Genomic DNA, 144,179 nt, shown 5'->3' on the forward strand with positions numbered 1-144,179 from the left:
TGTGCGTACACCCGCCGCTTACTTCAAGCGAGGCGCGTCGCGTCGCGTAGCGCGCCTTCGGCAGCTACGAGGAAACGGGCTGAGACGACGACGACGACACGTGTCACGTTGCCGTCGCGCGGCCCCGACTTTTCGAACCGCGATCAACCGTAACGCGTGCACGTCGCGCATCGATCGGGGGCTAATTAATTTTATCACTCGTTCGTCGCGAACGTCATTGTGACAGAAGACAGCTGATCGCCACCATGTTGAATCGCGGTGCGCGTCGCGGATTTAAAAATCCGTTTGCACTTTACCGGAAGCGGTCGCGCGCGCGATCTGTTACGTGCGCGATGCAACGTAATAACGAGCGTGAAGAGAATGGACTAGAACGAAAACTATGTCCTCTTTTTTCCCTCCCCCCTCTCTCTCTCTCTCTCATTTTCTCTGTGTATCATTTAAAATATTTTTTTTTTCACATCTTTTAACGTTTTGATGAGTGTTCGCGGAAAAAGCTAAATCAGTCTTGCTTTCAGGAGAGTGTCGAACGCTTATACAAAAAAATATATATGTCTCTATGTCCAAAATCAAGACATAAAACGTCTTAAATAAGACATTATTTAAGACGTGTCTGACATTATTTAAGACGTCTTAAATAATGTCTTATTTAAGACGTGTTAATGAAAAATGTCTTATATTCCAATTTTAAACATTGCGTACTGTCTGAGTGTGGACTATTAAATTCGGTCCCCGTAAAATGTTATTCGCCCGTCAAGAAACTTTCGACGTTAATATAAAAAAATTTTATCAAATAAAAATATTTTGTTTTTATTTAATTTTTAAAAATAAAAATCGGCTTTTTCTCTGTCATTATAAAAATTTTAATATGGCCCTTTTGACAAAAAATAGATTGCACACACAAGAGACCCTTAATCTATAATATATAATTTGCTTTAGATATATCTAAATTCAAAAACGAGTTTGGAAGACGATCGAGCACGTTTCCTTTAGCTTGTTAAAGTTTATTTACACAATTGATAGAACTTTGGTAACAAAGTACACTATACAAATAGAATTTTTATGCATTTTTTTACGAGATAAGTTTTTATTTTGAAGAAAAGATATATTAACTTAATTGAAGGATATACAATAGGCACTTTTAAAGCAATCAAAACTTAAAATGATTGAGATAAAATAAGGTATGTATGTATGTAAAAGGTATGTTCTTCGTTAACCTGGCAATTCCCCTCAATATATATAATGTACGTATTTATATATGATTAATTATTTATTTATTTAATAGGGGAAACCGGGGCGCAAACTCGACACCGGGGCAAACTTGACACTAGGTTTTTTTGCTAATTTAAATCTCGTAGAAACTTGCCTTTTATACTGTAAATGCGTCTTTATGTGCCAATATTATCAACGAAATTTGGTGACATTCTGAGTTATGGTGTAATTTTTAGCGCGACATAAACATTTTTGATAGTAAAAAGTAATTTTTCTGATCTCTTGAAAATTTCTACTCTTTCATTGAGCTTTACACTTGCAAATCTACCGGTAAGTGATTTTGATGTGGGAAATTCGATGCTCTATACGAATCCGATAATAGTTTTTGCATATTTTCAAAATTTTTATATTTTTGATAAGTGACAAAATAAGTGAAAAACGACATTTGGGGCAAAGTCGACACCACGCCGTTTTATCGGCTCCCAATAACAAACGATGCTTGTCATGCAGCTATACCTACATGGCCCATGACAAATGTGTGTCGTCTAATCGCGAATTTACTTGCATAAATTGTTTTTCAGACATTAGGAAAATAATTGAATTTAAACATTTTTGTTCTTATATTATTTCCAATAATTGTTTTACTTAATTCCAAATTTTTGTACTTTTTAAATACACGATAAACAATGTATGTTCAGTTTCAGACAATAAAAAATAAGTTCCAGATCAAATTGTGTCGATCAGGCAAAGTATCAAATTTGCCCCGGCATTTTTCAATTTGAAAATTTGTCTTTGCATCACGTACTTTTCCTTTCCTGGAGACAAAACTAAACAACGCAAGTGCTGGTCTACAACCTTGCTAGGATATTTAAGCTCTAAGCGTAAGAAATTGTCCAATCACAATCGAGTATTCTCCTGACATTCCATTGTGATTGAACATTGCTTATGCACATTTTTTATGTTTTTGTTTACAACAATAGATTCCCAATTTTTTTGTTACACCTTGTATAGTCAGTAAATAATTCTTATTAATTAAAGTAAAAAATGTAATCTAATAATTCTTATTCGAGTTGGTAATTATTTATGCAAGTCTCCAAATAACTTCAACAAAATTTTTAATGTAATCTAGCAATAATAATTAAATTAAGAATTTTTTCACTTTTGTTTATCTATCAACTGTAATTAAGCTTACAATGTACGAAAAAACTTATATTTCTGTGATTGTCTTTTTGTATTTTAGATATAAGGCGAATTGATGAAAATGTTTTTATAACAAATAACTAACATTTTTTTTGTTTATAAAAAATACTTGTTTTCTGCAAATTATATCTTTATCATAAATTATTTTTATATAATTATATCAAAGATATTTAATTAAATATCTTTAATTTGCTACGTATAATTTATATTTAAATATCACGTTAGACGAATATCTATCATCGAACATTTAATTTATTACAGTTAAACATGGCCATCGTCATACCTAAACAGTTTTCGATCAAACACAATTGTCAATTCGACTTATATCTGGACAGATATGGTCAGATGTAATGTATTAGTTTATTGGATCGCGCATTCGAGTATATATATAGTTATATCTAAACAGATACAGTAGTCAGATCTGGACTGTTTCGATGAAATTCAATCACAGATATACTTATGGGTCAATCTGAGCAGATATATGGTCCGATCTGATGAACCATCAAAGATCAGATTACACTCCATATATTGTTATATATAGTTATATATATGACTAGATCTGCGCAGACATGAGAATAAGTCATATCGAGCATATATCTGACCAGATAAAATTTGATCTGTTGAGATATATAATTTGATCTGGTCAAATCTATTTCCCGGGATATGCGGATATATCTAAAAATGTTTCATCGGAATTTTCCTATTAAAATAAGCCACGGAAAATAAGGTTCTATAAACTGCTTCATTTTCAAAATACAGGGTGTCAAAGTTGTGAAAAAAAAATGTGATCGAAAATCGACTGAAAAACGTTTAAAGATATTTTATTTAAATTTGGTATGCATACATGCATATGATATTAAAAGAACCATTTTCCAGTACCGATGAAACATTTTTAGATCATCTATTATATCCTCCTTCAATTTTTGATACTTATTGCTTAGGAAACACCCTGTATAGTTTTTTTAGTGTGTTTTATATTTTAAGTATATTATAAGTTTTTACAAATGTCAGGATAAGATCGAAAAAAATATTGGGAGCGTAAATAAAAAAAATTTAATAGTAATTATATGTGTAAGGAAAAACTTTCGTTCGACACTCCTCTTTAATTAGAGTTTAGCAAAAGAAATGCAAGAATACCATACGGCATAAAGACACAATATAATAATCTAACGATAGAGAATGGTGATAAGTTGATGAGAATGCAAGCCGCGGCAACTAGGGCCCTAGTGGACGGCGCGTACGACACTGAAGGAGGCATCGCTCGGAGCGCGCTGGCGTTCGGCGGAGTCTGTAATAAACAAACTCCAGGAGATCTCCAGGTAAAAAAGCGTATACGTCCGACACTATTTCTCTCGCTGTAACTTACGATAGCGAAGTCGCACTGGCAACAACAGTTGTGAGTCGAACGGTATCGAAGGCGAGTGAGGATTGTGCGTGCACTGTGAGAGCAACCATCGAGCAAAGCCGCTGAGATGGGCAGCACGGACAAGGCCGTGATCACGGGGTTCATATGCAGGCTCTGCAGTAAGATGAACCGCTTCGTGATCCATATATATGGGGAAGAGGGCGAGAGAATGAAACTCGCCGAGAAGATAAACACCTATTTGCCGATCACGGTAATACTACGTGCCCCTATGCGCGTTTTACCCGATTCTCCAAGACATCAGTTAGGCATTTTTCGTCCGATACGAAACTTGATTGATTTCCACTTCTCGCACTTTGCATAATCTTTATCTAGAGGCAATGCAATAAGTATCTACAAAAAAAAAGATTCCTTGTATTGTAATGGATGTAGGTAGCCTATGGTTTTTTAAAACTTACTTTATTTTATCTCCCCATGTACTTCATAAATCTAGGGCATCGACATTATTTTGTTATATTTTGTGGGAACATATACATTGACATTGTCCTTTTCATGTTTACAAATAATTTTTATGACAAACCACTTTGTCTACATATGTATAATTTGACATTTACGTTATCTTTATAATAAAACAATTTTGTATGTTTTTGCAGGTAAACATGAATGACCCGCTGCCAAAGACTGCATGTTTACATTGCATTGAACGATTAGAGGCGCATCACGAGTTAATGGAACAAATCATGTTCACCAGGCGGAGATTAAGCACCGACAATAAGACGACCGCAGTAGCATCTTCTTCCACGACAACCGTAGACACAGCTCCGACATCTAGCCCACCTCCTTGTTGACATGTGTAATGGAAAATTAATATATCCTTTCGCTCAATGCGCCATTCGCCAAGATTGGATAATTCCCATATAACTTTTCATTTCATTTGAACTAGTAGTAAGTGAGACGTGTAAAGAAAAGGAGGGTAAAGTAATATTTTATGTGACATTATTATGTGACATATTACATTTCCTACGTAACACGATACTTCTGCATTACATGTTTTACGTTACTCGTTTCAGACAAGTATTCTTTGATGGTATTAAAAAAGCTTAAAAATTGTTCAATGCCAATGTCCACTACTATCTTCCAAGGAAACAAATTGTCAAAGATATGGAGAAAGATTCAATAGGACAAGAGTATATTTCTTTATAAAATGTCATAGACAGCATTAATTGTCAATTTGTATAAGAAATTATATGAAGTCATGTTCAGTTTCTTCTTGCTGATCTATGACTAATATGAACTAAAACTAATTTGCAAGAAAGTAATACTTCAAATGTAAAATGTTCTGGGCAAGCGCAATAATGTTGAGATAATCGAAAAATGCACGCACGCACGCACGCACACACACACATACACACACACACACATACACACACACACGCGCGCGCGCGCGCGCGCGCAGCACATATATATGTCTGTATATACGCATGTATATGCATATATATTCATATTATAAGGATGTATAAGATATCTGGCAGTATCCGAAGTATATTTGTGTGATTTCAAAATTCGAGAACTTTGTACAATAGAAAGTATCTCTGCAAAGATCTACTCGACCTCTTATAAGCACGAAAAAAAAAATATATATATATATTAATAATTTGCTTTTATACTTTTTAGTTATTAAAGATATTTAACTTTTAAGATACAAGAATATAATACTTTGAATCTTCGCACATGATGATAACAAAATTATATGTGAAACCGGAAGTTACAAAGTAATAAGAAAATACAAATCATAAATTTTGATACATTAAATTTGATACATTAAAAGGGTATTATTTTAGATTTGCATTATATAAAAATGATGAATGTGCAATTTATGGTCAAATCAGCACGATCAAATCAGATTTTGATTATGTTAAAATAATATATAATGACAGATTGTAGTTATAAAATGGAGGAGTCCTTACTGAATTTATTTGCAAAATTTAAATTTTATATTTGTTATTTTCGAGATATGTATATGTTTGTTCCAGTTGGATAACATTATAATCTTACTCTGCTACTTTGGATACTCGATACCCCATACATCTCTTAGTCATATATACATATTATTTTACGAATCTTACAATATTTTTTCTTTAAAATTGTTTTATAAGATTCTTTAACTATCTTTAGTGAAATACTGTTGTATCTTCAATGTATCAATTCTACTGATGTACAAAGATATATATTATACTCCTGGAAAACAATCTTTATGCGATACTATGGAAGCTTTCCAGCAAGCGACACAGGTCGACACAAACATCGTTCTATCTTCCTTTTTTGGCAATGAGTAACAAAGACTTGTGCAGACTTGTGTCGCTTGCTGGAAAGCTCCCATATTGTATAATGTAGAAATTTGTTAGCCATAGAAAATTAGGGCATGTAAAATTAAGATATGGAAACTTGTATTGCATATAAAAGAAATAAGTCATATATATTTTAGTCATTGATTTTCACAATGAAATTTTCTGTTATTCGCTACGTTGATATACAGAACAAGTGATAAAAAAGATATTGTATATTATGTATTATGTCTGTCATTAATGGTGCATTAATTAATCGCGTTTAAAATTGAAAAAGTTGTCTTATTATTCTAATACAAATAAGTGCAAAGTACCATACATTTAAATATTTGTATAATTATATCATACGGTATTAACAAGTAGTTTTGAGTAAGTTTTACATCTTAATCTGTTCATCTTTGTTTGCTATATAATGTAATAAATAATATGTATAACAGATTTTAAATATAATTTGTGACATTATTTTTATTTTACCTTCCGATACATTTTGATATATCCCGGGACTTGTGTAAATAAAAATGCAGGAGTAATAACTAATATGATATGAGAGAGAACGTTGTTTTTTGTTAAGATAAGTTTATTTCTTATTTATTGACACAGTTAATGTTATGTGAAACAATATTATCTGCTTGGCGACGCAAATTTGCCTTATGCTTATCATTATGTACTATTTCACATGTAATGTCATATGATTTACAGAAAGAATAATTGTTTTTAAAAGACGAGGATACATTTATCACACCTTTGACGTTTATCATATTAAATATACAAGGTGTTACTTAAGTAAGTACACTTGAAGGTGATATTCCTTGGTGTATTTTAAGAGGAAAAAGTCCTATAAACATGTGTCCTAAACTGCTTCGTTTTCAAAATACAGGATGTCAAAGTTGTGAAAAAAAAAAAAATGAAAATTTCGAAAATCTGGGAAACGTTTAAAAAATATTTTATTCAAATTTGGTATGCGTGCATTTGGTATTAAGAACCATTTTCTAGTACCGATAAAACATTTTTAGATCCATCAGGAGCGTGCATCTTTGACACCCTGTATTTTGAACGAAGCAGTTTAGGACACAAAAGTTTATAGATCCTTTTCTTCTTAAAATAAACCAAGGAATATCCCCTTCAAGTTTGTGTACTTACTTAGGTAATACCTTGTATAGTAAAATATACTAAAAATTGAAAGTTGTGTAAAACATGTTCGAAATCACAGTCATATGCTGCGTTCATTGCTTTAAGTGATAATTTGAACTGTCAAAAACAAGACTGTTGATACTTGATATATTCTTATAAATTTAAATTATCGAACTAATAATGTAATAGGTTCTATTGATTATCATCTCATATTATAACAATTATATTTTCTCCTTATAATTTATAAGGATCGCCAATTTATAATTTTTTCGACATTGGTTACAAAAATTAATCTTTTTTCACAAATTAAACTAGAATTTCTTATAAAATAGATTATACGGTAAACAGTATCATAATTGTATCATATTGATTATAGTAAACAGTATCATAGTTGAATGGTTGCATTATACGCGTCTGAACAATAATATATTTAAATTAAAATATATTATATTTCTAAATAAAAATATATAAACTCTAAATAACTAATTATTTTTAAAATATTAGTAATGTTTCTAAAGCTCCAATTACACGTAATTATTATGTTGGTATTATTATGTTGATGTACTTTAAAAAAATATTACAATAAATATATATATATATATATATATATATATATATTTGGATTAATAATATTAAATGTATAAAATAGTGTATATATAACATTTAAGTGTGATTTATCATAATAAACATTGCACAATTTTGAATTACTTGATTTAACATATACATGTATTAATGTGCATTTACATTCCCATATACCTAATACAAATTATTGAAAATAAGATGTTTCTCTCAACGTCAAAATGCATCCTCTAGTCTTTTCAAGACAATCATATGTTATTCTGCGACGTTTCTGAAACCATTATACGTTAAAATGCGCGGTTACATCAGAGTGTGCAATCAACTATTAAAATTTGACTTATATATTCATACATACACACGCAATGTAATACACTATATACAAAAACAATGTCAAGAAAACTTAACGCCTTTTGTTTTCCTCAGGCTTAAATGTTTTCACGTTCCATAGAGCTCATATTGACCTTTTATAAAAAATATATATTTATATGTACCTAAGAATGAAATTTTAAACATACATATACGCGCACGCATGTAATATGCGCGCGTATGTCTTAAGAGAGAAAATGTATATATATATATATATATATATATATATATATATATATATATGTATATATGTGTATATATATATATATATATATATATATATATATATACACATTTTCTCTCTTAAGACATTTATATATATATATATATAAATCCTTATTCTCTTTTCAAACTAGATTTATATTTTTTACAGATTTATCTTCATCTAGTGACATTTGATTAACATTTTCGTGATGTGTTTCTTACTAAAGTCCCATCTTTTTTGCATTTGTCTATAATTTCTTCATACTTGAAGCATTCTTCATGTATGTTGAAATACAAATATAAATGCATCTCTGACTCCAATACGTGGCATACAGTAGTAATGAGTACAACTATTCAATGATGATGATAAAACACAACGGGAGCTAAATGTAATATGAATGAGTAACCTAATAGTATCGTTGAGCTGCGTTCACGATAAATTACTACATTGTAGATCATGAAAGAAAAAAAGGAAGAAGAAAATATGTCTTACATCCTTGTATCTTTTAACAGAGAAAAACGATATTATTTACATCATTATATCATTATAGATATAGATATATATATATATATATATATATATTTTACATATATAAATGAATATATATTAACATATATTCACTTACATATGTCGATGGCTTAGGGCTATGCATATTTCGAAGCGTAGTCCACCAAATAAACGGCAGCCGGCAGCCAATATCAAACACGCAATTCTATTCGTTTTTTTATAATATCGTTTTTACAATTAAGGTTATATACATAAATTAAAATAAAGACAAAATACTTTTCTTTTGTGTCTAATAATTAGCAATCGTTTTATTTTATACGCGTACTAATTACAAAATTTTGTCATACAAAGATACAAAGACACGTGTGTGTGTGTGTGTGTGTGTGTGTGTGTGTGTGTGTGTGTGTGTGTGTGTGTGTTCACATCCGCAATACAATGCTTTAATTTTGTAATTCTCTAATATTTACACCTTTTGCTATAATATAAAAGACGTAACGTTTGATGTAACTATATGATCACTGTATAATACTTCCTTTGCTTCTTATCTTTTCCTTAACATTTTGTGAAAACAGCACAACTACAACCGATACAATCATACTCAAAAAATGGAAGTGACAACCAGCTTAGATAATTGTTCCCTAAAATGTCTTTACAGTAACACATCGATAACGCGCAGCCTTTTTTTATTAAAAAAAAAAGAAATAATGAAGAGAAGTAAAATAAAGATCATCAGTTTTGATAATTTGTACTTTGCATCCGAACATGCAAAATGACAAAATAAAGCTAAAGATTTTTAACATTTAGCTTACGAGATTAATGAAATATATAATGTACAATAACACAACTATATTATATGTGAATAAACCTTATGACTATATCTACAGTTTATTTAAATAAAGAAAGATTGACGGTTAAATGTTACTTAAGTGATATTACATAGATAAAAATTGTCATGAGGTGGCTGGCGTGATTGCATGATGCCCGTGCCAATAATACCGTGCTTGTACAATAGTCCCATTTAGTACTCGAAAAAAGAATAACTATCATCCAGTGCTGTCTATCACGAACAAGCTTGCTGCATTTCTGCTTTAGCTGCTTTCATCGCTGTAACAGAAACGTTTTTACATTAGTTTCCATGTTAGCAAGATGAATATAAGTAAGACTAAAATTTTAGAAAAATTCTTACGTGAGATCCACGTTCGTTAGCAAATGATAATTTTTAGTAGGTACATGCATCACCTACTAATTGTTACTTTTAGACGTTTATCATACAAAGAGTAGCAAAAGTTAGTGCAATGGAAGTGATCAAATGTTTAACATGCAAATATAAAATTCTACTTTAAAATTGGTAAAAATATATTTGGTACGCAGCGCTGATTTTGACAAGTTTTCTGATGGCTTCCAAAGTTCAGGAATGGTTGTCAACACTTGAAGAATGGCAAACGATCCATTCTTAGTTTGCAAGAATAAATTCATTGAAAAAAGACAATTGCGTAGCATCTAGTAGCATCATTTGCGAACGGCGGCAAAAGACTTAAGTATCAATAAGGAAACAATTCACCAGTCAGTTCTGACTCAAAATTCCAACACGGGAGTTGTGCTGCAAAATCGACTAAAATTTCCATCGAATAAAGCACTGAAATGACGCGCCATCATCTCAACCACCTATATCGGCTCAGAACTCTTCAAATCAATTATTGTACCTAATAATACAACGTGATGCTTTCGATATGATCTAAAAATCAAGCGCCAAATTATAGAGTGGTAGTCTTATGGATTACAAAAAGCGAAGAAATTGCATTTCCAACGATCCTGAATCAAGACAACGCCGATTTGTTTTTACGGAGGATATTATCTACCGAAAATTTGTTTTACATTATCACACTATCAAGGGAGAAAGTTTCATCCGAAGGTCACGATGTATTTACGAAAGAGAATTTTGAGTATTGCTTTCGACTGCATATTCACCTTTGCATCCGCATGTCAATTCCACTACTTCTAAAAAAAAATAAATAAAAAAAAAGAAATTAACTGTCTTAAAAAAAAACGAGCAAAAAACAATGTTGATTGCATCCAAAAGATTGATACATGTCCTTGAGAAAACTGAAAGAAAATACCGAGAAATCTTCGTTAATAAGCCGCGCCGAACAGTTTTTTGCTCGTTTTTTTTTTGCTTTTCTTTTTCTTCCTTCATTGGATTTCCATTTCTAATAAAATGCGCTAACACATCATGTACCGAAACTAGGGATATTTTGGGCAAAGTAGGTTGATTACAATCAAATTTTGTAGCAGCTTCCTTACATTATTCTGTGTAAAGTATCAAGATAAAAAGTCATCGAAAAGAGAATATTTTACAAGATACTTCACATTGTATTAAAAATATCACATGACAAAATTAAAAATATCTCAGGAAATTCTTAACGAAAGAGAACTTTATTATAACGTTTTTAAAAACGTCTTGACAAGGGCTATAAGAATATGTAATAAAAAATAGAGGGTCCAATTTAAAAAAATTTAAGGTGACCCTGACTCGACTTCAACGACGCCACCTAAGATCAAACTAATAAGGCCAGTAAATAAATCTTTTTAAGCCCTACAACTTTTGTCTGAAACATTTCTTCTATTTTTTTAGATATTCTTTATTTTTTAGATATTTTTTTTAGGCATCTGAATTTAAATGCCTCACTCTGTATATATGTAATATATAGATGATTCAGAACCTCTCGTAGAATTCAGGTCTCGCAGAACGAATCATTTTTTTGTCAAGCAACCCATGTTCTCAGACGCGTTGTTTAGGAGCTGCGCGACCGCGCATATAAGTCTTAATTTGTAATATTTTTTACAATTATTAGATGCTTTATTTACTGTTTCAAGTACATTTGTAGACAGTTTACAGAAGGTTTTCAAAGTGTCCAACCCTGAACTTGATTGCATTCTGCCCTACAGTTAGGGTGCTTCCACTTAACGTTCGCAACGCTCGTAGAATAATTTCATCCTTGTTGTTTGTCAAATGTTAAACAAGGACAAAATGATGCTCGCGAGCGTTGTGAGCGTTAGGACCAAAGCACATATGACAGTCGTAGTCGTGGACGTAAGTAACGCACAAGCTTTGGCGTATCCTGATCTGTCAGGTCGAGGACTACGATTGTCGTATATCGCTACGTCATGTTATGTGCTTTGGCCCTTAAGTGGAACGCACCCTTAATCGCAACATGACCTCAAATGTTCGATAGAGTCCGACAATCAATGTTACGACGATGTCATGAATTCAATCGGGTTCAAGGTAGACACTTTGAACGCCTTCTGTAAACTATCTGCAAGTGTACTTGAAACAATAAATAAATAATTTAAATTATTTAAAAATGAGATGCTTATATATATAAGTACCAAAGATTATTAACGTCTTGACGATCAATCGGACCAAAACCAATGGTCGAATCGTCACGATGATTATTTGCCAATTGTAGTCGATGAAATAAACGTCTAATGTTTATTATATCGTTGGCAAATTACAAATGTACTTTTGAATAATTTATCTTATAATTGTAATAAATGTCACCTAAGACCCGTCTGCGCGGTCGCGTAGCTCCTAAATGATGCGTCAAAAAACATGGATTGCTTGACAAAAAATGATCCTTTCTGCGAGACCTATAGTTCTTCAGAGTATATATATATATATATATATATATATATATATATATATATACTCTATATATATATACTCTATATATATATATATATATATATATATATATATATATATATATATATTTGTTGAACAGTGTTAGAGATTTATTATTGGGTACCTTCTCGTTCTCGCCTTCTTAGTTTCTTTCGACGTCTTTCTATAGCAGCAAGCTCAACCTTTACAGCGTTATACGTCTTTCGTAATTCAGTTAATTTTTGCTGTAGTACAGCTATTCTTTGACTACCATCCAATTCAGGATCTGTGAAAACATAATATAGCACATAGATTATAGATTATAGATTAGTTTTAGAAAACATTCTTGTGCTCAGGATTAAAAACAATTAGACGAGCAAAGATTTTCATCATGTTTAACATGATAAAATCATATAAATGGGGAAGTATTATTATTTAACGTACCCAATTCAACGTAAAAATTGTACTTTGTTGGTCTCGGTGATCTTGACGAGTAGGTACTGAGATCGGGAACGTTGGTGATGGTGCTGGCTTGATTTGTCGGTGTGTTGTTGACTCCGCAGAGATTGGATCCCTCACTAGTGTCGTCGCTGTCGCTCCCAGCTCCGTATCTGCCATGTCTACCGTTCTGTCTGCCAGGTTTTTTCGGAACGGTGCCGCCGCCGCTACCATTACTGCCAGTGCTATTGCCAAAACCACTAACATTGCCACTGTTATTGGCACTACCACCGCCATCACCACTGTTGCCACCGCTGCCGTTACCGCCACTGCCACTGCTACCACCATTTCTGCCGCCACCACTACCGTTGTTGCTGCTATTACTGTTGCTGCTGTTGCTACCGCTGACACCGATACCGACACCGACGTCGACGCCAACACCAATGCCGACACCAATATCAACGCTAGCATCAACGCCAATGCCAATGCCAACCCCAATGCCAACGCCAACGCCAAGGCCAATGGCATCACCGACACCGGCGCCGACACCAACGCTGCCGCCACCGCCGCTACCGCATTCCGAATGTTTTCTGTTTCTTTTGCGTTTCTTAGGTGACTGCATATCCTCAACTGTACGTTTGGCAGGCGGCTTAAGAATCTTGTCCGCGGAGTTACTTTCAGAGTTAGGTAAGGTGTCGTCCTCACTGAAGCCTAGGCCCTTGCCCGCGCTGTCGTTATCCGCCTCGGAGCTGTCACGATTGAGCTTGACGTTATCCTCGGAAGTCGGCGACGAACCACCGGTTCTCTCGTCTCTAGGCGAGCCCGAAATGTTGGAAATGCTCGAATCGGGTGTCGTCGGCGGCGTATTGTCCATCACCGGTGCGGCTTCGTTGCTCTCTCGTCGTTGTGGTGGTATCAGAGCCAACGCGTGCTGTTGCTGTTGATGATGTTGCTGATGCTGCTGCTGTTGTTGCTGCTGCTGTTGTTGCTGCTGCTGTTGTTGTTGTGACTGCCGCATGTTTGAGGACGTGTTCTGTTGCATTGATAACGAAACCGGCATTGCCGTTTCTCTAGTCTTTGGTAATGCTATACTGAGGGTAGCGGTGCTACTGCTCGTTGTATTTTGACTCGAGGTCGGTGCACTCGCAAAAGGCATCTCCATCAGCACCATGTTATTTTCTAATACTTCATTTTTTGGTGAACTGCATGAAGGACCAACATTGACTTGTTCGACGTTCTCGGACAATGGGGCCGGCGAGCCAGGTATCTCTTCTTCGCATAGCAGCGAATTCATTGTTTCGCCCTCTTCATCTGTCTTCAGAATGGGTGTTGCATCAATTTTGAACTCCGTAGATTCCTGCTCTTGCTGTTGATGAATACTCTGTGAAGTTTTCAATACCTGCGACCTCGCGTGTCTCTCTTGCGTATTTTCTATACGATCCAATTCCGCTTGTAGCTTCACGTCAAAGATAGATGTCGATACTTTAACATCTTGCGGCTCCTCGTTGTCTATTACGAGCCTTTGTTCCGAATCACTGCTATCCGTGGAATCTATAACATCTTGGGTGATTTGTTTTTTACGATTTTCAATTTTGTCTTTCTCTTTCTGATCCATTGTTTTATATTCCTCTTCAGGCTTTTTATCAGACATCTCATATCCGGCGTTTCTCCAACTTTCGTCTTTTGTAGCTTCCTGAAATTTGATCTTGCGTTCAGCGACTATTTTCGTTTCTGAGAATTTCTTCGGGTTTGATAGATCTTCCACTTCTTTCTTCAGCTTCGATATTTCTTCTTCTTTTCGTTTAGTTATCGCGCGCATGATTTCTCTGCGTAGAGTCTCATCGTTCTTTTCGTGTTCGCGTTTTTTATCTACTTCGGCCGCAGGAATAATGCAATCCGCGTCTTTGCCTCTTTGCAGAAAATTAGGAGTGTCTAATTTCTTTTCCTTCAGTGTCTTGATTACGCGCACGACATAAGGTGTTTCCTCGTCCGAAATCTTCTTGATGTCTTTAGTTTTGCTTCGAAACGCCATTGCGGCCGATAACTTTTCTTCTATCGTGGATGTCGCTGGCAGTCGTGCGCTTATGGGAGCTGGCGGTGTCACAATCGGCGATGGAACTGGGATGATGTCAAGCAACTTCAAATCCAACATCTTCAATTCTGGCTGCGATTGTCCAGCAGCGACTTGACTTGACAAAGATTTGATTTGGTTCTGTTTCTGATCCGGAATGTTAGCAGGTGTATTATTACTGCTCGTATTGATTATCGGTGTTTCTTCTTTTGCTTCAACTTTAGCGTTTGCCTCGTTTTTGCTTGATTCTGCTGTATCCGACGATTTGCTACTTTGGAACTGAATGTCTTGTTGATACGTAAACATATTCTCTTGTTCCGTCTCCGATACCTCAGTCTCCGAAATTACCAGACGGTCCTCAGAGTCGTCGCGCGTGACTTCATCGTCTGCCGGTAAATCGTTAAACAAAAGATTTAAACCAGTCACCTTATTACTCGATTCTTCCGCGACAGTTGATTTCAATTGATTGAACGATGACGTAGACGACTCACTCAGCTTATTGAAAACGTCCTCGGACGATGCAATCTGTGGTTTGCTAGGAGCAGTCGTCACCATTTCATGAGCATCGTCAGACCTCTTGCTAAACAATTTCCTCGGTTTCTTCCGAGAATCGTTCTCTGGCGGTTCCGATTTCGTTTCCTTCACTACTGTCGCTGTAACCGGCGTTTTTTGTTTCTTCTTCGGACTTTTCGCCTCGTCTTCGAACATTCTCTTCTTCAATTTATCTTTATCGCAGTTGGTATCTCTCTTATTTCTTACCTCAAACTCGAACGGTTCCGGTTCTTTAAATTCATATATGTCTTCTGTGCTTTCCACTTTCGTTTCGACAACTTCCACCTTCGGAGAATCGATAGTTTTCTCCAACTTAGGCGACGCCGTGATCGCGGCCAAGTTTTCCTTCTCGTCCAACTTGACTTCGTCTTCAGGCTCCATCCTGACTATCTCTAACTTGACAGCTTTGTCGAAACCTTTCAATTCAGATCGTATTTGATTGAGATCGAAATCTCGGCCCTTCGGTTGTTCTTCTTGATCGCTATCAGGTTCAGATTTGATACCTTGAGATTTGCCAAGGGTTCTTCTTAAACGCCTACCTTTACGTGGTTCATCCAAGTTGTCTTTATCGTCATCACCATCACTTATCACATCGTCTGTTCTAATTCTCTCTTCTGCTCTACTTCGCGCTTCCTTCCGTTTTCTTTCTTCCATACCTCTCGATCTGGTTTTGGTTTGTTCAGGTTCGGTGGTATCAGACTCGTAACCCTCACTATCCTCGCTTTCTGATGCAACAGATATGTCCGTGTGTCCCGAGGTTCTTCTGGTGCGCCTACGATGCTCTATTCCGGATAACTCTGCATTTCTTGTTGTTCTGGTCAGCCTATTGGCGGGCGTAGCAGGACTCTTAGTTCTGGAACTAGAACTAGCGACAGATAGCGGTGTAGTGGATCTAGTTGGTTGTATTGTTTCCTTGTCTTTCTCCTTTTCTTCCTTTTTGGCTTCCTTTATAGATGTTGAAGCTGACTGAACGGTGCTGGAAGTAGGAGCGACGCTTTGCGCCCGGCGTCGGCTTTGCGATGCATTAGCGCTCGAATTACAAGTACCTTTCAACTTGACGTTGTTGGACGAATTCGTGCTGGGAGTTTGAGGCCTCGGAGTTGCTTTGACGCGCTTTACTCTACCTTGAGCTTGCGTGATGTTTTGTGCGATTCTAGACGCTTTAATCCACTCGTCGTATCTGGTGTTCCAACCTGTATAATGTACAAGGTACATTGGTTCTGGACCTTCCTTTTCTATCTCGATGACTTTTGCTTCGTAAGTAACTTTGGATTCGTGTGTTGGGCCATAATATACTTTCAATTTGTCACCACACTCGACGGGACCTTTATAGCTAGGGGCGGTCTCTGTAAGCTGTTCGTCCACGCGCGACTTTTCTGTTTCATATTCCTTGCGTTTCCTTCCTCGTTTCTTTAATTCTTCATCCGTTAAACGTCGTTGCTTAGACATCGTTTTCTTATCTGCCTCTCTAGATGGTGTTCGAGTTTCTCTCCCTTCGGAAGCACCTTTATTTCTCACAGTCTCATCTTTTGCCTTGGATCTTGTCTTAGTGGCTTCTTCTTCCTTGACCTTCTCATCCTTCTTTTCTTGCTTCTTGGTTTCTGTTTTCTTCTTTTCAATCACCTTCTTCTTGGTATCTTCTTTACTTTTTGATTTGGTCCGGCTGGATGATGCAGTTGTAGTACTGCACGAAGTAGGAGATAACGTAGAAATTTGTGTAGTCGGTTTTTGTGATTTTTCATTATTAGACGATTCGATATCTCCTTCCACATTTACATCACTCTCCTGGCCGCTACCGTTTCCCTCAGATTCTTCTTTCTTTTTTATCTTGACAACTTCTTCTTCTTTCATTTGTTCCTTCTTAATCTCCTTCTTCTCTTTCTTCTCATCCTCCACAACTTTCTTTTCATCTTCATCTTTGTCACTTTTCACTTGCGCTGGTGCTGGCGGTGGTATAGGAGTATTTCTGTCTTTGTCGCGGATCAGACTTCTTCCAGGGCGTTGTTTGCGCATGCTACCTCGCGGATGATTTACCATAGTACAGCCTAATTTTCTATAAAAATCTTCAAAAGAATGTAAGACCTTCTTATAAGCCTGCTTCACAAGATTGTATAATGACGCCGAATTTTGCATCGTAAAACCAAGTCGTCGTGTTACGGCTTTCCATTGATTCTGATTCGTAACACGATTGTAACCACCCAATTTGTAGACCGCTCGGAAAAGCCGGTACAAGTCTATATCCTCAGTTCCAATCATCGGGCAAACATTTATAGGTGTGCCGCGATCATCCATAAATTTATACAATTGAGCCACAAAATGATCTTTTTCTTCACGCGGTTCGTCGTCCGAACTCTAGAAAAACCATATTCCATTCCACGTTACGGTCCATAGCCATTGTAAAATGTAAAAGAAAAAGGAAAAAAGCGCAAATAGATTTTTAAAAAATCTTACATCTGAGTCGAGTTCTCCATCATAATCGCTATTCCCACTAGAAACAGAATGTCCAAAGAGGGAATCCCTGTCCCAATGGGGTGGCAATTCATTTTTCTCTAAAAATAAAAGCGCTTTCTCTACTGCGACCTTCAGAGTACTGTTTTCAATTTTATTTACTAATTCTTTCGTGAATTCTGTAGCTTCCTTCTTGGGTACTGTATAACTAGAACAAAAATATAAATATTTATACACAAATACAAGGCGCGCACAATGTATGTGGACATGATAATGTAATAGCAATCAATACTTTGTAATAAAGATCACTTACTATCTCGCATCTTTAAACGAGCGCACTAAATAATCATCTCTCACTCGTATTCTTACTGTATCTTGAGCAGTAGGTGCAACCACCAATCCTGGAAACCAATTGTCCTTCTTCTTTTTATCACCGAGTTCTACACAAACCACTCTACCAATTTCTGGTTCAGTTTCCATCCCTTCTTTCGCACCTCCGCTGGAAGCCGAGTCACGAGCGCCTCGTGGTGGACTGTCCTCATCTTCGCTGCTTTCATCCCTGTTGCATAAGAATTTTATAGCTAACATTGGACAATTATTCAAACTTTTAAAAACGGATTTCTCCACAGCACTTACTGTGCTTGCCTTGATCGTCTACCCCTTCTACCTCCAATTACAGGGTTCCCAAAATGCTCTGGATGAGTCAACGGAAGTTGATCCAAAGTTTCACTTTCTGCAAAGTGCCGTCCACTTTTCAGACAAAGCGCGGTTCTTCTCAACGTTGTAATATCTCCATCGTCGAAAACCACGGTGTATTGACTGCAGTCTTGGATTTTTGTAATCGTAGCTTCTACAAGTTCTTTCCGATCTACATGTTTAACTTCGACGGAGGCGCCTACTCTTAAAGTCCCTCTTATTTGATCATCGGCAACCGTAGCAGTTCCTAAACCTTGTGGTTTATAAGTTACACGACATTTCACTGATCGTACCACCTTACGGATTTTTGCTTCGCAGAAGGCACCCTTGTATTTAGCGCTAACTTCTGTACCCACCGATAGGGATGGTGGATCGTCTCCCTGCAACAACAATGATATTAACACAATGTACGTTACAATTAACATTCTATATCAATTAATTAACAATTCCACGTCAGAACTTATAACGTAAGTTTAATAAGTAACTTTAATAAATTAATTGGAAAGTAATCAAAGATCTATAGAAATACTTATTATTTTTATATATTGTATTGAATATAAATTAAACCTTTTTAATTTTAATCAATATATTAATTTGTATCATAAGTATATTTAATTTTAACCTGGAACACATGACCGCCATTATTAAAAAAAATCATTTCTTTCTTTTAAAGTAAAGTTCTATGCTCTTTAATGTTCTTTTTAATGTTATTAGCTTACAATTTATGTTTTTCCAACAAAACCACTGATTTTATCTGCAATATAATAATGGCAAAACAATACTGATGTGCAAATATAAGTTTTCTTCATATGCAATAATTACATAAATCATATAAGGTTCAAACAGAAGAAACAGAGTAATATAAGAGTAAATAGAAGTTGATATCTGATCTCTAAACATTGATTACTTTGTGGCAAAAAATATTTAAAATATCAACAAAATAGTTCCAGTCCAGTATTTATGTATCATAGCATATGTATACAGGGTGAGTCAGAAATAAAGGGAAATATTTTGGAAGACAATACTATAGGTCATTGTAAAAAAAAGGGTAATTATGCAGAGATACGGGCCTCCCTCCGATGACCTTGACCTTGACACATATTATCAAGATCATCCTTCTGAGTGACCTTCAGAAGGTTTTAGCCGTCGGTTATTGATTATTAAAAAGTTGTTAACAAAAAAATTGAATAAATAAAATGTAATTTTCTGACACCGTATCTAGACTATAGGGGAGACCGGGGCAAACTCGACACAATTTTTTCAAAGGCAATTTTCAACAATTAATAAAAATTTTCAAGCAAATTTAATGGTACACATTTAAAGAGTGTTCCTTCAGGTACAAAATTGCTTGAAAGCTTTGCTGTACGTCGCTTAGTTTTGCCTCCAGGAAAGGAAAAATGACGCAAAGACAAATTTTCAAATTGAAAAATGCCGGGGCAAACTCGACACTTCGAGCCTGATCGACACAATTTGATCTGGAACGACTGGAACTTATTTTTTACTGTCTGAAACTAAACATACAATGCTCATCGTGTATTTAGAAAGTACAAAAATTCAGAATTAAGTAAAACAATTATTGGAAATAATGAGAACAAAAATTGTTGAACATTCAATTAGATTGCGATTAGACGTGCGCACATACACGGAGAAAATTTTTTGTTATATTTTACCCTTAAATTCACTACAAACTTGGAACAACTTGGCAACCAAGAAATTTTTTAAATATACAAGTCATTTTACAAACAACGTGATAAAAATTACCAAACAGATTGGTAAATTTTGAAAAATTATTGAAATTTCCTATATATATTTTAATACAATTAATCAAACATATTTTATATTTTAATGTAATAGATATTAATATTTTTTATTATGGTGGATATTAATCAGAATAGCTCGCACATAAAATTCTTTGTGGAACATGTCCCACAACTACCATGATTTCAGGGTAAACTGCATCGTTTGTTATTGGGAGCCGATAAAACGGCGTGGTGTTGACTTTACCCCGAACGTCGTTTTTCACTTTTGTCACTCCAAAAATATAAAAATTTTGAAAGTATCCAAAAACTATTATCGGATTCGTATAGAGCATCGAATTTCCCATCAAAATCACTTATCGGTAGATTCGCAAGAGTAAAGCTTGATTAAAGGGTAGAAATTTTCGAGAGATCAGAAAAATTACTTTTTTACCATCAAAAACGCTCGCGCTAAAAATCACACCATAACTCAGAATGTCACCAAATTCCATTGATAATACTGGCACATAAAGACTCATTTGCAGTATAGGAAAGGCAAGTTTTTACGATAAATTTAAATTGGCAAAAAGCCTAGTGTCAAGTTTGCCCCGGTCTCCCCTATGCTTGCATATTACATTCTTCACTAAGCATAAATTGTCCTTGATTACCTTTCCTACTGTTGTTAATATTTCTTGCAAATTTAAAATTATACTCTTCAAAAATAAGCCAGTATAGGTTTTCGTACAGATAAGATACTGTTGAACTATCGGAAGATAAAATTCTATGAATGTCTCGCTTTAACGACAAGATTCTACGAGTTATTAGACTATTTGTGCACAAAAAAATGTGATTCGTAAAAAAATAATATGTCCGCATTGCAAAAACATTATAGAATTGAATGGTGGATCATTAGTTATTCATTGCACACAGCATTACTACAAACAATTGCAAAAATGTAAACGCAAAAAAATAATTTGTAATTTTAAAATAAGGGCTTTTTATTAGAAAACTGTTTTTGGAGAGATAAAAAAAAGATTTTAAAGCAGACAACAGTTTGTGTTTTTGGTCAAAGCAGAAAATACTCTGTATTTATGCTTTGTACTATTTTCTCCTTTAAAAAAGATTATAATTTTAAAATATATAATTGTATATAATATTTATATATATATATATATATATATAGTTATCATATATAATTAAAGTATATAATATAGTCGTAAATAAAATAATTCGCAATAAGAAGAGGCTGCTTTATGTACGAATTTGTGTTGTTAATAATTTTTTAACAAACAATGACCGATGGCTACCTTCTGGAGGTCACTTTGGGCTGCGTCCGAAAACTTTACTCGGGTCACGGGTGCACACCGCGTCGTTCTATCTTTGTTACTTACTAAAAATTGAACAAAGACAGAACGCGCGCGACGCCGGTGTGCACCCGAGTAAAGTTTTCGAACGCAGCCCAGAGTTAGGGCCAAAGTACATATGACAGTCGTGGACGCAAGTAACGCACAAGCTTTGGCGTATCCTGATTTGTCAGGTTGAGGACTACGACCGTCGTCGTATATCGCTACGCCATGTTATGTGCTTTGGCTCTTAATAGTAATTGAAAAAAACCTAAATTAAACTCCTGTATGTTTACATCATAGAGCGCGATAGAGAAAAGAACACAAGTATAACCAAGATGTAAAAGATATAAGGTGCATTCGTTTACGCAGGGCTGCGTGCAGAAACATCACCCGAGCGCTGAAAATCTATAGTGCACGCAGTGCACGTAACATATATGCTGTAGAATTTTTAGCACTTGGGTAATGTTTCTGCACGCAGCCCTGCGTAAACAAATGCACCCATATACATATAAAAAAAAAGAATAAAGCTAAGAATAACAAAATGGGCACAGAAATAAATCAGGGCACGTATTATGGAACTTTTTGAAATGGATTCCGATCAGAATTGTTCAATTATTTCTTAGATTTCTATTGTTTTTTCTAGGGAAAACGGAATAATTCCGATCAGAATCCATTCCGAAAAGTTCCATGATACGTGTGCCTAGATCTTCTCAAATAAATACAAATTATAACTAAACGTCAATATATACGTTTGTTTCTCCCAATCATATTTTAAGTCTGTTTATAGATTAACTGATTTTTATCTCATAAAAAATAAAATAATATACAACATACAATATACAACATATGTCCTAATAATAATTTTAAAAAACCCAATTAATCTATGCTTGCGTCACAGAGAGCAATGGAGTAAAGAATACATAAGCCGCTTGCACAATGCCAGGCAACATGCAATAGAAACAGGGAATAGAAATCGAAAATCATGTACAAATGCAGAATAAACAGTGACACAGGCAATAGACACAGAGTTTCCGTCACGTTGGAAATTCTGTGCCTATTGCCAGTTGCCAACCAATTATAGCATTCGAATTTTTTAGATTGTAATTAACGATTTTTTTGTTATTTCCTGTTCCTATTGCCTGTTGCCTGGCATTGTGCAAGGGGCTTAATAAAAAAGTGTAAGGTGGCGTTCGGGAAGACGCTATTAGTGCTATTTGTTTATTTTATCCTTGTTTTATACCTAACGAGCGATAAAGATAGAATGATGCAATAGCGCTAATAGCGCGCTTCCCGAACGCAGCCTAAAAGATATATAAAAAATATATATGAAAAAAAGTTAAGCTAACGAGATAACTAGATGTGTACGCTTTGGTAGCTGTTTCACGCAAGTGCTTTTCGCGTCTAAAAAGTACAAACTATCTACGTCAGATTTTCCTACAAAGATAAAAAGATAAAGAATTTTACTTTGTATACCCCAAGGGGCCTTAAAGGGCGTTTTGAAGGGACGTACCCAACCCTAACCTCCAATTCATCCACTACCTTACTGTTTCCTCTTTTGGACCAACGGTTTAACGTCTCTTCCGAAAGACGGAGCCCAGTTTTCTCCGCATCTTGCACGGAGGGGCGCGGTTTTTTCGGAAAAAAACTTTTCCATGTTACATGGCTCTAGTGGACTCGAACCTGGTTCCTCAGATTACGAGTCTGGCGCTCTACCACTAGACCACACCGCCGCCCTTAGATTTTCCTACAATTCCTACTCATTCTCGAGAGAAAACAAGTTTCCAGACTTTATGAAGCCCTTCATATTTCCTGTGAGTGACAGTATTGCGTCAGATAGGAGATTTGCATCGAGCTCATACTCAAACGACAAAAAGAAAAAGCGAGAGAGAGAGAGAGAGAGAGAGAGAGAGAGAGAGAGAGAGAGAGAGAGAGAGAGAGAGAGAGAGAGAGAAGAGGAGTAAAGGTGGACGGGTATAGATGCATGTCGTAGTTTTGCGCGCGCGCACACGCGCGCGAAGATAGGTACACAACTGGTACGAGGCAGAGAGACAGAGAGAGATGGAGTCAGGTAGAGAGAAATGTAATAGAAATGTAAGAAGTGCGAACGCGTTAACGCAGTATGTCATAACGGACTCTGCGTGAAAATGAGAGAACACAAGGACAAGCCATACATATACATGCACAAATACGGAACGAAGCGTGAGCTCCCGTGGCTATCGTTGATCGTTGTTGCTGCCGCCACTGCTATCACACTCTACGACCTCTACGTTGCGCTACGCTCTCCCGTCTGTTTACTCACCAGCATCTTTTAGAGCTCCACGGCGTTAATTCAATCGGATCAGATGCACTTGAAAGACATCAGAACAAACGCACGCAGATCCTTACATCGTCTGTTCCGGTAACGAGAGTCGCGTGCAGGCAAAGCAGCAGTATGGCACAGACTGACCCGCTTCGAGAAAACGGCACTCTCCGTAGCACTTCGCGACACGAATGCGTATGAGCCAGAGCTTCTGTTCCCAGCCCATTTCCACTTTAACGAGGCTATTTATCAGCCGACTACTCGGCCGCTCTCATTGGATCATGACGATCCATACGTCGTCGCGTACGTCAAAAAGACTGTCCGGAGTTCCGGAGTACGTTACAAACGTACAGCGCAATACAGACCCGTTCAGTGCCGTATGTACATACGTATGTAAGTATGTATAAACACCGTACGTGGATTATCGCCGAACGGTGAACTACACTCGGAAATAACGGGCGACTTCTTTCTCATTCGCACTCTACTACGCGAAACGCGAATGCATACCACTCGAAGAGATTCGATACTCGATACCGAAACGGCGCGTCGAATATGCGCCTTCACAGGGTGACAGACGAGACGATAGGGATCGGCAGAGACAGAGCGATGAACGACTGAACTGACTGAAGTTTTACCAGTTTACCACAGTCAGAGAGAAGGATGAGACGATGAGAGGCGCAATGACGGCGATTTTCTTGGGAGTTGGGACGCTTTTGCAGGCCGTACAGTAGCGCCACACATCCACTTTCAGAAATTGGAACTACGAGTCACATCCACTTTTCGATGCTGTCGATGAGAATTTGGTTCATGTCCGTGCTATGTATACATCCATTTTTCGATATTGTCGGTCTTTGGTGGTTTGTGTCGACACGATATTGTCGCCATTGTCAGTCTTTGGTGGTTTATGACAACACGAACCACCAAAGACCGACAATATCGAAAAGTGGATGTATACATAGCACGGACATGAACCAAATTCTCATCGACAGCATCGAAAAGTGGATGTGACTCGTAGTTCCAATTCCTGAAAGTGGATGTGTGGCGCTACTGTACGGCCTGCAAAAGCGTCCCAAGAAAATCGCCGTCATTGCGCCTCTCATCCTTCTCTCTGCCACAGTTATATACTGTGGTTTTACATTAAGGCTGAGTTTCCACTGAGCGCGTCACGCGTCGCGTCGTCACAAGTTAACCAATCAAAACATCCCATTTCATTACATTCTTGTGACGGGGTCGAAATGGGATGTTTTGATTGGTTCAACTCGGACGACGCGACGCGTGACGCGCTCAGTGGAAACTCAGCCTAAAGGTGCGAATTCATGGGACGCTCGTTTCAGCGTATCGCGAAATCACGTGATTTCGCGCTGACGCTAGCGTCAAGCAAAGAAAGCTGGATTTTCTCAGCTTTAGCGTCAAAGCCAAAGCAGCGCGAAGACGCCGAAATTTTGACGCTGTTTTCCTTTTCATGAATTTCAATTGACGCCGACGTCACGTGTGGTCATGCGACCTTCTTGCCGCTGAAAATGAGGGTGCCATTACATGGAGCGCGGAAACGCGGAAACGCGGAAGCGCGGAACAGAATAGTAACTAGATTCCGCGTTTCCGCGAATTGAGTCCCGCACGTTTGAACGGAAAAGCGGAATCCGCTATTATCGTGTATGTATGTATGGCTGCGTTTCGATATTCACTGCCAGTACTTAACGCAGCCTATGTATGTACCCTGGCTTGCATATAAGATATACTTCATAATAACCATCAACATGATGTTTGGATCTATAATATTATACTGCCACTTTTATTAAATAATAAAGTAATCGAAGAGTATGTGTAAAAGCTTTTTTTTTCAATGTGATTAAACAGCTCCGAAATTTGATGGAGTATACTGTATCCGCGTTGACAACGGATTTTGACGCGTTCGTTCCGCGAGTTTGTTTCTCCTTATATTACATGGAGCACAATTTGCGCGGAAAAGCGGAACAGTATAGTGACAAATAGACATTTGTATTCATTTCTTAAAATTGTGTTCACTTAATTCATTGCAATTTTTATTAATATGCTTATCTTTTCAGCTTATCTATTGAATACAAGCATTTTAATCAATAAATACCGTTAAAAATTAATATTTTATAATTCTCCGTTCCGCTTTTCCGCTCAAAATATGCTCCATGTAATATTAAGGCATTCAGAACAGACGGAACGGATCGACGGGAATCTAGTAAATTTTGTCTTCCGCGCTTCCGCGTTTCCGCGTTTCCGCGCTCCATGTAATGGCACCCTGAGCGTCGAGCGTCAGCATGAAAAGGCACCTTAACACCGGGCGCGTGCCGACAAAACGTTATCTAGATACCTATTCTTGAAATTGTTCGTTATTAAACGAATACGTTTATGAACGTAAAGGTGCTATTTATGCTAGGTCTACAATGCGAGTCGTAAAGTCGTGAGACGTAAGAATTGACCAATCACATTCGTATTTGAGGAGAATAATCAACGGTGATCAACGTGTTGCTTTTCCGTGAGAACCAAAAGTTTATTGGCTACCGCGTCGCTTCTTGTCGCGCGGCAAGCGTTTCCGCGTCCTGTGTGCAGAAGCCATTACAGTCGATTATTCTCCTCAAATTCGATTGTGATTGGCTAATTTTTATGACTCACGACTTTACGACTCGCCCATTGTAGACCTAGCATAAAGGTGAAATTTCATGGGCAGTGAAAAGCAGCATCAGATCGTACCGATCGGCTACAAAATAGAGAAGTTCTCGAGTTTCTAGAACTACTCTATTTTATAGCCAATTAGTACGATCTGCTGCTGCTTTTCACTGCCCATGAAATTTCACCTTAAGGAATAAGATAAAAGAATAAAGGCCATTGCACGTAACAAAGTTTTAGGCTGATGGCAGAGAACGAGACGTAAGTATCGTAGTCGTGGACGTAGGGTGACGTAGGGTAAGGCAGAGAAAAACGTAGTCGTAAGGCTATTGTAGGCAATAGGCCTTACGACTACGTTTTTCTCTGCCTTACCCTACGTCACCCTACGTCCACGACTACGATACTTAGTAGTGTGTCACATTGTTTTGAGCCTTTCGACTCACGAGACTCCTAGAGATATCATTGCCACCTTTGACTAGAGAGGATACGGCCTTAGAGGCGTTCAGGCATAATCCCACGGATGGTAGCTTCGCACCACCGGCCGCTCGACCGAGTGCGTGAACCAAATGTCCGAACCGTATAAGCTTTACCCTACGTCCACGACTACGACATTTACGTCTCGTTCTCTGCCATCAGCCTTAGTCATAATCGTAAGGCCGTAAGAAAATAGACCAATCACACTCGATTATTTTCCTTGAGCTCAAAGAATAATCGAGTGTGATTGGTCTATTTTCTTAAGGCCATTGCACGTAACAAAGTTTTAGTTGTAATCGTAAGGCCGTAAGGAAATAGACCAATCACAGTCGATTATTCTCCTCGCGCTTGAAGAATAATCGAGTGTGATTGGTCTATTTTCTTACGGCTTTACGATAAAAACTAAAACTTTGTTACGTGCAATGGCCTTTACGACTTTACGATGTTACGTGCAATGGCCTTAAGCTGGATTCAGACAGGACACGTCAAGCGTCAAGCAGCAAGCGGCAACCAATCAGCGAAGCGATATTTTCTACGCCACTGCTGATATCACCTCGCTGATTGGGTTGTTGCTCGCTGCTTGACGCTTCACGCGTCCTGTCTGAATCCAGCTTTAAGGAATAAGGGAATGTCGCATCTCACTTCAGTACACGTACATTAAAGTGAGATGCAACATGCCTTATTCCTAAAGCTGACCACACACACTTTCCGTAAAACGTAACAGTAGGATTTCGACCAATCGCGTTGCTCGATTCGAAAACGTACGGCCATACGTTCCCGAATCGAGTAACACGATTGGTCGAAATCCTACTGTTCTGTTACAAAAAAGTGTGTGTCCGGGGCCTTAAGGCCATGGCACATAGAAAAATTTAAGCAGTAAAACTGAAGCAGTAAGCAAATCAGCCAATCACAGTCAAGAACTTAAGACATAACATAAGCGGTAGCGAATCAGTACCGTTGATTTCCTTACTGCTTATGTCTTACTGCTTAAGTTTTTTTTATGTGCCCGGGCCTTTAGGGCCTTGGCACATAGAAAAACTTAAGCAGTTAAACTTAGGGCCGGTATCACAGTCTCCGATTAACGTGATTCTCCGATTAAACTCACTCTGCATCTCTTTCTAACTATCCCCCTAGAAAGAGACGAAGAGTGAGTTTAATCGGAGAATCTAGGGAGAATCACGTTAATCGGAAACTGTGATACCGGCCCTTAAGCAGTAAAAAATCAACGGTATGGATTCGCTACCGCTTAGGGCCGTGCCTTAAGTTCTTGACTGTGATTGGGCTGATTTGCTTACTGCTTGAGTTTTACTGCTTAAGTTTTTTTATGTGCCACGGCCTTTATTCCTTTATCGTATTCCTTATTTTTCTCATTGTGTCTGAGCTCTTAAGCAGTATAGTAAGAAATCAACGGTATAGATTCGGGTTGATCCAATTTTTACAAACGAAAAGCGAGAACGGTATGGAGCAAGTAAAATTCTTAAGCCCCTTGTACAATAGGCGATAGCGATAACGATAGCAACAACGACAAGGTTGCCGACAAAGCTATACCTTTGTCGGCAACTTTGTCGCTGTCGCTATCGCTATCGCTATCGCCTATTGTGCAAGGGGCCTTTATAAAAGAATTGTATTTTTATAATGATAAAAAATTAGATCTTTCTTTAACATTTAAACGAATATTGCAGTTTAAAGTGCACTTAGTGCATAAAGTGCACCCGTGTTCTATGATTGGTTCATAACGTCTTAAGATCGTACTTAAGGTGGTTTTAAATATAAGATCGGCTTTATGAATACCGGCCTATATGATTTTAATATGATTAAATTATTTTGTATAATATAAATTAAATAATTTTTAAATATAATTACATACTCTTTTCGCAGCTTGCTTTTTGCGTAACACGAAAGAAATCGGTGAGCCATGAGGGATTCTTGAAAGAAAACATAAAATATTTGTATTCGCGTGTAGCGAGATTGTAGTCGGTGAGAATCACGATGCTAGTGACGGGCCTGAGAGATGATCCGGTCGTCTGCTGTGACGCAGTCAAAATGGCGACGAGTGATGAAGTGCCGGTAGAAATCAAGCAGAATCGCGCGTGTATCACGGAGAATTCGGTGAGTTTTATCGAGTGGGTTATTTCAGTAAAATAACGGAGGGCTCGATCTTTAACGGGATATTATTGGCCGATACAGTCCAAAGATAATAGACGCACACTACTCCAAGTGCAAAACGGCTAGAAACGTCGGCTTTGTCGTGATAAAAGTCCTCTCGCGTCGCGTATGTATGTACAGTAGAGACGTAGAGAATATACCCAAGGCTCTTGGCGCGAGTAGCGGTTGAGAATAGGACCACGCCGCGATACGTTTCCGAGGCGGTTACACGAGGACGTGACGCCAAGGAGCGCCTGGTTACGGATACGCGATTATTGAGACGCAGAAGATTCGCAACTCTCGGCGGACGTTCTATATAGAACAGCGGAAACGATATAGCGGAATATAGCGCGTGTAGGCAGGATATCGACTAGCCGTTCGATTCCGAAGGGGACGCCATTTGTTTTGGCGGGCACGTGTATTTCATTGCCGGGCGCGAACTCGCTCGTTGGAGTAACAGATCCTGTGCTAATCGTACTTATGAACAGCATTGTAAATTTACCGTTTAAACAATATTAATTTTTGTAGAAACAGTAGTTTTGGTAGTACGACGTATGTGTGTGCGTTATGCGTTTATACGATAGATTGGTAGCGGAAACTATGTTCCTACGTGTTTACGTATTTTTTACATACTGGAACTAAGCGTTTGTTGTATATACTGATAAATTAAGCAGTACAATATGCATATCCATGAAATAAAGCTCTTTTTAATCTTCCGTGTGCATATGTTTTTTCGGTACCTTCCCAGTGCATACATGGGTCTGTCATGTTCGACGTTATTTTTCCCTACTTTAAAGTATTCTAAAAAATCTGAAAAATTCACAAAACATTTGTCTATTTGTTTATTTAATATTTTCTGGCAGGCTTGCAAGTTAAGTTACGAGCGATATCATTTTGGCTCGGATGCCGTTGACCCATGTTTACACACGGAGAGTTAATGCAATAAGATCGTAAAATATTATATTTTGAGATTTTATTGTACCGCTGCAATTTTATAGTTAAAACTTACAAGCGCATAATAAATTAGAGAGTGAAATATAGTTCAAATTTATAAATTGTTTGATACGTTGATTGGTTTCTAACACCACACTATAAATATTACAGATGTCAGAAATGGAGTCCATGGACATAGCAGCAGAGCCTACTACTGTGAATAAGAATGCTAGCGTACCATCCTGCAGAGAATCTGTATCTGTCGATGACATGACCTCGAGGGATTACTATTTTGATTCCTATGCTCATTATGGAATACATGAAGAAATGCTAAAGGATGAAGTACGCACCGTGACTTATCGAAACTCAATGTATCATAACAAACATCTCTTCAAAGGAAAGACAGTTCTCGATATCGGCTGTGGCACCGGTATTCTCTCCATGTTTGCAGCTAAAGCTGGTGCAGCTAAAGTCATTGGTATCGAATGCTCTAATATTGTTGAGTATGCAGAGAAGATAGTGGAGGCAAATAATCTGTCCAATGTTATAACGATACTTAAGGGAAAAGTCGAAGAGGTTTCATTGCCTGACGGAATAGAAAAGGTTGATATAATAATATCCGAATGGATGGGCTACTGTTTGTTTTACGAATCGATGTTGGATACAGTACTCTTTGCCAGAGACAAGTGGCTCCGCGAAGATGGTATGCTCTTCCCTGATAAAGCGACTCTATTCATTTGTGGAATCGAAGATAGACAATATAAAGACGAAAAAATCAATTGGTGGGATGATGTGTATGGATTTGACATGAGTAGCATAAGGAAGGTGGCTATCAGCGAACCGCTAGTAGATGTCGTCGATCCAAAGCAAGTCGTCACAAATGCATGCCTAATCAAAGAAGTTGACCTTTACACAGTGACGAAGGCCGATCTTGAATTTTCGTCGCCGTTTACCCTTCAAGTTCGCAGAAACGACTATGTCCAAGCTTTAGTTACGTTCTTCAACATCGAATTCACCAAGTGCCACAAACGTATTGGCTTCAGTACCGCACCGGAAGTGCCATACACACATTGGAAGCAAACTGTCTTTTACTTCGATGAATACATGACTGTGAAGAAGGGAGAAGAAATATACGGCGTATTCTCGATGAGGCCCAATGCCAGGAATTACAGGGATCTGGATTTCAGCATCGAGTTAGACTTTAAAGGCGAATTGTGTCAAGTCCACGAAACTAATAACTATCGTATGCGCTGATATACAGTGGATTGCGCGCCACTTTCCACTTTTCTCATAATTCATAAAAAAAAGTCATTTAATCAAGCCTGAAGTCGATTTCCTATTATGGAGAACTATAAATGATCGCGTTTAGACAGCATGTATTGTCAACGGTATGTGAACTGTTAAACTTTAATTTTGAAAAGCATAGCGATGCTTTCTGATTAGACATTTAATATAATAACTTTTATAGACGTTTTCTTCCGTAAACGTGCAAATAATTGGATAATTAATTATTTATAATAATTAAATTCAGACGAATAACAAGAGTGTAATAAAAAAATTTTTTGCGCGAATTTTCGCGCACAATTAAAAGTAAATTTCTCTATCAATTTGTAAAAAAAAGTCTTTAAATGTTAAATATAAATGTTCGGCGATATTTCATTGTAATATTAAAAGAAACTACTTGTAATTAATATCTCTGATGTACAATAAAATATATAATTGTGCGCTAAAATTCTATCCTCGTTATTTTCTTTTATATTGTTAAACTTTACTTTAGTATAATCTTATCAAAAGTTGGGGAATGCTTGAATTAATTAAAGTTTTCACATGATCCTCTTACCTCTAATCAATACTCATTTATTGCAACTTGTCGAAAAAAATAATGGAATAATGAATAGACTTATTTTGAAGAATACTATTTTCTGCGAATGCATTTATTTGCAAACAGATAATGACAAGATGAACGAACCTGAAGGCAAATATTGTATTTAAACGAGTAATCGCGACATTACTTGTTTTCGTATATTTTTATATTTAGTAATTTCAATCGTTGATTATGGAGAAGTAGGCTGAGCACAAAGATATTTTTTTCTTTTTTATTTAAGCAGAGTGTATCACTATGTTGTTATACCTTTTAGACAATTGGCTAACTTCTGTGTCTTGTAATCAGTCCTTAATTGAATAAAATTAAGTAGAACGGTACGATCGAGTGTCATCTGCAAAAAATAATACAAATATACATTTGTATAAAACATGAATGCAATAAATTATGCAACATACCAGTTGATCTCCCGTGCAAACTTGTTTCAAATTTTCCGGTTTAACCAATAGTAAGTTGCACAAGGCGTGCAGAGTATCAAAGAGATTCGTAACAAATTCAACCTCAAGTTCCTTAATGCACTTGCGATATTCGTTCATGTCGCATATCGCGCACATAGCACCGGCGGAATTAAACTGAAATTGCTGCAAATGATCGTAAATGATTTTGTGGAATCTAATTCCTAATTCCTTAAGAGCGGTATCTAAATGCCTGCCGTCCAAAGTATTTCGTATCAGTCGTATCATTCCGCTCACGTGTTGTACCACGACTAAACAAGCTGGAGTATTCACAGTATCTACGTCGGTTTCCGGCTTAAAATCAGTCTTTTTTTGTTCGCTTTGTAAATACACCTTTACCCAGCCTACAATAGCATTTATGCTGCGATCCAAGCCAGTGTCTAATTTGACGTCTATTTGCTCTAATATCGCTTTCTTCTTCAACAAACAATCGGCGTGTTTGGATGTGGAACTAAAAAAAAAAGGACATTGTTTCAGTACTACCAATTTGTATTGTTATGTAAAAAAGGCATATCAGACAAATAAAAAAACATGCATACATAACAAGAGGCAGTACACTATCGTTGAACTGTTCCTCCAAGAGTCGAACAATCGCATTACACTGATGCACTACGTTAAAGAAGTGAATCTCTGGTTGAGTCCTGCTCTCTGGTATTGGTACACTTTGTAAACCTAATTCCAACGCGTAGTCTACATGCTCGCTTATTAAATATTGTAATAATATTTCCAAGATCTGTAATGCATTTCCAGGTACATCAATAGACTGCGAAAGTAATTGACATCTTTGAAATGCGAGTTTGCTTCTTTGTAGTATCGCGATCGCTAGTTCTTCTGATAGAAATGTCTCGCCTCCGTAATCTTCTATTTGAGCAATGTTTATATTCGTTCTTGCACCTAGTACAGCCTGTAAGTCTCTTCGTAGTTCTTGAAAGCCACCCATTTGCAACTGTTTCTTCTGGTGATTCTTAGATTCGTAGTACTCTATAAGCAACGTTGCTAACTTTTCTCGAAATGCCTTCGTTTCAATACTAAAATAATCGATAACGGATAATTATTGGTCAATAGCTCTGTTATTTTCAGCAGCGTTATTCTGAATTGTGAACTCACCTAATATAAGTATCTAAATATTTCTGAAAGATATTTCTCGTAAGCTTGGCAAGATACGTTTCGTCAGCGCCCATATTGAAGACCTTTAGATCATTGGACAGTTTGACTGTCCTTGTGTACAGATCATATAGGTTTCTGAGATATTTTTCGGAATCGTTTTTGTCAGCTAACTTGGCCACCGCATATTTTTGAAGGCGCAGATGGTATATGTTTAAAACAAACTTAGCCATCACTTGTTCAGGATTAGAGAACACCTGTTGCATAAGCTTGTGATACTTTGTACACATAGGTATGACGTCTTGAAAGACGTCTTTCCCACCAAAAGAACCCATTTGACTTTGTTCTATGAACGCGTCAATGCACTGAGAGTAGCCCTTGAAATGTGCCAAGGTGCTTGCCAATTCTCTCATACGTGGCGCATCTTCCCTGTTGTGCGCTCTTACAAATTCCTCAATTAGATTACGTTCTATCTCATCATACTTGACACCAATTTTTTTCTTGGCATGTTCAAATTTCTCAGAGGGAAGTTCTTGGGCTATGAGATGGAGCTTCTGTATCACATCTGCAGCATCGTTTAACTGTAACAAATAACAATTAACTGTAACAATGAATAAACTTTGATCTCGCTATTATTTTTATATTATTTGCTATGTCATTTAAAGGGGTATTCTGGTTTAAAAGGTAAAAAAGGTATTTTTCAGGAAGTTTTTTTGTAGGGAAACAAAACAAGCGAATAACATAAAACTGTGCGTGTTCTTTTAGTTTTATTTTAAGAATATATAGATACTTTTATTTTTTAAGTAACAAAAATTTTTTCTGTTATATCCCGGTCACTAGGAGGTATAAATGATGGATAGTGTAAATAATTCTAGTTGTGTTAGATATCTGAAATGCAAAAAACCAAAAATGTTCTTATTTGAAAAAAGTGTGGCTATTGTTTGAACCAGAATAAACATTATACGTTTATTAGGTTTTTTCTTTTAATAAAATACTAACAAATTTTAGAGAAAAACTATATTTTTAATATGGAGACCGCCATTTTGTCTAGAATGGAAATATGGTCTAGTTTTAGTTCAGAAGACAGCCACACTTCTCCTGAATAAGAAAATTTTTGGTTTTTGCGTTTCAGATACCTAAAATTATTTACACTGTCCATTATTTATATCTCTTAATGACCAGGATATAATATAGAAAAGAAAAGCATTTTTGTTACTTAAAAAATAAAATATTCTTAAAATAAGGCTTAAAAAACATGCAAAGTTTAGCATTATTTGTTTTCCTACAAAAAATTCTTGAAAAATATCTTTTTTAGTCTTGGTCTACAATAAGTGCTTTAAGCTCTAAGCCGTAAAAAATTTACCAATCACAGTGGAATGTGAGGAAAATACTTGACTGTGATTGGTCAATTTCTTACGGCTTAGAGTTTAAATACCCTTTTAAAGTAAAGTTGTAGACCAGCATTTACGACCTTTTAAATCAGAACACCCCTTTAATTGAATTATCTAAGTTATCTTTACCGACGACTTATCTGTAAAAATTGGATCCGTCAATGGACCAGGGCTTAAAAATTCTGAGAAGTGTCTCATCAATTTTTGAGCCTCAACCGCTCTTGCCCTTGGTGTATTGACACTTTCTAACTGATCCCCCAGATGTAAAACTTTAGTCGCCACGAGATTTATTCTTTCATCTAACTGATGAAACAAATCGATAGAATGTCTATTCCTCTCCTGTAATTGTAATATCTCAAATGTATGTCGAACTTCCTCTTCTTTCAACGCAGCCTCCAACTTGTCACATTTCTTTTGCTGACGTTCCTGTAGTATCTGTAAGTCTTTAATTGCTTGCAAAAAAGTTTCATGGACGATGACCGGATCAAAAAACGTCTTTCCTCCATCTTTCGTGTTGTCATTGACAGTTCTCCAAGCTAATCTTTCGACAAATTCTTCAGGGTCAAATGGATCCTGAAACAGTTGTAATCTATTCATAAATGGTTTGTCACAAATGGCTTAACGCAATATCACACATAGAAATTTACAAATTATACAGTATAAAATTAAATTTATTGAAACGACTTTCTTGTTCTTGTAAATACTACTAATCGAAAGTAGTAGTAGTAGTAACAATCGAAATGACCAGTACACTAAAGTATTGATTACACGATAAAATCGTGTAAATCGCTCGATGGAAAGAGAAAAAGATCGATTGAAACCTGCTCCAATTCCTTCATGTATTGCTGCATCATTTTGAAATTGTTCACGCTTGCAGAACAGCATGAAAGTAAAATTTAGGTTAGGTTAAGTCATAACACTCGATCAGTCCAGAAACTGGAGTCGCGAGAACGAGACGAACATTGCCGTTTGCCGTTTGTTCGTTCCGAGTCTACATGCGCATTTTTAATTTGTCGATTCGGTCTCACAATTCTCGAATTGCAAGAAACGTGATCTATGCACGATTTGATATCACCGTGCTCAACGATACGATACCCACGAGACGAGACCGTCATTCTTTAGTAGGCGAACTCGGCTGCCAGATGTCAGCGTGACGATACTCCACAATTTTCTAAAGGGCGGTATTCATATATAGGCCGATCTTATATATCCATTATCCATTATCTTTTATCTTTTTTTTAAGTACGATCTCGAGATACGCTATACGGTAATTTTATCGGCTGGATGGAATCTCGAGCCATAGATCAACTGATGATTTTAAATTAAATATGAGTACCACATTATACGATTGATTCATCATTCGTCAGGTGTCAGGTGGGATCAGAAGTGAACACGTGGAAGAATGACGTTACACGCTTAGACGCATACATGCAATCGTGCGTGCACGATACGCATATCCCGAAACAAACGACTCCGACATCGCAGAATTCAAAGAATGCGATTTCCATTTAGATAGCTGTTTATTCATTCGTACTTCATATAAATTACAGTTACTATATCTCTATAAATTTTTCGAATGCCACATTATATCGTATACCCGTCACAAATAGCCCTCTCACGATACAAAGCTACGCGATTTGGATTACATGTAACTGTAATATCTCTTAAATTGTATAAAATATCCCCGCTTTTCCGCACGATCAAGAGCTAGTCCGTAGGACTTGTTTTGTGAATTCTCGGATCGCATTTGAATCGTGTAAAAAAAAAAGCATGATGAAGATCAACGATAAAATTCAAGAGAACACAAACGAAGATTCCGCACTCTGTCGTTTGGCTTGGGTGTACGCAAGCAGCACATTTCTTAGATACATTATACATATATATGTATACATACACACGTACATGTATAAAAGTACGCCACATATGCGCTGCAAGTTAGCATTGAAATATTTATTATTATTAAATTACACTATATATATTTATATAACGAGCAGTGAGAAAGAAAGGAAAGGGTGGAGCGTTGCTTATGGAATCTTACTAGGAAAAAAAAAAGACAACCCTCTGCGCATCTAAAAGAAAACAGAGAACGAGAAACGAAAAACATGAGAAAACATTCTGGATTATTGCATAGAGGAATAGAAACGGCTGTAGAGCCAAACACATATTCTATTGTACATATTACAATTAAGCTAAAAAAGAAAATTATAAGTGTTTATCGTAATAACCACCATACGCAGTATTAATTAAATTTACTTCTCAAGACCCGATTGCCCCTCCCTCCCCATTACACGCACACCTACACTCGCTCGACATTATCAATACTAATTCGACAAATTGATCTAAAGTCGAACTTTATACTAAAAAATGGCGTTAATTAACACGTCTTTTCTTCTTTGGAAAGAAAGGAAGTTACAAAAACGAAATTTTGGGGCAAGTGGACAAGAGTTTCGTACAACTCCGAGGAAGAGTTGGTGGTCCACATGAGTGTGTTAAATTCTTTTTTCCCTTCTTTTTTTTTTGTTGGGGTAAACTAAACTTCCATGTATGTTCTTATACTTGCAGTAATAAGTTTAATTTTGCAGTACCCGGACCACAACCACGTTAGATGTTCTGCAAAAGAAATTGTCATTATCCCCCATAAGTTAACAATTCGAGCTTAAATCTACTAGGCTTACTTTTGTTTCGCTTACTTTGGTTAAACGAGACGCAAGATTATAGTTCTCAGCAGCATCCGGATTTAGAAGATTCGATTGGACGCCCGTGTTCTATCTTCACCTTGTTGGCTGGATCGCTCGCTCCGCTCGATGGTGGGCCCACTCTAAGTTTTATTTCAGCGGCCATTGTCATAAAAGCTTGCTCTACGTTCATCGCATTTTTTGCCGACGTTTCCAAAAATGGTATGCCGAGTTGATCGGCATATTCCTGTTTATAATGAAGTACAGCTATGCAATGAGGATTGTAATAAATTTAAATAAATTATACAATATCGTAAAAAGTGTGTGTGCAACTGTATACCTTGGCCGTTGTATAATCTACCACTTTCTTAGTATGTAGATCACATTTATTGCCGACTAACAGCTTATTGACGTTATCACAGGCATAACGATCGATTTCTTCCAACCACTGTTTTACATTGTTAAAAGTCTCCTGATCCGTGCAGTCGTAAACAACAATAATACCGTGTGCACCTCGGTAGTAAGAACTCGTAATTGTTCTGAACCGTTCTTGACCCGCTGTATCCCAAATTTGTAATTTTATAGTTTTTCCATCTAGATCAATAGTTCGAATCTTAAAATCCACGCCAATGGTACTGATATAACTTTCCGTATATGTGTCATCGGCAAAGCGCAACAAGAGACAGGATTTTCCAACGCCAGAATCTCCGATTAGAAGCAGTTTAAACAGATAATCACTGAAACAAAAAAATTTTCTAGCATATTGTCTCTCAAATTTGTATTTTTACAAACACAAAAAAGATGATTTAATGTTTCTACTTTATAGAGTTTTAAAATCACAATTAATATATATAGGCATTTTTAAATCAGAGAAACCATTTTGTAGATGCTTTTAAAATTCCAGAAAAAGCATCTAGATTTAAACCATTTATTCGTGTTTACTTGTGGCTATTATAAAAAAAGCCAAGGTTGCAATATCACAAAACGAAAATGTAACAAAGTGAAAATGTAACAATACAAAATACTGAAATACAGACTGCGATACGAGTGCCATGTTTCGAGTAGTAGGGGAAAGAGAACAAGAGGGAAGGGTAAATCTGTCAGATGACGAAAATCAACGAACACTTCTTTCTTAATCCCTCGTCTAGGGAACAGAGATCTCACGGGTGCGATCTCTAACGAGGACGTTTTTTTATCACGAATACATCCGTGAATCATCGTTTGACAAGCCGTGTGTAATAGCAAATTCGTTACACTTATGCTCTGCGCAGAAGGAAGTTTACTTACTACTCGGGATTCATCGTGGACATGCTACGCTGATAATGTGTTGGCTGATAGATCCGTCTGTGGTCCACGCTTGCAAGTTACACCCAGAAAACAGCTCCTCGGCCTCGACACGCGCTACGGTGAATGCGGATAAAAATTGGATTCTCACTACGTTCCGTAATATGACGAACAATTGTAACAATGGCGGTCACAGCAACTCCTCCCAATGAGACCTCCACCATTGACGTAATGCCAGAATGGCAGCGGGTACAGTTTCCATAGACATAGAATGCATAACGTAAAAAGACAGAGGATCGATTCTTGAATTCATTCGCAAGAGAAACGTATGTATGCGCAATGTTGTTCTTACAGAAAAGTTGCAAGTCGATTGGCTATCGCATAGCTTTTAACCAATCAACTTGCAACGTTTCTGTAAAGCCTAAGGGTGCCATTACATGGAGCGCGGAAACGCGGAAACGCGGAAGCGCGGAACAGAATAGTAACTAGATTCCGCGTTTCCGCGAGTTGAGTCCCGCACGTTTGAACGGAAAAGCGGAATCCGCTATTATCGTGTAATGTATGTATGGCTGCGTTTCGATATTCACTGCCAGTACTTAACGCAGCCTATGTATGTACCCTGGCTTGCATATAAGATATACTTCATAATAACCATCAACATGATGTTTGGATCTATAATATTATACTGCCACTTTTATTAAATAATAAAGTAATCGAAGAGTATGTGTAAAAGCTTTTTTTTTCAATGTGATTAAACAGCTCCGAAATTTGATGGAGTATACTGTATCCGCGTTGACAACGGATTTTGACGCGTTCGTTCCGCGAGTTTGTTTCTCCTTATATTACATGGAGCACAATTTGCGCGGAAAAGCGGAACAGTATAGTGACAAATAGACATTTGTATTCATTTCTTAAAATTGTGTTCACTTAATTCATTGCAATTTTTATTAATATGCTTATCTTTTCAGCTTATCTATTGAATACAAGCATTTTAATCAATAAATACCGTTAAAAATTAATATTTTATAATTCTCCGTTCCGCTTTTCCGCTCAAAATATGCTCCATGTAATATTAAGGCATTCAAAACAGACGGAACGGATCGACGGAAATCTAGTAAATTTTGTCTTCCGCGCTTCCGCGTTTCCGCGTTTCCGCGCTCCATGTAATGGCACCCTAAAGCCTTGTTACTACGTTTAGGCTGAGTTTCCACTGAGCGCGTCACGCGTCGCGTCGTCCGAGTTGAACCAAAACATCCCATTTCGATCCCGTCACAAGAAAGTAATGAAATGGAATGTTTTGATTGGTTAACTTGTGACGACGCGACGCGTGACGCGCTCAGTGGAAACTCACAAAGGGACCTTCAGGCTGGATTTTTGTTTTTTTTCGTACTTACTGTACTTGAGGGTCATCACTCGGATATCAATTTCCCAAAATATTAAGGCGCGCTTTTCAAAAAAAACTCGAAAAAATCGACTTTGAAGAATTCCGAGCGCGCTATGTACACAGAATTTTAATTTCAATGTAAAATTTATCAAATCTATGCTAATTAATATTTAATCGTTTTCAATTTCGTTTTCAATGAAAAACTTACATCTTCTTATTTTGAATATTGGTACAAAAATGAAAAACGTCAGGTAGGAAATAAAATGGTTTTATATTTTTGAAAATTACGAGAAAATACAGCGCAAAAATAATATTAATAAAAAAATATTGTTTAATTTTTAAAAGTAAATTATATGATATAAAATATATAGTTTAAAGTATATTGTATACCAGTCGTTTTACACGTCAATATTGCACGAACCAGAATGATAATCATCGTAAAAGCAAGGGAAACAATAAGTTCCACGGCATCTAGCACACCGTACAAACGCAGATATTTTACAGGCGCAAGGTTTTTTTTAAAATATCTATTGGAAAACATACTTCATTGACGTTCATAAAAATGTCTCTGTCATCACAAAGGTTTGAAGCGAATCGCCACGCGTATCGAATCATGTTCTTAAAGATTGGAGAGAACAGCTGGTGATGTACAATAGATTGAATTTTAATGCAATTTTCTCGAGATTTAATTAAAATGCCTGTAAAATATCTGCCTGTAAAATATCTGCGTTCGTACGATGTGCTAGATGCCGTGAAACTTAGGCTGATGGCAGAGAACGAGACGTAAATGTCGTAGTCGTGGACGTAGGGTAAAGCTTATACGGTTCGGACATTTGGTTCACGCACTCGGTCGAGCGGCCGGTGGTGCGAAGCTACCATCCGTGGGATTATGCCTGAACGCCTCTAAGGCCGTATCCTCTCTAGTCAAAGGTGGCAATGATATCTCTAGGAGTCTCGTGAGTCGAAAGGCTCAAAACAATGTGACACACTACTAAGTATCGTAGTCGTGGACGTAGGGTGACGTAGGGTAAGGCAGAGAAAAACGTAGTCGTAAGGCCTATTGCCTACAATAGCCTTACGACTACGTTTTTCTCTGCCTTACCCTACGTCACCCTACGTCCACGACTACGATACTTACGTCTCGTTCTCTGCCATCAGCCTTACTGTTTCCCTTGCTTTTACGATGAATATCATCCTGGTTCGTGCAATATTGACGTGTAAAACGACTGTATACAATATATTTTAAACTATATATTTCATATCATATAATTCACTTTTAAAAATTAAACAATATTTTTATTAATATCATTTTTGCGCTGTATTTTCTCGTAATTTTCAAAAATATAAAACCATTTTATTTCCTACCTGACGTTTTTCATTTTTGTACCAATATTCAAAATAAGAAGGTGTAAATTTTTCATTGAAAACGAAATTGAAAACGATTAAATATTAATTAACATGGATTTGATAAATTTTACATTAAAATTAAAATTCTGTGTACATAGCGCGCTCGGAATTCTTCAAAGTCGATTTTCTCGAGTTTTTCTGAAAAGTGAAAAGCGCGCCTTAATACTTTGGGAACGTGATGTCCGAATGCAAGTACAGTAAGTACAAAAAAAAACAAAAATCCGTTAGCCTGAAGGTCCCCTTGTCAGCCTTTTACGGTAATTCCTTCGCGTAAACGGGATTTTGTAGTAACTTACGATAATTTACTCCGCGTAAACGGGTGAATTATCGTAAGTTATGGAGGATTCACACTGCGTCCGATGTTCGACGTACGACGATCCGACATCCAATAGGAAATTTTTGTCTCTAATAATAAATTCTGTTATTGGATGTCGGATCGGACGCAATGTGAATCCTCCATTACTACAGAAGTAACTTACGATAATTCCTTCGCGTAAACGGGATTTTGTAGTAACTTACGATAATTCACTCCGCGTAAACGAGTGATATGTCGTACTAGTACACTACGTTTACGCGAGCGTTACTTCTGTAGTAACTTACGATAATTCTCCCGTTTACGCGGAGTAAATTATCGTAAGTTACTACAAAATCCTGTTTACGCGAAGGAATTATCGTAAGTTACTACAGAAGTAACGCTTGCGTAAACCGCGTAAACGTAGTATAGGCCGGTATTCATATACTACGTTTACGCGAGCGTTACTTCTGTAGTAACTTACGATATATTACTCGTTTACGCGGAGTAAATTATCGCAAGTTACTACAAAATCCCGTTTACGCGAAGGAAAATCCTATTTACGCAAAGGAGTTATCGTAAGTTACTACAGAAGCAACGCTCGCGTAAACGTAGTATATGATTGGTTGGTAACAGGCAATAGGCACATAATTTTTAACGTGATGGAAACTCTATGTCTATTGCCTGTGTCACTGTTTATTCTGCATTTATACATCTGATTTCTATTCTGTTTCTATTCCTTGTTCCTAAATGCCTGTTGCCTGACATTGTGCAAGGGGCTTCATTGCTGAAGAAATTTTTGGGGTCATTTATTTAAAAGAAGAAGAAGAAGAAGAAGAAGAAGCTGAAGATTAGTCTCAAGATCGGGTGCCAGCATTGAGGAAGATATAATTTTTGAATGACTTACAAAATGAATCAGGAAAATGCGAGCGAGAACACCGAGGACCGTACAATTAATTGCGATGCAGAAAATAAATTGACGCAAGTTCAAAAGGAACTTGCTAAGGCAAAAGTTGAAAAACTTGGCAAAAAGGCTAAGAGAGGAATAATTTATTTGTCTACAATTCCGAAATATATGAACATCACGATGATCCAGGAGATGTTTTCTGCTTACGGTAAAGTGGGCAGAGTGTATCTGCAGCTGGCCGATAATGGTTAGTTTTATTTGCTTTGTAATATTTGTCATAAGTTGTGTAATGTTATACAAATACAAGAGACATTTTTTAAAGCTTAAAACTATGAAGTAGATCAATTATTTTAAATTATTGATTGCGAATATAATGTCACTTAATTAAAAATATTATAAAATATAGAGATACAATCGGTGAAACGTAAAAAAAAGTCCAAGAAAGCAATTAAGCACTTCACTGAAGGTTGGATAGAGTTTGAAAGTAAGAAAGTGGCAAAATTTGTAGCGGAGACATTAAACAATACTCAAGTATCTACGAGAAAAAAAAGCAAGTTCTACGACGTTATGTGGAACATAAAGTACTTGCCTAGGTAAAGTAAAAAAATATTTTGTGCACCAATATTTAATTAATAGATATTTATATTATTTCCATATTATATTTCCATTGTTTATACATTTTATTTCTTTTTTGTAGATTTAAATGGATTCACTTGAGCGAACGTTTAGCTTATGAACGTGCAGTTCATAAACAAAGACTTCTAACAGAAGTAGCACAAGCTAAGAGAGAGGTTAACTTCTTCTCGTATAATGTAGATAGAAGTAAAAAGCTGCGAAAGAAACATGAACAAGGGAAAGAGACGACATTTGAATTGCCTGAAGTTAAGCAAAGGGATACTGATAACGAGATTAGAAACAGGAAAGCAAAGACACATATAGAAGACAGAACAGAATTCTTTAAATCGATATTTGGATAAAGTTTACAAACATGTATGTAATTATATTATTATGTTTATAATACTTGAGAGAATAAAATATAATGTATCATTAAAACATTTTATAGTTAAACTTACTGTTTTGTAATAGTTTTAGAATAGTTCTATTTGTTATGCATATATTACACAAACTATTTATTAGTTACAGAAAATTTTCATATAATTTTTAATAATAAAAATTATATAATTTTATTAGTGCTAAAAAGTAAAAAAAGTTAATTTTTATAAATATTTTATATTATAATAAAAACAAAATTAGAAATTTTAATTGTTAGATTTTAATAATCCTATTCTATTAAATAAAAGTAAAATTAGCTTGACAAAATTAGTTTTTGAAACATATTTATAGATTCTCAAGGTTTGTTTAACCATTAATTTTTTTTATGACCATCTTTATAGGCTATAAATTTATATCTCGAGATAGTCTTCTTTAAATAAAATAATTGTTGAGATAGTCTTAAATACTGCCTAGAAGATAGACTTTATGCTCAGATTTCTACATTGATGAAATATGTTTATAGTTACTATAATTTTTGTTATAGTAGTGTACACACACACACGCACGCACGCACGCACGCACGCACGCACGCACGCACGCACGCACGCACGCACGCACGCACGCACGCACGCACGCACGCACGCACGCACGCACGCACGCACGCACGCACGCACGCACGCACACACACACGCACACACACACACACTCACTACACACTCACTACACAGTATTGTATAGGATGATCAATACTATGCTGTAGCTAACAGCTAACATGTTTTATAAGAAGTATTTGTCAAGCATATCTTATTTTCATAGAATAGAATAGAATTTTTATTAAGTCTGATACTATGTGATACCGCATATCGTTTCATTTAACAAAGCTGAAAATTATTAAAATAAAATAACTCTATTGAATATTATGTCCATTGAAAGAAATTAATTTTTATAAATAGCAAAATATCATGCAAAAGTAAAAAAGGAATATCTACTAATATACTGTGTTAGAAAGAAGTGATATGGACTTTTTTACTCTAATCAAGATTAATTTATAAAAGAGCATTATTCATCATCTATTATACAAAAGGTAAAAAAATATTTTATTTGTTTGTTACATATGAATTAATATTCTGGTATTATAGAGATTTATTTAATTTCAGCTACAAAAAGCCAAGAAATGGACTTGGTTTACAATCTTAGAACATATAGAAATGGAAGCGGAATGCCTATTGTTTTCGGAAGAAAAACATGTCCGGAGGAAGTGAGAAAGAAAATCATAGTTGCCGCTCTCTTGTGAGTGACTGCTCGAAAGTGCGCATTCGCGGTCTACATTTGTTTGGCCGGTTTGGCTCACTGAAAAATAAGGTTATGTTAGTGACATATGTTGAAACACGGTTATTTCTTAGATATTTTCTAAAACGTGTTGATCCGCGAACGTACGCCAAAATTCAAGCAAGATGATATATTGTATTTTATGCGGTAGAAAGGACAAATCGGTTTCCTATATACGGTAAGTAAAAATGTATTTAATTTATTGTCAGTTTGCGTGATTTCAGTAATCTCAGCAATAAATTTAATTATTGAACTATTTAAATTAATTAATATTAAAACTATTTTTTTTACATTTTAACTATTTAAATCTATTTTATTATATCTGTCAACAGATTTCCATCAAATAAGCACATCAGAAAGCAGTGGTTGAAATTCTGTAACAAGACCGAGAAAAATTTGTATGACTCACACATATTGTGTACAGATCACTTCAAACCCGAGGATCTGAGGAAGCGTTCAAGGTGTATCGTTGTGCAACCAGAAGCTGTGCCTTGTATATATATAGTTGGTGGAGGCACCTCACCTTCCACCTTCGTTGGAAATGCCAGTAAGACTGATGATGGCAATATCTGTTCCACTGGAATCACGAACAGTGATTCTTCGAATGACAACATTAACGTCGTGAATTATTCACAGTCCACAACAGCACTAACAGAGAGTGAGTCTTATTTTTGTTTGTATATCTATTTAAATGTTTTGGCGTACACCAGCAGCGAATTAAAACATATACCAAGGCGTTAATTTTTTAATAATTAAATAAGATATTTGACCAAAAAGTGTAAACTTGAAAGATGCCAAAATATTAACCTTTCATGTATACAACTTGTGTACGACTTTGATTTGTGCTTGAGGCTTTTAATAACCTATTACATACTGTTTCTGTGACAGATATTACACACACTCATTCCAATCGAATCACAAGCTTTTGTGGTACACGCAAGAAATCTCAGGATTTTGCTAAAGAGGATATGAGTAGTATGGATGTCGATCTTGCTCATTGTACTGAAATAGGCAATTGTGAAATTTTTCTGAACAACTGCCTAACTCCCTTGAAACGGCGGAAAGATGCTCATTGCAGCAGCAAAAAAAAAACGCTTAGATTTTAATGATAGTATTGATTCAACGATTGCTATTCATGAATTACCAGTAAGTATTACTTCGTTACATATATTTAATCCTAATATATCCATTAATTTATTTTATTTTTTATGATCTAAAAATTAAAAATAATAAAAATCCCCTGTTTTATATTGAATATAGTAAATATATATAATAATATAAGTTTTACACAATCTATCAGGTCCCTGCCATTACATCAGCCATTTGTGATTCTGCTCCACCGATGATACCAGATCCACGTTATGTTGGTGATATCCGGTCACCTCATCTGGCAACACCAAGACGAGCTATGAGAGCCATGAATTTAGCGCGACGTACCATTATGCAGCAACGAAAGAAAATTGAAACATTGCAAAAAAAATTTGGTAGATGTAAGCAACGTATTTCTTCGCTAAAGGATCTGGTCTCTGATTTGAAGAAAAGAAACTACATTTCTGAAATTGCTGCTGACAATTTAATGGTATGTTTGAATAACATTTATCGATCGATGAAAGCTCCAAATAAAGCCAATGCATTCATCGAAGGCTTCGAATAAAAGTGTTAGATATAATTCCATATTCCATATTACACAATAACTTCAGTGACGAGTTCTGATGAAGATAGCGCCGTTTGTCACAATGTCAACTTGTCTTTTTTTCTTTTCCTTGACTCGGATCATGACGATAACTTCAGTAATTTGTATTTTATTAAAAACTATAATCGGTTATATATCTACAATCGGATGGAGTTCAAATTTACCTCGGTTACAATTGTACATAAATATATTATCTGGAATTATGCTCTCTGGAGAATATAAAAATTGAATTAAACATGTAAATAAGTTTCATATAGGAAGGATTGATTATTGTATTTAGGGTGAAATCCCAGAAATCATGCATGAAGTTCTGAAGCGGAAAGGAAAAATGAAGAGTAAGTACTCCGCTGAATTACGAGCCTTTGCTTTGACTTTGAATTTTTATTCAAACAAAGCCTACGAAAAACACGGGGAAGGTTGATGTACCCTTCACGTGACGTTATTGCAATAGCTAGAACAACTGAGAGTATTATACGCGCAAATGATTCCATTCTTTTTACACCAAAAGATATTAAAGAATTTTTAATAACAAAAACATTTGAGGCAGTTAGTATCAACCATGTAGTATTTAACGACAATATCATGACAGAACATGTTAAGAATCAAGGAATTCTTGATAACCATAAAACTCAATTGATCAAAGCTATTATTAAAACATATGAAATTCTACGTTTATTTCATGAAGGAAAACGCGCAACAGACATTGGAAAAAACGAATATATTCGACAAAAATATTCAAAACTAATTTTATTTAAAAACCAATAAAATTGTAATACAGTGTAATATAAAATAAATTCACCATATTATATAAACTATACTTATTGATCTCCTCAACACTGATTCATTCATTATTATTTATTTTATGATCATTCATTATAATATATTTATTTATGCATCAATTATTTAACCCCATTATATTGATTAATTTATCTTTTATTTATTTACTTATTTATTTATTTCATTTATTTATGGATTTCTTATGATACTTAATTCATTAATTGATTCATTCACCGATTATTCATTCCGATTCGTTCATTTATTCGTTTATTAATTTAATCGTTTATTTACTTTTATTCATTTTTTGACTTATGCATTTCATCATTTACTTACTTATTTATTCTCTGATTTTTTCAATGAATTATTTACTTATTTATTCATTTAAAAAAACCCTTAACTGTCTTAACATGATTGATTGTGAGGTACAGAGTAATAAAAATTCAAATTAAAAAATAATGCATTGCTTTTATTAATTTTTTAATAAGTAATTATTTTTTTATTTATTAATTATTTGAAAAATAATGCGTAATAAAAAAATCGCATTGATTATTTAAAAAATAATGCGTAATGAAAAGAATTGCATTGATTATTTAAAAAGTAATGCGTAATGAAAAAAATTGCATTGATTATTTAAAAAGTAATGCGTAATAGAAAAAAATCGCATTATTTAAAAAATAATGCGTAATAGAAAAAATCGCATTGATTATTTAAAAAATAATGCGTAATAAACAAAATCGCATGGATTATTTAAAAAATAATGCGTAATAAAAAAATCGCATTAATTATTTAAAAAGTAATCCGTAATGGAAAAAATTGCATTGATTATTTGAAAAGTAATGCATAATAAAAAAAACGCATTAATTATTTAAAAAGTAATCCGTAATAAAAAACATTGTTGAAATTTTTGTTTATTATTTGTTTTATGTACGGATTATTGAAAATAAATATTGCTGTTTATCCCTGCTTAATACACACATATAATAAGCGAAGAATGAATATAGTACGTAAATTGTACGTGTACATAATACTGTGGCCCTCTCATTTTCCATGGGCGCTATCATGTTGATTGACAAGAGACATAGCAGTAACATTAATTGTCATGTATGTACCTATAGATATGATCCTCTCAACGGTCAATCGATTATTGCGAATATCAGGAGATAGCGTTGTCACTTATAATTTGGTAAAGTTGGTCAAAGAAGAGTTAAGCCAACTAGTGTTTCTTTTGCTGATTGGCTCCGCCATTTCCCGATTAGCGCTTCCGGTTTTTCAAAACATTTGATAGGTTGTTATCATATCAATTAATAATATATAAAATATTCAGCAATTATAAAATATTTTAACTTGAAATAAATACTACTAATATGTTTTAAATTTTAATAATACTATTTAAAATAAAGTGCAAGTACTGAAAATCTATAGTTTATCTATAGTAACTAACTACAGATTTTTGGTATTGACAGTGAATATCGGAACGCAGCCTTAATATAAGTACAAACCAGAGTAATGAAAATTCAAATTAAAAAATAATGCATTACTTATTAATTTTTTTAAAAATAATTATTTCTTTACTTATTAATTATTTAAAAAATAATGCGTAATAAAAAAATCGCATTGATTATTTAAAAAGCAATGCGTAATGAAAAAAATTGCATTGATTATTTAAAAAGTAATGCGTATTAAAAAAATCGCATTAATTATTTAAAAAATAATGCGTAATGAAAAAAATCGCATTGATTATTTAAAAAGTAATGCGTAATAAAAAAAATCGCATTAATTATTTAAAAAGTAATGCGTAATGAAAAAAATCGCATTAATTATTTAAAAAGTAATGCGTAATGAAAAAAATCGCATTAATTATTTATATAAAGTAATGCGTAATGAAAAAAATCGCATTGGTTATTTAAAAAGTAATGCGTAATAAAAAAAATCGCATTGATTATTTAAAAAGTAATGCGTAATGGAAAAAACCGCACTAATTATTTAAAAAATAATGCGTAATTGAAAACCTTTGTATTGGTTATTAAAAAAATAATTTTTAATGAAACCGTAATTTATTACAAAAAGTAATGCATTATTTTGAACCCTGGTGAGGTATATATATGTACACACACACACAATGTGCTTGTATGCGTCAGTAAATGGCGCGCATGCGCCAGTCACTCACAAGTTAGAGGCAACTACGATTTTCTTTCTCACTTCCTCCGGACACATTTCAGTCTGCTATTCCGCTTCCATTTCTATATGTTCTAAGTTTACAATATACCTTATACACACTCATACCAACTTTTTTAACTTAAGGGTCGACAGGAGTAAGAGTGGAGACCTCTGTCGGCCGGTCGGGAATTATGGATTCGCTTTTCCCAAAGTTTAGCCTAATTAATTAACGAATCTTATTTTACTTATGCTCGTTTTAATCAGTAAGATCAGCCGCAAGCTGGTACAGAGCAAAAAGGATCGAAATAAAAATTATAATATATGTGGGGAAACGCGCAGCTAGACACGGGTCAGGTTGGGTCAGCTGCGAGTCCGTATTTTATTTATAATAAATTTTTAAGAGCCAAAATGCAAAATCCGGCTCTGTACCAGCTTGCGGCTGATCTTATTGATTAAAATGAGCCTAATTTTAATGAGATTCATTACGTAATTAGGCTAAACTTTGGGACAAACAATTCTCACTAGTAAGAGCAGCTTATGGGGAATTTCCGTGGTAACATACTGACAAGGGCTGTGTTCAGAGCTGCCAATGGTGCTGTTTGCCCGTTGCCTGCGCGCCTGGTGGGGACACACACACAGCTGACGGAGCCGTGTACGTGTGCGCTGGGCGCTCGGCGGCGACTCGGCGCGGCTCGGCCAGCTTCGGGCGGGTAGAAGAGCGCATACATAAGCATAGCCATAGCCATATAGCCGGTCCGAAAGTCGGCGTATGCGTTCATATGCGTTAGCGCGTCGGCTGACTTGGCTCGTCTGTTATGTCTCGCGTATCCCTTCTGATGTTATTTATGAATAAAATATATATTATGACATTGCATATGACAATAAAATATCCCTTCCCACACTAGGCGTGAAACACTATCGTGTGTCTCTTATTTAAAATGTTCGCGAAATCGCTGATTAATCCCGGCGATGAAAGCGGGATGAGAAGGACGCGCGTGGAAGGTGTTAACTCGAATATGCACTTTATTTTGTGTAACTCAGACTCGAGTCTGAGCCGTCTTTAATGTATCGAGATTGTTACAGTCTGACCTGAGAATCGATGAGCGGTGTATAAAAGAGAAGTCTTTGTATGATCGTTGCAGGCGAGCGACAATTATATCAATTGCCCTCCTCGTGTGGTGAGTCGCCCGTGAGCCGGTGAGACACGTGGCGGTCGGCACTCGCGCACATGTGAGCCTGAGTCGTCGTGTTGAGGCACCAGAGTTGATGAGCGGCCTATTTCACTGAATGCGTGAGCAGTTGGTAGTCTCGAGTTGGCCGTGAGCATCTTGATCTCGTGCGTAAAGTATGCCGCTTGAGTAGCCTTAATCCAGAAGAATCTGGCCTCCTCCAAAGCTGAGTGCAAGTCCAGTGGCGTGCGTCGGCACTTTCCCAGAAGCGATATGAATCTGAAACAAAGAGCTGTTATTTTCAATAACTTGTTGAGAGTTGAGTACCTATATATCAGGTCCCAGTGATATTCCGGTTGAGATGCGGCCGCATGTAGCGCAATGCCAGAACGAGCCTCGTGCGAGTTCAACTCGTCCGAAAGCGCGGGTTGAGATAGCCAAGCTTCAGGGGTGAGTATCCACGGTGGTCCCGTCCACCATAATGAGTGACTTTGGAGTTGAGCAGTAGTTAATCCTCGTGAGGCGCAATCGGCTGGGTTGGACGTACCTGGTACGTATTTCCAATGAGCGTTTGCAGTGAGCTCTTGAATTTGAAAAACCCGATTTCTCACGAAATCCTTCCAGCGCGATGCATGAGATTTGATCCACGTGAGTGTCACAACAGAGTCCGTCCACAGGTGAGTTGCTGTGACGTTCAACTTCAATGTGGCTTGAACGTATTGCATGAGTCGTGAGAGCAGCAGTGCTGCGGTGAGTTCAAGTCTCGGGATGGTGAGCCGCTTGAGAGGTGCTACCTTTGTTTTGGAGCACACCAATGAAATCGAGGCGCCATTTGAGCCGTGGACGGTGATAAATACGACTGCAGCCATTGCCAATTGAGAAGCATCAGAAAAGCCGTGAAATTCCACTGTCGATGTACTCCATGTGTTATACCACCGAGGTATTGAGATCTTGCGCAAGCTGGTGAGTTTCTTTCTGATGATGAGCCACCGTGATGAGAGCTGGGATGGCAGTGGTTCATCCCATTGAAGCTTATGAAGCCAAAGCTCCTGCAAGAGCATCTTCGCCTTGATCACGACTGGTGATGCAAAGCCTAGTGGATCGAATATCTGAGCCACTTCAGACAAAACGAGGCGTTTGGTGAGATGATCGGTATGCGACGAGATCCTTGTTGCGAATGCAAATGAGTCTTCTTGAGGAAGCCATCGTAATTTTGATTAACTGTTGGACAGTGTCAGCGCCTCCAAAGCTGTCGTCGACGTATCGACCTTGAAGGATGGACGGCACTGCAAGAGGAAAATTATGGCCTTCGTCCTTCACCAGTTGCAGCAGCGTTCGTACTGCCAAGAACGGGGCAGCCTTGGTGCCATACGTGACCGTGGTTATAATATGCCACTTCATTGAGCAGTTCGTCGAGCCAGAGAATCCGTTGTAAGTCCCAGTCATCTTCATGCACGTTGATCTGTCTATACATCTTGGTGATGTCCGTGGCAACTAGATGTCAAAATTGTCGAATCCAGAGCAAGACATCGGTGACGTCTAAATGCAACTTGGCTCCTGTGTGCATGATATCATTGAGTGAGCGGCCTGATGTGGATGCGCTCGAGCCGTTGAATACCACACGTAATTTCGTGGTTGCACTGTCTGGTTTGAGCACTCCGTGATGTGGCAAATAATATTGCGTTTGCTGACTGGAAACGGGTGAGGCTTTCTTCATGTGGTTGAGATCTCGATATTCTGTCATAAATTGATGATACAGCCGTCGATAGTTGTCATCTCGGGAGAGTCTCCTTTGTAAACTTTGCAAACATCGATGCGCAGTGAGATACGAGTCGCCAAGAGTATCAGGTGATGATTTCAGTGGAAGTCGAACTGTGTATCGACCTGTTGAATCCCGTGAGACAGTACTCTTGAAATGTTCTTCACATCTTTGCTCGTCAGGAGTAAGCTCAAGATTGTTGTTCGCAGGCACTTCCTCCTGTGTCCAAAATCTCGACAATAACTCATCGAGAGCATCTTCCCTCTCCTGAATTGATGCATGATGCACTGCAGCAGATGCTGATGATGATGTGTCGACAGGTCCGAGAACGAGCCATCCAAAAATTGAGAGCTGCGCAATTGGCATCAATGTGTCTTGTTTGATGACGTTGGGCTTGATGATCTGCCCATATGAGTCAGCTCCAATGATAATATCCACTGGCCGTGGTGTCAGAAAATCGGGATCAGCCAAGGTCAACTTGGTGAGATGCGGCCATTCCTGTGGTGCAGCGTTGAATGATGGCAGGATGTTCGTTAACGTCTGCAAAATGTGAGCTTGAATGATGACGTCTGTTCGTGAGCGAAGTGAGCGGAGCTTGAGGAGTGCAACTCCTCGAGTTTGCGTGGCTTTTCCGCCACCAATTCCGGTGATGAGAATGACAGAATGATGGCGAGGAATGTTGAGCTGACGGATGAGCGATTCTGAGACAAAGGTAAGTTCAGAACCTGTATCGATGAGAAGCCGTACGTGCTGAGTATTAACCGATAAACTGATCTGAGCCAGGGCCGTAGCGAGTAACGTTGAGTGTGATGAGCGAGTCCAAGATGAGTGAGCGACGATTGCACCGTTGTCCTATTGAGAGGCTGAGGCTGAGCTGGTGGTTGGCTTCGAGGATGAGTCGCTCTGATGTGCCTCATGCAACATCGTATGATGTCGGTGGGTGCACTTATTGCACCCCCGTGAGCTCTTGCATGAGCGAACGTTGTGACGGCCGAGGCAGTTGAAGCACAGCCTCCTTGAGATGACTAGCTTCTGTCGATCGCCCGGTGAGAGTTCCCTGAACTTAGGGCACATCACCACGAAGTGCGTGCCGTTACAGCAATCGCACGGGTACTCCGTTGAGCCGTCTGAGGTGTTGGTGCGTGCCGGTTTTCCGCACTGTCGCGATGCGGTTCATCTGAGTCTTCACCTTTAAGGTGAGTTCAGCAGACAAACGCACCGGCGAGGCCTGGCGATCTGAAGTGCGCTTGTCGTCCGGCAGCACGAGCAATGGCGGGGTCTTGCCGCCCGTCGCGGCTTTGGCGGGATCCGGCATGATGAGACGTCAATGAGCTGCGCCCGATGAGAGACCTGAGAGATGTCGGGACACGTATGAGAACCACTGCAAGAGGTGAGAACGTTCGAGAAACGCGTTAGGACAACACTACGCGAATCGAGAGTCTACAATGTCATGTATTGAGCACGTGAAAATGTCTATGTACACTCGCGGGAGCGCGTGAGCATGTTTTCGTAACACTCGCGAGCGCGCGTGAGAATGTCTGTCCTTCACTCGCGAAAGCGCGCGATAATGTCTACGTGGCATGTCGTGAAGGGCATGCTCTGTTCACATGATCTGAGTCTGAGTTACACTTTAATATCCACGCATCCGGCTCGAAGGACCAAATGTTCGCGAAATCGCTGATTAATCCCGGCAATGGAAGCGGGATGAGAAGGACGCGCGTGGAAGGTGTTAACTCGAATATGCACTTTATTTTGTGTAACTCAGACCACAGTCTGAGCCGTCTTTAATGTATCGAGATTGTTACAGTCTGACCTGAGAATCGATGAGCGGTGTATAAAAGAGAAGTCTTTGTATGATCGTTGCAGGCGAGCGACAATTATATCAATTGCCCTCCTCGTGTGGTGAGTCGCCCGTGAGCCGGTGAGACACGTGGCGGTCGGCACTCGCGCACATGTGAGCCTGAGTCGTCGTGTTGAGGCACCAGAGTTGATGAGCGGCCTATTTCACAGTTTATGATACGATCTACAACAGCGTGAGCACTGCGATGTGCACGATTAACCGAAGTCAATGAACGAACCGTACAGAGCACACGTTATGCGTCTAGTCACTGCGCGGCCATTTGCACCAATTTGCACAATTGCCTCGATCGCGAGGAAGACGGTGGCGACGAGCGCGCCCGTGCGGGCGCAAGCTGCCGCGGTGATCGAGCGTCGTTACCCGATCGATGCTGCCATCTGATCGGACGGCGCAACGTTAAGGGAATCTCGAACATAAAAGTAATGAAATTAATAACAAAAAATGTTAGTAAAATCGATCAAAATTACATAAATAATATATAATAAAACTATATTATCTTTATTTTGAAAATAAACTGTATAAAAGAAATAAAAAACAGAAAAAGCGTAAATAATAGAAATCCACTCTTGGCCAATATGTACGCTTTCTTCTAAAAAAAAATCATGTTATGTAGAAAATAAATTATTGTTAACACAAGAAAAGTGAAATAAAACATTAAATTATATATTGTTTGTTTTAGGAATATTGTTTTGATAGTATAATTACTTCGCTTAATGGCAAATACATGTAATATAAAATTTAAAAAAGGAATAAATTATTTGTGCAACAATATGATAAATTTATTGTAATATTTGTTCTCAAATAAATGCATGGACAACGTACATATTGTTGCTCAACGAAAACCGCGAGAAGGTGGTGGTCTCTTCTGTCAAGAGGAAATGTAAAAATTGTTTTCTTTAATATTAAAGAATATAGAACAAAGAATAAAGAGAGAGATAGAAAGAGACATAGAATTGGTATAAAGGATAGACATAAAAAAAATATAAAAGGATATATAAAAATGTACAGGACAGAACATAGAAAAAGAAAAGATATTAAAAGAGTATTAGTTTTAATTTACACGATTTATAATTCACGACAGTTTGTGACAAAATTGCATATATAAAAAAACATTCAAAAAATTAGAGGTACATGTAAAAAAATATATACAGATACAGACATATGTATACATACATACATTAATTATACATCTTCAAATGTTCTCTAGACTACAAAATACAAAACATAACAAATAGAATTGTGTAATTCTTCTGACGTGAATTATATTAGATTGTCTAAAGTAACCTTTACACTAGAGATACCAAATAATTTTCTAACGTTTCAATTTTTAAAAGTAATGTTACATTAATTATGTTAAAAACATCGAATAATTTTTTTATTATAATCTACATTTTCTACTTTTACAATAAAAAACAGGATATTGAAAAATAGAAACGGTTGAAAATAGCTTTTGGTATTTCTAGTGTTTAATCGGAAAAAATGCACATGTTTTATTTATTGTAATACTGAAAATAATAACATATTTATAGCAAAAATATTTTAGAAATCATCTAAACTATTACAACTACAGCCAATTTTTGAAATTAACAAAAGAAATATGTTATAATAAAATCAAAATCGATATAAATAATGTTATTACAAAAAAAACAGATATAAAACTTAATTTATAACCACGGATATTACATACACATATATACATATATGTATTTAATGAAATAATAATATATATATTTCTTTCACATTTTTTACACAATTTAAAATAGAAAAAGTTGTTTGATTTTGCCAAGGGAAACATTCTATAGGAATGTCGTACTTAAAAGTACAATTTTGTGCAAAATTATGTACAACTGTTTAAAAAAACAACGTTTTAAAGGACTGTCATTCAAAACCCGTTTTTATCTTGAAAAACTAACATGAAATACGTACATTACGTCCGTACATTCAACGTATACGTTGAATACCTCGTCAAATAATAATTTATTTTCCTCTTTACCAATGACTATTTTAAACATTTTGTACAATATATTGTAATACAGGCCGTAGAGCTGTGTTCCGAAATTGACTGCCAGTGCTGAAAATCTGTAATACATGTGACGTGACCTATAGATTTTTAGTACTGGCAGTTTCGGAACACGACTAAGAGTGACATAATATTTATATTATATTATTTATTATATTTCTTTATTTGACAAATACATAAAATATATAAATGTAACGTCCAAACATACGTACACACGTACCACCCGTAAGAATGTTATATATTAGTACATTATTTCCGAAAAGTTAGACAAATTTTGGCACCAGTTTCCAGTAAATCGGTCCATTAATAAATGAGTAGTTCGCAGTAAGTCAGACAGACAGACAGACATTATAAATATTTTAGAACCGATATCCCAAAAAATCGGTAATGATGCGGTTCTCAAAATACGTCTACGATCTAAGTTAGAGTATCATAAAATAGTATACCAAATTAGGTTGATTTAATTTCAAAACTGTAGATTTGCATAACGGACAAACACATACATTCATTTATATAAAGATAGAGATAAAAATATGATTTTATTACAATTATATGTATTTCTTGTGCTAATAATATAATAATTTTTAACAAGTATAATCGTTTATCTATTCTTATTAGTAAGCTCAATTTTTTTTAAATGTCTGGATGCAAATTTAGTAGTCGGTCACTGCTTTTTCTATATACGTCCCAAAATCTTGTGACACATGTGTAGATTTCATACTGGCAATTAACATGGATTTGAATCCTTTAATAGGTCCTTGATTTGCAAAAATTTGTAGAACGACATCCATCCAGATTTGTACATTGAATGCCTTATAAACCATCTCCTATATAGTTCCTAATAATTTTTTTCGTTTTTTTTGTTGCTTGCCTATTTATTTTTATACAAATAAAATGAATTATGTTTTACATCATTCATTTATATTACAAGAAAAAAAATTATTAGAAGTGCAAGAAATGCGCAGTAACTCTTTACATACATTATAATTAGTTATGCAGGAAATGAATGAAAACATAAATGAATTTGGTGTTTTGCTAATATATTTAGAAAATCCACAATAAACTTGAATGATTTATTATCAAAATGATTTTATATACAATTTTATATACAATTTTATATACAATTATACATACAGTCGAAGTAATTATAAATTTTCAACACCAAACTCCTTGGCATTATTACTGTGGCCGCTAGCCACTTACGCTGGGGCGTCGCGTGCCCTTCGCAGAGGATATGCCGTAGCGTGAGACGGATCGCCGAGTGAGCTGAGAGACAGATGTATGTAATAAATAGGTCGTTTATTCTATGTCTTATGATACAGATGCGGGTGTGTCAGTGTGCTGAAGGAGGCCCTGAGAAGGGCCGTGGAGGCGGCCCTGAAAAGGGCCGTTTGGGTTCTTCTCGTTGTGTGGCCCTGAAAAGGGCCGATTGGTTTCTTCTCCTCCTAGTCGCGGAGTCGCTCACGCCAGATGATGCTCGGCTGCGTCTTGGTTCTCCGGAAGGAGCTGAACTTCCGCCAAGCCGGCGGTGTCCCCGGTGGTGTGAGGGACTGCTCCGGTTCCTCAGTCTGTGTAGACTCCGATAAGAGTGCCGGTGGCTCCTCGGTCTACGTTCCTTGTGAGGAGGCGATCTCCCACTCCGGGTCGGTCTGCACTTCCTGAGTGCCGCGTGGAGGCTGGTGCTGCACGCCTCGGTGAACACGCGCAGGCGGGATGGTCTGCGTCCCCTGGTGTACCCCCGCTCGGAGGGTGACGGTAGCAGAGGCGACAGGAGTGGAGGCACCGTCCACGATAGTCGAGGAGACGTGTAGCGCCGAACTTTTACGTCCCACGTTGAGATGAGCGCACGTGGAGGACGAGTCAGTCGCACCGGCGAGAGCTGGAGCTGGACGAGCTTCCACGGTTGGCCTGGGCGGTAATCCAGGAGCCGCTGAGGTTGTGGCGGTAGCGGCAGGCGAAGTGGCGCAGCTCGTCTCAGTGGTGGCCGTAGCATCGGCGGCGGCAAGGTGACGGCGAGATCGGTTACCAAAAGTACTTCTCCTGGTCTTGGCTATGAGCCGAATACTACGTTTACGCGAGCGTTACTTCTGTAGTAACTTACGTTAATTTACCCGTTTACGCGGAGTAAATTATCGTAAGTTACTACAAAATCTCGTTTACGCGAACGAATTATCGTAAGTTACTACAGAAGTAACGCTCGCGTAAACGTAGTAGAAGTGCAGTCGAAAGCTGTCTAGGCCGTCGCCGTGTGGCCTTTTATTCTTCCCTGTCGGGAAATGAAACGCGAGAAAGTCTGCCACCTATTGGCGGCACTTTCGTATAGCTTCGCGGGCCGTAGTCTGGCCCACGCGCTCGGCGCGTGATCGGTGGGCGCGCGCGCGCCGCGCGTACCGTCTTGATTGTGCGGTCGGGAGACCGCCACAATTACCAATGGTAAGATTAAAGTAAATAATGCTATAAATATATCTGTCATATTCTCTGTGATTAAAATATGATGTAACTTGAAAATAATATCTATTTTATTTATTATAGGTAAATGAGTTATAAATAAAAATTCCAAAACTACAAAATTTAATAATAGAAAAGCAGTAAACATCAATAAGATATTAAATAGTACCAATGAAGTCGGTATTATATTGGATAAGACTGTGTGCTCTATGCATTAGAAGGTGGCCAGAGAGGTGCAGTATCTCAACATACATGCAAGACATAAATGAAAACCTAGATGAATTTTGTGTTTTGCTGATGTATTTAGAAAATCCACAATAAACTAGAATGATTTATCAAAATGATTTTATATCAGCGGTGCACATGTACTTTTGTTGTTAAAATTTTGCAGCAAATATTGAGAGCCTGATGTATTTAAAAATTAGATGGATAATAATGTTGATTAAACAATCCGTTTTTTGTTCTTTTTTTTAATGTTATAAAACTTTATTTCATATTATACGAAAATATTTCACAATAAGTTTTATTTTTGTAATATATTATATGTAAGTGTTATATCACATATATGTCATAATATATATATATATATATATTTTTACTTGCTAGTTTCTATAATCACTCTCTAAAATACGACAATATCAGAAATGTTAAATAAATGAGAATTATAAACATATTATTATGAGAACACTTTGCAATAAGTATGTATATATATATATATATATATATATATATATATATATATAATTATGACATATGTGATATTAACCCGTTGTGGTCACACCTCCTAAAAATAACGTAATGGTCACATGGGGTCTAATGGACCCCACGCAGAAAAACAGTTGCCATTTGCGTTTTTTTTTATGTATCGACTCAAACCTTGAACTGGAATTTAGTTTAAGACTTCCTCTTTATAATTCAATAATGTTTTTCTCCTTTCTAAAATTTTTTTATGTTGAAAAAACGCGAGAAAGAAAATTTTCGAAAAATTTGCCTTTTTTTACAAAAATATTCATCAAAATTTCAATTTTTGAGATAGAGCAAAAAACCTTCCTGCGTTTTACTCTCGAAATAGTATACTTTTAAGAAAAAAATAGTATTATAACGTGCTTTGAAAAAAGTATATTTATTTTACAGTTTGAAGTTGTCAATTTTCATGAAACTCGTAAAATTAGATAGGTCAGCTTTGAACGTGTAAAATAAAGTGAAAAACTGTTTTTATGAAAAAAACTGTATATTATAGAGTCAGTATTACTGTATAGAGTCAGCAGTCGTTCGAGATCGCAGATAATATGACATCTGTATAAACGTTATAACCTATTATTTTGTGGCAAAAAAAAATGACAGTACGTGCACTAATACTTACGTTGTCAATCACACTTTAACGAAAAAAAAAAAATTTTTTTAACACACGTTTTTTTTTTATTTTGCCACACTGTGGTCACACGGGGTCTGCTGGACCCCAAAAAAAAACCGTCCGTACAAATTGATGTCTACAGACGCACTGGCGCCCTGCTGACTTTCGAAAAGTCTTGAAACTTATTGTAGTACCTTCAAACAACAACAGATGGTGCCACAAGTTCCATGCTAAACCGTCTCTTCGAAGATACGTAGACGCAAAGTTAGCCTGGGGTCCACTAGACCCCATGTGACCACAACGGGTTAACTTACATATAATATTACAGAAATAAGACTTATTGTGAAATAATTTCGTATAATGTTAAAATAAAGTTTTATAACATTAAAAAAAAAAATGTTATCAACATTATTATCCATCTAATTTTTTAATACATCAGAATCTCAATATTTGCTGCAAAATTTTAACAACAAAAGTACGTGTGCACCGCTGATATAAAATCATTTTGATAAATCATTCTAGTTTATTGTAAATTTTCTAAATACATCACACCTCCCTGTATATGCCTCTTTTTCCTCTTCTTTTCTTTTCTCTTCCAATATATTATCTTCCTAATCTTAATCTTCCTGATCTTTTTGAGTTCATTCCTAATTTAACTCAAAAAACTTCTGTGCCCTCGAATCGCTCCTTTCCTCTTCCTTATTTGCCAAATTTCTCAGCACTGCTCCTCTCCTCTCCTACTACATTGTCTCCCAGCTCTTCTTCTCTCGTTCCCTCCGAAGTGGAGAAGAAGATTTATTGAGTCACTCTCTGAACCGTGCAACGTCAATTCTTCGACCGCTTTTCGCACTCTTCGCGCCCGCGTCTTTCGCGACAAATATTTTGCGTAACGGCGAACAAGAAGGTATAATATACGTATATTTATCACTGATCTATATATAACTGGATAGTGAATAGGCCGAATTTTGTGAAGCAATATGAACGGCCGCCATGTTGGCCGCATCGGGCACTTCGGGCGTCATCGGGAGCCGTCGTGAGCGTTCGTGAATCGCCAAGTTTGAAGTTGCACACAGGAGTGAAAATCGCTTAGTTGTGTTTTTACAGTTAATTTACATACAGTTAATATACATACAATTGTGTAAAATATAAATGCATTTATTGATAAACATAAAGAACACATAAAATACAAATTATAGAAGATTAAATTAACATAATTAAATTTTCCAAGGTATCGCAAAACAACAAAATAAAATTTTCCAAGGTATCGCAGAACTTAATACTTAAAAAATAATTGTGTACAGCAGGGTTGGTACGTCCCTTTAAAACACCATCTGTAAGGTTTGGGTACGTTCCGTAAAAACGCCCTTTAAGGCCCCTTCGGGGCAAATAAAGTACCTTTTGAACTGAATAATTGTGTACAGCTGTTTTAAAAAATTCACTCAATTTGTAATTTTCACGACATTACCTCATGCACGGATTAATTATAATATAGATATTGTATTTTATCTCTAAAAATCGTACGACGTAAAAATAAAACTACAAAAAGCAATAAATTATTCAACATAACCAATAATTTAATATCGAGTGATTGATTGCCATTGATTTACATATAATAAATTAGATACTATAATATATACTTACCGGTGAAAAGACCTGGGCACATCTTCACCCTTGTCGCTTTTCCCACAATGTACGCAATTCTTTTTCATTTTCGACAACGAAAAAGTTACCCGATTACAAATTACTAACTTTAACAACATTAAGGAGGTTCGATGGCTTCATCGGAGGGAGTAGTGGGACGCGGGGGTTCTGGAAACAGCGCACTAGCGTTTGAAGTAGTGGAAATGAAGGGGATTGCTCTGATTGGTCGCCGCGTGCGTATAATGCGTGCTGCTGTTCACGTCGTTCACGACCGTGGCAGTCTAGCAGATGAAAAATCAAGCAATTTATGCTTTAATAATTAATTTTTCTACGAAATGTGCGGTAACCTTCCCCTTTCTTTCGCTCATTTATTTGTAAATTATTAAGTTACATGTGCATATTTTTCTTTCCTTATCATTTGCATTTTTTCTTGCACTTATTTCATTCTGAAGGTATATGCAATATATCATTTCCCATAAAAATCTATGTTAAAAATGCAGCCAGTTTCATGAAATTTTAATATGTTGTTTTGGAATGCAAAATAGAATAATGTGAATTTTTTGGGAATTTTTTACCGTCCCGTTTTGAAAAAAATCGAATCCAAAAATTGTATTTTTTAAGTTTTTGGAGTAGATTTTTTTCAAAACGGGACGGTGAAAAATTCCTAAAAAATTCACATAATTCTATTTTACATTCCAGAACAACATATTAAAATTTCATGAAACTTTGCATTTTATGTTGTAGCCATCGAACCTCCTTAAGCGGTTTTCAATTTTTTACCTGTGTGCAACTTCAAACTCGGCGATTCACGAACGCTCACGACGGCTCCCGATGACGCCCGAAGTGCCCGCTGCGGCCAACATGGCGGCCGTTCATAATGCTTCATAAAATTTGGGGTGAGAGTAGGGTATTCACTATCCAGTTATAATATAGATCAGTGATATTTATGGTATTAGCGTATAGTATAAACATGATATATTAAACGTATATGACTTGAGTATAATTTCCGTTTCTATGACCGTCTCATATACGTTTTCATATACCAATTTTTATTTGCGTATTAAACGTTATACATATACAAATTAAATTCGGATGTAAGAAACGAATAAATTATGTTTCATGTAACCGTATAAAATACGTACTAATAAAGCTATAATTTATTTGTTTCTTAAATCCAAATTTAATTCGTATTATGTACCCGTATAAAATACGTATACTAATGGAGCAAATTTATTCGTTTCTTATATCCAAATAATTTTCGTATTATTTTGCCGTATAAAATACGTTCTGATAAAGCTATAATTTATTTGTTTCTTAAATCCAAATTTAATTCGTATTATGTAGCCGTATAAAATACGTATACTAATAGAGCAAATTTATTTGTTTCTTATATCCAAATAATTTTCGTATTATTTTGCCGTATAAAATACGTTCTGATAAAGCAACAATTTTCGTTTTTTAACCATCGGTGAACCAGGTGAAATGTAAAACATACCGCAGCAAGATTTAAACTCCTACAATTTTTTTAAAAATACTGCGCGCAAGTTGCCGTGTCGTGTAGCTGATGTTGCGACGTAATTCCAGCTACACGAAACGGCAACTTGCATGTAGTATTTCTATAAAAATTATAAGAGTTATAAAATCTTGCTGATAGGGTATGTCACACCCCATCTGTTGCACCGAGGGTTAAATCCGAATTTAAGAAAATAAAAAATGAGTATTAGTGAGTATATGGCATTGCATAGATATACTGCACTTCCAACAAATGTTTATTACCCATACAGCACAGATCTTGCAGCAACGTTGTAAATATACATATTATGTAAAGAAAATATGACAATTTGTATGAAATATCATTTATTCTTTTGTCTTACTTACACATAGTAGAAAACAATTAAACATTTTGAAAGTATGATAATGACCTGAGTACACTAATACTATTTTGTTGAACCGTATGCGTGTCTATTTTTCGCTAACTTCAGCCAACTTTGAATCGCGTCTTTTATAGCTGTATCCGATAATTCTTTTTCACGGAATTGAACCTTGGCCGCTTCTGTAAAAAAGAAAATATGTTTAAATTGGAAACAACAATATAGTTTTAAAATGTCGATCTCATGAAGTTGACAATTATAACCGATAAACTTGCCACTTAAAAAATAGTGATGTCTCAACTTTTTATTTGCTAATGCTTTTCACTCATTTTTTTGCGAGGAACTTTGTGACTAAGACAACGAAAATATTTTAATCTGATCACGGATATAAATTATGGAAATTATATAGAAAATAAAATATTATAACTGTTTATAACTGTTTACGTTATGTTTACTGTTAACTTGTTTACGTACCCGTAATAACTTCGCGTAATTTTGTTTCCTCAAAACTTTTTTTATTATGTTGCCCTTTCCAATTATAGGACATAGCCAATTGGTTCGTCATTACAAATTTTAATATATTCATGACGCAGGACCTCTGGTCAGCTCCACCAATTGTCGACAGTCGTCTTTTCTGTAAGCACATTTTTTTCAATGCATAATTTTATTGTCATAAAGATGTAATACAAAAAGAAGATTTTTGAACATATGTACCAAGTATGTATAAGCAAGTGCGGGTGCCTCTCGACCATCAGGGTTATCCGGCACTTTTTCTGACAGCATCAGTTCTAATTTTCGGAATTCATCTTCGGTTGTTAAAGGCAAGTCAGGAAATCCATCTGGTTTTGAAGTTGTGGATTCATGTACGTCTGAAGAGAATTCAGAAGACGAGCAAAAGAAGCATTGTTCTGTTCCAGCAATGCCTTTACTTCCTCGAATCGCTGTATGACATATTCTTGGAATTGCTGTTGCGATAGGATTTTCGTTGAATCGTTTTCTCCCTCACTTACTGATGAAGAAGTCGGGTTGCCGTTTTCGATTCTGCTTGCGTAAAAAGTTTTCAAAGGCTCTGTAAATATCACAGTTATTCATTATTTTACTTTTAATGCGTCGTCTACAATGAGTCGTAATTATAAGGTCTTAGGTCGTACAGCAAATCAACCAACAGTCAAGAATATATAAGACTTGACTATGGATAGTCTTCTTATTCTTCTTCTTTAATTATATTTGCTCCTGCCTCTTTTCAGAGGACAATATGGCCAGCTTTTTCCACTGTTTGTTATACTTGAGTCTGGTATATTGTAGTGTAGCAGAGACTGAATAGAAATACCAAAAGTCTGATTGGATCCACTGGCGCGTGTATGTGTAATTGTGTGTGTTTGTCCGCGGTGTCGGGAACTCGGGTTAATGCCGTAGGTTTGTTAAGCCCAAGGAACTTACAACTACGACTCATTGTAGACAAAGTATAAGAGTAGAATATATAATATTTTTACCTGTAAATGTCGAATCTCTCCCGTTCGTCCAACCTCCAGTGTCCCCCGTTCGTCACTAAACTGCACTAAACTATCGGTGATTGACAACAATAATGACGAAGATGCGAAGGCGCGAAAGCTGGCGTGACGAAGGTCGCGGAAAAGTTTCGAGGCTCGAAACAAAACGAATCACGATACCGTCGTGTGCCGGCGTCGTTGCGGGGAAGAGGAGGGCCCTCGCGAGAGGCGCTAGAGGCCTAGAGGAGTATGAGTCGCACACGAGCCGCGAGGGTGCAAAGGCGGGCGTCGCGAAAAAGTTTCTAAGCTCGAAACGAAAACAAAACACATGTGATTTTCGAAAGTGTGAGGAAAGACCGATATTTTTTCACGTGTAAAATATTTACTGCACCAATATTTAAAAAATCGTAAATAAATTGATTTTCTGTCATTAATATTTACATAAAAGGAATGGGAAAATATAATTTTTATGTAAAAAAATAATAACGAAAAAGAATATAATTAAAATTGAATAAATCGTACCTGGATTATAATCGTATTCCCCAAACGTTTTTTAAATGTTTTTCATTTCATAAATAATATTATTCAACGAATTTGTAATTAGCTGCACAGGATGTGGTATAAAATACGTTTATTATTTGTTAAAAATTGCCGCGGTGAAAGCATATAAATATAATATACGCTCAACCTTTTATTAACGTATTTAAAAAATATATCATACCTGGATATTAAATCCTATTCCTAAGACGTTATTTAAAGGGATATTTTTTGCAAATTATAAACGTATTAAAAAAACGCTTATTTAAATAGAATATTATATTATTTTTATATACGTATTATAAACGTAGATGAAATTCTGGTGTTACATAAACTATTTTCCAACGTATAAAGTACGTTTCGTATTAAACATACGTAGTAAAAACGAGTGTTATAAACGTATATTACATTATCATATAAAAAACGTTAATTCTATATACGTATATGCCATATATATACCTATACCAGTTTTATACCATACTTACGTTTAATAAACGTATATAAAACGATACTGTGTTCTTATTGGGGGATTATGGACGGATTATTCATAGCTTGAAATGTTATTGGTTGGACGAAATCTTGAGACTGTCCGAGGTTTCGAACAATCATAAATATAAGATCTAGTCATAGATGTCCGCCATATATCGGTCAAAAAACTGGAGCATTTGAAGTGTCCGAAACACGAATGCGCTTAATCGTTAGTCGACGTTTGCGATCCGTGGATTTGTTCCGACGCTCGTTTGTCGGAAACGGTTTGGCGATCCGACGCACTGTCGTCGCGGCAGAATTATTTTTGTCACGGGCGCGATGATGAGGCATATCGCGTCTTGTTATTCGCGATTAATATTTGCGGCTTGTGCAATGTCAACCAGACGGGAGATAAGGTCGCGTATATAGGGGCATGGCTATCGGTTCATAATTTTACTTATTAAGCGGCGCGATTGCTCGAGGTTCATAGTACCAACGATCGTGACCTCGCAGATCATTTGGAGGTTCTCAATGACGATCCCGATTGCAATAGCGCGAGGTTGATTCTTTCCGGTTTTGTTACGTTATGATGTTTGTTTTTTTTACACGCAAAATGTGTATTACAAAAATCTTAAAAAGTTAACAAATAAACAAAGTATATAAAACATATCCAAATGTGTATGATATATACATATACACACATACGTATATAACAAAAGTTTCAAAAAATATATATCTGTACCTTAAAGGTAAAGGATCATATATTTATTATATTATAAATTTAGAGAAAACAAAAGGTTTAAAGTTTTAAATAAAAAAATGATATACTTTTTTAGATATAAAAACAATACACAGTAAAAAATCGTGCGTCCATATGTTGAAATTTTCTTGTGTTACCAAGATTTGATTATTATTTCAATGTAAAATTAACATACAACAGCTATGTTATTATTTTTGTAACATTTTCATGTGTTATATTTATGTCAACGTGATAACTTAACACTTTATGTTTGTTATTTAAAAATTGATTATTATTTTAAATTCTTTTAACATAATTATTTCAAAAAATCAACACGCCTTGAAGTTATTTTAACATAAACATAAGTTAAAGTAAATCTTCAAATAATCGTAAATATTGACATACAAAATAATCAAATTTACTAAAATCAAATGTTTTTATTATACATTTTAAGTTAAAATAATTAATATTATGTGTTAATATAACTCAAAATAAAATGTATTAATATACACTTCGTAAGAGTTACATTAAATGTATTACATGAAAAACTAAAATATTAACAAGTAAAATATTCAAAACAACATTTCTTTTAAGTTGAAATAACTATCGTTTATTCAAATGCTGGCCAATCAGCAGAAACCGCTAGAAGCGCGAACCTCGCAGGCTTGCAGTGCTCGCACGGTTAGGCGATCCCTTTTTGAGACAAATGAAGCGAGGGAACAAAATTCGTATCGCGGACAAGTTTTAGAGAGAACGCGGATTGACGCAGAGTTCTTCAGTTTCCGCTCGTCGTGGATCAAAGTGACCTGCGAAAGTGTCGCATTTGAGATTGTCAATTTTTTATATTTATATTTTATTGTTTTTTTAAGAATCTTTTTATAATTTAAATACTAAAACAGGCTATTTAGCAAATAGGCTCTCCAATGTAAGAAGAGGTGCAAAAAAAAGCCGTGTAATAAAGATTCGGAAAATAATAAAAGCCAATTAAACATTAACATTACAAAAGATAAAAATGAGAAATTAACACAAGACGAAATTGAGGATGCAATACTTTTTCTCAAAAGTGCAACTAAAAATGAAAAATTGCAAATAATAAAAATTATTTTCAAACAGAAAGATACATTTCAATACAGAAGAAAATTTTGTTTGAATATAAATCTTTTAAAGTAATATTTAACTTAAGTTTTAACTGTAATATGTTTTTATTTGCTCTAAAAAAATGATTAAATTATCAAATATTATTTTTATTTGTACTTATGTTAGGTGCATATGTTCTGTACATTTTTTTGCAATAAAATTAATAAGAGTACCTACATTTTATATTTATTAATATCCTTTTCTTACATATTTTAATGTCAAAATACTAATACAAATGTTTACATATTGATGATGTTATTTATTTTAGGTAACTATATATATAAAGAATGTTATAATTTAACTGTTCTCTTGTGTTAAAATTTTAACTCTTGAAAGTGTTATATATATATATTCCTTAAGATTACTTTCAATATATGTTAAAAATTACATTTTATACATGTTATTATATCATGTAACTGAATATTTGTGTTAAGATACACCAATTTTTTATTTACATCAGACGAAGCAAAATGTTATATCGATATTTTTTACAAGTTATTTTTACTATTACATTATACTTAAAGTTAAAAGAACAAATATAAAATATAGTGTCAATTAATTAACATGCGCGCTTCGCGGATCGCTCGCATCAAAGCTGATCTTCGGAGAGGCGATCTAGTGCAGTCGTCGCAAAGCTCTTTTCACACTTTCAGCATTGCTGCGAAAACCGTCCGGCGTGACATTTTGGCAATTTTGGGCTTGTAGTAATTATCGCGAAAAGTCTGTTTGCCCAAGCGTTTGACACGCGGAATGTTTGTCACAAAAATGCGTGTAGTGATACAGTTCCATTCGACGCTGTATTATTGAAGAAAAAACGAAAGTCGAAAAGTTCCAAGAAGATATCTCTTTCTTTATATCTAAACAGGGATATATAAATGTCTAATCTAGCCCCCAAAATATGTGATATATTACACTTGTGATTTGTTACATAAATGTTCCTAAAATAAACACATATATTTACAAAATAGCAACCTCGTACACTTCTGCGAAATTGCATTTTTTCCCCGCAATTATTACTCGCGTGAACGATCTAACACCAATGATAACGATGGAAGCGTAATTTTAAATACAAATTGAAAGTCATTGTATATATAGATATCATAAATGTGCGTACTCATCGTGTGATTAAGTACGCACATTTATAATATTTGTACAATGACTTTTGATTCGTATTTAAAATTACGCTTCTATCGTTATCATTGATGTTCGATCGTTCATGCGAGTGATAATTGCAGGGAAAAAATGCAATCTCTCTCTTTACATCTAAACGGATATAAATGTCTAATCTAGCCCACAAAATATGTGATATAATTACACTCATGATTTGTTATATAAATGTTCCTAAAATAAGCACATATATTTACGAAATAGCAATCTCGTATACTTTTGCAAAATTGCATTTTACCTCAGCAATTATTATTTGCGTGAACGATCGAACATCAATGATAACGATGGAAGCGTAATTTTAAATACAAATCGAAAGTCATTGTATAGATATTATAAATGTGCATATCTTATCACACGATGAGTACACACATTTATGATATTTACGATAATACGAACACTGTTGATATGCTAAAAATTTGGGCTACAAATTCTCAAACCACTAAAACTCGGCGAAAAATTATTGTAGACACAAAATTAAAAAAGCATTTTAAAGCTCAAAACCTGTTCTTCGCACGCGCGCTGCGGAATGCCGCGATCGCCGGCGGCTGGCCGACGAAGATGATGATGGCGACGGCAAGACAGAGTGCCGGTAGCGCCGGTAGGGATGCTGATTGGCCGGGGTAAGGATGACGAACGCGCCAGTATCCTCCGTGTCCGTACCGATGCCGATGCTAGTCTAGCCGGTTATTCCGTGTTGCAGCATGGCATTGAGCTCAACGATGGCGGCGGCGGCGGCGGCGGCGGCGACGAGTCCGCGCGGTAAGGTCCTTACGGAGGACAACGTCTTCGTGAACCTGCGCAAGATGGAGTACGCGGTGCTCGGGCCGCTGTTCATCAGGGCGCTGGAGATCGACGAGGAGCTGCAAAAGGTAAGGAAGGTCAACCAAACCGGAGCTAGCGAGTCGAGGACGATATACGCCACTCTAAGGCTATGAGAATGAATTGTCCACCAAGTGCGCGTAAAAAAATGAGCGATTTATAGCAGAGTGCATGAAACGCACGCAGTTGTTACATCGAATATAAAAGTTAAGTGTGAACGAAAGAAAGAAAGAGATGGGCTCGATGGCAGATGGAAGGTTTGTCATGATGAAATGCTAAAATGTAAAGGATGGGGAGAAAAAGAAAGAGAAAGAAGAAGAGGTAAATAATTGCTAGTTAAAACTCTAATTTGAAGTACGATTCGAGCTTGATGAGTGGAGGATACGTTTATTTCAAAATTGCACTTTATTCCCCGTACGCGAGAAATAAGATGCACGTTCCTAGATTTATACAAGACAGAAAACGTGATAAATGTCGCCAAAAGATAACGCTAATCTTACCGCTAATCTAAGCAAGAATTAATAGAAAAAGCAATGTTAAAATTAGAGAGTCTAATATGTTCGAAATCTCAATCTTAAACCCACGCTTTTTAATGCCAAATCGTGCATTAAAGCTGTGAAAAAATATTTCGGATATAATTTTGTTAAAGATATGGATTTAGGAGCTAGTGATTTATTTGTTTTACAAATAAGCCGTGTAATAAATTAGCATATCAGAAAAATTTAAAAAATTAGTAAAACACGCGTAGTAAGTAAATTAAAAAAATAGACGATAGTAGGACAAAGTTACTTTATATACATCTAATTTTTTTGTACAAATAATTAAAAATAGATGATCACAGTGGGACCTTTAACTTATTAGCATATAAATATTTATCCTTTGCAAAAATTATCTCCTGCAAATAATAAAATATAGATAGACACAGAATTAAAAATTATTGGCGTAATAAATATTTATCAACTTATTCTTTCTACAAATAAAACAAAGTAGAAACAATTTAAACATATCGCCCGCAAACATAAATAAAATTGTTATCTAAAGGTCTGTTCGTTTTAACTGAACTTCTTGCACAGTTTATATCTTTTCTCTATTTCTTTTTATGTTGGAGAAAAAAAGGAAAAAAGGAACTGTGCAAGAAGTTCAACTAAAACGAACAAGTCTTAAAAGTTTAACGCGCGAGTGTACGACAATGTGTATAGATGGATATTAGTTGACACATAATTGTAGTTCACATATTATTCCATGTAACATTACAATCGGTAATATGATGGCATTTCAAGCATTTGTGTTACCGAGCAAGAACACAACGACATCGACTGCCACAAGCGAACGGCTTTCTTTTTTATTTCGGTGATATTCCTCGTGATATACGGACAGGACACATATGGTAGTCTCTTATCATCCTATCTAACTCGGGATACGGGCTACCATTGCTAGGAACGCATGCACTGCACTTATGGAAAATAAAAAATGCAGAAATCAATTATTGAAAAAGATAGCAAGGAGAATTGAAAAAGAATACTTTTTAAATTCCTTTATGAAATAAATTCTTTTTCCGTATTATTTCTGTTCTAAAATGACTCTTAAAAGTAAAAAAAAAAACATTTTTATGTCATCAATTTTGAGTCCTTCTTCAGATGCAAAAAAAATTCTTTTTCTATTTCATAAGAATTCGAAATAAATTCGACATTATGCTTATTATACATACTATTCCAATGGGGCTTTATATCTGAGCGCTATTTTGTATCTGAAAAAGAATAGGAAAATTGGTTATAAAAAATTTCAGTACCGGTTTCCAAAAAATCGAAAACGAAAAATTATACACATTATGGCGATCCCCGGAAAATTCTACTTTCTATATAATTCTTTAAGATTTGGTCCGTCCCTGAAAAATTAGAAAAATTTTTGCACCGGTTTCAAGAAAATCGGTCCGTTAATGAATGAGTAGCTCGGTGTAGGACATTAGATACTTATTATTTCCCGAAAAATTACGTATTATTTCTCAAAAAATTAGACAAATTTCGGTACCGGTTTCTAAAAAATCGGAAACGAAAAATTATACACATGATGGCAATCCCCGGTAAACTACCCCTACTTTCTATATAATTCTTTAAAATTTGATCCGTCCCCAAAAAATTAAAAAAATTCGAAACCGGTTTTCAAAAAATCGGTAATAAAAAATTATCTATAAAAATTATCCAGAAAAAAAATTCAGCTTGATATCTCAAAATTTGCGAAAATTAAAGCAATCAGGTACATTTTTTTAAACAGAAATTGGAAACCCCTTTATTATTAGCCATTTTTCTAATTTTATTACATTCTTTAGTTCTTTCTACCCTTATTTCATATATAATTCTTTAAGTTTCGGTTTCCCGAAAAATTACGCGAATTGGAAAAATTACGCAACCGGTTTAAAAAAAATCGGTAACGAAAAATTAACCTCACCACCGCCATTCCCAAAATATTCTACCCCTGTTTCATATATAATTCTTTAAAATTCGGTACTTTTCGAGAAATATTAGTGTTGCATGTTTTCGTTGCAGAAAACGTTGCAAGAAAACGTTGCAAGAAAAAACGTTGCAGTCGTGCACCCAAAGTTACCCCCCTCCCCTCCGGGAAAGACGTAGTTCTACGTAAAAAATTTATCAAAAATCTTCTGATCCAGTTTCTGTATCTGAAAGAACATAAAATGTGCTAGTGCATCTTGCTTTTCTATACTGTATGATATCTCGGAGATATTGCAAAAAATATTGTATCATGAAAAATATTATAGAGTCCAGTGTCTCACAGGCTCGCCTTTTATCCTATCGCATAAGGATTTTTGCTTACGAGAAAATATTGGCACATGTGGCTGCGTCGCGACAGCGCACGTTACTAGCGTTCGTAGTTTTTTTGAAATATTAAAAAAAGGAATTTTCCTTTTCAATTCATTTCGACCAAATTACACGAATTCATAAAGAATTTGAAAAAATGAATCTTTTTCGATTTCATAAGGATTATTTGTACTATATGAACATCTGATTGTCAGAATCGAGTCAAGAATCCGATATTTTCGGAACAATAGGATTGTTTCGAATCACCCTGTATTACTTCTTCTTTTGTCATGTGACACCAATTTCCAATACGGGCTCGAAACGGCACCCTGTATTACGCATACAGAAATATTTGACATTTTTAGAAATAATTTGAGACAGGCTGTTTTATTTTTTATTAATTATTATTAATTATTTGTTATTAATTACTATTTATTATTAATTACTTACGCAGCCGGGTCCGTGGCCGTCGGGGCTCTAAGTTTTACAAAAAAGAAAGTATTCGTTGGACGCCAACCAATTTTTATAAAATTGGTTAAAATATACACAATAGCACTCAAGAGTGGATAGTTGGAAGAACCCTCAGATATAACTGAATTATTTGAGAGATATCTATATGTATACATATATAATTAAATCATATATATTACATATCAAATATATATTAAACAATTAGTAGATAGTGTTCGCTTAATATAAATAATATACAAATGGCTTGCGAACTAGCTGGATATTTGTGCTACCATAATATAATTTGAACAATAAAATAATCAACAAACGTTTCGGCCATAACGGTGGCCTTCTTCAGTGTGACAAAACAATGACATAGTCGTTGAACATAAACATCGGAGTAGTCGTTACAAGTTAAAATTGCAGTTTAAAATTACAATACCCCCCTAATTAACATAATCAAAACGCCAATCGCTTACATACATGCTATCGTCAATCGCATACATATTCCTTGTATCAATCCTGACCACAGCTCGTCGAAGCTGGAAACGCAGATCATCGTGTCCGATTTTTTATCGAGCGTCTATGGGTCAATCGAGAAAGGATCCCGTCTCTATTATCCATTCATTGCGGTCAAACGTTAGGTAGGACTGATGCCGATGTCCTTGTGTGAATTATTTAATTAGTGTTGAATTAATACCAATCAGAAATTATTCTAAGTACCTTCAACCGTAGAAACGCTTGTCGAGGAAAACATGTTTGACTGTGGTCGGTCTGATGTCAAATGCGAGAGTCAGAGCATTTGTCGCGTGGAACATGTGGAAGGGACTGAGTATAGGAGAGGAAGAAACCTAAGTGGGGATCAGGAAGGCGGGCGAGTGCGTTAAGGTGGTCCTTTCGCGGACCCAGCTAGTCAATTAAGTAACAGTCCGTCATGAGGTAATTGAAAACAAACATTACACAGCATTCCAATAATTATAATAATATAATATGATTTTACACGCACGATTTAATCGTATTTAATTATTTACTAATTAAAAAAATATCACAATAGTAGTGCAGTTGGACTCGATTTAGGTTAGGTCAGGCATGACAGTACGAGTAAAGTAGTAATATGCGATTGGATCCACTACTTATTTAACCTCATATATCAGAGCAAAACTTTCAGCAAGCCCTTATTTTCAAGGTATGTACAAAATCCGGAAACTTCAGGGAATATTTTAAGACATGAATAATGTATTCATCTGATCGCTATAAGTGTACATGTATTATTCGTTGAAAACCTCGGCCGTGGCGATTTGCATCATTCTATTTTTCTCGTTCATTAGATGTAAACAAGGATAGAATGACAATATATGGCACGCTCCGCGAACGCACATTTAGAATGACTTATTTCTTGTAAAGTGTCGGTAACCTCATCACTTGATTTTTTGTACACATGTCCCTTATTACTGTATATTTAACTTATATCAAATTTAGGTACTTATCTAATACTTGTTCTCACGAAAGGACCACCTTAAGAATCGGGAGATAAGCTTCTGGCAATAATTCCGTGTCACTATGTTTATTAAGACCTGCGGTTATTATATATTAAACATTACATCATTAAATATCAGATTATGACTCAGGCAGGAAGATACAGATTTATTATTACTTACAGCCGCCGACAGGAACTTCTTCTCGACAAATTCTTATCAAATATATAGATATATCAAGAGACACGGTAGTTTCTCGCGCCAAGTACGCGCGGAGCGAGACGCACCGTGACTCATTTACGCGAACGCACGAGTTGAGAGTATTTTACCCGAGATTTTGAGATCTCAATAACGAATGAACGGATCAAGTTTTAAGTAGGCTTGATCGATAGCTTGGGGTCGATTTATATTAAGAGTGTTTTTATTTTTCCGCTACGTGCCCTACGAGCGGAGATATTACGATGCAAAGTCTGAAATGGTAAATTTTACAATTAAGGGGATGCTAAAGCCGTTTGTATTACCGACTAAATTCTATATCTGTCCTTGTATAGACAATGATGACAGACAAGGATAGACATGGTTATAGGTTATAATTTATTCGAAGCTCTCATTTTTATTCCAGGCTTTCAATCTCAATTTCAAAGGTACGTTATTATTTGTGCACGTTTTCTGAAGAGTGGAAATAACATTTCATTTTGTACATATTACTTATACAACTGTTTATATTAGAAAATGAGGTGACAGCATTTTTACATTTTTTAAAATTATCACTAATTTTTTATAATCCCACTCTTCATTAATTAGTACCTATACTTTTACTCCTGTAAAAGGATTTTGCGATCTATAAAACCGTTTCAAAGAACGAGCTTTGACTGCAATTGTCGGTATTTAGCATCCCCTCGTCGTCGTCGTCGTCGTCGTCGTACATACGGTTGCTTTTGCCTCGATAGATGGCATTTGAGAACATCTCGAGCGACCCCTCGGGTCCCCTCCTTGACAGTGTTGCTGCACTGAAAAGAGACAGCATATACGTGTACGTGCGCGCTGCCGGCTGCCGCGCTCGTCGCTCAGTCGGCTCAGTGCGTTTGCGCGGACAGCGCGCTGTCAGTCAGTTATATAATCTGGAAATACATATCGCGTTCGCGCGTAACACCGTGGTCTCACATTGTTAAATATTACTAAGTACGATCGTTTAATTCCGAATTTCGGTCGCGTCACGCGCAAGGATCGAAGTGCCACGAAATTAGGATGTAGGTGTCACAAAAAGCAAAATATCAGCGGGTCGGAGATATGTAGTGATAGTCGTGACCGTTTATTACTATGTTTACGCGAACGTTACTTCTGCAGTAACTTACAATAATTTATAATTCACTCTTTAGAGCCAAAGCACATAACATGGCGTAGCGATATATACATATATATATATATATATATATATATATATATTGTTACGTACGGAGACGCACGCTAGGCTTGGAAATCCGAGGAAACGGCCAGGGTTAGTGTAAATGTTTAGATTATCTTATCGGAGTCCGTTGAAGGGCTGGGGGCCAGATGGGCCCAAAACTACGCTTCTAGAATATTCTAGAAGCTTATAGAATACCTCCCCCCTTAAGACGCGTAGGAAAAAAGCGGGAATCTCGCGCGGGAGATTCCGGTCTTTTTCGGGTATAAATAGGGCGGAAAAACGCCACGGAAAGCAGATAAGTTTTAACTTCGGTCTTGACTAGACGTAATTCTCAGACTCTCTCCTAACCTTATTCGATTTCCTACGTTCCGCTATACGCTAAGTTCGAGCATTCGCGCTCAATTCTGGGACTTATTAGTCCCTACACTATCATACCTCATAAGACCGCGCTTCACGCACAAGTTGTATTGAGATTTATAGAATAAAGGTAAGATAAGTTTAAAAAGAAACAAGTGTAAAAATCTGGAATCTCATTTCGTATTTTTAATCAACAAATCGATCACTTCTAACAATAAGATTCGACTCGCAGTTGTCGCTGACAAAGCGTGGCGATCTGTGCCGGGGCGCTGACGAAGAGTGTGGCGATCCAGTACTTTCGCTACCGAAAGCGTGGCGATTACGGGGTTGATTCTTGGGGGTCGTAATAATCACTGTCACTTCTGGGATTCCGACTCGCAGTTTCCGCCGACAAAGCGTGGCGATCTGTGCTGGGGCGCTGACGAAGAGTGTGGCGATCCAGTACTTTCGCTGCCGAAAGCGTGGCGATTACGGAGTTGGTTTCCAGAAAAAGACAATAATCTCGACAAATTCCCGAAAGTGAATTTGACCTCTACGCTAACGATCTGAGCGCTGACGAAGAGTGTGGCGAGCAGAGGGTGTGGCGGATTATGGTTTTGAGCGCTGCCGAAGAGTGTGACGAGCTTAAAATTCATTTTCGTGAACGCGGCTGAATGACGAAGAAAGGAGGTAGGCGCGTTCGTATTAAACGAATCAGATTCCAGATCAAGCAAGCAGTCATTTCTAATCAAGATCTTCTCCCCTTCCTCCAACAATTGCAACAATTAGAAAACGCACCCCCCTTTAAACCTATTCCTGTCGATTTCGACGTTGATTATCCTAATTATAACCAAATAAATAAAGCTGATCCTCGTTACCATACGTATAAACTCAGATATCTTTTCGGTCCCGAATAATAAATATAATAATAATATCTTTCACACGACTTGTCCAAATCCCTGGTAAATTGCTTAAATGCATTGACCAAAAAACGGACGAACTATAACAGTCAGAACGTGACAATATATATATGTATGTGTGTTATACCCTCGTAGTAAGGGTCGTACGATAATTCGCGTCAGGTTTAGGGTCTCTTGGCGACAGAATTCCTCTCGCGGTTTCGGACGTTGAGTTCTTGCGCGCCGAGCGTGGCGCGGCAATATTTTGACGATATCTTAGGTTTGATGTTACGCCGTAATTGAAAATACTGTCTGTTTCTCATTTTCTTCTATGTAATTCGAGTTTACATAGAATGTCCATAAGATGTACTTTATTATTTCGCGCCTGTTCCTGTTGCTTTGTATTCGAGCCTATTTTTTGCCACTTGTTCTCTTCTATGTAATTCTAGTTATGCTCTATATTACGTCCTGTTTACTATGCTATTTTCGCGCTCACTTCTACTGTGTTTAATTTGAGTTCGAGATTAATGTTCTTTCATGCTATATTATTTAATTTTGTTAACTCAATTTCTGTAATACAATTAATCTAATGATCTATTCCGTTTCACTTCTGACTTCCGCGATATAACCATTCGTTATTTCCAAATTTATGGACTATTTCACAACATTGCCAATATACAATAAATCTTGTCATGAATTTTTATTAAACATCTGAGAATATGATTATGCGTCACCCCGCCGAATCTTGCGCTGCCCTTCATCAACCCCGCCCATAGCCGTTAGGTCGAGCTGGCCGACCTCTCGCACGCCGAATTAATTGTGTTTTGTGTTTTTTTTTTCGGGTTTTCGCGATCTTAGCGTAAATTGGTGGACGCGAGTTTACGCGTCTGGCGCCTAATATTAATTTTTGGTGTTGAATCGTCGGACTGTGCGAGAGAGCCGTCGGGGAAGCCTGCCATCCTTCTCTCCCTAACCCCTTTTGATCCGTCGCGCGTCCCGGGCGAGATACCAGGCATAAAAAGACGTGACAAAGTATATGGAATTACAGTACTTGTGCAGTATAACAGCAACCTCTCATATAATAGTCTTGCGCCTTTAATTGTGTACTATTATTTGACTTTGTATTTATAGACTTTTCAATATACCAATTATTTTCTGCTTTAAAAAAAGGATTAACTTAATTTCTATTATCTTTCTTAACCATATAGTTAAAAAAAATAATAGAAATAGAATTTATGCTTTTTTTAAAGCAGAAAATAATTGGTATATTGAAAAGTCTATATAAATACAAAGTATAATAAATACAAAGTCAAATAATAGCACATAATTAAAGTAAGATGCCAGACTATTGTAGGACCAGATTATCGTTATATACTGTATTATTACTGTAATTTCATGCACTTTTACGTCACTACGCATGATCATGTGCGTCTACATCATGTCGGTATGACAGACATTCTAACCACGCAACTATCAATTTGAGTACTTAATAATTTTTTTCTTATTAAAAGCGACAATTTTAACTTACAGATTTATGTTTTACGCACCAAAATACACAAAATTGAAATTTTAGCTGCCAAAAATGACCGATTGAATCCAATTAAAAATTTTGAATCCGCATGAATCTGGATTCTTGATCCGGAAATCACGGATTTATAACGATTACACCGACTGAAAACGATTGAAACGGATTGGTATTCAAGGATGTAATTTCAATCGGATTCTATCGATTTGAATTGTTATGATTTTATAATAATTACACTGATCGAAACCGATTGAAACAGATTGGTATTCAACAATGTAATTTCAATCGGTTCCTATCGGTTTGAATCGTTACATGCAGAAAATTTTTCTCGAAAATACAAGTATACACGAACAAAGTAAATACCATACTAATCTTGCACGGCTAGGATACAGTCATAATATGCAAAAGATTTCAAGAAAGTATAGGAAAATAAGAGAGCAAAGAATAAAAATATGGCTGATGGACAAAAAACGAGACGTCTGTTGCAGTCATGGCAAAAACACAAGTTGCTGTTATAGGCTGTGGCGGTCAGCTGTCCGCCACGAGCAAACTTGAGAACGCGGTAGAAAGTAGAAACCCTGCCGAGCTGCCCCAGATATAGGGGTCGATGTTGAATCTTAATCACGCGAGAATATACCGGCGATGCGCCGCGTAGCGGGTGCGAGCCGAACCCTTTCGCCGCGCGAGCCCGCGTTGCCGCTCGCGCCGCGCGCCTTCCGTCGTCTATATACATATTAATATAGGACTTTTTTTTACTTTTTTCATATTTCCTTGTTAGTATGGCAAACTTATTTACCTTTAGGTTACAAGATGTATCTGATCAAACTATTACTTTTCTATTGTCATATATTAATTTCCGGTTGAATACGCGTATATCCTACCGGTGCGATGCAAATCTAGTAAATTTTATTATGAGTATTCTACATTATTCGAGAAAAATTTTCTGCGTGTATGATTTCATAACGATTATACTGATTGGAAACGATTGAAACGGATTCGTACTCAAGGATGTAATTCCACTCGTTTTCTATCGGTTTGAATCAGTCTAAATTGTTATGATTTCGTGAACTCCAAAATCACGAAATTATAATGATTTAAACGGATTGACTGAGACCGATTCAAACTGATAGAATCCGTGAATTCCGGTTATATAAACAGGATTATTTACTACTTTATTATAATTCCATTCTTTGTACTACAAATTTATTACAATGTGCAGTATTTATTTAACCCTTCGAAAACACACCTTTTTTTTCATTCACGGAGAATTTGACCCTACACACACTTTGCTCGTCCACCATTAAAATTATTTACATATTTTAAAAAATTCAAAAAAACAATTTTTTCTTTTTAAATTTTTTAAAATATGTAAATAATTCCAAGGGCACTTTTTATTTATATCAATTGATTTAACAATGTTCCAAGTACATCTGGGAATTTTTTAAAGCTAATTGCACTCGTCAATTTAAATTGGTGGACGATCAAAGTGTGTGTAGGGTCAGATTGACAGTGTGTTCTTTTGAGAAAAAAAAAGTTTTTTTTACAAAAAAAATTTTAATGATTAAAGCGGATTTAATCCAATTTACATAGCTACTTTCACCACCCAATTTAAATGGATTAAGCGCAAATATGATTGAAATCGATTGAGTAGAATTTAGATGAATCCGGAAATATCGCATTAAATTCGATTCCGGTGTTGTATTAAAATTTCACGATTGATGCGGATTCAATACGATTCATGTGGTTATTTTATTTACCCGATTAAAATGGATTAAGATTAATACGAGTGAAACCGACTCAGTCGGATTCAGATGAATCCGGAAATATCGCATTAAATCCGATTTCGGTGTTGCATTAAAATTTTACGATTGATGCGGATTCAACACGATTCATGTGCTTACTTTATTCACCCGATTAAAATGGATGTGCATTAATATACGTAATACGCTTGAAACTGAAAACGACGAATTCAGATTAATCCGGAAATGCCGAATTAAAAACGATTCCGATTGATTTGTTATTAGAACCGATTTACTTCCAATCGGGCATCCGATTAACCGGATTGAAAACGCATTCATTCCGATTCAATTTCACCAAATTTAATACGAAACCAATCGGATTTAATCGGTCATTTTCAGCAGGGAATCGGCGAGAAAGCCCCTCTCCTTCATAATTACCTTTTTCAAATCATATGTAACTGCATCGCACAATAATTAAATTATTTATATTTGTAGAGATATCGTAATATTATACAGTTTAGTTATTTTCATGTACCCGCTATGTTGTTTTACCGACCGCTACGATAGCGCTGTATTGTTCCTGCTCTACTGCACGAGCTTCCTCTCTTGTGTGTACTTATATATGGCGTTTTTGTGTTATCGGACACATTGTAATAAACACTGAAGTATAACGGACTGTCTTTAATAGTCTTCCCTGCCCAAAAAACTAATAGATATTGGAAAGTCGTAATGAAAGTTAAACGAGTAACTGCGTCATCGATTCTTTGTGTCATCGATCCTTCGTGCCAAAATGCATAGCAGTATACAGCACACCAAAAGTTATCCGACGGTAACTAGGAGGCATGGAAAATGCAAATGAGGAGTGTGCTTATACATAATAATTTCTGGGGCTATACAAGTGGCGAAATCGTAAGGCCTGATGCGGAAGTGCATCGAATTGGACGATCAAGGATGAAAAGGCTTTTGCACTCATTATCCTGAACGTATCAAAGGCAGAATTAGGACATTTAAGGAAACCTGCAACATCCAAACAGGCATGGGATGAATTAGCGAGAATACACAGTTCAAAAGGTCCGATAAGAAAGGCAGTCCTGTATCAACAATTGTATAACCTAAGAAAAAGTTCTTCTGACGTCAATGTCATAATACATAAATAATTTCCAAGGAAAGGTTAATTTACTGGAAGATGCGGAAATAGAGATACCTCCCGAGTTGCAGTCAATTATGTTATTAAGCAGTCTACTTGACGATTATGAAAATTTCTGTGTGGCAATCGAGTCGAGGGATCAAATTCCAACAGTGGACTTCATTAAAGGAAAGCTAATAGAAGAAGAGGCAAGGCGTCAAGGGAACGATAATAAAGAAAACGCTACAACGTCGGCGCTAGGTTTCCCGGAAAGCTCCGGTTCCACGCAAATAAAAAGTCATCTGCATCTACAAACAAAGGTTCGACCAGGAGCGACCAGGATAAGAGGAAATTTAATGGCAATTGTTTCAACTGCGGTAAATATGAACATCAAGCGAATCGTTGTCGGCTAAGAAGAAAAGATGGCGGCAAGGCTAATCAAACAAGTAAAACAAAAGAACAGGAAGAAGAGAACTCTCTAATCGCGATCTTGGCTCTAGTTTGTTCGTCAGAAAAAAACGAATAGTATTTTGAATAGCGGAGCTACCTCACATATATGTAACGATAGAAACGCGTTTGAGATGTTATCTGATGGACCAATTAGTAATATAAGCACAGCTGGGAAAGAAAATATAATATCTCACGGATTGTACAAATTAATATTAAAATACACGGTAACTAAAGCCAGCAAAATTAACAAACGTATTATATGTACCGGAATTAAGAAGTAACTTATTATCAGTTCCAGCGATGACTGAAAAGAAATACAAGGTAAAATTTTTGGAGAATAACGCGTATATTACTAGACCAAATAATTCATTAGTTTTTACCGCAACTAGGAAAAATCGCATGTATGTAGTTAAACAAATGGCAAACCATAAAGTTCTCAGTGTTAGTGATAATTATAATTCAAAATTAAGGTTGTGGCATAAAAGGTATGGCCATTTGGATTATAATGATTTAAAAGAGTAATTTGATAGGAAAAGAGTACGGATTAGATCTACCATCGAAAAGTAAAAAATTACCATGTAAAACATGTGATCAATCCAAAATTCATGTGTTGCCGTTTAAAAAAGGTAGTCAAGCAAAAAACATTTTAGATATAGTGCATACAGACATTTGCGGGCCAATGAAGGTAAAATTATATAGAAATGCACGTTACTTTGCGACGTTTATTGACGATAAGACGCGATATATGGAAGTTGTATTTTTAAAATCACGTAGTGACATTTTAACAGAATTTAAAAAATATAAGTTACGTGTCGAAAAAGAAACTGGTTGTAGGATAATTAAGTTACGTAGTGATAATGCAAAAAAATATGTTAGTAAAGAGTTTAATGAGTATTTGGAAAGTCAAGGTATAAGAAGACAATTATCGGTTGAATATACTCCGCAGCAAAATGGAGTCGCGGAACGCGCGAATAGAACAATCATTGAGATGGCACGTGCAATGTTAAATTAAATTAAAAGTACCCGAGGGTTTGGGCTGAAGCCATTAATACGGCGGTATTTTTACAAAATAGATGCCCTTCAAAAGCAAACGATGGCATAACTCCATATGAGTTGTGGTCAAATTGCAAATCAAACGTTAAATTCTTTAGAATTTTTGGTTCTTAGGCTACGTTCTTAAAGAAAGAACCAGGGATTTCAAAGTTTGATCCAAAGGGAGAAAAGGCAATACTTATTGGTTATTTTAGTGAGTCAAAGGCTTATAGACTATGGATCCCCAGTAGTAGAAAGCTAATTAAAAGTCGAGACGTTCGCTTTATCAAAGATGTAAATGATAAGAAAGTAGAATCAATAGACGTAGATTTAATACCAAACATAAATATTAGATGACATAAAACCTATAGTTGAAAAAGAAAAAAGTGAGTTAGAGAATGTAGAAGAAATTTCAGATTCAAGTGAATATGGAGATGCAAATGAAATATTAAATGATACATTGAATGAAGAAGTCTTAACTTCCGAAAATAGTAAAAGGATTAGAGGGAGACCTAAAATGATTAAAACTGGTAAGCTAGGACGTTCCAAAAAACAATATCATACGCCAAGCGTTGCAATAGATTTAAATAGCGATCCAGAAACGATAGAGGATGTATTAGAAATATCTGATAAAGATAGATGGCTAGATGCCATAAAAAGCAAATATTAAATTTATTGTTAGAATGTAATACATGATAGGAGTTAGTTAATAGAACACCAGATATGAAAGTAATCTCTTCTAAATGGGTTTTTTTATATAAAAAGGCATCAAAATGGGGAAATAGATAGGTATAAGGCTAGGTTAGTTGCACGCGGATGTGAACGGAAATATGGTATTGATTATGAAGAAGTTTATGCTCCTGTTGCGCGAATACAGTCGAAAAGAACACTCTTAGCAGTAAGCGTAGAAATGGGTTATCACATACATCAAATGGATGTAACTACGGCATATATACAGAGCTATTTATCAGAAACAATATATATGGAGCAACCTCCAATGTTCGAACATGATAAAAATAAAGTATGTTGTCTGCGTCGTCCTATTTATGGTTTAAAACAATCTGGCCGTGCCTGACAAGATAAACTAAGAGAAAAATTAGAAGAAATTCGGCTTAAAGCCTCTAAGGTAGAACCTTGCGTTTATACTGGCATTAGTGATGGCGTTTATGTAATAGCAGTCGTTTACGTGGACGATGTCCTTTTTACGTCAAAATCATTAAAAGTTATATCTAAAATTTAGCTCAAATTAAAAAAGTTTTTTCAAATAAAAATTTTAGGACCTGTAAGCGAAATATTCGGTATACGAGTCGAAAGAGATGGGGATACGGGATCCATAAAAATTTCACAGAAAAAATATATAAATGAAATTATCGAACGATTTGGAATGAGCTTATGTAAACCCGTGTGTCTACACCTTTAACTTCAGGTATTAAATTATAATTATCTAAAGAAATGGAATGTAAACCATATAAAGAATTAATAGGTAGCCTCCTTTACTTAGCAAATACCACAAGACCCGATATTTCATTTACAGTTGGAGCGTTAAATAGATCCTGGACTACAACATTGGAAATGCGCGAAACATGTCATCCGTTATTTGAAACAACAATTGTTGATTATAAAATATTGTACCAAAAAACAGAGAAACCGTTACAAGCGTATACCGATGCAGATTGGGCCGGTAATCAAGATGACCGCAAACATACATTCAGGAAACATACATATTAGCTGGAGGACTAATAAGCTGGTTTTCTAAGAAGCAAACATCAGTCGCACTTTCAACAATGGAAGCCAAATATGTAGCTCTTTCCGAAGCAACGAAAGAAACTATACATTTACGTAGGTTAATCAAAGAGATGTATGGAGATCAATATGTACACGATCCAACGGATATATTATGCAATAATCAAAGCGCAATTGTACTCTGAGTAAAGAGAATATGTTTCACCAAAGAAGCAAACATATTGAAATAAGATTCAATTTTTTATTACTCGACTACCTGGCTAAAATTATACATAAGTGCACAACGTTTCGGCTCACGTTTAGAGCCCTTATCAAGTGCCGTCTGAAATATATGAACATCGCGATGTAACACCATAAAAAATATAAATTAGAAATTATAAGTCATAAAAACAGAGAGCATTACCTAATCATCAATAAGACTCGTCATATGTTAATCAAGACCTCCTTGCGTTCATGGGAATGTCCCAGCATTGTCACAAAACACAACTACGGGAAATCACTCATATAAAACCAATATGCGGAGAGAAAAATGCGACAATCAATTCTTATGTGTCTTAAATATTAAAATTCCACCACCAAGCATCTTAAGTTTGAGACTCTCTGATATGCGATGTTATGCGAGTGGAAGTACTCAGGAGACTGAACACTAACAAAGGAAAAGAATCAAGGAGTCAAAAGGTTGCCAAGAAAACTAGAGAACTGACAAATATAAACAATTAAACCGACGAGATGACACCGTCGTATACTGCGTTTAGATTATCTGTGTCTCTCTAAAGATTAATAACGTTGTTGTTTTTCTTAATAAAAAACATTTCAGGAATCTCTCTTTTTTGTATTACACTTCTTATGTAAAATCTTAGGCTCTGACCACTTAAAATTATGGTTATTGTGTAATCTGTGTTTGCTCACAACAGAGTGATTACTGAAATGCTTCTTGATATCATTACAATGCTCCTTGATTCTAGTCTCGAGATGTCTCTTAGTTTGCCCTATATAAGAAGCCTCACTGCTTCCACAATCAATCTGATAAACAATATTGGTTTCTTTGTTCTTTGTCAATCTATCTTTACCTCTTTTGATAACTGTGTTAAGCTTCTTCGGTATCGTATATAATACTTCCAGTCCGACATTTTTTAAGATACGACATATACCCTCGCTTAAGCCCTTGATATACGGGATCGCTATATGATTACGCGTACGTGTCAAAAGAAACATCTGAGACACCATCGCCACTATCTTTTCTGTTCTTCAATTGCAATAATCTATTATGTATATGTTTATTCACTAACTTGGTCGGAAAACAATTATTTATAAGAATGTCTTTAACAATTTTGACATTTGCACGATGGAACCGATCATCAGATAACAAAACAGCACGGTCGACCAAGTTAGTTATGGTGTTAATTTTATATTTATGTGGATGATTGGAGAAGTAATTTATATATCGTCCCGAAAAGGTCTATTTTCTGTACCAGTTCGTAATTAGCCTCTCACCATCTCTTATAACTAATGTATCAAGAAACGGTATTGAGTTATCAACCTCGGTTTCAAAGGTGAACTGTAACCGGAGGTGGTAGTTATTAAAGACGTCAAGCATCGCATTGACCGCGTTCTTCCGCGTTTTTAATCACTGGCGGATAAAGGTTTCTTTATATTGAAATAAGATGTCATTTTTCTAGGGATGCTCAAAGCAAAAGGTTTAATTAATGTAATTTTATCGGATAAAAACATGGCAGATATTTTAACAAAACCTTTGGTGAAGAATAAACGTTTAAGTTGTGTTCGTTTATTAAATCTTATGTTCAGTAAAAAAAAAAAAAAAAAAAAAAAAAAAAACACACACACACACACACACACACACACATATATATGAACGGGGATAGTTTCGCCCCGGAGGCAAGATTTGCGATATTGTTACTCGAAGGACCAGAGCGGGGTTGTTGATTTCCCCTCACGACTATCAAATGTTTAACGCGAAGGCAGAAGCGCATGCAGCGAAATATTAGAGCGAAGCGACTCACCGTGTCGGCCGTCGTTACCGTGATTCTGCTAGGCCTCGTCGCCCTCGTCCTGTCCTCTGAACTCGTGGTCTCGTCTCGTTCGGCATGCGACGGCAAAGCACGTGCAAGCAAGCAAGCGGTGGAGAGCAAGCAATAGAGCAGGCAGGAAAGAAAGCAGCAGGAGACGTGCGCACTCCCGGTTGAGCGAGGCGGCAAAGCGATTCCGTGGTTCGTTCTGCCCGGCGAATGTGTGCCGTAAGACGGCTCCCAAAATATGTGTTTGCCGTAAGACGGCTGGCTAAAATATATGTGTGTGCCGCACGGCGGCTTGACGAAGAGTGTATGCCGTAAAACGGCTGGCCAAAAATGTGTGTTTGCCGTAAGACGGCTGAACTGCTAATGCTCTGTCCCCGCGGTCCTGGAACCTGGAACATGTCGCCGCGGGCGAGTAGTTGTTCTCTTTCCGGGGGGAGTAGATGCCGTCGGCGGATAGGCGATGGCAGCACCGACATGTGAGTCGCATGATTTGACTGCTCGCGATGCGCCAACGTTTCGCGCGAGAATTACAAATGCGACGGGGTAACTATTTATGACTTATGTAACTAAGTATGAATTATTTACAACTACATGAACAGAAAGTGACTATACTAACGACTACAATATATACAAGGCAATACGCCGAACAATATATATATATATATATATATATATATATAGGCAGATCCATTACTTTTCGACCAAAGGTTGCGGAGGTGGGTCACCGATTTTGATGCCGATTTTTTCCTCGAAAGTACACTAAAAAAGGAGATGATTTTGAAAATTTAAGCCCGATTCGATCAAATCCGGCCGCTGGAGAATATTTTGAATTTTGAAAAAAGTCGATTTTTCAGTCATTTTTAAAAATTTATATCTTAGCTTCTATATAACTTAGAGACTTGTTTGAAGCTGCATTCTTTTCTGTTAACCCTTTACTTTTAAGGAAAAAATTTGTCATTGGTTTACACTCAAGTCCCCGGCTTCACGGCGAGCTGCTAACTAAACCACTGTTTTAGAGAAATTTTGCCTATCTTTGAAATGCTGTCATATCTACAGTTTTCGAAGTAGAGGGTTGATCAGCAGCTGATATTTTTTGTTCAGGTATACTCTGAAGAAATCTACCCACTTTTTGCTTGATTGCTTTTATTTCGTTAAGTTATGGCCATCTAAAGCCGATCAATTTTCGAAAAATCGCCATTTTTAGATAGCCAGAACTTTTTTCTTTCAACTCGAAATTTTTTGAAATTTTCAGGGAATATACTTTATTATATCCTTAAACAACCCTGAAAATTTAAATTTTGGAATAGATGTGGTTTCCGAGTTATAAAGTTTTTAATATGTTAACTTTTTGATTTAATATGACATTTTTTGTAATTTTATCATCAACTTTGTAAATTTAATGTAAATAATTGATATTTTTCGGAAAATATATTCGAAAATAAAGAGCAAAATCGATTGTTTGAGAAAATTAAGGGAAAAATTAATATTTTTTATTTTGATTTATTTATTTGAAAATAAGAAAAATCATATATTTGAATATAGAAAAGTATGATGGTATAGTCGGCAATTGTAACAAAGAGAAAATGTGGAGAACCGCCGTTCACGCGGACGCTAATCAAACGTAAGACCGACGACACTCACACAACGTTAATATTTTTACATACGACTTTAACAAAGAATGATATATTTGATACCGACGAAGACTCACAAAGAACGCACGACTCTAACACGCAATACCGACGAATTCACACATCCGACTTTAACGCAACGCATTAAACACATTCACATACCCGACTTTAACACAACGCATTAAACACATTCACGCGTGTACTCGGGCCGCCACGAGTTTGTACTACAATAGCTGCGGGCGATCTCGCCGTGTCGGCCCTGCCAATAGACGATCGTCTTTGCAATTGATACCTTCTCTCGGCCTGCGATCTCGCCTGGCCGAGTCACGGCAGACGATCGTCTCCGCCTTGGGTATCCCCAACACGAAATAGCCTGTATCGCGGACGATTCCGCGGTTAACCACCCTAATTCCGGGATTTCTCGCGAAACCCGGCGATTTCGCGGCCCCGTGTTAATCCCGACGACTCTTCGGCTTTAACACACGACACGATCCTCGACTCTCTCGCAGGCCCGAGCACCTTACGATTTCCCCACAAAACCGAGTGCCATTCAAAATACCTTAGCACTCGTGAAACGTGAGCACACCAAATTACCGCGCGATTGCCCGAATCCGGCACAATCCGCTAACATCTACAAGAAACGCATTCAACACGAAATACGCCACGCGACTGTCGGCCGTGACGATGTTCCCGGGGAGAGCCTATGTGGTCTACTTACGTAAGGATTCGCTCTCGGCGGGGCCCCTGCACGGGTTCCATTCCCGTCGTCTCGACCAAAGGGAGAGCGTAAGGTAACCAAGGGCGCTCGATCCACAGGTAACAGGTATTTCTCCAGGTACGGTAGCTGACACACGATCCTGAGGCTAGCGCCTCGAGCGAATTTTTCTTATAACGCGGGAACGCCAGAGTAGTGACCTTACATTTGACGATGTCCCTCGCAGAGCTCGAGTGGTCATTGGGAGATGTGTCTCGTTCCCGAGCCGGCGCGACAGTGAGGAGACGGTGGCCCGCCGGGACCCAGCGTCCCTCAAGCGTCCTTTCTTCCCTCGTTGCGACACACGTCGTTACATATCTCGTCGTCAATCTCATGCTCCGGCACCACCTGTCGTTCCTACAAAATCTAACTAGAAGAAAATAATTAGTTAACGCAATTAGCTCTCCCCTACTCGAGTCGAGGCGCCATCCCCAACCTTTCCCTCGGCCGAGCTACCGTCTGGGCGGTGGACGCGACAATGTCACGTCACACCCTATAAAGAAAGATTATGTCCTTATTTCGGAGTTCCTCCGCCCATGACTCCTCCTCCTCCTTCGACAGAATCAGAGGGGGGTTAAGTCCCGTACGCTTGGCCGGGTGCGCTCTCTTCTCTTCACTTTCCTCCCCAAAAAACACCCTCTTGTTCTCTCCGGAGGAGAGAGTTTCTACCTTCCGGAGTACCACTTTGCAATTCTTTTTGGCGGCGATCGCCAGTTCCTCCGCCGGGCTCGGCCCCAACCCAGCGGATGGCCCATCGTTCAATAACGGCGAAAGGGATGGCTGGGACAATACCCACCCCCTTCGCCGACCCCTGAGTGTCCGATCACTCTGGGACTTTTTCTTTCTTGTTATCCGCCATATTGTACAAAAAGAGATTTCGGGGTGTCCTTCCCCTAAGCTGGTTGGCTACCGTGTCTAACGAGCCTAGCCTGCTCGGGTACCCCGGGTTCGCCAAACTCGTATCAGTGACGCCTCCCAAGAGCCCCTAAGAAGTTCCAAGAGCCGCCACTGACCTCTGGGGGGAGCGTATAGTATCTTGGCGACAGAACTCTTTCGCGATTCCGAATATTGCGTCTTTGCGCGTCGAGCATGGCGCAGCATTTCTTCCACTTAACTATATTTCATGTTTAGTATTAAGTTCTATTATGTAATTTGCGTTTACTTTCTTTTTTGCGATGTTAATTCGAGTCAGTATCTAATTGTATTTGGTTCGATTCTATCAGAATAATTTTGATTCAGTTATATCATTACGGTTTGCCGCGGTTTCATACAGAGTTCTGTTAACTCTCCTGTTCAATTTTTTATTAATTATTGATGTAATTCTACGAATTCTATTATTCAATTATTTAGTTCAGATTGCTATGTAACTTCCACTACTCAATCATTTAATTCACTAAATTCTTGCTCGTTGACACCTAATTTCACTATGTTTCTTAATGATAATAAACATTGTTACTGATTATTATTAAATATCTGAATGTTGCTTAACTGTCACCCCGCCGAATTTTTGCGCTGCCCATTATCAACCTCGCTCACAGCCGTTAGATCGAGCTGGCCAATCTCTCGCACGCCTGACTAATTACGCTTTTGTGATTATTTTCGGGTTTTTGCGATTTTGGTATAAATTCGTGGACGCGAGCTTACGCGTCTGGCGCTCAACTTTGATTCTGAGTATAATTGTCGGACTGTGCGAGAGACCCGTTGGAGAGTCCCGTCATCTTTCTCTCCTCACCTCCCCTTTTGAACCGTTTTGCGTCTCGGGCGTGATTACCGAGTAAAAAGACATGACAATATATATTGAGGTATCGATTTTTCTCAGATACAACAGTTGAAACATAAAAAGTTATTTGAATTGTAAGCAATCAAAAATGAAAATCGCTTTAAAGATTCAAATAAATATAATAGAATTTCACTTCTTGTTTCAACAAAAATCCGATATATATAGTTTATAGTCACTTGGAAATATTTAAAAAATAAATACAAACATCGCGATTAAAATTAAGATCATTTCTCTTTATAGGGTGTTAAAAAACCCTTTAAAGAGGTGACAAAATCGACTTCGGGTGATGCCCACGCAATGGGCCAGCAACCCATTACGTTCCTACGGCAGGTGCTCACTCTAACTGTCTCGCCGAATCTGTTGAACGATCCAAGCTACCCGGAGGACGTGAAGGCTCGCGCTCGGATGATTCTGGAGGGCTGCAAGGGCGGTAGCGTGGGCGCATACTCGGAATCGGCCGGCATCGAGCGTGTTCGCAAAGATGTTGCACGATATATCCAGGAACGCGATGGGGGTATCCCCTGCGATTACCACAATATCATTCTCTCGAACGGTGCTTCCGACGGTATCAAGGTACGCAGACTCGAAACATTTTTCTTGTCTTTTTGTTATTCAAAATTGGAAGCAATTATTTGGAAACAATATCTAGTTATTTAGTAACGTTCTGAAAAATAGATTGTCAGATGTCAAAGTGAAAATCAATTTTAAGTAAAAAAAAAGTTGAAAAATTGTGCAATTTTGTTACTATTTTTTTCGGTAAATATTGACAAAAGAGGGCCCAGTTCCTATGACCTTAACCTTGACATATATTATACAGGTCACCCTCCTGAGTAACCTTCAGAACGATCGTGGCAAAAACTTCCTGAAGGTTATTCAGGTGGGTAACCCCTATAATATGTCAAGATCAAAATCATAAGAACTGGGTCCCCTTTTGACAATATTTATCTTTTTTTCTACATAATAATAAAAAATAAAAAGTTATTTTATGAGAATAGCACATATATTATTCACATATCTATATATTAGAGAGTGATTTTGACGCAATACACGGTATATAAAATTGAAATTGGCAAATTTTGGTATTTTGGACAAACTCATGGGATACTAACTATTAGTGCTATATTTTGTCTTTTTTTATCGCATCCTTGTCTTTTGAATTTTTCTTTTTCAGTCATTCCTAAGGCTATTCAACGAAAGGATCGATGATAAGCCATCCGGCGTAATGATCCCGATTCCACAGTATCCTTTGTTCTCGGCAACTGTGGCGGAGTTTGGTCTCGCCCAGATTGGATACTATCTGGATGAGGACAACAAGTGGTCGATGCAGATCAACGAGCTAGAACGAGTATTAGGAGAGGTCAAGGATACGTGTAATCCTCGATTGCTAGTAGTGATCAATCCCGGTAATCCAACTGGTCAAATATTGACTCGCAAGAACATCGAAGACGTCATCCACTTCGCTCATAAACATCACCTGTTTCTGCTGGCCGACGAGGTCTATCAAGACAACATATACGACAAGGACAGCGCGTTCCATTCTTTCAAGAAAGTCATGACAGAAATGGGCGAGCCGTATTCAAAGATGGAACTCGCGTCGTTTATGTCAATCTCGAAAGGTGCGTGAGAAAAGATGGAATCAGGAATATAACTCGTTAGGAGTCGCAATTTATTTTAAACGTTAGACTTTTGACAATTTAAGGGACATTGAATTCGTAACCCCTTGGCTGTTAGCTAGGCGAAAAAAATGCTGATGGGCCAAAAATGCTTCTAACAAAAGAGTTAATAAAATTATATAAAAATGCTTTCTGGAGGTTTTTTGAGTCGCTAAATTTGAGGTCAACGTTTCAAAATTTAAAATAACAAAAAAATTTATAAAAATTCTTATAAAATAATTTTTATACAAACTGAGCGATATTTGAAATTATTTGGCCGTCATAATAAGTCCGTCTGATCGGGGGGTGTGAAGCGCTCCCCGGATTCGCGAGATTAGCTATTAAGTAACGCGAAAGACAAGAGGGACCGTTCCCTCACAAGTTGAATTAACGAAAACGCATGCAACGAAAGCAAACGTAAAGCAAGCGACTCACCGTTCCGTTGCCCGGTGCCCTCTCGGGTGGTGCTCTCTCGTCGTTCTCGTCCTTCCGTTTGGCAGCGAGCCCTCCGTGATTGCGGGAAGACAAGCAGGCAGGCAATAAGCAGGCAATGAGATAGGCAAGCAAGATAGTGCAGGCAGATGAGGCAAGCAAGCAAGGCACATAAATGAATCGAATCGACGATGTCCAAAATGTGTGCTGACTCGATGGTGTTCGGAACGTGAGTGAGTGCTCCGGCACTCTCCAGCTCGCGCACCTGAGAAGTACGGCGCGAGCGAGTATTTCTCCCAATAATTGGGAATGCCACCCGCGGGCGGGCAGCACGAGTCGAGTGAATCGCGCGAGTATTGACTATTGACTAGTTACCGCGATCCGCCAACGTTTCGCGCGAGTCATTGAACTCGGAATCGATTTTATCGACGGTAGTACATACCTACTTAACTACTAATTACTAGTACGTTGTCGCTAATATATACAGTTCTAATACTAAAGGAACTAACATCACTATATACAGAGGCGAGCGCCAAACACCGTCATTTGAAATTAATAAATTTCAATTTTAAAAACGGAATGAGCAGCTTTAAAAGCTCTTCAAAACATTTTATGCAATTAAACTATATTATGAACTTTTTGCTTATTATATTAAATTTGCCATTTTAAATTCTTGAATTTTTATTTTAAATTTCAAATCGACTTTAAAAACTTTTAAATATAAATTTTTATGCAAATTGAACAATTTTATTTTTAGTCCGTCATTTTAAATTTTGCAATTTTGATTTCAGTAACTTTACAAACATATAGATATAGGGCTCTGTTCAAATTGCTCCATTAAAAATATCTTTTCTTGAATATGCGGATTTTTCTGTCATGAACAGTATTGGCCAGTGTGTTTGCGGATATTTCCATTATTGATAGTCAAAAGGTTAAATTACATTCACAAGTTTATATTTTTTTACAGTTAGCTGAAATATCGATATTCGATTTGAGAAGACATTTAATCTTGATTATCAAGTTATGAATTTATGAATCAAGAAACACGGTAGTGTCTCGCGCGTAAGTATACGCGAAGCGAGACCGCACCGTGGATCATTTATTCTAATTAGATTACAAAAGTATACTCGGTTACTTGCGACGCTCGAATTGTATGTATCTCGCGTGGCAACTCACTCGAAACTATAACTATGTGACACGGTTACAGGCGTCAACAGCCTAAGAATACGCGTCGATATATATGGCACCACCGGCTCGATAGTAGTTACTTCGCGTCTCTAACACCTCCCCTTGAAATTGTAAGTCGAGCCGCGTTATTCGCGTGATTCAATCATTCCGAGCCCGTCCTGACAGGTGATATGCTTATGTCCGGACAATCCCTTTGTTAAAATGTCCGCGGACATTTCATTCATTGACATGTATTGCAGTTCGATTTCGCCCGACGCACAGTGATCTCTGACGAAATGATGGCGTAAATCGATGTGCTTGGTCCTAAAATGAGGCATGTCATCACAGCAAACCAAACGCTGTGCTCCTTGATTGTCATTGAACAACGTAATATTTGATCACATGGTAATGGAATTGCGCTCATTATGCTCTTGAGGTAGATTGCTTCTTTTGTTGCTTCCGATATCGCCATGTACTCCGCCTCAACACTTGATAGAGCCACGGTACGTTGTTTCCTAGCTTTCCAGCACACTGCCGCTCCTGCGAGTATGAACGTATACCCAGAATATGATCGCCTATCGACCATGTTGGCGTCCCAGTCGTCCGCGTCGACCACTCCATATAACGGTATGTCTGATTTTTGGTACATAATGCCATGATTCATGGTGCCCTTCAGATATCGAAGGATCCTCTTGGCTGCCACCCAATGCTCCGTTGAATAATTGGTATTAAATTGGTTCATGAAATTTACTGCGTACGCGATATCGGGTCTAGTTGTCTAGTAGTCACTGCCAGATACATAAGTGCTCCAATAAGATGTTGATATAAGTATTGCCTCATTATCCTTCCGTTTATCCTCGTTGGTTTCATCAATTGCTTGTTCGTGTCAATAGGGGTTTTTGCAGGTTTACAATCCTGCATGCCGAAACGTTCCAGGATAGCTTCTGTGTATTTTTGTTAGCTCAAAATGACACAATAATTTTTTTTGCTCTGCCGGAATTTGATTTCAAGGCACTGATTTACGCGTCCGAGGTCTTTTATTTCAAAGAATTCGGATAACGATTTTTTTACTTCGTTAAGCCAGTATCGTTCGTAGCAATCAAGATATCATCAACGTAGATTACGATCATTATAAACCGACCATTCTTCCTTGATAATGTAAAGATACATAGGTCTTGGCCGGTTTGTTTCATGCCCAGCTGTTTTAGCTTCGATACGAGACGCCGGTATCATTGTCGCCCTGACTGCTTCAATCCATAGCCTTTTTCAGTAGGCATACGTTGTCCTGGTTTTGTTCCATCGCATCCAACCAACGTTTCGCAGTTTGTATCACGTCGTTTTCACGATTTATTTCTGTGCTCGAACCGACACGTTTTCCGGGCTTAATCTTTAACCGTACTTCTTGTAATTGTTTAGGTATCTTCATGTATACTTTTTCTTTTAATTCGCCGTTAAGATATGCCGTTACTACATCCATTTGGTGGATCTGTAACCCCAACTCCGCCGATATGGCTGCTAGAAGTCGAATGGATCTTGCCACCGGAGAATAAATTTCGTGAAAATCCTCCCCTATGGTCGTTGCGAGCAGCCCTTTGCCACAACGTGTACCTTCTTTTTTGTGTATGTATGTATTTATTGTATTTCCCCGTAGGGTTTACAAGGCGTTTTTCTGAGGAACGTGCCCAAACCTCTTACATTTATTCTTTCTTTCCCCCATGCCAGGCCATTTGCGACCTCACAGAACATTTATCCACCCTCCCCGTAATCTTCTTCACCCCTTTTCTTCTTTCTTTGCTTCCGCCGCGACTCCGTCCTTCAGCCTTTTTCCTTCCCATCCCGCTCTTCTCTATTTGTCCTTGGCCCACTCTCTCTTCTTCCCCTTCTCCTCATCATTGGAGGAGGTCATGTGGAGCTTCTCCTCCATCTTACTTGCTATTTCCTCTTTCACCGATCTCCCTGTACTCCTGTGCGCCTCTCCTCTCTCTTCCGCTTTCTCTTCTCTCTCTATCTCTCCTTTCCACCGACTTATCTTCATGAATCTTTACCCTTATGCTGTTCCCTGCCCTTCTCCTCGCCTCCAACACCCGCCACTTCTCCTTTTCATCTCCCAGTTTCACCAATATCGTCAGTCACACTTCTCTTTGCCCCTCAACTATCACCTCTCTTACCCTCACCTTCACCCTCAACCCTTCCGTGAAAAGTTCCTTCACTTTCTCCCAATTTGACTCCTTACCTCCCCATTTCTCTTTTTCAACCCTTATAATCACATTTCTCTTTCTTAATTCGTCCTCGTTCCTTTTACCCTCCCCTGCCCACCATTTCTTTTTTCCCGCCCCACTCTCCACGCTATCCTCCATCTTCTTTTTGCCTCCACCTTGCTCCAATCTTTCTACCTTTCTCCCTTTCTTTCTAATCTCCTCATTTTCTCCTCCATCTCCTTCATCTTCTCGTCCTTTTTTTCATCTTTCTCTTTCCTCTCATTCAACACCTTTCTTAATTTTTTTTCCACGATCCTTTCGACCCCTCTTGCTCCATCCTGGGTAATCTCTTTTGCTTCCTCCTTAACCTTCTGCCCTTTCACTACCAAATTTTTCTATGCTCCACCTTCTTTTTTGTGATTGGCCCGATTTCTTTGGTTTGACCGTGCAACCTCCACGTTGTACATTTTGGGTAAAGCTGATACCGGCGGTATCGTAGCTTTCAAGCTCCACACACACACACACACACACACACACACACACACACACACACACACACACACACACACACACACACACACACACACACACACACACACACACACACACACACACACACACACACACACACACACACACACACACACACACACACACACACACACACACACACACACACACACACACACACACACACACACACACACACACACACACACACACACACACACACACACACACACACACACACACACACACACACAACTTGAAAAGTATTTAATAAAAAAAATACTTTATTATAGTGTTTTGAAAAGCTCTCGAGGTAAGCGATAAGAATATGCAATCGAAAATAAAGGTTTTTATTTAAAAATTTTAAAGTTATTTTTACTTGGCATTAACAAAGTTATTTGTAGTTACACTAATATTACTATTTAATGCGTTACTTGAAACCCTACAACTTTTGTCTGAAACATTTTTTTCTAAAATGCGCAGTTCGAAATATTTAGGGGTTGTTATACTTTTGGTGAACCTTGTATATTCTTTTTGTAATTGGCGCAATTTAAAGATTTCACATCTTTTTTTAAAATACATATTACTTAGGTTGAGTTAAGTAACGCAATAATAAAGCTACTACCATTTAAGATTTTTGGATTTACAATATACATTACGCGTGTCCGTAAGCAGGAAACGTCAAGAAACATTTTAACTACATTGCATTAATGTTAAAACGTTGCTGTAATGTAGTTAAAATGTTTCTTCGTGTTTCTTGCTTACTGAGGTACTTGGCGCCTTTTTTTACCTTTTTTTGAAAAAGGTAATTTCTTGAAATTTAGGAAACATTTTGTGCTAACATATTTTCCTTTAGGATATATGGGCGAGTGCGGAATTCGCGGTGGTTACACCGAAATCATCAACATGGATCCGAAAGTGATGAAGGTGCTGTTGAAGTCGATTTCTGTGATGCTGTGTCCTACCGTACTTGGCCAGGTCATGATGGACGTTGTGGTGAATCCGCCGCGACCGAACGAGCCATCGTACGAGCAATTCCAGAAAGAGAAGAACGAAACGCTACGCTCCTTGGCAGAGAGATCGCACCTCATAGTCGATATGCTCAATAGTATTCCAGGATATAAGGTGACTGTCCTTTCGTAGAAACAAAAGCTGCGCTCGATCATTTCTACAATGTAGAAATTTTTTTTATCTTTGTCTTTTCTTTTTAGGCAAATCCGGCGATGGGTGCAATGTACGTGTTTCCGCGCTTCGAGCTGCCGCCGAAGGCGATTGAGGATGCACAAGCGAAGGGCCAGGAACCAGACGTTTTCTATGCGTTCAAATTGTTAGAGAGCACCGGAATCTGCGTGATTCCAGGCTCGGGCTTCGGTCAGAAACCCGGCACATACCATTTTCGGACCACAATATTGCCGCAAAAGGAGAAAATCAAAACAATGCTCGAAACACTGAAGCAATTCCACATCAAATTTCTTAAAGAATATAGTTAAAAATAATATATTTCTAATTGGGAAAATTGAGATTATATAGAATAGAAATAAGAAATAATAAGAAATGACCGTCTGTGCATATTGTGGTGCTGTGCATATCTGCGTGAGGACTGTTTGCCGGTCCAAACGCATCGCAAACGTGATTATTTTTATTACGATTAATAAAACTTATTACTGAGAGACAGTTATCACATTTGATGTTGTTATGAGTTGTGTAAAAATCGTTAAAAAACTCTAAATTTGTTGCATGTAATATGTAAATGTAAATGTAAGTTATTGCTGAAGAATACCTGTAAATATCTGGTAGTTATCTAATAACGGTTGATATTATGTAATAGTCAACAAGAAAAAAGATTGACTATTGTTGCAGTCAGGCTGCCGTTTTTCTTTTCATGCAATTTCTAAATTGTTCTTAATTCCCACACACAACCTAATTTTTTTCCGTAAATTTATAATTTTTTCTTTCAAGTTCTTTCTTTATCATTTGAAACTCTACAACACATGTATGGGCGTTACTACTTTTATATTTATCGGTTATCTACCTTATTCTAACTTATCCATAATGCGTGAGTAGAAGTTGGCCGATGGATTGTGAATCAAAAAGGGGTAGAAAGGAAGGTGACACATGTTTGCATTTTAAACAATCAACGTATATTTACATTATATACACGTGTTATTGTATCAGTGTCTTTAATGTCATTTTATTTGAAATCTGCCTCCTCTTCGTTTGGCCTGCATGGCCGCGTTTATTCCTTCCTTCCTTGGGCTGGCTTTCGTAGCTGCCGAAGATGTCCGTGCGTCTAGGAAGACGGCAAGCGTCCACGCGCTACTGCTAGAGGCATTTGTACGCCGAGGAAGTTGGCGGGCGACCGTGCGCCGCCGTGGGCGTCCGTGCGTCTGGGAGTCTTCTTCTTCTTCTTCTTTCTGCCCCGAATAAATATCCGGTTCCACAAGAACCGTAGTACCACGCTTTATAACAAGAAATCTGGGGGACTATCCGGGGAAATAGTCGCCTTCTTGCGTATTTTACCAGTACTCCTTCTCCACGTGTCGATAAAGAAGAGAGCCAAGCTCCGCATCAATCAGTTATAAATCGAACTTACAATCACTTAAAAACAAATTTATAATCACATTTAAAATATTCCTGTTAAGGTTGTTAAATAAATATACGACAGAAAAAAGTGTCAAAAGTTTAAGTTTGAATAAGTTATTGATAACTTCATTTCTTTCTTTGCAGTATAGCTATAGCTCGCATAGCCAGAACAACTGATCAATGTTTTGATTGCAAAAACCGCAAGGGCACGCAGGGGAATCGCATAACCCGAATTTAAACTTAATAACATTAGAGAAAGCATATCCGACAATAATTCGGGAAATAATATGTAGTCAACATCTATCAAAATTAAATTTAGTTAAGTAAGAGATATCAATTCCTGTCTCATAAAAAATCCTCCATATAAAAAATTACCCGAACCAATATTGATTCGCTCCAAAAATTCCACAACAATCATTTTATAAGTGTCCAACAACGCAGCAGAGACATCTTTATGGGATATTTTATTTATTAGGGGTTTCCCAATATAATGTATGCGATCTTAGTCGCGGCATCTGCTCACTCGTTTCCATTTATACCGATGTGGGCAGAGCACCATGTAAATCTAATGTGATTATTGCTATTCGAAGCATGATTCAGTTTATTTTTTAAATCCGCAATAACGGGGCAAAGTTTACAGAAGTTAAATGGTTTAGCATTACATAACGTCATATATAAGGACACTACTCCTATCAGTTCCACTGTAAGATTTTCAGAGGCATTATTAAATGTAATTAGTTAAATTTACTAAAGATTAAACCGAGATATTGTAGCAAAGCCGAAGCTTTATATTTATCTGACTTGCCTGAATTATAGAGAGAACGTAGGTCATGTAGTACAATATCCGGAGTAGGGAAGGTGCTCGATAAGGACTCGAGGTTAGATTCAACTAAGTTAGGTTCAATGGGAGAAAATTCTCTTTCAAGATTCAATTCCACAGGGGGAGGACGTATAGTATCGTTCAACGGAGAGTGAGAAACACCTGAGACCACACTATCCGCTCTCTTGGAGCGTCTTATACTATTACCAGAACTTTCACTCTGCAAACACATTGGTAAGAAAAGAAAAGTTGTCGCACATTGAGGTTGTTATTGTAAAGAATAATTTCTAACAGTCGATAATAATCGATAATGTCAATAAGAGCGATATCGATATGGTTGATCGAGCTACACATTTATCATCGCTAGGCGCACGGCCTAGAAAGTACTAGAGGAGAGTTTTTTGTTATTCTGTCCTGTTCAGTTCTCGCACGATCACGACATTTTTATTTCTCTCTGTTATTTAAAATCCTCAAGCATTATTGTAAAGACCCAAGTCAGGACAAGGTATATATATTCGTTTCTCTGAATAAATCTTATGTTCAAGATACAACGACTGTCCGTTTCTTTATACGTAATACCACTGCAAATTAAGCCTACAAATTATGGGCCCGGAGAAAGAAGTTAACGGTTGATCTGGAGAAAAACGAAAATCGGAAGCAAGGGTCCGAAAATAGAAAGTAAAAAAGAAGACGGTAAAAGTACTAAAATGGCTAAGGTATCAATGGAGGAAATAGGCCAGATAGAAAAGCTGAGTGGCGTAGAAAACTTTCAGCTGTGGAAGTTCGAGATCACGATCGTACTTAAAGCCAACGAATTATACGATGTGACAACGAATGCACCGCCTGCTGAGCGAGACGCAACGTGGTCTAAAAAGGACGCAAATGCACAAAAGGTGATCTGGGTAAGAAACCACTCACTCCATATTAAATTGCGATACCGCTCAGAACATGTGGACTAAATTATGTGCTATATACGAGAGAGATAGCGAACAAAGAAAATGCACGCTGATGCAGGAATTCTTTAGTTATTCTATGGATAAAAGTTGCGATGTAGCCACACATATCAGTAAATTAGTAAATATAGCTAGCAGCCTTAAAGCGTTAAACGCAGAAATAGCGGATTTTATGCTAATATCTAAAATTTTAGTCACACTGCCGGAATCACCCGGGAAAAAATATTCATATCTGACAATATATGAACATATATAAACATATATGATATATATATGATCATATATAAATGAGATATAAACAGATATAAGTTTTACATGCCCATATATAAAGCATATATAATCATATATGGTTATCTATCGCCATATATGATCAGATCGTACATTATACATGACACAAGATCTGATCATATAAGTTCATATATGGTCAGACATATTATTATGTGTAGCAGATATGACACCATACATAATCGTATCTGGCCTCACATGGTCGTATATAAAGAATGTGTGTGTTCGGCCATGTATTATCAGATATAATTATATGTGGCCATACATAACTGTATCGACATTGTATATGATCATATATGACAAGACACAATGCTGTATATGATTGTATATGTTCATATACGGCCGGAAATGATATGAAACATGATCAGATCTATCTATATATGACGAGATTGGGATATAATAATATAAAATGTCCGGGAAAAATATTCTTATCTGACGGTATATGAACATATATAAATGAAATATGAACAGATATAAATTTTACATGCCCATGTATAGAGCATATATAATCATATATATGGTTATCTATCGCCATATATGATCACATCGTACATTATACATGACACAAGATCTGATCATATATGGCGATAGATAACCATATATGATTATATATGCTCTATACATGGGCATGTAAAACTTATATCTGTTCATATCTCATTTATATATGTTGATATACTGTCAGATATGAACAGATATAAGTTTTACATACCCATATATAGAGCATATATAATCATATATGGAACTATATAGTCATATAAGATTATATATGATCAGATCAGATGTCGCATCTCAAAAGTATTCGATAGATGGCAATCGATGGGACCTGTTTCTCGTATTAATTTAAAATTTGACAAACAGTGTTATAAGAACGGTATCAAAAGACACGACACTAGCTGTTTCGCACTATGGAGCGGCACAATTTTTGTATTAGTTGTATCGTGGAGTCTACCTTTATAATAAAATGGCACACTTTTAAAAAATAACTTTTGAAAATATATAACAATTTTCTGAAACTTACTCAAAAATATATGTCCATACCTGATAAATATATAGTTTGTACCTGATCATACCTGATCAGATATTAACATATACAATAATACCAGATCATATATCCTCAGATCTGGCCAATTTCCATATCTGACCATATATGGCCATTCATATATGATCATATATGATCAGATATGAATATTTTTTGTACAAATCGTTTGTTACGGCGTGGGAATCAACGGCTACAAGGGACCAGACACTGGAGAACCTAACCGCAAGAATACTCTCGGAAGAAGCTAGGAATTCTGAGCAAGATGTTAAAGAAAATACTGATGATGTTTAAGGCTAATATCCATAATACTAAGAAGAGATGTTTTAAATGCAATTCTACGGGTCATCTGGCGAGAGCGTGCAGAAAGACGTCTCAAAAGCAAACGGATACAAAAGAAAAGCAGAAATTCTGCAAGATATGTAAGAAATCCAATCACCTTGAAAAGGCTTGCTACTTTTGCGATGATGCTAACAGTAAGAAAAAGGATCTACAATCTGATAAATCAGATAAGCAGACTGATAAAGTGTCGTTTCTCGTACACAAGCAACAAGATACTTCCTGGATAATTGATTCTGGTACGACGTCTCATATGATTAATAACACGAAATATCTGAAAAACTTGAGACAAACACAGTCTAGTGTCGGTGTAGCCAAAGCCAACGAGTCGATGGTAGCAGAAGGAACCGGAATATTAGAAACGGAAAACTGTATTCTGAAGAATGTGATGTATATTCCTGACCTATGTGCGAATCTGATATCGGTGCCAACTATACAACAGAGCATGAAGGGAAGGTGATCTTTACGAGAGACAAGGTCGTAGTAGAGAAGAATAATGAAGAAATGCTTTGCGGTAAGAAGAAAGAAAATGGACTGTACGAGGTAATGTTAAGCACCGAAATCGCGGGAAGATCATATGCTATACAAAAATTAGAAATGGCGGAGAAATGGCATAAAAAACTAGGATATCTAAGCATTGATGGTATGAAGACTCTAAAAGGAATGTCGAAAGGCCTGGATTTCACCACGGAAGATCTGAAGAAGATAGAAGAAGCTTGCGAAACATGCATGAAAGCGAAACAGACGAGAGCACCGTTTAAAGGAAGCGGAACGCAAATGAAATGAGCCTTGGAAGTAGTACATTCTGATGTCTGCGGTCTTGTGGAAATTCCAACATGGGACGACAAAAGGTACATACTGACTACGTTAGACGATTACACGCATTTCACTGTTATCTATTTGCTGAAAAATAAATATAAAGTCGCAGATACAATTAAAGAATACGTAAAATTTGCTGAAGCTCGGTGGAATCTAAAACTGGCTAAATTGAGATGTGACAATGGTGGCGAATACGTGAACGAGAATCTTCGGAACTGGTGCAAGAAAAATGGCTCTGAAATGGTTCTCACCATGTCTTATTCCCCGCAGTTAAGGTGATTGGGCCACGTACTGTATGAGTCGATGTAAGGTCTAAATTTATTTTAAGAAAAACCCTTTTTATGCATATATTCTAAACACTTGTATAATTACTAGTTTTATAATGTAACTTTTCATTCGATCATGTATCAATTCATTTACTGATAAATGTAAATAGTTTAAGATTTGACTTTAGTTGACATTTGTACAAAAGAAATGTAGCAACATCGCATCTCATCGCGTAGGCAGCCATCCTGTCAGTGTCATGTGAGGTTATTGTGTCGAGTGAGGTTATGTGTTGATCGAAAAATAATGGAAGATAAGCAATTTCGGCATAATGGGAGATTTGCTCGTAAGAGAATAATATTGTGGAAGGACAATATTTAGTAAAGCTCAAAAAAAGAGACGAGTTACTGAGAAATCAAGTGCATACTTGTCTGATCTTGGTCGACGTATTGTCGACTTGACAAAATTGGGAAATGATATGTGGTGTCAGCAATGCAACTTGCCACTTTCATTTCGATTTATTGTTCGAGAAGATATAATTGGCCTTGCCAGCACGTTCGACATAAGATGTTTTCAATGCAGTACTATCTATAAAGTACAAAGTTCAACATACGATGTTCAGAATTCAAGTTGCAAATTTCACATCCATTTAAAAGCGGCTTTAGGTATTTATCATTCTACATTATTTTCATTTGTCATATTTATCTTATATATGTATAATATAAGTATTAACAAATTTCTTTCATTTTTTATTTATTTCTTACAGCAATATTAGATGGTGGTATTGGTGTAACACATTGTAACACCTTCTTGTCCGCAATCAATGTACCGATTGTTCACCACAATTTAATAAAGCGGCACGAAAGAATCCTTGGACCTATCATAGAAAATGTAGCTAAAGAAAGTTGTCTCTCTCAACATAGAAAAAGCTTTAACTATTGCGAACGAAAGGTAATACTCTACATTTTTTATTTTAAATAATATCTATTATAATTTAAAAAATATGGCATTGATTATTATTATTGATAATTATTAAATATACAGTGTCCAGGCATCTACAACTCTTGTCAGTCAGACCTTGAGAAATATCTAGCATCAATATCGGAAAATGATTTATCAGGATACCGAAAAAACACTGATAAAGAGCATTTGCAGAGAATTACATTTGTCGCATATAGCAATAAGAATGATTACAAAATATTTTAATTCATAGTATTAATTCATAGCGTTAATTTATAGCATTAATTCATACCGTTAATTCATAGCATTAAGAAAAAGTTTTAAGTCGATATTTCTACTATAGTCTATAAGAATATGTAACACAATATATAAAATAAAAAATACACATTTACATAAAAGAATATACATATATAAAAGAAGATATTCTTTTATATATATCCTTTTTATATAAATATATTCCTATTTATTAGATATCGTCCTCAGCACAAAATAATCCTCAGCACAAAATAATTCTCAGCGCAAAATAGTCCGCAGCAAGTGCGTTGTCCGCGAAACTTTTGTCATGTAACATAAAATGTAACGTTATTTTTTAAGTAAAAATTATATTTTTACTTTTAGTAGTAGACGTTTTAAAATATCCAGCGATATGTATGAGAATTATACAATACCTTTGTTGTTTGATAAATAGTATTAAAACCGATTTGCTTACTTATGAGTTTTTAAATTTATTTTTGATAATTTGCTGTTTTATATTTTCGCGTTTCAGTTCTCAGGATGTAAATGTACTCGTAGAAAGTACACCAGGTATGTTTAGCTCCGATCAACACGTCGAAGTGACTACTGCTGAGAATTCTCAAGTCTTCAAGGATAATTGTCTGCCAGGTAATCATTAAATCGTGGTTTCAAATCTCCAAATAAGAATATGCACGTAGTACTTTCTTCCAAAGGATCAGTCGGTATCACTGCTTCCTATGATGCTGGATGGCAAAAGAAAGGATCCGGTCGATCAAATAATAGCTTGACAGGGCACGGAGCCGTTTTTGGACATTACAGCGGCTTATGCATTGGATTTGCTACACAAAATAAGAACTGCAGATATTGTTCAATTGGAAGTAAAACCGATCATGACTGCCGTCGTAATTTTGAAGGCAGCTCGAAAGCGATGGAACCCGACATGGCAGTCGAAATATTTACGAAAAATAAACAATTTGATGCCGAGAATGTATATTTAAAAACTCTTATAGGGGACGAAGATTCATGCACAATAGCAAGTGTACGCAGAGAGCTGGGTAGGCAGGTCATAAAATGGACTGACCTGAACCATGCAACAAAGAAATTGGCGAAATTTCTGTATCCTTTGAAAAAAATGTCTTCTACTACAGTAGAATACTTTCGATACGTGTTTCGTTGCGTTCTTCAGACTAACAAAAAAAAAGTAGAAGCTACGAAAGAGTCCATTCTAAATATAGTACCTCATGCTTTCGGTAACCATGAAAAATGCGGCTCATGGTGCGGTTACAATGTTGATCCTGTAAATTTTAAACATAAAATTCTTCCTAATGGTAAACCTTTAACTGGGGATGAATTAAAAACTTCAGTTACATCAATATTTCAACAATTCGCGAATGACGCCGACAAATTAGCTTCATGTGGATCGAGCCAGTTAAACGAAAATTGTAACATAATTATCGCAAGCAAAGCCCCAAAAGCGAGACACTACGGTAGCTCTAGTGACTAGTTCTAATGATTTCCGAGTAGGATTGGCTATATGTCAAGTAAACTTAGGAACTGTGTATGTTGATAGTGTTTATAAAAAATCAAGCCTTTCTCCATTGAAAAACAAATCGTTACAATATAGGCTCTAAAAGGATAGAGTAAGAAAATTGCAAAATGCTAAAATGAAAACCATTGACTTTAAAAGGCGACGTCGTGCCCGTTTTAAAAATCGTTTAAAAAAAACATTGCTTACCGAAAGAAAAGAAGGTATCACATATATCAGTCAAACTGTGAAGCGCAATTAGATATAGGTTGTCTCGACGATTCAGTTGCAGGAATTCGAGGCCCTGCAGTTAATAAAAATACAAAGATAGTCATTTTCGATATTGAGACTACTGGGTTCAGCAGATCGGATGATCAAATTGTACAAATAGCCGCAAAGTCAGATGACAAAATTTTCAATGTCTATATAATGCCAACTTGTAGATTTTCTGCAGGTGCATCGGCTGTAACTGGACTCGTAGTCCATGACGGAATTATGTATAAGAATTCTGTTTTAGTACCAACGGTCCCACCAAAAAATGCAATAAATGAATTTATTGCATTCTTACGCTCCATTAGTCCAAGCATAATATTAGCAGCGCACAACGGACATACTTTTGATGCTCCCATAATCTTGCTTTTGATACAAAAAGTACAGCTGCTAGCTGAATTCATGGCAATTGTCAATGGTTTTGCTGATACATTAAAAATTTTTAAGTCGAAATTATTAGACAGAAAAGCTGAAAAAAAAAGTTTTGCGCAAACCGCACTTGCTGAGGATTATCTTAGTAAAAAAGTAACAGAAGGAGCATACGATGCTGCTATTGACGTATCAGTATTACAAATGTTGATAAACAACGATGCAATTAATATCTCAATGAGCGAGTTTGTAGACAACACACTCTCCGTTACTTTCATTCTAGATACGAAACAGAGAAAATTAGAACTGAAGATTGCTATGAATTCATTGCAGGTACTTAAAAAAAGTGATGAAAATTGTAACGACTGCAAGGTCGGTATCTCCCCAAACATGATTTCCAAAATAGCAAAAGCAGGGATTCGTTTGGAACATCTTCAACAAATATATTCCACGTCTGGTATAGGTGGACTCACTAATTTATTGAGCCAAAATGTTGGACAAAAGAAAGGTCCGAGAGTTACATCTAACAAGGCAATAATAAATGCTTTAGCCGAGAAATTAAAACAATTTCAAAATCTAATATCTAATAATTAAAAAAATATATCTTTTTATATATATTTTCTTATATAAATGTTTATAATTTTATGTTTTATATAATATTATATATAAATTTATATAATATATAAATATATATTATTTTATATAAATGTATGTATTTTATTTTATATGCTTTCATTTTTTAGTTTCTGTGCACAAATAAAAAATGTTTTTGTGATTGGCAACTTATGTCTACGATGGATTTTCTTGGCGAAATATCTTTGATTATTTTTTAAAAAATTATCTTCGATTATTTTTAAATATTTTCTTGCATGTTTTCGTAAAAAAACAATTAATAAACAATTTAAAGCAACCTTTCTAATTTCAGGAAAAAGTTAATAAGATCAGAATTTTAATTTTTACTTTTTTGTACTAAAAAAGACACTTTTCTTTCTGTTCGGGCGTCGCTTTCCGACGGTCGCCCTGAATTTGGATTCCGCTCAGAGTTGAGCGAGAAGCGTGGATAACGCGAGTCGTAAATTCGTGGGAGGAATGAGGATTAAAGCACTCGGAACACAGATTGCACAAAGAAATATATAGTCTTTATTTCAAGAACGGAAAAGACGCGAGGGGGAACAACGGATCGTGCGCCGCGGATTCGGAAATCTTCTGAGTCGTTCGTACTTTTCTGCCAGGTATCGCGAACGGAAATCTTGTCTCAGCTTCTCGCATCGAAGCCTCTCGCGGAGCGGAGATCTTGTACGCGTCGAACGAAAATCTTGAGCGCGCGGCAGAAGAACGATCGCGAGCGGAGCACGACCGGAAGTTTTCGGACCCCTCGCTAAGTAGCACACTTAATGAAAAAATATAAGTAACTTTGATCCGCACTTTAAGACGAAACGAGTAGCGATTCAAGCAGCGATTTAGGAGGGAGAGAGCCGTGCTGTCTTTAGACGAGGATTGATACGCGACGACTTTCGGCTATGAGTTCTGGCCCACGACTTGAGGCTAGGAATCCTCAGCAACGACTGACTGTCCGGCGAGCGAATTCGCCGTTTACTCAAGAGGGTTGTTTTTCAGGAACGAACGCGCGATGAGAGCTGAATCGCTATTCGTCCGTATGGTCACATCACGCGTCACAACAGCCGTTTCCGTGCTTCGACAAATAAGGGAGCACTCTCGTAACGCGTGATCGCGATCGATGGGCTTCGAGGGCGCGGGGATCGCGGGGAACGTATATTTCAAACAAGTTCGACAGAGCTCGAACCACATAAACATCGGTATTTCTCGATGTTAAATATAATAATGTTTTCGAGCCGATGTTTCGCGTAGGAAAGTTTGACGGATCTCGAACATACCGCCCGCCTCGGAACGATAGTTTCGAAATAATGCGCGATAATAGAAAAACATAAAACATCAGCGCGAGAAGTTTACAGAGACATGCAGAAAAATAAAGGGGCAACGCTGCCCGCCGTGGAATAACATAGACGAATTGCTTAAACTAGCTTAGAATATAATACTTAGATCTAACGTGCGTCTCGCATTGACGCAAGAAGTATGATTAATTGCTCGTCGCCTCGCTGTTGACCGGTAAAACGCATAGTTTTACGATTGGCCTTTGGTATTTGGAAGTGGCCGTTTTCACGGTCACTACGCGCGTGAAACCGTCGTGCCCGGGATGGCATTGCGTTATGCGGCCGAGCTCCCATTTGCACGGGGGCAACGTGGGATTGCGCAAGAGGACGAGTTGTCCGAGACCGATCGGCGGCTTGACCGTTCGCCATTTTGCTCGTTGTTGTAGAGTGTTCACGTAGTCGTTACTCCACATTTTCCAGAATTTTTCGGTAATGTGTCGGACTAGTTGCCATCGCGACAAACGATTCTCGTTTAGATCGAGCAAAGATGGTTCCGGGTTGACCGTGAGAGCGGATCCGACCAAAAATGACCGGGGGTGAGACATTCGTAGTCATCGAGGGTGTCGGCGAGAGGAGCGATCGGTCGAGAATTCAGACACGCTTCGATTCTACACAATAAGGTCGAGAATTCTTCGAAGGTTAAAGTGTGAGTCCCTAAGATGCGACGCAAATGAGTTTTGACACTCCGCACGCCCGCCTCCCATAGCCCGCCGAAATGCGGGGCTGAAGGGGGGAGGAAATTCCACGTAATGTTATCTGACGCGGTTAAATTTAGAAAGTTTGGGTCTTGAACGGCGGATTTGTACGCTCCATGCATTTCTCGGTCTGCCCCGACGAAGGTAGTTCCGTTATCGGAATACATACATTGCGGAAGACCGCGACAAGCGCAGAACCGGGAATAAGCGTTTAGAAACGCGGGAGTGGAGTAATCTCCAACCAATTCTAAGTGGATGGCCTTCGTCGCGAGACAAACAAATAAGGCTATGTACGCCTTGCGGGAGGTAATACCGCGACCGGAGGAAGCGCGAATAAGAACTGGTCCCGCATAATCCACACCGCAGTGCAGAAAACTGCGAATTGTCGAAGTTACGCGTGGCTCGGGCAGATTGCCCATGATTTGAGTAGGAACTGCCGCTCGCTCGCGCGTGCATATAACGCAATTATGTATAACCGTTTTGACTATGTTGCGCGCGCGAATGATCCAGAAATCGCGACGGAGAATATTCAAAGTGAGCTGCGGTCTCGCGTGCAGGGCTCGTAAGTGAGCTTGATTTACGAGGAGCGTGACAAGGGGATGCGAAGATAATAAGATAGGATGGCGTACGGGAAACGGTAAGGGAGCGTTGCCGAGGCGCCCACCCACGCGTAGAACTCCGTCTTGATCTAAAAACGGTCGAAGAGAGAGAATCGAGCTTTTAGTCGATAGGTTTTGATTTCGTGACAACGTTTTGATTTCGCTCGAAAACAGATTGGCTTGAATCTGTTTAAACCAAAAGGTTTTAGCTTAATTACATTCGGGCGCGGAGAGCGAGATACTTTTCGAGGGAGGAGAGGCGGTCAGCGCGAGGTTGAGCGAGTCGGAAGGTCGATCGCGACGACAGAAACGGGTAAACTTAATTATATACGCGGTGACGCGAATCAACCGAGGCCATGAAGAGTATTTCGTGGCGAGATCCCATTGACCGGGGGCGTGACATTGCAAAACGATAGTTTTCTCCTCGAGGGGAGCGCTTTCGGGAAGACGCGTGTCGTCGATCGGCCATTCGTCGGAATTAAGAGTGAGCCAGGAAGGGCCGTGCCACCATAGTTCATGATTTAGAATTTCATCGCCGAAAATGCCGCGCGACGCGCAATCCGCGGGATTATTGTTAGTTGAGACGTGTCGCCATGAGGCACGCGGAACGAGAGCTTGAATTTGAGTAACGCGATTGGCGACGAACGTCTTCCATCGCGAAGGATCTTGAGCGATCCAAGCAAGCACGATGTTGGAATCCGTCCAACAATAATACGGAAGATTTTGATAACCATTTAACGCTCGAACAAAATCAATAAGTCGCGCTAGAAGCAAGGCCGCACATAATTCGAGTCGAGGTATGCTTATCGTTTTCAAAGGAGCGACCTTAGATTTACCAACAAGCAGCGATATCGTGACTTTGCCCGACGAAGACACTACCTTTATATAAACAACGGCGGCGTAAGCATGATTCGAAGCGTCCGCAAAACCGTGTATTTCGGAACGTTCGGCATCAGGCCCGAGGCCGTTCCAACGAGGAATTTGCACGTGACCGAGAGCTGATAAACGTGAATATATATCGTTCCATCTCGCAAAAACCGATTCGGAAAGAAGCTCATCCCACTGGATATTAAGTTGCCAGAGCCTTTGCATGAGGATTTTCGCGGCGATCGTGACAGGCGTGGCCCAGCCCAACGGATCGTAAAGTTTCGCGACAGCGGACAATATGGTACGTTTGGTATCGGGAACTTTATCCGAAAGCGCGACGCGATATTCGAAAACATCTTTAGAGGGGTTCCACCCGATACCGAGAATTTTGAGCTGTTCGTCTTGCGCGAAGGACTTTTTACCGGCTAGCCCATGATCCGCGACGTCAATATCGTCTAGAAGAGAGGGGGAGTTACTTGCCCATTTCTTTAACTCGAACCCGCCGCGTTTTAATAAGGCAACTAACTGATCTCGAATTTGTCGAATATGAAGCTTGTCGTCAGCTCCGAATACGGCATCGTCGATGTAAATATGTTTTCTAAGAATCGGAATGGCGAGGGGAAAGTGTTTACCCTCGTCGATAGTTAATTGCTCGAGAACGGCAAGGGCAAGAAAGGGCGCGCAGGCTTGGCCATAAGTCACGGTTAGCAACAGGAAAATAATTATCACGTCGTGAGGAGACCGTCTCCATAAAATTCTTTGGTAATTTATATCGCGAGAATCGACGAGAATTTGGCGATACATTTTCGCGATATCCGCCGAATAAACGTATTTTTATCTGCGCCACCCCGCAATTATTGCGGAAATATCGGTTTGCTTTTTCGGACCAATATGCAAGTGGTCGTTGAGAGAGGTACCGTTAGAGGTGACGCTTGACGCGTTGAATACGACGCGGAGACGTGTGGTAACGCTATCTTCCCGAATCACCCCGTGGTGTGGAAGATAGACGCTTTGTTCGTTGTCTTGCGCGGGAGATAACGGTCGCATGTGTCCGAGACGTTCGTACTCGTCGAGAAAGTTATGATATTCTTTCATAACTTCCGGTTTGTCACGAAGTCGACGAGTTAGCAAATTTAACATTTTCTCGGCTTGAACCCGAGACTCCCCGATTTTGATAAGAGGGCCTTCTTAAATGGGAGACGCACGACGTATCGTTCCTCCGAATTTCGAGAATGAGTCGAGCGGAAATGCTCTTCGCAAACCTTCTCTTCTTGTGTAAGAGCGGATCGCTGCGGAAGCTCCTCGATTTCCCAGAACCGGCGGAGTTCTTTCTCCAGCGAGAGAGAGCAAATATGATGCGTTGAGATTCGAGAAACTTTCGCTGAGGACTGTTCAGGAAACGCGGCTGAACTGACGGGTCCGGAGATGACCCATCCGAATATAGAATTTTGCGCGATAGGTTGCCCGATCCCCCCTTTACGCACGCCGTCGTGAATAATCTGGCCACATAATAAAAAACACATTATTTATATTAATTTTTATACTTATTTATAACATTATTTATTATTAACTAGATTTCGGGCTCAAAATCTATTCTCCTCTCCCCAAACTCATCCATTAATTAGGAGCACCAAATTTGATATTCTTTCTCCTCAAACTCTAACCTACATCTTCGAATTTTTTTTAAATAAATAATAGATAATATGGTAGATGCAGATTAGCATATTGTCAAATATTTCAAAAACGTAATTCCCTATATTGAAGTCTTTAAATTTTATTTTTGCTCGCGCTTCGCGCGTTTTCACCCTCCGCTGATCCACCTGGCATTATTGACTCTCTTTCATTATTTCTTTCATTTTATTTTCTTTTTGTTCCTCCTTTTTCTATTTTGTTTAAAAATTCTACCAGGTTTAGTTTTACATTTGCTACCTTTTTATTCTAATATCAATTTATTTTTTTTTGTTCGCGCTTTGCGCGCTTTCACCCTCTGAAAAATTATTTATTAATAAAAAATTAAACTTATCCTCAAAAAATTAAAAAAAATTAATAAAAAAAAATTTTGCTTGATATCTCAAAATTTGCGGTACCAGTTTTATTAAAATCTTCAACAAAAAATTAGAAAAATTTTGGCACCGGTTTCAAGAAGTCGATCCATTAATGAAAAATTGAATTCATTCTCCAAGAATTAAAAAAATTTTGGCACTAGTTTCAAGAAAATCGATCCATTAATTCTTATTTCTCGAAAAATTTGAAAAATTTTAAAACCGGTTTTCACAAAATTGGCAACAAAAAATTATCCATAAAAATTATCTATAAAAAAAATTTAGCTTGATATCTCAAAATTTGCGGTACTAGTTTTATCAAAATCATCAATAAAAAATTAGAAAAATTTTGGCACCGGTTTCAAGAAAATCGATAAATTAATGAAAAACTATCCATTAATGAAAAATTGAACTTATCCTCAAAAAATTAAAAAAATGGCATTGATTTCAAGAAAATTGGTCTATTAATACCTACTTATTATTTCTTTAAAATTTGAAAAATTTTGAAATCGGTTTTCAAAAAATCGGCAACGAAAAATTGTTATCCAAAATTAAACTTATTCTTCAAAAATTAAAAAAAATTGCACTAGTTTCAAGAAAATCGATCAATTAATACTTATTATTTCTCAAAATTTGAATAATTTCTAAACCGGTTTCTAAAAAATTGGTAACAAAAAATTATCCATAAAAAAAAATTTAGCTTATTATCTCAAAGTTTGCGGAAATTGGAGTAATCACGTACATTTTTTTTTAACAGAAATCGGAAACCCCTTTACTAATTTCTCTAATTCTCTTACATTCTTTAGTTCTTTCTATAATCCTATTTCATATATAATTCTTTAAGATTCAGTCAATTATTTTTCGAAAAATGGAAAAATTTTGGAACCGGTTTCCAAAAAATTGGTAATAAAAAATTATATATTTTATGGCAATTCCCGGAAAGTTCTACCCCTACTTCATATATAATTCTTTAAAATTTGGTCCATTAACGAATGAGTAGTTGGCGGACAGACAGACAAACAGTCGGATTTTATATGATAGTATGATAGAGATAAATACTATTTTTTCCGCGCGTTGCGCGGATGTACCAGTGGAACGTGTTTCAACATTTTTCAAATTTTTCGGGGATGGCGGTGATGTGTATAATTTTTCATAACCGATTTTTTGAAACCCGCAATCTCTGCAGTCAAAATATTAATATCGTTAAATATCGATACTACATTCTTTAGTTTTTTATACCCCTATTTCATGTAATTTTTTCAGATTTTGTCAATTATTTCCCGAAAAACTGGAAAAATTTCTAAACCAGTTTTCAAAAAAATTGGTAACGAAAAATAATACACTTTATAGCACTCCCCAGAAAATTCTACTTCTACTTCATATACAATTCTTTGAGATTCGGTTCATTAATTTCTGAAAAATTGGAAAAATTTCTGATACCGATTTCCCCAAAAATCGGTAACAAAAAATTATACACTTTATAGCACTCCCTGAAAAATTCTATACCTACTTTATATACAATTCTTTGAGATTCGGTCATTTAATTCCCGAAAAATTGGAAAAATTTCGGTACCGATTTTCCCAAAAATCGGTAACAAAAAATTATACATTTTATAGCACTCCCCGGAAAATTCTACCCCCGTTTCATATACAATTCTTTAAGATTCGGTCAATTATTTTCCGAAAATTTTAAAAAATTAGAAAAACCGTTTTCCAGAAAATCGGTAACAAAAAACTATATATATCATGGCACTCCCCGGAAAATTTTACCCGTTTCATATACTTTTGGTAAAAATTCGGTCCACTAACAAATGAGTAGTTCGCGGACAGACGGACGGACAGACAGACGGACGAACGGACGGACAAACAGTCGGGTTTTATATTATACTAGATGGTTACCCGGGCTTCGCCCCGGAGAACATATGTAATAAAACACGCAAATAATCTCTCTCTCTCTCTCTCTCTCTCTCTCTCTCTCTCTCGCTTTCTCTCTCTCTCCTTCTCTCTCTTTCTCCTTCTCCTTCACCTTCTCCCTCTCCCTCTCCCTCTCCCTTTTTCTCTCTCTCTTTTTCTCTCTTTTTTTTCTCTCTCTCTCTCTCTCTAATTCGTCAAATTTTTGATACTGGTTTCAAAAAAAATCGGTAACAAAAAATAGTACACTTTATAGCACTCCCCGGGAAAATCTACCCCTACTTCATATACAATTCTTTGAGATTCAATCAATTATTTCCCGAAAAATTGGAAACATTAAAAAAAACCGGTTTCCAAAAAGATCGGTAACAAAAACTATACACATCATGGCGCTCCCCGTAAAATTCTACCCTTACTTCATATACAATTCTTTAAGATTCGGTCAATTAATTCCCGAAAAATTGAAAAAATTTCCGTACCGGTTTCCAAAAAAATCGGTAACAAAAAATTATACACTTTATAGCACTCGTCAGAAAATTTTACCCCTGTTTCATATATAATTCTTTAAGATTCGGTCGATTATTTTCCAAAAAATTAAAAAATTAAAAAAATCGGTTTTCAGAAAATCGGTAGCAATAAACAATACACTTTATGGCACTCCCCGGGAAATTCTACCCCTATTTCATGTGCCCTTGATAAAAATTCGGTCCACTAACGAATGAGTAGTTCGCGGACAGACAGACAAACAGTCGGGTTTTATATAATAGTATAGATAATAGTGTATGATAGCATGATATATAATATTGAAAAAAATGCCTAGTCGTTGGAGTCAGAGAAGTAGTAATCACACACACGCACGCACGCACGCACGCACGCACGCACGCACGCACGCACGCACGCACGCACGCACGCACGCACGCACGCACGCACGCACGCACGCACGCACGCACGCACGCACGCACGCACGCACGCACGCACGCACGCACGCACGCACGCACGCACGCAGGCACGCGCGCACGCACGCACGCACGCACGCACGCACGCACGCACGCACGCACGCACGCACGCACGCACGCACGCACGCACGCACGCACGCACGCACGCACGCACGCACGCACGCACGCACGCACGCACGCACGCACGCACGCACGCACGCACGCACGCACGCACGCACGCACGCACGCACGCACGCACGCACGCACGCACGCACGCACGCACGCACGCACGCACGCACGCACGCACGCACGCACGCACGCACGCACGCACGCACGCACGCACGCACGCACGCACGCACGCACGCACGCACGCACGCACGCACGCACGCACGCACGCACGCACGCACGCACGCACGCACGCACGCACGCACGCACGCACGCACGCACATTTTGTGTAGGTTTTTTGACAAGTTTCTTGCGTACAGCTGACTTTTCTTTAGATACGGTGACATCAAACTGATTTTGAGTCCGTTGCAAAATTAATGTGATGAGTTTCTTTTGTCCCCTCAATTCTTTAACCTTTTTTTATTTGGGGCCTTTACTTTATCCTTGGCAGCGTTTGAAATTGAAAATACTCAATAATTTAAGACAAACTCATATATTTAACTTGACGTGTATTTTTAAAATAAAAATTTGGTGACGATTCTTGAATCGTAGGATCAAGTAGTACCTAGCCCGTAGGTCATTTTTTTACAGTAGCGAGTGAGAGCCCAAACATTTATTCCAAAGTCTAACACTGTTTTTACGAATTAAAGATTCTTGCTCAATTTTTATTCTTTTAATCGCTCTAAATATAATTTTATTAAATAGGTCTACCTTATCCGTCTTAAGGAAAGTCTTTCTTTTGTAGTTACGCACCATTATTTATTTATAAAAGAACAATTCGTCACACATTGAAGGTGGACACATTGCCCCATCAAAAATAGGACAGATAGCTCCGACCACGTTTTTCAGTCTTTAACATGTTGCCAATTTTAGATAATGCGGAATTAAGATTTGACGCTTTTCACACCTGATAACTATTAATTAATAATATTATGAATTGTTTACTTTAATTTGAATTAAACTACTGTCGCACAGCAAATTTTTCGACCGTCGAAAAATGTGAATAATTGTTTTTGCTTTTCTTTTTATAGCGTCTGCGAGAGGTATCGCAAGAAAACAAACAACATTTAAATATCTTACGTAGGGCATTTTTCAACTACTTGTTACAATGGTAGAGACAATTGTCTCTTAAAACTTGAAATAGCAGTACTGTGGACACATAGCCCTGGTCTGCCCTCTATATATATATATTTTTTTTTTATATTATGTTTTTTTTTTAATAGAAAATCAAAAGTGAAGCGTGGCATCGATTTGTCTCAACAGCTTCTTGAAGCAAACTGCGATTTTCTTAAGTGATAATAAATAATTATTCAATTTCATCGCTACAATATGTGATAATGTATTCAAGTCATATAATAAACAAATATTTGTTATAAAATAAATATTTATTTCTTATATGTATTTTTTCCGAGATTTTTTCGAAATTTTATATTTATTCTAATTATACAGGGTGTTCCGGGTTAAACGGCTAAACTTGAATTTAAGATCACAAAACAAACAAAATTTCCTTTTGAGGTGCTTGCAAACGCTTCGTTTAAGAGATGTTTACTTCTGAAGTTATAAAACTAGGTATTGAGAATAAATAATTTCAAAATAATGTAGGTTTATCTTCTTTATTGCTTTACAGTACTCAAAATTTACCGTAATTAAAATTAAAATAATTATCCTCTTTACTGCTAAACAGTAATCAAAATTTACAATAATCAAATTTAAACAATTATTTTTTTTACTGCTTAATAGTAATCCAAACTTATAGTAGCCAAAATTAAAATAATTATTTTCTTTACTACTAAACATTAATCAAAATTAAAATAATTATTCTTTTTTTTTCTCAACAGTGTTGGGCATATATTTTAAATAACAAATAAAATATTTTATTCGTTATTCGTGAATAACGAATAGTTCGATTATTCGTTATTCGAATAACATTCATAAGTAATTTATTCGTAATTCATAATTTTTATTCGACAATATAACGAATAAAAAAATAGTCAATCACGAAAAATAATGCACCAATGGAAAATTAAAGTTTACTTTACTCGTGAACGTAAATTATAAAATTTATGAATTAGTATTTTTAATTTCAAAAAAAAGGTAAAAAAAGGCGCCAAGTACACGCATAGTAGTACATATGTATTATGTTGTTACCTCGAAAAAAACAAAGTGGTATAAAATAACACCCTGTACATACTGTTTATACAATGCGTAATACTACAAAAAGGCGTGATATCCGTACAAAATTACCTTTTTTAAAAAAAGGTAAAAAAATGCGCCAAGTACACGCATAGTAGTATATATGTATTATGTTGTTACCTCGAAAAAAACAAAGTGGTAGTATTATACCTCGAAATAACACCCTGTACATACTGTTTATACAATGCGTAATATTACAAAAAGGCGTGATATCTGTACAAAATTACCTTTTTTAAAAAAAAGATAAAGAAAGGCGCCAAGTACACGCATAGTAGTGTATATGTTGTTACCTCGAAAAAAAAAACAGTGGTACTATTATACCTCAAAAAAATCTAAGTAACAAGTGGTAGACGTAATCTTTGTATTTCGAAAAATCTTGAAAAAACCTAAGCAGTAGTATCTTTACCTCGAAAAAACCGAAATAACAAGTGGTAGACGTAATCTTTGTATGTATTTCGAAAAATCTCGAAAAAACCTAAGCAGTAGTATCTTTACCTCGAAAAAACCGAAGTAACAAGTGGTAGACGTAATCTTTGTATCTCGAAAAATCTCGAAAAAAACTAAACAGTAGTATTTTTATTTCCAAATATGTTGTTACCTTGAAAAAAAAAACAGTGGTAGACGTGGTAGTATTATACCTCAAAAAAATCTAAGTAACAAGTGGTAGACGTAATCTTTGTATCTTGAAAAATATCGAAAAAACCTAAACAGTAGTATTTTTATTTCCAAAAAATTATTACTCAAGTGATACACATCACAAAATTACGTTACCTTATGAAAAATGAGTCGCGCTTCAAGTGATCTATTATTTTATTACAATTACAAAAAAGAAATGATATCTCTTTTTAAATTACAGCGCCAATTACAGAGAACATACACTGAGAAAAAAAATGTGTCAATCCCAAGAAATATTTAGTCCGATACGTTTAGCTAAACATTTTAGTTAGTTAACTAAACATTAGTTGAATTAATTAATTCTTAATTAAAAAAACGAAATAAATTGTTGAAACAATTAATATTTACTTAACTAACTAAAATGTTTAGTTGAACGTATCGAACTAAATATTTCTTGGAATTAACAATTTTTTTTCTCAGTGTATTTTTCGAGATACAAAGATTACCTCTACCACTTGTTACTTAGGTTTTTTTGAGGTACAATATTACCACTGCTTTTCTTCGATTAGAATAAAAGATTGAATCATGAAGAATTACACAGAGGTAACAGTACAAAATACAAATATTTTATTAAAATATTTAAATCCAACAAGGAAATACAAGGTATTTAAATACAAAGTTTATATATGTATTTTAAAAGATTTAATCGCATCGCAAAGAATTACAGAGGTAACAGTACAAAAAATAAAAATATTTTATTAAATAACATGAATTTTTCTTATCAAAAAACTTGGCGCTGCTAGCTAGACCTCAAAATTAGGTCAGCCTGGTGTGTGTGTGTGTGTGTGTGTGTGTGTGTGTGTGTGTGTGTGTGTGCGTGCGTGCGTGCGTGGGTGCGTGGGTGTGGGCGTGCGTGCGTGCGTGCGTGCGTGCGTGCGTGGGTGCGTGCGTGCGTGCGTGCGTGCGTGCGTGCGTGCGTGCGTGCGTGCGTGCGTGCGTGCGTGCGTGCGTGCGTGCGTGCGTGCGTGCGTGCGTGCGTGCGTGCGTGCGTGCGTGCGTGCGTGCGTGCGTGCGTGCGTGCGTGCGTGCGTGCGTGCGTGCGTGCGTGCGTGCGTGCGTGCGTGCGTGCGTGCGTGCGTGCGTGCGTGCGTGCGTGCGTGCGTGCGTGCGTGCGTGCGTGCGTGCGTGCGTGCGTGCGTGTGTGTGTGTGTGTGTGTGTGTGTGTGACGGTGAATGACGGCTTATAATTAAGTATAGGATAAGTTAGGATAAATTTATATTTTTAAAGCGATTAGAATTAAGTATAGAATAAGTATAGAATAAGTATAGAATGAGTAATATTTACATTTGTAAAAGGTCTCTTTCTCTTTCGAATAATGCGGCTTATGATTAAGTATAGGATAAAAGGTCTCTCTCTCTTTCTCTCTCTAGCAGCGCCAAGTTTTTTGACAAGAAAAATTTATGTTATTTAATAAAATATTTTTATTTTTTGTACTGTTACCTCTGTAATTCTTTGCGATGCGATTTAATCTTTTAAAATACATATATAAACTTTGTATTTAAATACCTTGTATTTCCTTGTTGGATTTAAATATTTTAATAAAATATTTGTATTTTGTACTGTTACCTCTGTGTAATTCTTCATGATTCAATCTTTTATTCTAATCGAAGAAAAGCAGTGGTAATATTGTACCTCAAAAAAACCTAAGTAACAAGTGGTAGAGATAATCTTTGTATCTCGAAAAATACACTGAGAAAAAAAATTGTTAATTCCAAGAAATATTTAGTTCGATACGTTCAACTAAACATTTTAGTTAGTTAAGTAAATATTAATTGTTTCAACAATTTATTTCGTTTTTTTAATCAAGAATTAATTAATTCAACTAATGTTTAGTTAACTAACTAAAATGTTTAGCTAAACGTATCGGACTAAATATTTCTTGGGATTGACACATTTTTTTTCTCAGTGTATGTTCTCTGTAATTGGCGCTGTAATTTAAAAAGAGATATCATTTCTTTTTTGTAATTGTAATAAAATAATAGATCACTTGAAGCGCGACTCATTTTTCATAAGGTAACGTAATTTTGTGATGTGTATCACTTGAGTAATAATTTTTTGGAAATAAAAATACTACTGTTTAGGTTTTTTCGAGATTTTTCAAGATACAAAGATTACGTCTACCACTTGTTACTTAGATTTTTTTGAGGTATAATACTACCATGTCTACCACTGTTTTTTTTTCAAGGTAACAACATATTTGGAAATAAAAATACTACTGTTTAGTTTTTTTCGAGATTTTTCGAGATACAAAGATTACGTCTACCACTTGTTACTTCGGTTTTTTCGAGGTAAAGATACTACTGCTTAGGTTTTTTCGAGATTTTTCGAAATACATACAAAGATTACGTCTACCACTTGTTACTTCGGTTTTTTCGAGGTAAAGATACTACTGCTTAGGTTTTTTCAAGATTTTTCGAAATACAAAGATTACGTCTACCACTTGTTACTTAGATTTTTTTGAGGTATAATAGTACCACTGTTTTTTTTTCGAGGTAACAACATATACACTACTATGCGTGTACTTGGCGCCTTTCTTTATCTTTTTTTTAAAAAAGGTAATTTTGTACAGATATCACGCCCTTTGTAATATTACGCATTGTATAAACAGTATGTACAGGGTGTTATTTCGAGGTATAATACTACCACTTTGTTTTTTTCGAGGTAACAACATAATACATATATACTACTATGCGTGTACTTGGCGCATTTTTTTACCTTTTTTTAAAAAAGGTAATTTTGTACGGATATCACGCCTTTTTGTAGTATTACGCATTGTATAAACAGTATGTACAGGGTGTTATTTCGAGGTATAATACTACCACTTTGTTTTTTTCGAGGTAACAACATAATACATATGTACTACTATGCGTGTACTTGGCGCCTTTTTTTACCTTTTTTTTTGAAAAAGGTAATTTTGTACGGATATCACGCCTTTTTGTAGTGTTACGCATCTTAATCTTAACAGAAAAAAATTACATCTTATAAAGAAATGTGTCTGAAGTTGTAAATATATATATATACATATTGCCGGACATTGCTTTTATGTAAAATATGCATGTATATTACGTTGCTTGTATAAATTATTTCTTACCAACTTTTTCCAAAAATAATATATAAAGACCTTTAGCACCTGTAGGCCATCGTTTATTTTCTATAATTTTTCCATCATCAAATTCAATCCAAAATGTCTTTTCTCTACACATACTTGTATAATGACCATCTTCAATAGATGTACCCTGATGAAATATAGTATTCATTACTTTATACTGCTGTTTAGCTATCGATATCTTAGTTGTTGATATGCCAGTTAAATTAAATGTCTGTGGTATTTTCACTAATTTATTATCCTGATGTGACGAGAACAAAATTAAATGAATGATAACTATTTCTTTCGTCAACGTTAATTCATTTCTAAATACTAGATTTCCTGCACAAAATTGGCATGTTTTTCCATATAACGGACCCCAATTTAAAAATGTATCCTTTAATAAATTATTAAGACTGTGACTCTTTTACGCGACGCGACGGGTTGCGAGTACCCGAGATGTTGAGATCTCGATAACGATGAGTGAACGGATCAAGTTCTAAGTAGGCTTGATCGATAGCTTGAGGTCCAATTAGGGGGGGGGGGGTTTCTCTCATAATATTCCGCTGCGTGCCCTACGAGCGGAGATATTGCGACGCAAAGTCCAAATGTGAAAATTTATTTTTAAGATACGAATACGTATATACTTCTAACGCCGACGTCTTATATGATGACGTCATAATCAGAAACGTCACTTTCACTTTTTCGACACTGGTGGCAAGCGGTTCTGATTATACAATATAATTATATACGATACGGTTATACATATACATAAAATACCTGAACGCAATTTTATTTTTTATAATAAAACAATACGAATGCATTCATCTCTAATTACTTTTCAATTATTTTTATTGTGTATCATATATATATATATATATAGATTATATAGAGACATTATTATATATAGAGATTATTATATAGAGACATTATATAGACATTATTATATATAGAGATTATATAGAGACATTATATATAGAGACATTATATAAAGATTATATAGAGACAAAGATTAAATCCTGTTGCTCTCAACGTCTGCCTCTGCCTCTGCCTCGTCTACCTCAATGGTAATTGGATGATGACAATTTATATAAGAAGGCCATGAACCTTTCTTCTTGCCGTCGTATCCCTGCGGCTCTGCCTCTTGGTCTTCGAACTGTAAAATAATAAAATTGTATAAGAAATTTTATGAATTAAATACATATAATATGAATTAAATTTTTCATATATAACAAGAAGATATTTATTAATTTCGATTAAGATGGTATGTTTGTTTGTTATTGCGATAAATGTTACCACATGCCTCAGTGGTCGAATTGAGGCGACGCCTGCACGGATAGCGGGAGGTTCCAGGTTCAAACTCTGGCTGGGGTAATATTTTTCGTAATCGCAATCAAATTATTGGCGGAATATATCATAAATATGTCATTACTTTCTGTTAAATATACATAATATTAATATTACCTTGTCTATCATCTTCGGCATCGAAACGAGCAGCGGCACGATCGGCGACGACGGGATCAGCGGCGACAGGTCCGGCGGCGACAGGATGGTCGGCGACGACGGAACCAGCGGCGACAGGTCCAGCGGCGACGGAACTGGCGGCGACAGGTCCGGCGGCGACGACGGAACCGGCGGCGACGGGACCGGCAGCGATATCGGTGACTGATTTTTCTTCCAATGATAATTCTAGCTCGAAATCGGCGAAATCGTTATCATCTATATCCATCTAAAATAAAATAAAAATAGCAACATTGTAATTATGTGAAATTATGTGAAATATATATTGAAAAGACAGTACTTACCATTTGTACTTTTGCGATTTCTCTCAGTATAAAACGGTGGTTTCGTTGGCCCCTGCCTCTAACCGAGGACAATACGGCCAGTATTTGCCATCATATATATATCAAGATATATATAATATCAACAACCTGTTCACCGTTCTCTGGATAGAATTGTAACACTGCTCTTGCGCTTCTTGACAGACATGCATACAACGTTAATAAGAAACGATATAAACGTTTTGTAGGATTGTGCAAAGTTTTGCTTGCATAGCACAACCACAAGCGCAGAAATACTGACAGCCCCATCAAACGTACCAGCTTTAAATGGCAATCCTTGACCTAAAAAATAAAATAATGTATTAATATGATATTATGGCTACGGTCAACGTGACACTACAAATGCTTCGAAGCATTCCTCTTCTCTTTTCTTTCAATGAAGAAAGAAGGAGAAGAAGAACGCTCCAGAGCATTTGTATCACGTTGACCGTAGCCTATATATCAAGATATATATATATCTTTCAGCAACGTGCACAACTTTATTTGAGGTTATAATTGGGTACAACATTCATCGCACAAAATTTTTTAATTGCAAATCGGAAACGTACCTCGAGTTGAGCTCTTCTGCGATCAACGAAGTCGGGATCGAACGTGTCAGTCGTCACTTTCTGCCAAGCGTAGAGAACCTTCTTTTCCGGCAGCGATAGTAACACGATGGGTGCGTTCAGCCGATACTCCGCTAGCCTAGCAATCGTGAGCAGTCGCTCGTTTCCTCTCCTTTTAATCCATTGGGTCAAAGGAGAGGAAACGAGCGAAAACGAGCGACTACTCACGATTGCTAGGCTAGCGGAGTATCGGCTGAACGCACCCAATGTAGGGATACGAAATCTTTAGATAAGCACGAAGCAATTCAATTCAGTATATCGCCGGCACGATTACGGTGTTACTGCCGTTTCGCGTACGCGCGTATGCGCGCGTTGTCGCACCTTACCTCGCGACGCGTAATAAAGAGTCACACGATCGGTCTCGCTCCGCGCGTACTACCGTGTCTCTCGATCGATCGAGATAGGTTGATGAACTGACTGACAGGATAGCGCTCTAAACGAACGCACTGTCTGCACTGCACTGCACTGCGACACTAACGCCGCTAGCCGCCAGTGTCGAAAAAGTGAAAGTGACGTTCTCTGTTTGTTACATGTATGTTATAAAGAAAAGCGGTCGACGTAGACGACGTATCTTAAAAATAAATTTTCGCATTTGGACTTTGCGTCGCAATATCTCCGCTTGTAGGGCACGTAGCGGAATATTATGAGAGAAACCCCTCCCTAATTGGACCCCAAGCTATCGATCAAGCCTACTTAGAACTTGATCCGTTCACTCGTTATCGAGATCTCAACATCTCGGGTACTCGCAACCCGTCGCGTCGCGTAAATGAGTCACGGTCGGTCTCGCTCCGCGTGTACTTGGCGCGAGACACTACCGTGTCTCTTGATATATTAAAAATAAATTTATACGAATAATTTATACGTTAAATTTACAATTTTATAAATTTTTTAGAATAAAAAAATTTATACATTAAATAAATTAAAACAAAGAAATTAAATAAAGGACCCTGCACAAACCTTATAGATTTTGGCCCTCAGTGAAATTGGCTGAAACTGTAATAGACTAGTTGGTACATGGGGCAAGTTGGTACTTGATAATTATTGTGAAAATATAACAAAAGATAATATTATATAAAATATATAGTAGGGAAGACCGGGGCAAAATCGTCACTATTTTTTTATGCCGATTTTTAACAACAAAACAAATAATTTTAAAAAAATGTGGTATACCATTGTAAAGATAGTAAACCCTTAGCTACAAAATTTATAAGGACATTTTTGGTTTACGTCGCTTTTTTCAACTGGTATAGAGTTAAAACGACAAAGGTGCAAAAATTGAAATGTCAAAATTGCCGTCACTCCATTCTCAGACTGAATTTTAAATAAAAATTCACAATTCCGATCATGAAAAATAATAGGATACATTTTATTAACAAATAAGTAATTTAAATTGACTTTGACTGGCAATATATAACATCTCTTCGATGTGACCATTGAAAAAACTATGAGCCAACTCGCTTTGTCGGATTCACACAGCACTTTTTCGGATCAATCGTCAAGACATTATTAATTTTGACCAACGCTTTTGGTCAGATAATGTAATTTCTGAATTAAATAATTTTATTTTATTGCGAAAAAATATTACCCCTGCCAGGGTTCGATCCTGGAACCTCCCGTATACCGTGCGGGTGTCGTGCCAATTCGACCACTGGGGCTGTGGTAATATTTATCGCAATAACAACTATAGGATGGAGCACCAATTCTTCATGTCAACGGTGTATAATAAACAGAATAATGAATTTTTCTTCGCAAGTGATAGAATAACAAATAAGTAATTTAAATCGACTTTGACTGGCAATATATAACATCTCTTCGATTTTTCAATGGTCACATCGAAGAGATGTTATATATTGCCAGTCAAAGTCGATTTAAATTACTTATTTGTTATTCTATCACTGGCGAAGAAAAATTCATTATTTTGTTTACATTTTATTAATTATTTTTTAATAGAAAAATGGAAACATTAATTAAAAACACGATGGCGGAAAATAATTACAAGAAAAGTGCACACACTTATGTGCCCTACGCTTGCACGAAATGCACTGTTTCTCGTCAGTTCTATTCTGTCATCTCTGAGCACATATGCAGCACATATTATCTAAGTTCTCGCCGGAATCCGACCACTGCTGCTTTTTTGACTTTGATTTTCACCCGAAGCCTCCATAATATGACTTGGTGACGACTTCGCCCCGGACCTAGATTTTAAGTTTGATCGCTCATGAAATATTAGAAATCAACAAAATAAAAAAAAATTCACGGGTAGACTTCCGAAAACGGCCCCCCTCCGATTTCGATGAAACTTTGTGAAAAGCTTCGTTTTGGGTTAAAATGAAAGTCCTTAAAAGGAATTTTGGCGACTCCTATGATAAAGCCATTTTTTTAAATAAAATGATAAAGAATATAGGAAAATCTTCATAATTCTACAGGATGTTATAAATTGAATATATACTGTTTGTATTTAATGATTTAATGTTTTTATTTTTCCACGCGAACCGAGATTCACGCACACCCCCCCCCCATGCTTTCGGGGGAGGTGCGGTAGTCCCGAAATAGTTCACGCATATACTTTCCACGCACACCCCCCCCCCCATGCTTTCGGGGGAGGTGCGGTAGTCCCGAAATAGTTCACGCATATACTTTCCACGCACCCCCCCCCCATGCTTTCGGGGGAGGTGCGGTAGTCCCGAAATAGTTCACGCATATACTTTCCATGCACACCCCCCCCCCCCATGCTTTCGGGGGAGGTGCGGTAGTCCCGAAATAGTTCACGCATATACTTTCCACGCACCCCCCCCCCCATGCTTTCGGGGGAGGTGCGGTAGTCCCGAAATAGTTCCCGCATACACTTTCCATGCGAACCGAGATGTCACATGGGTTCGTGGCGCGCTTTACAAGCTTGTTTATATATATACATACTAGCTTCTGACCTTGATTATTTACATTCTGTAGTATTCGGTCTATTTGGCGTGTTTGTGCTCATATTCTATCAGTCAACATCCTGTAGAATTATGAAGATTTTCCTATATTTTTTATCATTTTATTTTAAAAAATGGCTTTATCATAGGAGTCGCCAAAATTCCTTTTAAGGGCTTTCATTTTGATCCAAAACGAAGCTTTTCACAAAGTTTCATCGAAATCGGAGGGGGGCCGTTTTCGGAAGTTTATCCAAATTCACTATTAATATAATATAAAATAATATTTAAAATATTTAAAATTTTTGACGCGCAAAAAATTTTACTTTTGACCTTCGAAAACATGTTTGCCTTAATGAAAATCACAACATGGCATATCATCTCACTAAACTCCGTTGGTCACATGGGCACCATAAGTAGTGTTTACAATATTAATGGCCAGTTCACACAACATACAGATTTCGAGATAATTGTAGTGACGACTCCGTCCCGGTCTCCCTTATTTCCGCAAAAACATTGCGATAGTATTTCAATTAGTTATCTCAGGCTGAGTACCCAGGTAACACTGCTAAAAATGACCGATTGAATCCGATTAAAAATTTTGAATCCGCATGAATCTGGATTCTTGATCCGGAAATCACGGATTTATAACGATTACACCGACTGAAAACGATTGAAACGGATTGGTATTCAAAGATGTAATTTCAATCGGTTCTTATCGGTTTAATTTGTTATGATAAAAAAAATTATTTATTTTAAAATTTTATTACTATTTTTTAACTAAATTTGTTTCTTAAGATGCAGTCTATGATTATAAATATTTTCTCGTATTTGAAAAACACTTACCTTGGTGGGATTCGAACTCGGGACCTCTGCATCGTGAGCCAACTGCCTTATGTGGTAGACTACTTCTTAATTTGATCGTTATATATAGTCTACATATATCACAACCTTAGCGCAAATATATAATTTTTCAAAAATCATCTTAAAAACAAATTCAGTTTAAAAAGAGTAATAAATTGAATTGGATATATAATATAATAGAATTTTTTAATGTCGGGTGAATGTCAAAAACCAGTGCTGGATCATTATGAAATTTTGTGTTCGTAAATATATTCGTAAATAATCGGGGCCTTATGTTATGTAAGGCCATCTCTAACAAATTTCTACACGGGAACAACTAAACACGCGGGAAGCGGGAAGAGGGAAAGCGATTTTACTTCAAGTTCAGTGAAGTTTGGAGTGACAACTTCACTCTAACGACTTCACTTTAAAAATCAGAGTGAAACTCTACTCTTTTTACCTTAGAGTGAATAAATTTACTCTATTACAGCGAATATTCACTTTTTTTGAGTGTACTGGTCAGTAACTCCATGATTAGTTATATAACGATTAAACCGATTGGAAACGATTGAAACGGATTCGTACTCAAGGATGTAATTGCACTCGTTTTCTATCGGTTTGAATCAGTCTTAACTCTTAGTCAATCGTTTAAATTGTTATTATGATTTCGTGAACCCTGAAATCACGAAATTATAATGATTTAAACGGATTGACTGACCGATTCAAACTGATAGAATTCGTGAATTCCGGATATATGTATAAACAAGATTATTTACTACTTTATTATAATTCTATTCTTTGTACTACAAATTTATTGCAATGTGCAGTATTTATTTAACCCTTTGAGAAAACACCTGTTTTTTCATTCACGGAGAACACTCTGGGTCAATCTGACCCTACATACACACTTTGATCGTCCACCATTTTAAATTGACGAGTGCGATTAGTTTGAAAAAATTCCCAGATGTACTTGGAACATTGTTAAATTAATTGATATAAATAAAAAGTGTTATTGGAATTATTTACATATTTTAAAAAATTCAAAAAAAATTTAAAAAAATTTGTTTTCTTTTTAAATTTTTTAAAATATGTAAATAATTCCAACGGCACTTTTTATTTATATCAATTAATTTAACAATGTTCCAAGTACATCTGGGAATTTTTTCAAGCTGATCGCGCTCGTCAATTTAAAATGGTGGACGATCAAAGTGTGTGTGTAGGGTCAGATTGACTCAGTGTGTTCTAAAAAAAAAAATATTTTTGGCTAAAATGTTTTCTGGCAAAAAAAAGAAAAAAGGGTCAAATTAACCCTGTGTGTTCTCGAAGGGTTAAATAAAAAAATTTTACAGTTTTGCAAATATAGAACTCATGATTTTATCAAAAGAAAATCCTGTAGTAAGAACTCTATTACGTATAAAAATTATGTGTTATATAAAATTTTAATGATTAAAGCGGATTTAATCCGATTCACATAGCTACTTTCCCCAATTTAAATGGATTAAGCGCAGATACGATTAAAACCGATTGAGTAGAATTCAGATGAATCCGGAAATATCGCATTAAATCCGATTCAGGTGTTGTATTAAAATTTCACGATTGATGCGGATTCAATACAATTCATGTGGTCATTTTATTTACCCGATTAAAATGGATTAGGATTAATACGATTGAAACCGATTCAGTCGGATTCAGATAAATCCGGAAATATCGCATTAAATCCGATTTCGGTGTTGTATTAAAATTTTACGATTGATGCGGATTCAATACGATTCATGTGGTCACTTTATTCACCTGATTAAAATGGATTGGCATTAATACGATTGAAACCAATTCAGTCGGATTCAGATGAATCCGGAAATATTATAGCATTAAATCCGTTTCGGTGTTGTATTAAAATTTTACGATTGATGCGGATTCAACACGATTCATGTGCTCACTTTATTCATCCAATTAAAATGGATGTGCATTAATACGATTGAAACTGATAACGACGGATTCAGATCAATCCGGAAATGCCGAATTAAAAACGATTCCGATTGATTTGTTATTAAAACCGATTCACTTCCAATCGGGCATCCGATTAACCGGATTGAAAATACATTCATTCCGATTCAATTTCACCAAATTTAATACGGAACCAATCGGATTTAATCGGTCATTTTCAGCAGGGAAGCACTCATCATTTTGACGTCAATATTTGGTCATAATTGGACGTATATTTAACGTCATGTTTTAATACGTCAAAAAGACTTTGTAAAATGACATTATATAGACGTTTAATTGACTACCCAGGTAGCAGACAGTCGTCATAATGACGTGATTCTTACGTCATTTTATGACGCATGTTACGTCATTTATTCCTAAAGTTTAACGTAAAAATGACATATTTTTCACAATATTTTTTACAGGTATATTCCTACATTTATAAAGTGTTCAATAACTTTATGATTGACGTGGTGAATTTATGGTATAAGTGGATCTAGTTGCGTGTGTAATTATAGTTTTATGACAACTACTTCATGCAGTGTTAGAACTATCAAGAAGATATCATTACATAATTTTTGAACACTTTAAAGATGTACCTGTTATACACAAGTACAGTTAATAAGGAAGCATCAGGGTGAGAAGATCGTCACTGTCCACTGGATCATCGAAGTCAAGCGACTCCGACGTGGTACTGTACTAGGATGGGTGACCGCCTTGAGAGAGCGGCTATATGCACGCGCATGGCATGTAACGAAACAGTTAAAAAAGCTTTTTTTTTCTTAAATAAAGAAAAAGAACATATTTTTATAAACGTTTATCAAGTAGACATTTTAAAATTTTAATTTCATAAAAAACATTTCTAGAAACCGGTATGTCGTACATACATTGGACCTATTTTTGCCGTCAATAAAACGTCAGAAAAAGACGTCTTTAGGATGTGACTTAGGACCGTGTAAAATACGTCATTTTTACGTTAAACTCTAGGAATAAATGACGTAACATACGTTATAAAATGACGTAAAAATCACGTCATTATGACGACTGTCTGCTACCTGGGTAGCGTATTTTCATAAACAGAAATTTTTTTTAGTTTTGTATAGCCAAAAGTAAAATAAATCAGTGATATATTATAAATGTTATATTTATAAATCTGGTCATTATATCATGATATTAACCGTTTCTTTAAAATCTTTACTTTAAACGTAATAACTAGTGATGCATTCGAGCGAGGCGAGACGAAAAAACACCGATACTGAGATTTATCTCAAGGTTAAAGTTCTCAGAGAAAAATAAAGTATAAAAAACAAGGCCAATAAGAGCCAATACTCAACGCTGACATTCAGTTAGTCGGGCGACAGTTATAAAAATCGAAAATTAATACAAAAATATAGCAAACGTTTCGGTCCTTTGGTTTGGATCTTTCTCAGTGCAATAAAAAATGATGATCAAGGCATTCTAGCGTGCAGTGGCCAAATGGTCGTAGGATCAAAAAAATGCAGTCAATTAAATATATGCTCTAACTTTGCAACATGATTGTACAAGTGAGGATGTCGTTTGTCGATGTGACTGTTGTCTTAATTCAAAAAAATAACAATTTGAAAGAAGAAAAATTGATTTAGTCATACCTTAAAAAGTTACACAAGTTACATGACAGTTAAATCGATAAAATTCAAGACACCATCACTCAAGCGCAATTATTTGGCAGAAGACGTTACTTTATGGAGATAGCAAAATTTCGGCAAAGTAATGTCTTAATGCGCAAGTAAAAATTCAATCCATCACATGCCATCAAACATAAATGTTATGTACGATGACGCTGAAGGATGGAATCGCTATATCAACGATGGAAAAGTAATAAAAATTCAAGTAATAAAAATTTGTTTTTACCAAGAATCATCGATAAAAACCCAGAATATGACGGATAGAATATGAAAAACAGCTATCGCAAAAAGACGCATATTATCAACGAGTTAATAATTAACAAAAAATTGCGTGTGCATAATCATATAATTCTACATGATCGTACGTTACGTCGACATTTTTCAGATTTAAATTTTAAACCAAAAGATTTACGTCTACATGTCTACATATAGTAGTAGTAGTAGTATTTATTTTGATTCCGAGGAATTACAAAATGGCGTTTTTTAGGGACGTACCCAACCCTGTACATTTACAACGTTTCTCTTACTCTACCCGACCTGGCCGTAGGCGACCCTTCACATGCTAAGCCCTTCCCACCCCTTCACGGGGACTTGGTTGGACTTACCTACGTGGAACCTTTTCACACATACACTCACACTCCTCCGACCTAACCTAACCCCCTGTCCTATATTTGACTCCTAAGCAACCCTTCTGTTCCTACTCTCCTCTTTCCTTTTATCCTCCCACTCCTTAAGCCATCTGTGACCTTCTTCTGTCTCCTTCTCGCCTATTATATCGTCCAACACTACTTTGCTAGTACTTTTCCATGCGCATCGTTCCATCAGATTTTCTATTTTCTAGAGTACCCTCTTCCCTGCCACATATATAAATGGAATTTTGAAAGATTATCTTAAAAAGGTTTATATTATAGAAAAATTTAAGATTTTAGATAAAAATTATACACGCGCGTGTAAGTTGCGACATTGCAAAAAGAGGTAACAATCTCCCTAATATACCTAATATATATACACATATCAAAAGTCGAAATATATTATAATTGTTCTTCATTATTTATAATTATTTACTGAACATAACGCCGCAATCTACACTTTCTATATATATGGACATTGATGTGTATATTCAATATTAAAATATGTTATACAGATATTTTTATTTTAGTATGAGAAATAATGATACGTATGATAATCCATGTTAAAAAAAGCAACGACTGGCTGAAACATCACGTGAAACATAATTAACATCATTATCTTATTAACATTATTATCCTACTAAAATTATTTTAAAAAATTTCCTTGAAAATTTTTAAAAAATTTTTACCTTCTCTCTATATATATGGAGGGGTAAAAAGCTATAGTGGTGTAAGTCGAATTTTTTAAGATATTGACTTATATTACTATGGATTTTACCTTTTCCCATATATATATGAAGAACAATTATAATTATATATCTACTATTATATAAAAGGGAAAAGTTTGTACTGTTGTTCGGGGTAATCTTAGAAACTAATGGACCGATTTTGAAAGTATTGTATATGAAGTAGGGGTAGAATTTCCCGGGGAGTGCTATAGGATGTATAGTTTTGTTACCGATCTTCTGGAAACCGGCTTTTCTAATTTCTTCAATTTTTCAAGAAATAATTGACCAAATTTTAAAGAATTGTATATAAAACAGAGGTAGAATTTTCTAATAAAGGGGTTACCGATTTTGGTCTAAAAAAAATCTACGTAATTGTTTTGATTTCTGCAAATTTTGAGATATCAAGCTAATTTTTTTTTATGGATAGAATATTATTATATTAAATTTGGTGAGAATCGGTGATTACCGATTTTATTCCTCGGTTTTTTAATTGAAAAATCGAGGTTCTGTGTACATCGCAAGCGAGCAATCTCAAAATTCCCAAAAAAATGCCTGGGGTAAACCAAGGGATGTTATCGCTGATCGGTAAGTAAAATATCGAAAAAGCGGAAATGACTCAATAGTGTAAAACTGGAGTAGAAAAAGATCGGTTACGACATGTTTAATCCACGAAAACATTTATGCGGTCCGATTTGAAATTAGAGGCATTTAGTTATGATTCAAATTACGAATATCAAATTTATCCGAGTGTAATAATTGGGAAAATGGATGCAATATGTAATCATTGTCAAGTAAAAAAGTTTAAAACTTAAGCACCTAGAATGTGTTATTCATGCAGAAAAGTTAAACTACCGTCTTTAAATCAACCACTCGACACACTCCTTATGTTTGTCCACAATAAGGATATTGAAGCACAAATGAAGTTGTTTCAAGAAAAATGACTCCCGGCGAAGCCCGGGTAACCAGCTAGTATATACATATATATATATATATATATACATAAACAATTCAGTCCTGGCATTGTGCCAACAATCCAAAAGTCAAGAACTAAAATTATGAAAAAATAAAATGAAAAGAGAAAAGTATAAAAATATAAAATAAAAAGTTTAAATATATATATATATATATATATATATATATATATATTTAATATATATATGTAGGTCTGGAAGTATGTTCCGGGACTTTTATTTTTGATATCGGTATATTCCGGGACATTTGGCAGTTTCCAGGACTGTCCTGGAAAAAATTGATGTCCTACGGCATTTTTCGGGACAGTTTTTTGAATCTGATTACATATATATGCGTTATATTCCAGGACTGTACATTTCAAAAAACGTAAACAGTCCCGGAACATACCTCTGGACCTACATATATATATATATATATATATATATATATTTAAACTTTTTATTTTATATTTTTATACTTTTCTTTTCATTTTATTTTTTCATAATTTTAGTTCTTGACTTTTGGATTGTTGGCACAATGCCAGGACTGAATTGTTTGTAAGAGTTATGTAACTTTAATAACACTTGATAAGAACCAAAAGTGACGGTTGAAACGTCGTGAGATATAATAAATTTATATATTGCCAGTCAGCGTCGATTATTACTCTCCTTTTTATAATTATAAATGTTCAAAGTCACGGCCTTGAACATTGAGACAGGCTTGGCATCTTCCTTTCACGGCAGCGGTGGCAAAGCGGCACTGGATAGGTGTAATGATCAAGGCTCAATGCGGACCGGACACATTAATTTCTACAATTTCTAAATAATAATTTTTATAATCTTTTTAAAGATGTTCCGTTAGACATGAGAAGAAACTCCTGGTTTTTTTCAATTAGATTATTGTCCTGCACATTACGGCAGAAGTCCGCGATAATTGCTCAATCATTATAACGATCGGTGAATTTGTCGTGCTGAAACTGTGGCTTGGTTTACACACTCTCCAGATTTGACGCCATTGGATTTTTTGCTTGGGATGCTATTAAACAAAAAGTCTACGAAAGACATTAATTCTTTACAAAGAAGAATTACTCAAGCATGTGAAACACACACACACAGACATAACATAGCACAGAAAAAAAAACACACACACTAATACACAGACACACACACAGCCACATACACACAGCCTGTCTCAAAGCTGTCACTTTGAACAAAATTTATAATTATGTTAAAATTTTCGTATTTTCTAGTAGGGGAATTGTGCCTAATATCGCACCCCATTTTTAAAAACCAAATTGTCCATAACAATATCGGCTAAAATAGGCGAGAGGGGGGAACCCATTGGACTGCCGAAGATCTGTTCGTAGAACTCACCGTCAAAAGAAAAACTAGTGGAGTTGAGAATCATTTTGATAGCATGTAGAAATTGGTCCAGATTCATCCGGGTCTCTCTCGATATCGCATCCCATCTTTTTTCGATTCCAGTCAGAACAAGTTCTATGGGTATATTCGTGAACAAAGCAACGACATCGAGAAAGACTAGGATGTGGTCAGGGGGGATGCTGTGATGCTTCATACTCTCCACGAACGACCAAACTGTCTTTAACATGGGAACACGGCTTCACAACTGCTTTATTAAGAATGTTGTGCAAATATGAAGCGACATTATAAAGAGGGCTTCCAACGGCAGATACAATTATGCGTAACGGATAGCCCTCCTTATGGATCTTCGGAAGTCCATAACAACGAGGAAGGTTACCGTTTGTGCAGTTCAGAAAATTGTAAACCCTCGCGTCGATAATATCGTTGTTCTTCCATGACTTCACTAAACAGTTTAATTGCGAGGTGATTTTATTCAACGGGTTTTTGTTTAATTTTCTGTATGTAGATTGATCGCTAAGCAAGGCTTTCATTTGCATAATATAGTCTTGTCATCCATGATGACAGTAGTCTGACCTTTGTCAGCATTCGTAACCAAAATGTCAGGGTTGTTAATGAGATATTTTTTGCATACAGAAAACTGCGATAAGATGTATCTATCTATAGAATTAGATCTCTTGTTTGTTTTTATGAAATCATGGAGAGAATTTGAAACAAGACAGCGCACTTCGTTAACTTTGTCGTCATCGATCATGTACTTATTTTGTTCAAAGTTTTTGAGAACATCTAAGACAATTTTTGATCGGTCATTCTTATCATATTGATTGACAGGTAGTCCAAACTTGCTACCAAGACTTAGCATCTTTAAAATATTTTCGGGGATCTGTGTCTGTTACTAATGTTAACGATCCATTTATTCGTATCAATATTATGGAAAATCTCAACTTGTTTATTATAACCTAAATAGGTCTCGTGACACCTGACCCTGCATGAGACCTGAAAATGACGTCGATATGTCACACCCACACGACGTCATTTTCTGACGTCAAGACCCTTGCAGAATGCCAGGCAACAGGCAATAGGAACAGGAAATAACAAAAAAATCGTTAATTACAACCTAAAAAATTTGAATGCTATGATTGGTTGGCAACAGGCAATAGGCCAATAGGCACAGAATTTCCAACGTGACGGTAACTCTGTGTCTATTGCCTGTGTCACTGTTTATTCTACATTTATACATGATTTTTGATTTCTATTCCCTGTTATTCCTATTGCCTGTTGCCTAGCATTGTGCAAGGGTCTTGACGTCAGAAAATGACGTCGTGTGGATGTGACGGCTTTATTGACGGCAAAAATAGGTTCAGTGTACAACATATCGGTTTATAAAAATGTTTTTTATGAAATTAAAATGTTAAAGGTCCACTTGATATAAACGTTTATAAAAAAACTTTTTTTCTATATCTAGGAAAAAAAACGCTTTTTCAGCTGTTTCTTTACATATCGTGTGCGTATAAAGCCGCTCTCTCTCAAGGCGGTCACCATCCTAGTACAGTACCGCGCCCGTGTTGCTTGTTGCTTGACTTCAATGATCTAGTGGACAGTGACGATCTTCTGACCTGATACTTCCTTATTAACTGTACTTATTTATAACAGGTACATCTTTAAAGTATTCAAAAATCTTGTAATGATATCTTCTTGATAGCTATAACACTGCGCATGAAATAGTTATCATAAAACTATAATCACACGCAACTACATCCACTTACACCATAAATTCATCACTTTAATCATAAAGTTGCGAAACAAACATATTGTAGAAATCGATTGTTTGTTCCGCTAATGATAATTAAACAAGAAAAGTTTATTACTTTCGACTACAATTGGCAACATGTACAAATAGGCGGAGAGCTGACGACACTTTTGGCCAAGTGATTTTATAAATCACGATTTTTCGTTATAACCTGCGTGGACGACTCTCCTTCGATAATCCGAACACCTGGCTGGCCGTACTTAGGGGGTTTAGAAGTACGCAGGTGAGAAAAAAAACCAATTTTTAAGTCATAGTATAAGTCTTAATTTTTATCGAATATTGATAATTGATCACTCAAGAACATGCATTAAATAAATTGCCAGTTTGATTGCTCGGGGGCAATTAGTCGCCAGGCCTAATTAAAAATAATTAAAAATAATTATTTTCAAGTCATACTATAAAAGTTGGTTTTTTTTTTACTAACAAGTATAGTGCTAACACATACCACCCGAAAAAAGCCAAGTGAAAATTTTGGTGGCAACATCTCTAAAAAAATTATTGAAAATGCACAAAGCCGGCGGAGGGGTCTGACGGTTATATCCGGCTATTAAGATATTAACCACTATAACTTTAATTTCACTATTCTCTTATTATTACTCTTATTATTATTTAACTTTGCTATTTATTTGATACTACAATACTAATTTTCCTTTAACTGTAAATAGTCAAGTATTACGACAACTAATTATTTCTAAACACTTTTAAATTGAGACGCAGATCGTCAAATACGTGCAGCAAATATTCGCTCCGACCTAAAATTCTGGATGGCATATTTTCCACGAAGCTAAAAATCCCATTTTGCTCAGGTAGCATTTTGACGGAGGCAATGTTACGCGATATTAGAATACTGAAATATCGTGTTATTAAATATAAATTAAAATGCAACATAAGCCTCTTTATGAAAAAAATTAAATGTATATGTAAAATTAAATAACTGTAATGTGTTAAAGACTAGAAGTCGGGTCTCAAAGCAAAAATTAACGCATTTTCCCCATTAACTAACTTTTACCATGAATACATTTTGATACGGTAAGCTATTGCCCGTGGATGACTCTCACTATTTTCCTTTACTGTAGATGACTTTATGTCGCCGTCAACCACGCTAACGCAAAGTTAAGAATGTAGCCGGCCCTTCTCCTCGGCTCCCTCTTTCCCTCTCGGCGCGGCGGTCGTATTCCCATATGTAATTCTTGACTTCAAAACAATTCGACACTTCAATACTGTTTTTTCAGAAAAGAAGATTGGACTACCACCACTATTCTTCACAAAAAACGCAACGTTGCGCCAGCAAAGCCATTTTTTTTATTTTTACATACTATTTATTATTTATCAATTTTTTTCATAAATTGATACGATAATGATAGTTAAAATACACGTTTTTAAAAACTCATGGACGCTAAAAACAATTGAAGCCATCATCAGACCCCACCGCCGCGCGCCGGCTTTGTGTATTTTCAATAATTTTTTTAGAGATGTTGCCACCAAAATTTTTACTTGGCTTTTTTTTGGGTGGTATGTGTTAGCACTATACTTGTTAGTAAAAAAAACCCAGCTTTTATAGTATGACTTGAAAATAACTATTTTTAATTATTTTTAATTAAGCCTGGCGACTAATTGCCCCCGAGCAATCGAACTGGCAATTTATTTAATGCATGTTCCTGAGTGAGCAATTATCAATATCCGATAAAAATTAAGACTTATACTATGACTTGAAAATCGGTTTTTTTTCTTACCTGCGTACTTCTAAACCTCCTAAGTACGGCCAGCCAGGTGTTTGGATTATCGAAGGAGAGTCATCCACGCAGGTTATAACAGAAAATCATTATTTATAAAATCACTTGGCTAAAAGTGTCGTCAGCTCTTGGACTAAAAGAAACGTTACGACGTTGAACTTCGACATGTAATCACGCGTTAGTCGTCGCTTCGCGGTTATGTCGTGCTCCGTTTCTTGGCGGTGGCTACACTCTTATAAAACGCATCCTCTGATGTCACTGACTCGTGCATGTAAAGTATCGCCGCTTTTTTTTGAAGTATATACAAAGTATATATACTCATTATTTTTCGATTTTTAACAACAAAACAAATAATTGTAGTAAAATGTGGTGTACCGTTGTAAAGAGTGAACGCTTGGCTACAAAATTTATAAGGGCATTTTTGGTCTATGTCGCTTTGTTCAACCGGTATAGAGTAAAAACGACAAAGGTGCAAAAATTGAAATGTCAAAATTGCCGAGGCGGAGTCGTCACTCCATTCTCCGACTGGATTTTAAATAAAAATACATAATTTCGATCATGAAAAATAATAAGATACATTTTATTAATTATTTTTTAATAAAAAAATGGAAACATTTATTAATTAAAAACACGATGGCGGAAAATAATTACAAGAAAAGCGCACGCACTTGTATGCCCTATGCTCACACGAAATGCACTGTTTTTCGTCAGCTCTGTTCGTTGTCGTCATCTCTGAGCATATGCAGTACATATTATCCAAGTCCTCGTCGGAATCCGACCACTGTTGCTTCCTTGACTTTGATTTTCGCCCTTTGATTTTTGAAGCTTCCGTGATATCGTATGGCCACGTCATCCAAGTGTGCTATTTTATCATTATTCGATGGCCAGTTTTATGAGCAGATCTATGGTAGTCTCATGGGATCTCCCCTCTCTTTAATATTGGCTGATATGGTCATGGAGGATCTTGAGACTCACTGTTTAAGTTTATTGGACTTCGATGTTCGTATCTACCTCCGCTATGTAGATGACATTTTTACCATAGTGTCGAAACGAGCTATAAATGCTTTATTGGAAGCGTTCAATGGTTACCACCCACGGTTGCGTTTCACCTACGAAATTGAAACTGATGATTTGCTGCCGTTTCTAGATACTATTGTGATTAGTGACGGTGATGAGTTAATCACTAATTGGTATAGGAAACCAACTTTTTCTGGGAGATACATTAATTACTTTTCTAACCATCTACTTAAATATAAAATCAACAGCATAAATAACTTAGTGGATCATGCTATCTTGTTGTCAGACGAGCGTTTCCATCACGCCAACATTAATATTATTAAAGATATCCTTGTGGATAATAGCTTCCCGATTAAGTTGGTTAATAAGCATATTAACAATAGATTGCGACAATTAGAAAATAGAAGGGACTTGAGCGCTAACAATTCCGAACGCGACAGCACGTTTGACGTACGCAGATGTGTGGTGATCCCTTATGTGAAGGGCTTAAGCGCGGGCATACGGGGTACTCTTGAGAGAGTCCGCTGTGATGTAGTATATAAGATACCGAAAAAACTCAGTGCTGTTATCAGGAGAGGCAAGGACAGATTAGCGACTAACAAGGAAACTAATGTAGTTTACAAAATTGACTGCGAGAATTGCGATGCGTCCTACATTGGCCAGACGAAGAGATATCTTGAAACAAGAGTGAAGGAACATTTCAGCGATATCGAAAAACACAACAGCAATTTCTCTGTCGTAAGTAAACACCGGATACAGAATGACCATAATTTTAAGTGGTCAGATCCGAAAATATTACACAAAGAACCTCACTGGAAAATGAGAGAGATCGCAGAGATGTTCTTTATACAAAAAAATAAGAACACGATTAATTTAAAAAAAGATACGGAGAACTTAAACTCGATAAACGACAGTGCGTCATCATGTCTGTTTAAATGTTTATATTTATACCTCGGCACACCTTAATTGTTTCTTTTTTTGTCCGCTCAGTCTCCCAAGCACTCGCATACATGTAACATGTCGCAACGAAGAATCTGTCATACGCGAAAATTTATCACGGAATTCGTAAGTTTTTCTTGATCGTCGCTTTCTCTCCTCATATCATTGTTGCTACAAATTAAGATTGGTCCACAGCTGACCTTTATGGCCATGCGGGAACATGCTCGTGAACTCAGAAATCTGTATTAATTATGTGACGAGTCAATAGATGATATAGGTATTGTTCACTATTTAACGTCGTTAATTTAATATTTATCTCGATTCATTTATATTGTTTGTTTTTTCGCGCTGTTCCTGTTTCAGTTCGCACTTGAAAAGGGCTCGAATCTTGAGCCGAAACGTCGTGCATTTTTGTACATATTGCGCCAGTTAATCGAGAAATAAATTTAATTTACTGATTTTATTCACTGGCGGACGAAATTATTACCGATATTTATCATTATTCTTCTTCAGCCAGTTGTGCAACGTAGTTGTCGAGATTTTAAATTGTTTTGCGGCTACTTTTGTCTTAATTTTTTCTTTTTTTACCGCAAGAATTGCCTTCCTGAGTTGCTTCTTGTCGACAGGATTCGTTTTGTGATGGTACGTGCGTACCATTTTCTTGCAATTGAGAAACACAATGACGCATTTGCAACGAAAAATGGAGTAAAATTACCGAGATAAAGTCGTTACAGTGACGAGTCCGCCCCGGTGCCGCGGTGGCTTGGTGACGACTTTACCTTGGACATAGATTTTAAGTTTGATCGCTCATAAAATATTAGAAATCAACGAAAATAAAAAAAAACTTTACTGGATTCGTGTTCAGCATGCATTACTTTTCAGAATAACTTATCTCAAGATTTGAAGAAAAAATAATATTTAAAATATTAAACATTTTCGACGCGCGAAAAATTTCACTTTTGACCTCCAAAAACACGTTTGCCTTAATAAAAATCACAACATAACACATAATCTCACTAAATTCCGTTGGTTACATGGACACCATAAGTAGCGTTTACTATATTAATGGCGAGTTCACATAACATATACAGGTTTCGAGATAACTGTAGTGACGATTCCGCCCCGGTCTCTTCTATTTATTCGTTATAATCCCTTACAAAAAAGTATTACTAGCTGGTTAGTAATAAATACTTATTTTGTGTATTAATAATACTAAAATTAAGTATTTATTAGTACTTGAATCACTGTGATCCAAGTATTGCATAGTATTTTATTACTGGTCAGTAATTTATGAAAGTAGTATTTAATACAGGACGAGTATTGAATACTTAGTATTAAATTTCTGATGAGAAAGCATTTAATACTAGGTGAAAAATACTTGTGTAATAAATACTTGTGTTGAATTACTGATGAGTATTTCAATGTTAGTACTGAAGTACTGAACCAAGGATTCCATGTGTAATAAATCACTGGCCAGTATTTTAATATTAATACTCAAGTACTGAACTGAATATTCCATGTGAAATTAATCACTGACCAGTACTACAATTTGTATAGAAACATTATAATGGGTGTAATTCCTGATAATATTAAGGAAAAGAGATAAAAGTAAGGCACAAATACATTTTATAATATATGAAGGTCTGTACTAATTCGTCGTGATAAAAGTGTACAAGTTTTGAAATAATACTAAAGATATCATTTTAATATCCAATTCAAAATTTTATTACTCTTTTTAAACTGAATTTGTTTCCTAAGATGATTTTTGAAAAATTATATATTTGTGCTGGTTATGACGCATGTAGACTATATATAACACTTACATCAAATTAAGAAGTAGTCTACCACGTAAGGCAGTTGGCTC

The 144,179-nt window shown here is 36.6% G+C and overlaps 14 protein-coding genes, 2 long non-coding RNA genes and 2 pseudogenes across 31 annotated transcripts in view; 10 read left to right on the forward strand and 8 right to left on the reverse strand.

Annotated features, from left to right (window-relative positions):
* The window catches only part of Puf (ubiquitinyl hydrolase 1 puf), an 18,762-nt gene extending 17,736 nt beyond the window's left edge, over positions 1-1,026 (reverse strand). The window contains exon 1 of the mRNA XM_077408506.1: positions 1-1,026. This exon is cut by the window's left edge and continues 196 nt beyond it. The gene's annotated coding sequence lies outside the window, so the exon portion shown is untranslated.
* Positions 1,027-3,456: 2,430 nt separating this feature from the next.
* Positions 3,457-5,224, forward strand: LOC143898790 (uncharacterized). Its single transcript, XM_077408510.1, has 2 exons — positions 3,457-4,025; positions 4,426-5,224. Exons 1-2 carry the CDS (start codon positions 3,882-3,884, stop codon positions 4,618-4,620), a joined length of 339 nt encoding a protein of 112 aa, XP_077264636.1. The 5' UTR covers positions 3,457-3,881; the 3' UTR covers positions 4,621-5,224.
* Positions 5,225-7,010: 1,786 nt separating this feature from the next.
* Positions 7,011-25,247, reverse strand: Htk (AT-rich interaction domain hat-trick). Of its 2 annotated transcripts, none has more exons than XM_077408508.1 (7): positions 24,153-25,247; positions 18,721-19,151; positions 18,389-18,634; positions 18,079-18,283; positions 13,011-17,979; positions 12,712-12,852; positions 7,011-10,009 (listed from the first exon to the last, which is right to left on the reverse strand). In XM_077408508.1, exons 1-7 carry the CDS (start codon positions 24,156-24,158, stop codon positions 9,966-9,968), a joined length of 6,042 nt encoding a protein of 2,013 aa, XP_077264634.1. In that variant the 5' UTR covers positions 24,159-25,247; the 3' UTR covers positions 7,011-9,965. The 2 variants fall into 2 exon arrangements, with proteins under 2 accessions (XP_077264634.1, XP_077264633.1); XM_077408507.1 differs by having other exon boundaries at positions 18,712-19,151; positions 24,153-25,246.
* Positions 25,248-29,215: 3,968 nt separating this feature from the next.
* Art1 (arginine methyltransferase 1) lies at positions 29,216-32,631 on the forward strand. 2 transcript variants are annotated; one of them, XM_077408160.1, is made up of 2 exons: positions 29,216-29,375; positions 30,516-32,631. In XM_077408160.1, the coding sequence occupies exons 1-2, from the start codon at positions 29,256-29,258 to the stop codon at positions 31,596-31,598; spliced, it is 1,203 nt and encodes a 400-aa protein (XP_077264286.1). In that variant the 5' UTR covers positions 29,216-29,255; the 3' UTR covers positions 31,599-32,631. The 2 variants fall into 2 exon arrangements, with proteins under 2 accessions (XP_077264286.1, XP_077264287.1); XM_077408161.1 differs by lacking the exon at positions 29,216-29,375 and adding an exon at positions 29,569-29,903.
* On the reverse strand, positions 32,276-36,269 carry Sec10 (Exocyst complex component Sec10). The gene is made up of 6 exons (XM_077408159.1): positions 35,998-36,269; positions 35,306-35,749; positions 33,789-34,366; positions 33,221-33,709; positions 32,625-33,132; positions 32,276-32,560 (listed from the first exon to the last, which is right to left on the reverse strand). Exons 1-6 carry the CDS (start codon positions 36,028-36,030, stop codon positions 32,462-32,464), a joined length of 2,151 nt encoding a protein of 716 aa, XP_077264285.1. The 5' UTR covers positions 36,031-36,269; the 3' UTR covers positions 32,276-32,461.
* Positions 36,270-37,310: 1,041 nt separating this feature from the next.
* Positions 37,311-39,346, reverse strand: Rab1 (RAS oncogene family member Rab1). The gene is made up of 4 exons (XM_077408162.1): positions 39,139-39,346; positions 38,192-38,588; positions 37,867-38,098; positions 37,311-37,786 (listed from the first exon to the last, which is right to left on the reverse strand). Exons 1-3 carry the CDS (start codon positions 39,159-39,161, stop codon positions 37,898-37,900), a joined length of 621 nt encoding a protein of 206 aa, XP_077264288.1. The 5' UTR covers positions 39,162-39,346; the 3' UTR covers positions 37,311-37,786; positions 37,867-37,897.
* Positions 39,347-42,942: 3,596 nt separating this feature from the next.
* Positions 42,943-44,180, forward strand: LOC143898624 (activator of basal transcription 1). Its single transcript, XM_077408207.1, has 3 exons — positions 42,943-43,372; positions 43,532-43,718; positions 43,823-44,180. The coding sequence occupies exons 1-3, from the start codon at positions 43,117-43,119 to the stop codon at positions 44,100-44,102; spliced, it is 723 nt and encodes a 240-aa protein (XP_077264333.1). The 5' UTR covers positions 42,943-43,116; the 3' UTR covers positions 44,103-44,180.
* An 885-nt stretch (positions 44,181-45,065) lies between these two features.
* On the forward strand, positions 45,066-47,957 carry LOC143898626 (uncharacterized). The gene is made up of 6 exons (XM_077408213.1): positions 45,066-45,202; positions 45,276-45,625; positions 45,780-46,105; positions 46,336-46,593; positions 46,748-47,026; positions 47,421-47,957. Exons 4-6 carry the CDS (start codon positions 46,513-46,515, stop codon positions 47,559-47,561), a joined length of 501 nt encoding a protein of 166 aa, XP_077264339.1. The 5' UTR covers positions 45,066-45,202; positions 45,276-45,625; positions 45,780-46,105; positions 46,336-46,512; the 3' UTR covers positions 47,562-47,957.
* A 10,990-nt stretch (positions 47,958-58,947) lies between these two features.
* Positions 58,948-59,795, forward strand: LOC143898643 (uncharacterized). The gene is made up of 2 exons (XR_013257269.1): positions 58,948-59,313; positions 59,413-59,795. It is a non-coding gene; the product is annotated as an uncharacterized LOC143898643 (long non-coding RNA).
* A 3,890-nt stretch (positions 59,796-63,685) lies between these two features.
* Positions 63,686-65,267, reverse strand: LOC143898861 (uncharacterized; annotated as a pseudogene). The gene is made up of 3 exons (XR_013257314.1): positions 64,909-65,267; positions 64,669-64,828; positions 63,686-64,376 (listed from the first exon to the last, which is right to left on the reverse strand). The product of XR_013257314.1 is annotated as an uncharacterized LOC143898861 (transcript).
* A 4,807-nt stretch (positions 65,268-70,074) lies between these two features.
* Positions 70,075-99,374, forward strand: LOC143898640 (alanine aminotransferase 1-like). 2 transcript variants are annotated; one of them, XM_077408235.1, is made up of 7 exons: positions 70,075-70,093; positions 70,199-70,352; positions 70,433-70,601; positions 91,986-92,318; positions 92,917-93,361; positions 98,561-98,829; positions 98,916-99,374. In XM_077408235.1, exons 1-7 carry the CDS (start codon positions 70,090-70,092, stop codon positions 99,192-99,194), a joined length of 1,653 nt encoding a protein of 550 aa, XP_077264361.1. In that variant the 5' UTR covers positions 70,075-70,089; the 3' UTR covers positions 99,195-99,374. The 2 variants fall into 2 exon arrangements, with proteins under 2 accessions (XP_077264361.1, XP_077264362.1); XM_077408236.1 differs by having other exon boundaries at positions 70,226-70,352.
* LOC143898708 (uncharacterized) lies at positions 79,948-87,383 on the forward strand (annotated as a pseudogene). The gene is made up of 3 exons (XR_013257280.1): positions 79,948-80,019; positions 81,995-85,230; positions 85,339-87,383. The product of XR_013257280.1 is annotated as an uncharacterized LOC143898708 (transcript).
* Positions 99,375-101,226: 1,852 nt separating the features above from the next.
* LOC143898641 (uncharacterized) lies at positions 101,227-108,741 on the forward strand. Of its 7 annotated transcripts, none has more exons than XM_077408239.1 (6): positions 101,227-101,341; positions 101,653-104,571; positions 104,643-105,468; positions 105,570-105,754; positions 105,848-106,645; positions 106,711-108,741. In XM_077408239.1, the coding sequence occupies exons 5-6, from the start codon at positions 106,414-106,416 to the stop codon at positions 107,499-107,501; spliced, it is 1,023 nt and encodes a 340-aa protein (XP_077264365.1). In that variant the 5' UTR covers positions 101,227-101,341; positions 101,653-104,571; positions 104,643-105,468; positions 105,570-105,754; positions 105,848-106,413; the 3' UTR covers positions 107,502-108,741. The 7 variants fall into 7 exon arrangements, with proteins under 7 accessions (XP_077264365.1, XP_077264366.1, XP_077264368.1 ...); XM_077408240.1 differs by lacking the exon at positions 101,227-101,341 and adding an exon at positions 101,488-101,612 and having other exon boundaries at positions 101,701-104,571; XM_077408237.1 differs by lacking the exon at positions 101,227-101,341 and having other exon boundaries at positions 104,435-104,571; positions 104,643-104,844; positions 105,043-105,468.
* Positions 108,742-111,617: 2,876 nt separating this feature from the next.
* Positions 111,618-113,078, reverse strand: LOC143898862 (uncharacterized). Its single transcript, XM_077408644.1, has one exon. The coding sequence runs from the start codon at positions 113,076-113,078 to the stop codon at positions 111,618-111,620; it is 1,461 nt and encodes a 486-aa protein (XP_077264770.1).
* Positions 113,079-119,513: 6,435 nt separating this feature from the next.
* Positions 119,514-123,413, forward strand: LOC143898630 (uncharacterized). Its single transcript, XR_013257267.1, has 2 exons — positions 119,514-122,484; positions 122,574-123,413. It is a non-coding gene; the product is annotated as an uncharacterized LOC143898630 (long non-coding RNA).
* Positions 123,249-144,179, reverse strand: part of LOC143898625 (uncharacterized) — a 73,129-nt gene continuing 52,198 nt past the window's right edge. For all 4 annotated transcript variants that reach the window (XM_077408209.1, XM_077408208.1, XM_077408211.1 and 1 more), the window contains exons 5-6: positions 126,685-126,720; positions 123,249-123,432 (exon numbers count right to left, since the gene is read on the reverse strand). In XM_077408209.1, coding sequence (XP_077264335.1) covers positions 123,277-123,432; positions 126,685-126,720 — 192 coding nt within the window. In that variant the 3' untranslated portion in view covers positions 123,249-123,276. The remainder of the gene's footprint in view (positions 123,433-126,684; positions 126,721-144,179) is intronic.
* LOC143898627 (uncharacterized) lies at positions 124,152-126,257 on the reverse strand. Its single transcript, XM_077408214.1, has 4 exons — positions 125,671-126,257; positions 125,087-125,404; positions 124,746-125,010; positions 124,152-124,437 (listed from the first exon to the last, which is right to left on the reverse strand). Exons 2-4 carry the CDS (start codon positions 125,087-125,089, stop codon positions 124,343-124,345), a joined length of 363 nt encoding a protein of 120 aa, XP_077264340.1. The 5' UTR covers positions 125,090-125,404; positions 125,671-126,257; the 3' UTR covers positions 124,152-124,342.
* LOC143898622 (nose resistant to fluoxetine protein 6-like) overlaps positions 138,367-144,179 on the forward strand; it is a 25,418-nt gene continuing 19,605 nt past the window's right edge. Inside the window, exons 1-2 of one of the 2 annotated variants that reach the window (XM_077408206.1) lie at positions 138,368-138,469; positions 138,717-138,849. The gene's annotated coding sequence lies outside the window, so the exon portion shown is untranslated. Of the gene's footprint in view, positions 138,470-138,716; positions 138,850-144,179 lie in introns of both variants that reach the window. The other variant, XM_077408205.1, reaches the window with a different exon arrangement.

Source organism: Temnothorax americanus, unplaced genomic scaffold, assembly GCF_048541705.1.
Source record: "Temnothorax americanus isolate GAGA-0224 unplaced genomic scaffold, ASM4854170v1 Scaffold24, whole genome shotgun sequence".
In the NCBI taxonomy this organism is placed as follows: domain Eukaryota; kingdom Metazoa; phylum Arthropoda; class Insecta; order Hymenoptera; family Formicidae; genus Temnothorax; species Temnothorax americanus.

Excerpts from the sequence above, each read along its gene's own strand:
- LOC143898790 (XM_077408510.1), top strand. The coding sequence starts at position 3,882 with ATGGGCAGCACGGACAAGGCCGTGATCACGGGGTTCATATGCAGGCTC. Across the intron at positions 4,026-4,425 it reads ACACCTATTTGCCGATCACG|GTAAACATGAATGACCCGCT; the intron begins GTAATACTACGT and ends ATGTTTTTGCAG.
- Htk (XM_077408507.1), bottom strand. Across the intron at positions 18,284-18,388 it reads TCGTTTAAAGATGCGAGATA|TTATACAGTACCCAAGAAGG; the intron begins GTAAGTGATCTT and ends TTTTTGTTCTAG. Across the intron at positions 10,010-12,711 it reads AAGAAGGCGAGAACGAGAAG|CGATGAAAGCAGCTAAAGCA; the intron begins GTACCCAATAAT and ends TTTCTGTTACAG.
- Art1 (XM_077408160.1), top strand. The coding sequence starts at position 29,256 with ATGCTAGTGACGGGCCTGAGAGATGATCCGGTCGTCTGCTGTGACGCA. Across the intron at positions 29,376-30,515 it reads CGTGTATCACGGAGAATTCG|ATGTCAGAAATGGAGTCCAT; the intron begins GTGAGTTTTATC and ends TAAATATTACAG.
- Sec10 (XM_077408159.1), bottom strand. The coding sequence starts at position 36,030 with ATGATGCAGCAATACATGAAGGAATTGGAGCAG. Across the intron at positions 34,367-35,305 it reads TTTTTACAGATAAGTCGTCG|TTAAACGATGCTGCAGATGT; the intron begins GTAAAGATAACT and ends TATTTGTTACAG. Across the intron at positions 33,710-33,788 it reads TATTTAGATACTTATATTAG|TATTGAAACGAAGGCATTTC; the intron begins GTGAGTTCACAA and ends CGATTATTTTAG.
- Rab1 (XM_077408162.1), bottom strand. The coding sequence starts at position 39,161 with ATGTCCACGATGAATCCCGAGTA. Across the intron at positions 38,589-39,138 it reads TCCACGATGAATCCCGAGTA|TGATTATCTGTTTAAACTGC; the intron begins GTAAGTAAACTT and ends TTTTTGTTTCAG. Across the intron at positions 38,099-38,191 it reads TAGATTATACAACGGCCAAG|GAATATGCCGATCAACTCGG; the intron begins GTATACAGTTGC and ends CATTATAAACAG.
- LOC143898624 (XM_077408207.1), top strand. The coding sequence starts at position 43,117 with ATGACTTACAAAATGAATCAGGAAAATGCGAGCGAGAACACCGAGGAC. Across the intron at positions 43,373-43,531 it reads TCTGCAGCTGGCCGATAATG|AGATACAATCGGTGAAACGT; the intron begins GTTAGTTTTATT and ends TATAAAATATAG. Across the intron at positions 43,719-43,822 it reads AACATAAAGTACTTGCCTAG|ATTTAAATGGATTCACTTGA; the intron begins GTAAAGTAAAAA and ends TCTTTTTTGTAG.
- LOC143898626 (XM_077408213.1), top strand. The coding sequence starts at position 46,513 with ATGCTCATTGCAGCAGCAAAAAAAAAACGCTTAGATTTTAATGATAGT. Across the intron at positions 46,594-46,747 it reads TTGCTATTCATGAATTACCA|GTCCCTGCCATTACATCAGC; the intron begins GTAAGTATTACT and ends ACAATCTATCAG. Across the intron at positions 47,027-47,420 it reads TTGCTGCTGACAATTTAATG|GGTGAAATCCCAGAAATCAT; the intron begins GTATGTTTGAAT and ends TATTGTATTTAG.
- LOC143898640 (XM_077408235.1), top strand. Across the intron at positions 70,353-70,432 it reads AGGGATGCTGATTGGCCGGG|CATGGCATTGAGCTCAACGA; the intron begins GTAAGGATGACG and ends TCCGTGTTGCAG. Across the intron at positions 70,602-91,985 it reads TCGACGAGGAGCTGCAAAAG|GGTGTTAAAAAACCCTTTAA; the intron begins GTAAGGAAGGTC and ends TTCTCTTTATAG.
- LOC143898641 (XM_077408239.1), top strand. The coding sequence starts at position 106,414 with ATGAGAATTATACAATACCTTTGTTGTTTGATAAATAGTATTAAAACC. Across the intron at positions 106,646-106,710 it reads CAAGGATAATTGTCTGCCAG|GATCAGTCGGTATCACTGCT; the intron begins GTAATCATTAAA and ends TTTCTTCCAAAG.
- LOC143898862 (XM_077408644.1), bottom strand. The coding sequence starts at position 113,078 with ATGTATCGCCAAATTCTCGTCGATTCTCGCGATATAAATTACCAAAGA.
- LOC143898627 (XM_077408214.1), bottom strand. Across the intron at positions 124,438-124,745 it reads TGCCGAAGATGATAGACAAG|TTCGAAGACCAAGAGGCAGA; the intron begins GTAATATTAATA and ends ATTATTTTACAG.